The sequence below is a fragment of the Aegilops tauschii genome, chromosome 5 (assembly GCF_002575655.3).
Source record: "Aegilops tauschii subsp. strangulata cultivar AL8/78 chromosome 5, Aet v6.0, whole genome shotgun sequence".
Lineage (NCBI taxonomy): Eukaryota > Viridiplantae > Streptophyta > Magnoliopsida > Poales > Poaceae > Aegilops > Aegilops tauschii.
Window position 1 is genome coordinate 391,114,786 of NC_053039.3, and position 144,179 is coordinate 391,258,964.

Here is a 144,179-nt window from a genome sequence, read left to right on the forward strand (position 1 = left end):
TAGGGATGTGGATCCTCTCGACCAGCCTTCGTTGGAAGAGTTCATGTTAGAAATGGAGAGGAACAAGCATGAGTCTAACCGCTTGTTGGTACGTATCGAGGAGAACACCGCACATCAGTTCAAGGAGTCTGCGACCATCCATGATTTCATTGGCTTGCACCCACCCACCTTTCATCATTCCATCGAGCCACTTGATGCAGATGACTGGCTCCGTAACATCACTCATAAGCTGCGTTCCGCGAACATAGCTGAAGAGGACAAGGTCACCTATGCCACATACCACCTGGAAGGTCCTGCTAGTCTTTGGTGGCAGAACTATGAGGCTATGCTTCCAACTGGCCAGATTCCTACCTGGAGGGATTTCACTGAGCTTTTTAGCGAGCATCACATTCCTCGGGCCCTCATCGATCGCAAGAGAGAAGAGTTCTGTAGTTTCACCCAGAGTAAGTTGGTTGTTGATGCTTATAGTAGAGAGTTTGAGAACCTCGCCCGCTATGCTACAGAAGAGGTGTCTACGGACGCCAAGAAGCAGGCTAGGTTCTGGAAGGGTCTCAACCCCAAGCTGCGTCGTGATCTCCACCTGCATCATTGTGATACATTCCAAGCTCTTGTGAACAAGGCCATTAATGCAGAGACAGCTCAGCTCACTTACGAGGAGTCTCGTAAGCACACCTGTGATTTGGGATCTTCCTCCCGTTCTAGTTCTCAGAAGCGCCGGATTTGGGTTCCAAACTCCGCTCTTACCTCCGGATATTCACCAAGACCATCTTATGTGGTACCTCACCCAGCTCAGTCGTATGCTCCACCCAGGCCTATTGGTAGACCGCTTGTCAATGCGGGTCCATGCCCAACTTCAGGGACTTGCTTCACATGCGGGAAGCCAGGACACTATGCACGTGACTGCTCTCAGACTAGTTATGCTCACTACAAAAAAAATACACTTCCGTGATGATACGTGTTTGTCACAGTAGGTCGCGTTTTTTTGTCATGCATGTACATCCATGACGATTTTATGACAGAATCAAGATAGTCATACATGTGCTGTCGTAGAAGTGTTCCATGACATTACCAAAATTATCATCACGGAAGTGTCCACTTCCATGATGATAAATCGCGCGTCACAGAAGTGCTTTCGTCAAGGGTGACCGACACGTGGCATCCACCGTAACGGAACACCGTTAAGCTATCGGGTCAGATTTTGGATCCGATAACCCGTTAACAGCCACGACCAATGCCGATTTTCCACGTGTAAAATTCTCATTGGCTGACGGATCCACGCGTCAGCTCCGCGTTGGAACAGGTGTCACTCATCCAATGGTCGAGATGGGCCTATGATATGTTGACACGTGGACCGGCCCAAAAGTGGCCCACAAAGTTTAAATGGGCCGGCCCAACCGAAGGCCCATAAGATTTATCGGACCATAATGGGCCGGCCTAGCTAAAGGCCCACAAAATTTAGCAGACCATAATGGGCCGGCCCAGCTAAAGGACCACACGATTTTGCACACCATAATGGGAAGGCCTAGCTAAAGGCCCACAAGATTTTGCGGACCACAATGGGCCGGCCCAGCTAAAGGCCCACAAGATTCTGTAGACCATAATGGGCCGGCCCAGCTAAAGGCCCAACATTCTCTGTCAAATCGGCCCGTCAACGGCCTGTCCTAAACTTGTCATCAACGCGGCCCATGGTCACTTCTGGCCCGTTAAAGTCCGCTAAGTAATTGGGCCGAATTACAGCCCGGTGTATTTCCGGCCTGTTAAAGGTCCGGCTTCATTTGGGCCCATTTACAGGCCATCAAAACTTTCGGCCCATAAATGACCGTGAAGGATTTGGGTCATATTCAGCCATGTCTGACATTCGGCCTGTTAGAGGCCCACTATAGATTTGGGCCACTTTCGGCCTGTTGTCATTTTCGGCCTGTTAACGCCGGACGTAAACCATGGGCCATATGTGGCCCAACGTCATATTGGGCCCATTAACGGCCCATATAAAAATGACGATAATCTAGCCCGACCGAAGTTCCGGCCTGTTAAAGGCCCGTGTATTAGGTCGGCGCAATTTACGGCCCATCCGAATTTCGGCCTGTCAAAGATCTGCATCGTAAATGGGCCACCATTTCGGCCTGCTAAGTCCAGTGGGTTATTTGGCACAATCAGGTCCCAATCTCACTTTCGGTCTATTAAAGGCCCATGTTTTTTATGGGCTCGAGATATTTACACCTGTAAACGGCCTATTTTTACTAAGGGCCCAAATTATGTTTAGGCCTACCAGAAAAATATGAAAGCTTAAGCTGATTTAGGCCCAGATATTTTTAGTGGGCTACATGCCAATTTTGGCCCGTAATCGTTTTTAGCCCAATTGGAATGGGCCCGACGAATGTTGGCATGTTGGGCTCCTACGAAGCTTTCGGCCGAATACATTAATAAGATAAACCTACACTATACAAAACTAGCGTCGTAATTACTACAGCCTGTGGCAGCATCATAAATGTTGTATCACAACAAAATAAATTCCAACCATACAACAAAAGGCATGTTGGCATAAAGTTTACAGTCCTTCCAGATAAAAGCACCATCAGATGTATAGAAGCACAGATCATTTGACCTGAGTGCTAATGTTTCAGGCTGTAGAATCTGATGGAGCAGCACAATCTCCACCTTTTTTCCGCCATTGCTCTTGAACAACGAAGCGAATGTCTGATAGTCTGGTTTCAAAACCATTCATATCTTGACGACATTTCTCAACCACTATTCTTGTTTCCGAAACAACGTCCATTAGGGATTGGACTTGTGTCTGGAGCACAGATATATCACTCTGTCTAGCAAGAAGATTTTGTTCAGTAGGCGATTTGGACGAGGTTACCTTGACAACCAACCCAGAATTACGCAGGAAGGTGCTTTTTGCACTGTTGGTGGAGAGATACTGACGCACTGCAGCAAGAGGTGACATTGTGCCTGTAGTAGCCTCGTCACCTTCAGGTGGTTGTGGCTGTTCAATCATTTGTTCCATAGCTTCCTGAAAGTTTGAACTTGTAGAATAGTGTACCAGATAAGTTACTAATGAGACAAAAACAAACAAAGTAGGTTAAACATTTATACATAACTTATTTTGGTGAACTACTGTAATACATTAGCATGTATTGTAGTGCCAACTACATAATAAAATCACTTTCGGAACATATGTCCATGTAGCATGCCTACTATATTGTCTATCTCCTCACATTCGTTGACATCTAAGGATAAAGAGACATGGTTTAAAGTAGGATGAACATAGTATGACATCATTCATATCATGGGCAAACAGATATAAAACAAACAGGCTATTTTATCATTGTGTGCGCACGTGAACATAACAACTAGATTACAGATCAAGACCAAAAGAATATCCTTCATCTCTTTTAAACCATGTAAGGTGAAATGATACATTAAGACAACTGTGTATAAAAGTGAACAGAGTAACTGACATTGGCTGCAAACCAAGTAGTTAAATGAACACATCACAGTACCAATCAGTTCAAGGCAGGAGGAGTAAGGACTTACAATAGCAGCTTGAACTGGTGTGCTCATGCCCTTCATATTGCTGGTGTGGCAATCCTTGAAGATTGGCACTGCATTCGGTTCAGGTTCTTTTTGGTCCACACGGGCTTTCCTCTGTATTTGGAACAAGTCAATATAGATACGATAATATGGCACAAAAAAAAGAAGGAAGTAGCAGCTATTTACAAGAGCCTCGCAGTGTGCAATATAGCTACGAGATCCTGTTGTCTGTTGGAATTTCACTTTAGAATGGTTGGTTTTGTTCTTCAAACAGTTAGCCTAGAAGAAGATACACTTGTAAGGCACATACATAAATACAAGTTCAATATGTGGTCTGATCAAATACATATAGCCTACCTGATACTTTGGATCAGACCAGTGTTTAACGAGGGCTGTCCAGTCTTCATCTGTAATATATTCCACTGGAGATGTTTGGGCGATTTCATTGTTAGCCTTGCCTTCAAAGTGAGATTTTCTAAGGTGGTACCGATACTGTCGTAGAGAAGACTGAAAAACATGAGTGCATGCTTGTTTAGTTGCATCATCTTTCGGATCCAACTTGAACCTCATCTGTTGAAAAAAGAATGTGAGTCTTATTAGGAGGAAGCTAGAAAGTATGGGACAGAGCAAGACAATATTACTAATTGCGATGAATAACATTACTTACGGATAAATGGTCAAGGAAGGTGTTAAACTGGGTATTGTCTTTCTCATTCCTGTACTGGATCCACGTTGGGAGGATACGTGCATGACACCTAACGGCAACGGCTGCCTCTGATACTAACTTGGCTGACTCTGTAGCATCACGTGGCCTTTTTAAACCTGCCTCAAAATGGATCTCCATTCTTCCTCCTTTAGATTTTGTTAATCTGTCAAGCATTATCCCCGATGTCTGTTTCTGCTTGCGTCGTGGTGCTAGTTCAACAACAAATATGGAAAGTGTTAGTGTACATCAAACTGTGAGAGTACATATAAAGGAGCATGCAACTGCAACTTGACTCGGTCAGGTACCGTCTTGGTGTTGATGCTCATGAGGTTCATCTGATCTTGCCAAGTCCTATTGTGTCAGCAGTGCTTCAGAAGTAGTGTTAGGTGTGAAGGCAGCTTGGGAACTAGCCAGTCCCGGAGCAAACGAACGAGTAACTGGTTGAGATGCTAGTACAGTTGAAGTGGATGCTGTAGCTGGTGGAGCAGGTGATACTGTGTTTGTAGATTTAGCCGGTGGACTTGGACCTTCTACTGCACTATAAGTACCAGCAGAATCTCGACGACAGATCCTTTTCCGTTTCACCCGACAAGTAACTGCACTCCCTACTATATTATTTTCCTTGCTCTTTTTTGACTTTGCCATGTCAAGCTGTACCCACAACACAAAAGAATAAAATCACTCTTCAGAACTCATTGATGCATGATACAGACAAGCAATACTTTGATGTAAGACAACCGTATGAGGATGGAATATGTAAGAAAAACAGGACGGCATGACATATTCACAGCTACGATGTGCAAACTAAGCAGAAGGATTTTCAAGAAAATAGAAGTAATGCAAGCTAGACACCATATGAAAGATGCAACCAATATTACTCTGCCAAGTTAAAAGTGTCTTGTCATAAGTGGCAATTCGAAAAATTAGAAGCAGTACAACGTAGAAATCAATGCAAGATGCAACCACTATCAAACTGCCATGTTAAAAGCGTCCAATCATGAGTGACTGATGCGGGATACACAACAGCAGTACTTTGATGTAAGAACATGGTATGATAGATAGATGCAGTGTATTCTGGACACAGAAATCCATGTCATATGCACATGTATAACGTATAAACTCAGCAGGTGCAATTTAATCAAAATAGAAGAAATATAGGCTAGACAACATATGCAACATGAAACCAATTATCACACTGTCAATTTAGAGCAAGCACCTGTGATGGTGGAGTACGGGAGATGAACTCATCATGTAGACTTGGGACTTCAACTTCATGAGCAGTAGCAGTGGCAAATCTAGAGAGTCTCTGTTTGCGTCGGTGCGGAGGACCACCAACATCCCCTAACTTACTCTTTTTCCTTCCTATTTTCTGATATTGCCTTATGAAGTCAAACCCACAAGAAGATGAATAAAATTAGCTCTGCATAACTGGTTGATGCATGATATAGACGAACACTACTTTGATGTAAGGCAAGCGCAGGATAGGAGGATGGAATATATACAAAAAAGACAGCATTTCATATTCACACGTGCGATAGGAGGATGGAATATGTATGAAAAAATAGTAAGCGGAAGGCATTTCAACAAAATTAGAAGAAATGAAAGCTAGGCACCATATGAACATGCAACCAATATCACTCTATCAGGTAAAAAGTGTCTCGTCGTATGTGTCATTTCAAGAAATTAGAAGCAGTACAAGCTAGAAGACAATGCAAGATGCAACCTACATCACAGTTCCAAGTTAAATGTGTCTTATGGGTAAGTGATCGTTGCAGGTATAAGTTGTAAGCTACGCAGATGCAATTCAACATAATCGGAAGCAATACAAACTAGACATCATACGGAAAACGCAACCACATATAACAGTTCCAAGTAAGAGCAAGCACCTGTGATGGTGGAGTAGGGGAGATGTGCTCATCATGTACACGTATGTTCTAGAAACAGGAACACGTGTCATATTCACAGGCATTATGTGTAAAGTAAGCAGATGCTTTTCAAGTTAGAAGCAATACAAGCTAGACATCATACGCAACATGCAACCACATATAATAGTGCCAAGTTAGAGCAAGCACCTGTGATGGTGGAGTAGGGGAGATGTGCTCATCATCTACACAGCTACGTTGACTGTCCAGCCTTGTGTTGTCTTGCGAATCTTGTTGGGAGGATGGCGGAGTGGAATCTGTAGAGACCCCCTGTTTGAGTTGCTCCGAAGGACCACAATCATCCACTACCGGACTAATTTCCTTCAGCTGTAATGATTTTGCATTGTGAAGTCAAACCGATAAGAAAAAGGAATAAAATTCGCTCTTCAGAACTCATTCATGCATGATACTGACGAACACTACTCGGATGAAAGGCAAACACATGATGCGAGGATGGAATATGTATGAAAAACAGGATGGTGTGACATATTCACACCTATGATGTGGTAACTAAGCAGAAGGCATTTCAACAAATTAGAAGCACTGCAAGCTAGACACCATATGAAAGATGCAACCAATATCACTCTGCCAAGTTCAAACTGTATGGCGTTTCAACAAATTAGAAGAAGTACATGCTAGAAATCATATGCAAGACACAACCAATATCATAGTGGCGACTTAAAGGTGCCTTATCATAAGTGACTGATGCGGGATATGCAAGAATAGTAGTCTGATGTAGAAACAGGAACACATGTCATATTCACAGGCATTATGTGTAAAGTAAGCAGATGCAATTCAACAAAGTTAGAAGCAATACAAGCTAGACATCATACGCAACATGCAACCACATATAATAGTGCCAAGTTAGAGCAAGCACCTATGTTGGTGGAGTAGGGGAGATGTGCTCATCATCTACACAGCTACGTTGACTGTCTAGCCTTGCGTTGTCTTGCAAATCTTGTTGGGAGGATGGCAGAGTAGAATCTGTAGAGAACCTCCGTTTCAGTTGCTCAGAAGGACCACCATCATCCAATGCCTTGCCAATTTCCTTCAGCTTTATTGATTTTGCATTGTGAGGTCATACCGACAAGAAAAAGGAATATAATTCGCTCTTCAGAACTCATTCATGCATGATACTGACGAACACTACTCTGATGAAAGGCAAAGTCATGATACGAGGATGGAATATGTACGAAAAAATGGATGGCTTGACATATTCACACCTATGATGTGGTAACTAAGCAGAAGGCACTTCAACAAATTAGAAACACTGCAAGACACCATATGTAAGGTGCAATCAATATCACTCTGCCAAGTTAAAACTGTCTCGTCATAGGTGGCGTTCATCAAACTAGAAGCAATACATGCTAGAAATCATATTCAAGACGCAAACCAATATCACACTGCCAACTTAAAGGTGTCCCATCATAAGTGACTGATGCAGGATACACAAGAAGAGTAGTTTCATGTAAGAACATGGTGTGATAGACAGATATAGTATGTACCAAAAACAGGAAAGCGTGTCATATTCACATGTATCGTGTGTAAGCTAAGCAGATGCAGTTTACACTAATTAGGAGCAATACGAGCTAGACACCATATGCAACATGCAACCAGATATCACACTTCCAAGTTAGAGCAAGCACCTTGGATGGTGGAGTAGGGGAGCGGAGACTTGGACCTTGTAATGCACTATCAGTACAAGGAGAATCGGTACAGATGCTCCGTTTACGTTGCTGTAGAGGACCACCATCATCGCCTTCCTTACTCTTTTCCTTCCTCTTTCTTGATTTTGCCTTGTCAAGTCAAACCCACAAGAAAAAGGAATAAAATTTGCTCTTCAGAACTCATTGATGCATGATACTGACGAACACTACTTTCATGTAAGGCAGCCGCATGATAGGAGGATGGAATATGTATGAAAAACAGGACGGCGTGACAAATTGACATGTATGATGTATAAAGTGTAAACTAAGCACAAGGTGCTTGAACTTGTTAGAATCGATACAAGCTAGAAACCATATGAAAGATGAAACCAATATCACTCTGCCAAATTAAAAGGGTGCCCTAACAAATGTATTTGACCAAATTAGAAGCAATACATGGCAACAGGCTAGAAATAATATGCAATATGCAACGAATAAAGGTGACTCATCGTAAGTGATTGATGCAGGATACAGAAGAGAGGTAGTTTCATGTAAGAACAAGGTTAACACATAGATGTAGTGTGTACCAAAAATAGGAAGGCATGTCATATTCACAGGTATAGTGTGTAAACTAAGCAGATGCAATTTACCCTAATTAGAAGCATTACAAGCTAGACACCGTATGCAACATGCAACCACATATCACACTGCGAAGTTAGAGCAAGCACCTGTGATGGTGGTGTAGGGGAAGTGCGGTCTTGAGGTACAGAGCTACGTTCAATATCTTCACTTAGGCTTGCTATTTCTTGAGAATCATGTGGAGAGGATGAAATTACATTCTTTATAAGAGTATTGCGTCTCATATTAACCCACGCGCGTGACTGTCTCATCATAAGCGATAGATGCAGGATACACAAGAACAATAGTTTGATGTAAGAACATGGTGTGATAGCCAGATGTAGTATGTACCAAAAACAGGAAGGCGTGTCATATTCACATGTATAATGTGTATGCTAAGGAGATGCAATTTAACAAATTAGGAGCATGGATGAGGGATACACAAGAAAAGTAGTTTGATGTAAGAACATGGTTAATAGAAAGAAGTAGTATGTACAAAAAACAGGAAGGCATGTCATATTCACAGGTATAATGTGTTCACTAAGCAGATGCAATTTACCCTAATTAGAAGCATTACAAGGTAGACACCATATGCAACATGCAACCAACCACATGTCACACTGCCAAGTAAGAGCAAGCACCTGCGATGGTGGTGTGGGGGAATTGCGGTGATCAACTAGAGAGCTACGTTGACTATCTTCATCCTTGCTGTTTCTTGAGAATCATGTGGGGGAGGATGACACTGCACTCTTTAAACGAGTAGGGCGTCTCACAGTAACCCACTCGGGTGACTGTCTCATCATAAGTGATTGACGAGGGATACAAAAGAGAATTAGTTTGATGTACGAACATGGTTAATAGACATATGTAGTATGTATCAAAAACAGGAAGGCATGTCATTATCAAAGGTATAATGTGTAAAGTAAGCAGATGCAATTTAACCAGATTGGAAACAATACAAGCTAGACACCATATGCAACATGCAACCACATTTGACAGCGCGAAGTTAAAGCAAGCACCTGGGATGGTTGTGTGTGGCAATTGAGATCATCAACTGCAGAGCTACGTTTACTGTCTCCAACTGCTAACACTGCACCCATTAGAGCGCTGAAACGATCTTTGAATTACACTGGAGCGACTTCTGTCTTTTCTTTTCTGCATTCATCAACACTGCGTCAGAGTCTGAAATACCCATGCATAAAAAAACAATAGTGTGAGTATGGGTGAAGTGTGTGCACAATTAGTACAGTGTAAAGGTAGCAGATAGCAGGTCGGTGAGAAATAAATGACGGGAGACATATGATAGCTCTACAACATGCATGGCACACTAAATTACTACAGGATTCTATGAAAATAACAGTCGACTGAAAGCAAATAGGTCAGTCCATTTTTTCTGCAGCGTCTGATGTACAAAGAATGGGAAGATCACCTTCATCTACCTCCAGCTAGTCAGTGTTGACGATCTTCCTCGAAACGCCAGCGACCACCGGCCCAGTATTCCTCCCCTGCCTGCGCCCTCCCCTCGACCTCACCGCACTGCCGTGCTTGGCACCACCCCGGCCATCCATTCAAGCCCCGCCGACCTCTAGATCGGGCGCAAGCAGCTCCTGCGCCCCACACCCCTATGATAGACACTGATGCGCCGCTTCGCCGGGGAACAGGTGGACTAGGTGCTCCGCGCGCCTAAGCTGGTGCTGCTTCTTTTAATTGCGGTTCGACTGACCCTGAATTGAAATCCAGGCGGGCTACTGACCTCTAGCAAAGATGAAATAGTAAAAGGGAGGAAACCTTGTGCATTTAGTATCACGAAGAAGATGCAATAAGAAGCGCTCAACTAGTTTCTTTCGTGGGATGAATACGGTGTGAGCGAAGACGTAAGATTTGCACGAATAAGGGAAGAGGAGTACCTCTTTCTGCTGGCAGTGATGTGTCCTCCTTCTGTTTTTCCGACGATCTTCTTGTTGTTCGCCGGAAACCAGAAGTTGTGGAGGACGGTGCAGCCTTGGACGAACCCATGGCCAAGTTGTTGAGTGTGGTGTGGTGGCCGTCTGTCGGCTGCGGGGAAGCAGATCCGAGGCGGCGAACGACGGCGCAGCGGGAACAGCTCCGGTGCGGTGGACGGTTGCGACAGTGGAGCCGCAGCAGTGAGGCGCAGGACGGCGTGGTCGGAGTGGTTCTGGTACGGCGCACGTCGGCATCGGCGTCGTGGAGGCAGCTCTGCCTCGGCTTCAGTTGCTAAGTCCTTGAGGGCGTTGCGGTTGCGGTTGCGTTGGACGACGACGTCGGGGTACCGGCTCCGGCGTGATGGAGGAGGGCGGCGGTGGATTGGCCGCTATGGGGTGGAGGACGGAGGAGGCTGGGGTTTCGCAGCTGGTGGAGAGGGCGTTTTGGCGCCCACGGAGTATGAATGGGGAAACGGAGGGAGGCGGGGAACTAAGGGGGAACAATGTTTCGGTTTGAGACGCGCTTGTTTGAAATTTGGGGAAAGTTACAAACTTTGCCCCCATCTAAAATTTCGGACATATTGCGGGTTGGGGGTAGGACAGTCATGTCAGGTGTCCCAAATGTGGGCGGGATAGATTTCGGCCGAGCGCATGGGTGTTTAGGCGCCCACGGCGTATGAATGCTTCTCGGAGGTGATTGAGACTGGCGTCTTGGTGAAGTTACAAACCTACCCCGGTTTAGACCTTTGGACATCGGGGCGATAGGCTACACGGGCCAGAGTCAGGACAGTAATTTCCTACCACCAAACATTAGTCTCGCGCGGTTTCGGGTGACCAAAGGCCTATTTGGCGCTTCGTTCAATATTTGGGAGCAGAAGCATTAACGTTTTCGGTTCTCTTGAATTGAACTTTCAGGATTTGTCAAACTTCACAAATCTTTACTCGTGAAAATCCTAAAGCTACGATTGTTTTGGAATGGAGGGGGTACATTTGAATATACATTGTACACGAGTATATATTAAAAAATATGCAACTTACCTCAGTTCATGCATGGTTCCAGATATAATCTCCTTGGTTGCAAAAAAAAGTTAGATATGCGTATGAATATATATAGCATGTTCAAACTCACAACAAAGATTGATGCCCCCTTTTACATATGATTTACAAATGCCATTATCTCGGGTTCAAATAGATGAATGCACTTCCTATGAATTCGAATCTTCGAAACCCCCTTTATGTTGAATTCGACATGTATTATATTTCGTACCTAGCAATTTGGAATGTATCCATGCAAGTGACAAATGTATAAAGTGCTTCACACTAACAACATGGAGTGCACTAATTAATGTTTATATATGAATTGCAAAAGCATCCATTGCCTGTATTTCAAACCGCTCTCACTCTATGGATTGATAATATGAAATAAACACATGCACATGCTAGAATTCAATAGAGTATGGGTGTCTGATAGACTGATTTTCGTCCATACACAATTTGCAAAATTCATGATCTCATCCAAAAATAATAATGCCATTTATATTTTAATTTAATGCGTAGAACCGCCTTTTACACGTAGATGCACTATGCCTCGCCCCATTCTCACAAACGCGTTATATCTCTCTCTATCTAACGCATAAGTGCACACACTTTATATGCATCGGCATTTCTCTTTCACACATGCTCACAATCTCTCTCAGGGTGTCGGGGTGTCTCACGCACATGCTCTCTCTGTTTCTCTCTCTCTCTTTCTGACTACTATGTACCACTCTTTTCACTAATCTCAGTTGGAAAACACTTTTCTCTCACATGCATATATACACACGCACGGTCTCTACTAGCCCTCTATACGCACATATATGTGCCTACGTGTCTCCAGCACGCACATTATCTTTAGGCCTCTCTCGCACACATTGCCCCCCCCGACACACCTCTCTCTTAGTAGTTGGCAGATATGATTTCATCGTATCATTCGGTAGGATATCCCTGGCTGTTAGGCTGGATGGTAATACGAGGCAAAGTTTTACCCTAGTTTGGATCGGACCCTTGCATTTGAAGAAAGAGCCTACTCCTGGTACTGTATATTAGTGATAGGGGTGTGTACAAAGTACACGTGAATACCAGGCATTGTGCGTGTGTGTATACTATTGACGAACTAGCCCCCAAGCTTGTATAACATACTAAGGGCCTAGGGTTACAAATCATATATAGTCGGCTTATCACCAGTGGGGATAGAGACCTCCGCGACTCTGGTAGCTTCGTGTTGTACGCCGAGTCCTCCACATGGGTCTTCGTATAACACGTCTCGGTCCAACCTATATGTGGTGCAGGATGGAACCGACCCATGAGTCTTCATGTTGACCCACCACAACTAGAAATGATGTGCCCACCACACCACACACGCAATCGGCCACTAAGAAAATAAGCATATACAATAGTACAACGGTATCTAGCTCACGATACGTCTCCATATTTTGTTGATGACACTGACAGACATTGCATTTGATGCATGCTCCGTATTTTGTTGACGACATTTACGGTCATTGTATTTGAAGCGAAAGCACGATATGGTCTCTGGACTTCAGAATAAGCTCATCACGGTCACCACATACATTTTGTCGTGCTAACCAACATGTGGTTGGATGGTTAGGAGGACAGTGGTTTCTTGAGCCCACCAAGGTTAAAGTCCCGGTGCTCGCATTTATCTTGTGTTAATTTCAGTATTTTCCGGTGATGTACGTTCAGTGGGAGGAGACGTTCCACTCGACTACGAGGCACCTATGGTGACTTTGTAAAATCTCAAGATCATATATGCTGGCCCACTCTCTCGAAGGTGCTCATAGGGGTAGGGTTCGCGTGTGTGCGCTTATAGCGGTGAGTGCTTGCGCGTATATATGAGCCCTTGCGTCTGTACCATGTTAAACAAATACATGTCATGATTATACGGTCACTGGCTCACCCGTACAACTCCGTATTTTGTTGATGACACAATCAATTGACCAGTCAAACGTTCCACGCGGCGCAACTAGTGTTGCACCATCGGGGCGCATAACCATGGGGCCCACCTGTCAGCCCGTATATGAAAGAAAGAAATGGTAGTTTGAGTCTGTACTGTGTTAATAAAATAGGAGTACATTTTAGGGTGATCATACGGTCACTAGCTCACCATACAGCTCCGTAGTTTGTTGATAACACGATCAATTGGCCAGTCAAACGGTCCACATTCAGCAGCGCACATTACCATAGGGCCCACCCGTCACTACTAGGAAAAGGCCTACTAGTGGCGCACCAGTTTTGCCTACTTTAGTATCTGGTATACTAATGGCGCACCACTGGTGCGCCATTAGTATAGGCCACTGGTGCGCCATTAGTATTTTTGAATTTTGAAGGCGGGAAAATAGTAGTGGCGCACCGTCTAACCCCCACCGTGCGCCATTGCTATTTTTGAATTTTGAATTTGGATCTGGATCGCGATTTTTTTGCCCATTTTTTGCTCGTTTTTTTTGCTCGTTTTTTGCACGATATTATTTTAAATTTTGTTCCTGTTTTTGGATCTTGTACGTTCTTTTGCCGTGTTCTTTTGCCGGAGAGGAGTTCGCCGGAGAGGAGGAGGAGGAGGTCACCGGAGAGGCGCTCGCCTACATCGCCGGAGAGGAGGAGGAGGTCGCCGGAGAGGAGTTCACCGGAGCATCGGAGAGGAGGAAGGAGAAACCATGAGGGGATGGGAGGAGAGGAGGGAGGAGGAGCTCACCGGAGAGGAGGGAGGAGGAGCTCACCGGAGAGGAGGGAGGAGAAACCGTGAGGGGAGGGGAGGGGAGGAGAGGAGGGAGGAGGAGGTCGCCGGAGAGGAGGAGGAGGTCGCCGGAGAGGAGGAGGGTAGTATGGTGGAGGAGAGAAGGGAAGATGGAGTGGAGGAGAGGAGGAGATGGAGTGGAGGAGAGGTGGAGTGGAGGAGAAGAATGAAGAGGTAAGGAGGAGAGGACCACGCCCAGCCATATATACGGCATAGTAATGGCGCACCGTGGGCAGGTGCGCCATTACTAACTTTTTTTTTGATTTATTTTGAATTTTGAATTTTTTTGCCTCTCCAGATCTTAAAAGCCCCGTATCTTTTTTTCTGTTAGGTTTTTGAGGATTTTGAAAATGTTTAACGGGGTTTCCACGATTAAATTCGGATGTAACTTTTCGAGTAGATGATTTTTCATATAAAAAACTTTTTCATCCGAGTTCGTATGCAAAAGATATGCCCATTTTTACAAATTCTCGAGAGATTTTGCAAAAAAGTCGAAAATTCATGTTTGTAAATTTTGCTAACTAGACCACATATCACATGGGAAACTTATTTTCTTTTATATTTTTGACATTTCCATCATTTTTTTTATTTTTTTAACTGAAAAGGCGGTCCACGGGGGGGGGGGGGGGTTGCATTCGGTGGAAGTGGTGGCCAAGTTACTAATGGCGCACCGTGGGATGGTGCGCCATTACTAGTTCAACTAGTAATGGCGCATCACTCCCGCGGTGCGCCATTAGTAGTTTAAAAAATAAAAAATAAAAAAAATTGATTTTTTTGAAACATAATTACTAATGGCGCACCGTGGGAGACTAGTAATGGCGCACCATCCCACGGTGCGCCATTAGTAGTTTGGAAAAAATTAATTAATTTTTACTAATGGCGCACCGTGGATGTAGTGCGCCATTAGTATTTGCACACTAATGGCGCACCAACACATGGTGCGCCATTAGTATTTAGTAATGGCACACCACATGTACAGTGCGCCATTAGTGTCCATATTGGCTATAGCTGTTTTTGTAGTAGTGCGTCAGCGCGTATATGAAGGACAGAAATGGTAATAAATTAGTGGTCGGTGGGTATTCGAAGTCGTGAGACCTCTGGTTGGCAGTCACCGGCGGTTTGGGGGGCGTTCGTTGGGCGGTGGGGTGGGGATCGCCGGAGAAAAAGCTCGGCGTGGGGGGGGGGCTAGAGGGATGGACGGTGCGGCGGCGGACCGGCGGTGGGGAGTGGTTTCGGGGAGGGCGGTTCGGCCGGTGGTGGATGGCGGCTCAGGGGGGTGGAGTTTGATGATAAACTGGAGGCCCTTGATTTCGTATCCAACGGCTGGAAAATCTAATGACCAGAGATGAAAAAGTTAGTCGACTGACGTGTAGCCTCACCCTGCACGTACACATGCACGGACGCAAGACACGCGCACATGCATGCGTGCAACACTGAGACGTACACATAACGTACACACGCACGCATGCTGGCGTGCAACACTGACACGTACACATGCACTCACGAACACACGCACATACGCACCCATGCATGCAACACTGAAACGTACCCTTGGACGCACGCAACACTCGCACGCCTGCATGCACGCAGCACACGATGCAAGACACACGCTCAACCTATACGTGCATGCACCCTTTGTTAAGGACATGGATTGTTACGGGTATTAATCAATCTTTTCTGTGATAAGCAGAACATTGATGTTTGCAGCGGTCTTTATGAATCACAACGTATCGAACGGGCTATCAACATAGTAGGCTTATCTACATGAAAAAGATGACGTCACACTCAATGAACAATCATCGGTGTATGAAATTCCTGCTTCTGACCGCCCTGGCCCACCAAAGGTTCCTCTGCTGTGCGCTGCCTGCGTTGGGTCACTGACATGCAGGCCATGCACCCAAAGAGCCCACACGTCAGTGGAAGAACGGCACGGTGTCCTAGGTCAGAGTCGAGGGCGCCACTCGCGGCACACTCGGCTGAACACGCCTCCGTGCCGCATTCAAACGCATCCATGAAACCCGCCCGTGTGGAAGCCGAGAAACCCACTCTGGACACACGTCCGTTCATGACCGGGCCGGCGTTAAACGCAACGCCGGCCGAGCTCCTCCCGTCCGCCGTCTATTTAATCTCCTATTTAAACGAGGCCAAACGTCGGCCAAGAATCGCACACCTCCGCCGCTCCCCTATCTCCTCCACCATTTTGTCCACTCTTACAATGGCTTACGAAGAGTAGTTATTCCGCATCCAAGCCGGCTGGGTAGCCCGCCGGATACGAGCTATGCAGCTCGCTGATCCACCTCCCTCTCCTCGCCCGACGGAGCCAGTTGCCGCCCCAAGCCGGCGCGCGCTTCAGCAACTCGCCGCTCCAGGCCAGCTCAACGAGGAGCGGTGAACGGGCGTCATTGCTACTGTCCACGCCGCCGCCTCGTACCGCGTCTCCCGTTTCTGCGGCCGAGACTCCCATGCCGGCGGCCGCGCCATGCAAGCAGCGACAGAAGCCGGGTGCGTGGAGAGCGACGAGTCGGTGGCCAGCGCCTCCGCGTCCGCCGCCATCATCAAGGAGAAGTAGAACACGGGAGGCCGCCACCGCTTGGGTCCCATGAAGGCCATCGCGGAGGCGACGCTGGCGTACACAGCAGGTGTCTTGCCGAATCCTTTTGTTGCGAGGACCTTCGTCGACCCCGCATGGGCTCCACGGAAGAGGGGAATGTTAGGATGAACTCGAGCCGGTGTCGGCCATGGCGAAGTAGTGGCCGGTGATAAACTCGAACCGGTGCCGGCCACCATCATCTTCGGCACCAGCCAATGATATCAGTTGGGCAGTGGGGAAGCGAGCCGTCCTTTGCGCTGAAGCATATACCTCCGGGGCTCCCGGCAGTCCGGTGATCGTGCTGCCGGACATGAGGAACACAAATCGATCGGCGGGCGACCATTTAGGCCAGGTATTATATACATGTGCTGTCCAGAACTAGCACCGCGTAGTTCATTTGAATGTAATGAAATCCGTCATGTTTGTATGAAAATCCGGTATTTTATAGGATTTCCGTCGTTGTTTATATGAAATATCAGTTTGTCTACGTGTTTGCGTGAATTTCGTCCGGTTGGTTGAGTTGCTGTCATAATGTGTGCAGCTACGTTGGATGGCGTAATTTGCGGGTCGCCGGTTTGTCTGCGGGCAGCTCGGGCGGCATTGTGGGACAAAAACACACAACTCGTGCGAGCTCGTCTCCAACGTGCGCACTGGAGGATGCATGATAGCATGAGCACCCGAGCCATTCCTCGTTCATCGGTGGCAAAGGCACCGGTGGACAAAAGGGTCGCCAATATTTTGGCTACCCCGGGCAAGATCCAAATAGCCCCTCCCAACAGATTCAAATCCCTCGTTCTCCGTGGAATTTTGCCATGTGTTCTTTTCATGGACTAGCAAGATGCCCGTGCATTGCACGGAACATCAAGATGCATTTTTTACAAACTCCCGCATGCATGCAAGGGATAATTAATGTCCTCCTTTGCTAGTACCAAGAGGCAAACACCATTAATATTACATCAATTAGTGTTAGTGGCCTTGTATATCTGCAAATTGTAATTTTGATAGTGGCCCCTTGTATATAAAAATGGAGGGAGAAAGATGAGAGATAAGGTGAGGAGGAGTGGGGCGTGGTGGTGACTGGTGGTCGGACTGGGCGGAGGCATGGGGATGGACGGCGCATTATGTCTACGTTTGTATCTCTCTCACACACACCCACGTAGGTGGGGGACGTGCACGAAGAGAAGAGGTGCACGCACGGCGCACGTACTCCCGTCTCTTTCCCAACCACACCCGCACGGGTACACGGTGGAGCTCATTTCTGTACGAAAAAGGCATCCCACATGGTAATTTGGCACGTGTACTGGTTGTCCACTTGGTGGAGGGAGGATCGTCTACCACGGGTGAACAAACAAATTGCGACTTGACGTGTTATGTTAAAAAAAGAGGCAAACCATGTGGGGCCTACCTTAGAGGCAAGGCTCTATACACTGGAGTACTTTTGATGTGTCCCGTCAACTCGCAGAACGAGGAGAAGATTGCTTAGTACGCCGTCTCCCCCGCCCACGGGTGCGGTGGCTCGCAGGATGAGGTGAAGCTTGCTTACGAGTAGTAGTAGTAGTACTCCTACTACTGTACGCCTTACACCCGCTCCTTCGCCCACGCGCGCGGTGGCTCGCAGCACGAGGAGAAAATTTTACTACTCCCTCCGTTTACTCCTCGTCCCTACTACATACCTTGGTTAGTACTCCCTCCATTTACTTATACAAGGCCACTATAAAAAAAATACATTTTGCATCTATACAAGGCCACAAATATTAATCGAGACAAAAGTTACTACTCCCTCCTTTCCAGTTTATCGCTTAATTTCAAAATCTCTCCAACCAAGGTAGACGGTGAGTGGTCGAATTAATTTCGTAGTTTGCACAAGTAATTAGTACGCTCGTTTTTCTCAAGAAGTTATGTTTACCGAGGCATTAATTAGAACGAATGCATGAATGACCACTAAATTTCCATGAACTTGTACATGCATTGGTTAGTTTCCTCTTGACACTAACTTCTTGCGTCGGGTGATCTAACGCACCTCGAAATCCAACATGTAATGGTACTACTACTAGTATAGTAGAATTGAGACTTATCAAACGGAAAAACGAATGTTTTTTAGATGAGCCCTATAAACCCTAGTGGGTACGTACTCCGTAAAAACAGATTTTTCCAAAACTAAGTCGCTCCCTTTCATGAATTCTGTAGTATACTCCTCCGTCGATGCTCCCTTTCATGAATTCTGTACTTCCTGCCGCCGACATGTGGGACATATAGCAACCGGGTCGACGTGTCAAGCACCAAATAACAGTGCAGAACAGCAGGGGGGACGCACCCCACTCGTACTGGCCCAGTAGTAGTAAAGAGCAATGAGACGTCAAATCACAATGCCGCACCTTCCCAGACGGACGAAGCAACCATTATTTCACACTTCGGTTCGCCATCATCTCAAACCACGTAGTATTGCTTCTGGCTCAAGAGTGACACGCGCATCGCCTTGGTACATCATGACACGTGGGACCGCATGACAGGCCATGCTCCCCCGCCAATCGCTCGGTAAAATCACCTCATTTTTACTATACTTCCTCCGTATCGGTTTACTACATGGCATGCACGTCGTTCTAGGTTGAGAATTTAACTGCCTATATATGTGATGAACAGTACTCTAGCCTTTTAAAAAATGTATACTTTTGTACAGTAGTACTATCGATGGATTGCGCCATGGAGCAAAAATTGAAATTAAAAAAAAGGTGGTACATATAGAGAGCGCTCGTCGCCAAATTATTCATATAGTACTATTAAAAAAGCTAGTATGTGCTTAATTGGGGTGCTAAATTCTATTAAAGAAATACTAGTAGTATGTACATACTGAAGAGTTAAAGTAACGAGAAGAAACATAACATAGTTCTGCTGGGGGCTCAGTGCAACACACCCCTCAAATTAAACTAAGCACACCTGAAATTAAACTATGCAACTAATCCGGTAGACACTGCATTAGAACCACCATGGGCAACGACACTGCCACCTTACTCGGAGTCCTCGTCCACGTCCTCGACTTCGTCCTTGTCCCTCTTCCTCTTGGCCGATACTTCTTTGCTTGAACCGCACACTTGGCTGTTGCTCCTCATCCAACCCTTGTAGATATTGAAACAAAGGTGGCCATCCATTGCAGCATAGTGGATGTGGTATACATCTAGTACATTCCGCTGCCATGCATGACGATGAAACGTGTAATGAGGTTTCTCCAGTTTACGGTACGAAGGATGAACCATGGCTCCTGCCAAGGTCAGCATTGAAGGCTGACGAGAGGGCAGCAACCGATTCTTCTGGAGGTCGAAGGGGTTGCCTACAACGAGGCCTATCCGACCCAGGACTTCTTTGTCGTTCTTAAAGTCTACAGTAACGAATTTCACTGTTTTGTCCTTGAGGAAGTTTTTAAAATCCTGGCACTCAACGTCGCCATGGCATATGTGGTAGACCAAGCATAAGTCATGCACGCAAACCTGGATCACGGCGGGCTTCTTCCTCTCTTCGTCCTTTAGATCCTTCTCTCATCCCAGGACTGTGGTGTACTCAACATCTAGCACAGCGACCCACTCATCATCTGAGTTTTCGAACATGCGTCTGAAGCGAGAAAGGCATCCTTTCACCATCGCGGAAGAACGGGTGTAGATGACGTCGAACTCATCGCCGGTGATGGTTCTAACCTTGTACTCACCGCCGATCATGGAGATTTGAGACGCCATGGATTTGGGAGGAGGGTTAGGATTAGTGGGACTGCCGTAATGTGAATGGACGGGACGACTAGGAGCGAACCGCCGTAGTATTGAAGGACGTGCGGGGACGAGTAGGAGCGAACTACCAGCGTGCGAACGGCAGGGTAGTGGCTTTCCATTCTCCCATGATACGGGCTTCCGAGAGCCCTTGGATCTGAGATCGAACGGTTGCATGGCGTGATTCTAGACCTATGGGTGAATATCCTATCCTGGAGGGTTATTCTGCAAATTTTCAGCAACTTAGCATGCGATCGTTTGATCTCAGATCCAAGGGTTGCCAGTAGCCCGTATCATGGTCGCGCCTACCACGACCGTCGCGTCGCACGCGCGGTCGCGCCCTTGGAGATTTAACACGGTGCGTTAGGCTATCTGATGTTGGCATGTCATTTATAGTCATCACTTAGTCACTCATACTACAACAAGGTTTTGGCTATAAGGTTGGCTATAAGTTTTTTTAATTCTCTCTATCTCTTTCTTCGTACTCCCTCCGTCCCATAATATAAGAACGTTTTTGACACTAGTGTAGTGCCGGAAACGTTCTTATATTATGGGACACAGGGAGTACTAGTATTTATTGCATTTGCCAAGGAGTGACCTCTTCGAATGAAATGGTGTTGCTAAGTTTGCTTCATTTAATTAGCTATAGACTCAAAATTGTCTTTTCACTAGGTACACGCGCTTAGCACCGTTTCTTCCTTGGGTCACCAAACTAGTCTCTCTCTTCTTGATTAACTTGCCGCATCAGACTTTATGCCTATGTGGCAAGCTTAAGCACCTGTAGGAGCAAGTAAGTACAATAGTGCGCTTTACATGGCATTTTTGCATATGTGGAGGAAAGAGATGCAAGGAAAAAGTGGAGAAGTGGGCTCCATGCAAGAGCCATCCTCTACTACATGGTGGAGCATTGGGAGAGGCACCTGTATGGAGGTGGTCAGGAATCGGGAGACTCACGCCGGTCGTAGCGCCGCAGTTAAAATGATAATGACAAGTCAAATCACGGGGCCCCACCTGTCCAGCAGTAACTCGCTGTCAAATTACACAGCCCTACGTTTGCAGCAGCCTACTCCCTCGTCTTCTCGCGTCTTTATCGAACCGACTAGGCGGAACTGCCCCGCCTACCGCGCAGGAAAAGCCCCGCCCTCGACTTTTAAATACAACTACATCCGCTTAAGAATCCAATGATATACTTTTTGTGACATAGTAACTCATATTTAGTTAGTCAAATGGATGACCTAGAACTACGTGCAGGCCCTATAAACCGAGACGCCTAAAAATAAAAAACCGAGACGGAGAGGGTAGTTCAGCACGTATCTTTTTAGATCAATATAGTTGGGATTCACTAAGGAGCAAAACCAAGTGGTAGGCTGCTCCTGTCGTGTTGGCGTAGCAACTCAAGCAGGGTCAGTCCACACACGAAATGGCGACACACTTAACAGGACCCCTTTGGCCGACATGTGGCTCATCCACCATCTTGTTCCACGTGCGATGCACCAAATTACAGTTCGGAGCAGCGGTTGGAATTGGAGGCACCCTGGTCATAGCGCCACAGTAGTAGAAAATGAGCGATGAGGGGTCAAATCACAAAGCCCCACCTTTCCCGCATTAAGCTGGACGGACGAAGCAACCATCATTTCACTCTAGGGCGCAAGAGTATAAAGAAAAGAGAAAACAATGATGCGTGCGGCAGCTACCTAGGGCACCCTAGGGTAGGGGTCTCCACTACAGATCCTTTTTTTTGAAAGCGCCTCCACTACAAATCGGCTTCTCCCTCGTCCTCTTGAAGAAAACCGATGATGAATGCGGCAGTAGGGTTTGTAGGAGTACTACGGCGTGCGGGGCCACGTCGTAGTAAACGGGTTTGAGTCGACGCCTTAAATATGTGTGGGCCGCTTGGTTTTACGGGAACGAGGCAGCATTTTGGGTTCGGGGACCAGTGGAGATATAGTACGTACAAAAAATTATGGACGTAAGTTCGACCGAAAGGCAATGATGCATGGGCCCTGCATTTTGATATACCCGGGGCCACGTGAAATTTGCTACTCTACTCAAAACTAGTAAGGTACACATGTATTAAACGCATGAGATTTTGAAACCAAATTATGAATAAATACACACTATAGCACGTAAAGCTTTGAGTCATATATGCATGATGTAGATGTTCGTTTAGTTCTTATAGTTCATTTCATTCAAAATCAATTAGTTTTATAAAAACTAGGAGAGTGGCCCGCTCGATGCGCAGGCTAGAATTTTCTAAATTTTAATATTGACAACATATTATTGTTTTTTAAAGGGAAAATGGGATTCGAATGTGATGACATTTGATAAAACAACACTTTGTGAACATAGTTTTGTCTTGTGTATGTTTGGTGTTTATTTCGATATGAATATGTATGGTATCGATTTATATTTTACCTTCTAATTATGCTTCGTTTCGTACTAAATGTATTTTTTATGACCAGTCGCCTTGTGCAAATTATATTTGTATCCGTTTTTCACATTTTTATCATGTTGCATTATAATGTATTTTTCTATAAACACAAATTCAATAGTCATCATTTCAGCATCTCAACTGAAACATAATGAATTTGAATTTGATGTCATACCATGCAGGTGACATCCCAATAGTTTTCTTTTATAAAGTTAGGACCTATATGACAACTACTCAAAATGTTGATAGCGTCAAAGAATTCTGAAATGTTAAACCATGTGGTTACATACCCATTCATTTTGTGACCTTCTTTGTTTGCACACTACATAGCTATCACTCTCTCTCTCTAGTTCTATATATGCATCTAAGTATTTATTTATTTTTAAGCAATGTATGACAAACTTATAATATTTGATATTTTATAAACAGAAGCTGGTGAGTTGTCCATGCACATATCTCTTACCTTGTAAAAATATATCTAGCATTAAATTAAAAATTATTTTAATTTTTTTGACAAACTAACTTAAGAACCTCAATAAAAAATCTATAATAGAAAATTAAGCATGCTATGGACAATAACTGCTGAGAAGTTAGACCTATGTGATAGGATAGACAATGTGAGGAGTGAGTTAAGCCGAAACAGTGTCTTGACCTGATCAGTTATATTTTGAAAGCTTGGCATAAAATAGGTATATGCCTAACCATGCTAATGTCCACGGTATAGTTGACACCACAGTGTCTCTATCGCTCCGGACAAATACTCCCGTTCTTATCAACAAAACACACCGAAAATTGTAGCGAAATTTTCATGTGTACTTGTAGTTTGATGGGTAGCAGCCAACTATATTTCTTGTATTATAGAGATAACTTTTATCTCCTCATCACTAACAGGTTTAACTAAGAGTCACGATGACCTGAAGAAATAACTTCTACGTATAGGAAGTGTACACTCGACCAATCTGTATCAAACATCTAAATAAAAAATTGAAAAAGTTAGTTTGATGGTTAAATAACCCCTTGAAGCCTTGACCTCAAGGTCTTCAATTAGAAGTTCAGGTAGCAGCGCTGAAAATCGAGGCCAAAAACTTGGCAATAAATCCAGGCATCGTCTGAAAAATCACCACATAGCAAACATATTTAGTCACTGTAATCTTTGGTGCCAAGTGTACATAAATGTTATTTCAAATATAGTAAAGATGAAGTCAAAGTAACATCATCTACATAACACGTCGAGCGTCACTACTCCATTAACCCTACATAAATAAATTATGTATTCTTTGGATTGTTGGCTAACCCAAATACTCCTCCGTCCCAAAATAAGTGTCGCAGATTTAGTACAAAGCTCCATCAGATTTTCAGCAAGAAGAACATGCCAAGGGACTTTCGACCTTGCTAGACCGTGTCGTGGTGGAAATAACCTTAATATAGATGTACTAAGGTCATAGTATTTTTTTCATGAATAGTGCATCCAAACAGTGATGCTCGACACCAATGAGCCTGAGGTCTGATATTCATTGGCCAGGGTACCCATTCTCCCATTTTGAGTCTTATAGGACTCCTCGTCTAATGGGCACGATCACCTCAAAGAAAAACTGTACTCGGGACAAAAATAGAACCGTTGAGAGTAGTCTTCAAGTCCTGATCTTGTCAAAGTCACCATCTGCATACACGATCTTTCTTCTCAAAAGCTATACTGTAGCCAATGCTAACAATAGTCTTTTTTTCAGAATCGCTAACAATAATCTTGAAGGTACACTCTATTTCAAAGCCACCATCTACATACCTAATTTCTTCTCAAAAGGCAGTATTGCTAAACTTCTGTAGCACAATATAGCAAGATGATTATGTACACTCTGTGTTCCTTTGTTGCACAACATAGGAAACTTGCAAGAATCACAATGTATTGGACACACATAACCATTGTATTATGTGTGTACACCATTTATTTCCCAGTTAATTATGTATTGAGAATATAATAAACTTGCAGTCAGCTTCAAACTACTAAACACGTGAAGAAGAGCTCTACAAACCAAATCGATATAGAAAAGCTTTATACAGATAAAAAGTTAATGATAGTTTACAGTACAATTTTATTGCAAGTGTAATTTACATAACAGTTCATGCTATACATGAGCACAGTCGCAAGGTATATATTTTTTAGCTGCGTGAAGCACAAACAAACTCTCAATTTTTTATACAAACTTTAGACCACTCCTCATATGATTGAGAAAATTGTACATTATAAATTATAGAAGATTACCTTACTATTTTGTACGTACCGGAGAGAAAACAATATGTTTCATAATGATCTGTGGTACATTTCCTAGAAAATTAGAACATCTCTTCCAGTGTGCCCATCAAGAAAATAAATGGAAGTGGTTTAAAGAATATCTTGTGTAAGAAATAATTTTGGATATAAATTTTTTAGTCCTACACACACCTGTTAGTAGTCCTCCTTTGCGCACCTTCGCTTTGAACCAACAGAGGCCTCGCCGACCTCTCTTTTGCATGGCCATAACTTCTAATTATCTTTGCTCCCATGACAAAATAATCAATTTATATTTGTAATTCAGAATGCGATGCATCATGCATATACAAAAGATGATGCTCATTATTTGTCGGCTCGATGTGAATTAGTAGGCAACTAATAAACACACACCATTTGATAACCAACAAATGTACACATGACTTCCTGCAAATTAGTTGAGTACCAGCCGTTGCTTCGGTATGGCACTGGCCTTGCACGCTACGTACAGTCAACCTGACGATGGATGGGCACAAACAATTGCAAACCTAGAACGTGTTTCTACCTTGGTTGTATGTCATCTCCCATGGCCACCTCTGGACCCTATCTTCCGGTCTCCAGGATCAACCCAAACATGCAAATCCTCTTTGGCGCATCTCTCATAAATTAAGGCTAAGTTGCATGTACGATGGACAAGAAAATAACTTGTGGCCCTTACCCAGCACGTGGACACCCCATGACGCAGCAACGTTGGAGAGCTGTCTGTACGTGAATACTTCAATGAATCTTGGAGAGTTGCATGGCTTCAATCGATCTTGGAGAGCCGCATGATGGATTGAAAGGCCCGTGGACTCATGCGTGCTTGTGGCAGCAAAATTGAGACCTAAGCCGTCGACGTGCATGCACCGGATCGGAGGAGCTTGACTGGTCGAGGATGAGCCGCCGATATGCACGTACTCGATCGGAGGAGGTCGACTGGCCGATTGCATCGCTGGCATATGTACGGCGGCGGCGTGGGTGAGGATGCCCTAGGGTTGTTAACAATGTTTCCTTTTTTTGTTACGCATCTATAATTATATATAATAGATTTCATTAATAATGGCAATGGTGGAAAGTTTTTTGCTGAAATTTTATCTAATGGCTATAAAACTGTATGATGCTAAATAAACGGCCTGATGATTCTGATTTTTGTGGTAATTTATTTCTTATTCTCTTTTTTATGGTGAGCCCATCAAGTACTTTATATATATATAAATAGATGTTAAGATTCATGGGGTTGTGCATTGTAAATCATAAAGTAAAAAACAAATAATGGCAATTCATTTAGAAAAAAATAATCAATTATGATACAGAAGATTCTAGAACAAAGGAGAAGTGCTTGTGTTTTGAGGTTTGTGCATTATGCTTAAGTTCAACCATGGAGTCTTCTAAATTGTACATGTGGCAGATCTGGTGGAATGTTGATGATATCCAACGGCCAGTAGTGCTCGGATTTGCCTATCTCTACACTGTCGGATTAGCTTCATCCAGCGACCATCTTTCAAAGTTATTGGCACACTATATAGTTCTTGTGCCATAGTTGCATGTTTTGGAAAAAAGCTACTAGTGGGTTGTGCTATCTATTTAAGAATAGAAGATGTATACATGGAAGTTGTAGGGAAAGAGATGATATGGAGCATCTCAATTCCTATGAGTAGGGATTGGAAAAGAGATGTTATTTGGTTCACATCATAGGAACTTTTCTATTGAATCTAGAGATGACATGTATCTCAATTTCTATGAGGAGGGATTAGAAAAGAGATGTAATTTGGTTCATATCATAGGAACTTTTCTATTGACTATACGCTCATGTTTATTTTCCTTTGAAATTAAGGGAGTATAGGAATCCATTCATATGAACCAAGTGGCTCTAAAGCTATAGAAATGATATCATGTTTATTTCCTTTGAAATGTGGAGTATATGAATCTATTCCTATGAACCAATTGGCTCTAAAGGAAAAAATCCTATAAAAATCATATCATATAGAGTTCCTATGATATTCCTCGACACTAAAGGATGGTTGAAATTGCTGTGGGTGATACGATGGTCTTTCTTTGTAGACTCCTCACCCATCTTTATAGTTACCTCTAGAAGATGAATGAAATGATATATACAGGGTATTCTACATGTGCAATTTGGTACATGAAAACTCGGTAAAAGTTTGCGAGGTTCGAATTTTCAATAAAGCTATATGCACTGCATTTCGGAACGGAGGGAGCATACGGCAGTTGCTAACACTCACGTGAAATATTTGTGTGTAGGAGGAGTGGCTGTTCTGTTAAATGACATGGCAAAACTGACACTGTCGGATGCCGATCTAACGGTTCTTACGGCGTTCGTCGGGAAATAGCTTGTGGCGAACGTTTGTCGGATAATGATTTACGGACACATGCATTGCATTGATACGTGCCCCCCTCTCTCTCACGCACACGCACCCTCACGAGTCACGACTCTCCTGAGTCCTCTCGCAGACTCGCACGTTGCACCCACCGTCTATCTGCAGGTAGACATCACGCACATATGTGCTCTTCACACCCTACCCTCAGAACTTATAAAAAACAAAAGACGGCGCGCACATTTTATTTTAGCTCACACGTCACACACTTATACTATTACTCTTGCGGCGAACGTTCTTTGGGCATAGTATATTGTACTCTCACGAAGAGAAGCGGTGCACGCACGCACTAGTTCTCTCACACCCACTCGCGGGTACACGTAGGAGAACATTTTTTTGAAGCTGGTACAACAAAATCACTCCACTATATATAAAAGCAGGAGCCTTAGTGCTTGCTTTACTAGGGTTCCTCTCGTTCACTCTCTCATGCTCTCCAGATCTAAGCAAGACATAGGTGGCCACACTCTCTCTTAGCTCACGGCTGGTCACAAATCCGGCCAGACAACCTCGACCGGGGCAGGGGTGTAGGTGCATCGTTCACGCTGTCGTCGGCGGCGAGGGAGGAGACCAACGGCTGGCCGCGCGTCCCGATCGGCGGCCGTGTCGTTCTCTCCGAGAGAGCGCCGGCTCGGGAGGGCCTCCGACCCCTTCTTCCTCCCTGCGGTATTGTGGCCAAGATGCGGCCTCCCGACGCCGTCTTTGCCACATGCCGACGGCCCTCAGGTATATATTCCTTCGAAACCTGCCTTGCTCTACTGCCCCAGCTCCCTTCGTGTGGATCCTTTTCTACTTCCGTCCGCTGTTCCAAAGCCACCTAGACTTCTACTATTATTAGAGGTAAAGCTAGTTCATACAGTTGACTCTAAGTGTTGGTTCAAACAGGGAAGAAAGTGGGAAAGCTGTAGCATGAATCTAGGACTTGCTTCTAAGAGGAAACGGGGGAAAGTAGTAGATACCTGCTGTCCCTACGCCCATATCGCTACCGTTAATGTAAAATCACATGAAGCATTAAGCAATGCCACCTAATGTCACTATAAGTAATGGTCTAGTGCCGTCGATAAATTGAAACAATGCCACCACCATTTTATGAAGTGCTTCCGTCTTGCTTTATTTCCCATGAATTGTGTTTTTGCAGTTACACTTAAATCTCACACCGCTAACATTGCTTCATCCCAGTGGAACTGCACAAATTTGATTGCACATTTACTGACCATGTGCTACTCTCATGACAGTAATACTAATGCTATTGTTCTGCATGTTAATCTAGTGGCATTGTTGATGTGATGTGATGCTACTTACTTAAGGACTCTTCATACTGTCAATCTAGTGCCGATTATAACACAATAGATGCTGCTGTTAATCATACGCCACTGCAAATATCTGTCACTGTTTAAATAACCGTATTTCGTATTTGCGCAAACAGGGATGTCTGTCTCCATATCGTTTCGGGATGTCTGTCTCCGTATCGTTTCTATCCGCGCAATCAAAAGCACACACCTCAGTTTTAGTACAACTGCGCAAAATGAGATGGCTATCCCTCGTTGTCATCGTCTAACCTCCCGTCTTCAAGGTATCCCTACATTGGTAGTAACTAAGGTAGAATGACCAACGCAATCTAAAAGAAGCTGATTCATACGTTTTACTTCCTGATTGCAGTGCAGGGACGAGCGAAAACAACTGCATCCTAGTTCGGAATGCACTTTCTACCAGTTCATCCATGGACCGAGGACTAGCTGGCACAGCTGCACGGCGCTTTTCTGGACAGGTGCGCGGACAAGAGGCATTGTGGTCTGCTTATTTCTGCAAATAACGGTGCTTAAATTTAGTGGAATGCACAAGCATTTCAACTGGTCAGTACACTGCATGGTTGAGTTCAACATTCCAGCTGAGACCACAATTATAATTGGTTATTCTGGAATGAGAGAACCTAACCCTAGATGGTGGCAACAAGAAAAAACTAGAGTGAACTCCAGGAAATTTAAGCCTGCCGGGAGGCCCTTTGCTCAGAGAAGTCTTGCTTGTTTTTTCCTGATTTGTAAACCTTCTCACAACTTTGTCTTTTGCTGTGAACTAGTATATGTTTGTTATGTTCTATGAATCATTGAGATGTATAAAATTTCTTAACTTATGCTTTTCAAGTTTTTTATGAAGACGAGTTTAATGTGAGTGTTCCACATGAGCGCTGGACTAGCGTGTGAACGTTTGTAATTTATTACATTGTGGCCTCAATTAACTGCATGAACCACTGTAACAAGATACATAGTTGCTTATATGTTAGACAGCACATTCTTGATTGTTAGCTGGTCAATAGCCTAGTGTTGAAGCGAGCTGAGCCAATGTGCCGTGCACAACTGCTTACAAGTGGGGTAGCACCAACAGTGTTTACAAGTACTTATGTATACGTCAGCGCACAGTTCTCGAACGAGTGCTCTATTTCATCAAAACACACACTGCTCGTATGATAAACCGTGACAATTTATGTATTACCATGCCATATTCATGAAAAAACTGGTGAGGACGCATCTGTTTCGGCAACAATTACGATTGTTCTCACATGATTCACGGGCACACAAAAGTAGCAGTAGTTCCCATAGACAGATTCAAACAGAGTACTAGCCCCAGAGGGGTCGATAACAGGCAAGGTTCGGATAATTAGACACAATCCAAACTACTATTAAACACTAGCTGGGGCAACTATTTCATGCCTCGATCTAATTTGGTCTGGACACAAGACGGACCTTGCCATGAACATCATCGAGGACGTCCCGCAGCAGCTCAATCCTGTGAACCTTCATGAAGACAACCTTGTGGCCTTGCCACTGATAAACTTGTTTGTGGAGGCATGCCACGTCATCTTCCTGCGTAAGCTTGACAAGAACAGTATGCCTCACAAACGAAGGAGTAGCTTTGAACTTCTTGTGCTTCAGTACACCCTGGACAACACGCCTGACAACAGTGAGGCTGGAATACAACTCTTCATTGGTATAACCGCAAATGGCTTCCAGGATCCAACAGCCTAAGAACTCTGTTTTCCCAGTGCATATATTCAGGTCATCCGCCTCATAGCGAGTGACATGTACAACCACACAATCCTTGTCTGCATCAGGGCTCTAACTGAAACAGAAACAAATTCTGAATTACTTTTCAGTATAAGAAACAAGTTATTTAAACCACTATGTATAGCATGGCATCGAAGCTAATAAAATTTTGCATTATTAATCACCACATACTTAGATGAAAAACCACAATCGAGATCGGCAAAGAAGGAAATCACCTTGGGCAGCTCAGCGGGGGGGGGGGGGGGGGGGACACATCCTCGAAGGGGGAAAACTGCTCCTGCAGAGCCACGGGGGCTGTAACCTCAAACGGGGCGTTGACCATCTCAGTAGTGGCCGTGAGCGTATCTGGGGTCGGCTCGGTGGCTGCCTCCATCTTCTTGGAGCTCTCTGTCTCGTGGGGATCAGCCTCCCGCGTCTACTCCAATATCGGCAGATCTTTGCCTGGTTCTCCTTGGTCCATCATGAAACTGACGAATACTAGGAGACCACTGAAAGGAAAACACAATCGCAATGACAATGAAACAAAAAAGAGAGTGAGGATCGGTTACTGCCTGGCAAAAGTTCTTTTTTTTCTCTGAACGAAAATATACCAACATCACGGATCCGCTTACCTTCCCTTCGTTGGGAGAGAAGAACAGTGGCAGATGCGAGTGTTGCCTTTCTTGAAGACGGTGAGGGAGAAGGGGATTCAGCGAAGAGTGAAATGATGGTTGCTTCGTCCGTCAAACTTAGACTGCGGGGAGGTGGGGTTTTGTGATACGACGGCTCGTTACTGCCGCGCGACGACCGGGGTGACTCTCCGCCTGCATACTGCCTTCTAATTTGGTGGATGGCATTTGGGCCCGCGCGCTGCATGGCCCGCATGTCGGTGAACAAAAGTATAACGACGTTCAGTAGAGGGAGACGTTTCAATGACCTAGGAGGAGCCAGAAGCGGTAGAGTGTCTCCACTATACTAGTAGTAATTGTTTTTCTGGGTAGCTGTAGAGTGTCTCCACTGTACTAGTAGTAATTGTTTCTCTGGGCCCAAGACAAAACAGCCCATCCACACTAGAAAATAGTAAAATCAATTCAAAAGCCCATATATTTACTGAATGAGAGGCGCTACCCACACCTAGCACACCCCCCCCCCAAAAAAACCTAGGTGCTCTTCTTCCTCCTCGCTCCCACCCACCTCCACTCGTACCCCCAAATTCCTCACCTCACTCCTACAGAAAACCCCAGCTCCCCTTCTTCCTCACTCCTACAGAAAACCCCCAGCTCCCCTTCTTCTTTGCTCGCACTACAACTAGGCTCATCATTCGTTACTCTGCTCAAATCCATGTGCGCGACTCGACGCCCTCGAGTAAAATGGAGTCGGCTGACCCCAGCGCCAAGAAGATGAGGCTCCCGCCAGCAGCGACGCCTGTTGTAGATCCCGCACCCGGCAGCGCGGGGAGAAGCGGCGACCCCGCCCCCACCGGATCCCAGGAACCCGTAGAATCTCGGGTGGACCGCATCAGCGATCTCCTGGACGCCGTCCTTGGGGAGATCATCTCGCTTCTCCCCACCAAGGATTGCTGCCGCACCCAAGTCCTCTCAATTCGGTGGCGCCCTCTATGGCGCGCCGTGCCCCTTAATCTCGACTGTCATCAGCTATCTCTCTTCAATGATTTTGAAATCCCCAAAGCCATCATCTCCTCCCACCAGGGCTCCGTTCAAAGCCTCTGCATCCCGTCATGCTACCTGAGCAAGCATACCGTGCCCTGCACGGTGGACGCCTGGCTGAAATCCCCTGAATTCACAGAACTACAGCTGCTTGAGTTCTACTATTCCCCTGGAAATCACATACCACATACCGAACGCCATGAACTTGTGCCCTCAGCACCGATGTCCATCTCGCGGTTTTCCTCCTCTCTCCACACCGCCACCTTTGCGCTGTGCTACCTACCAGACAATCTGGTACTAAACCTTCGACTCCCATTTCTCAAGAAACTTTCACTTGTGTGGGTTCGTATATCGGAGGCCTCATTGCACAGCATCATCCACTCCAGTTGCCCTGCGCTGGAGTGCTTGGTGCTTGTTTTCACAGTTAGAATCGGTTGTCTCCAAATAAAGTCGCCTAACCTTGTAAGAATTGGAATTTCTTTTGACGGAAGGCAGCTCATCATCCAAGATGCCCCTTCACTTCAAAGGTTGATCCTTGGTTCTAGTTATTCACCGTTGCAAACAACCGTCCTCTCTGCGCCTAAACTGGAGACCTTGGGTGTAATACATGATCTCTGTGCTCATTTGAATATGGTGTTTGGCTCCACAGTTCTTCAGGTACTTTATATTATCATCTACACTTGTAACCATAAGCTGCATTTTAAATTTCTGCGCATAATTTATATATCATCTTGGAGTACACATTTGGTACTAATATTATGTTCTATGCTCAATGAAGAGTTTCTCCATGGATGGCCTATCACTGGTGCCGGATTCTGTCAAGATCTTATATATCCAAATGAATAGTTTTGATCTGAACAAGATTATTGGCTTGCTGCAATGCTTTCCATGTCTGGAGAAGTTGTATATAAAGGTGATAATTTCACGCACATTGGAAGCCCGCATATAGTGTACTAGAATTAACCGTTCAGCTGTTGCTCTTTCGACACTCTTCTTTTAGACCTTAACTATTTTCAATCTTCATGTCTATTTAGGCAACAGGACAGGGTAAGAAAGTTATAACCAATCGGTGGATTCGTAAGCATCGGGATTTTCTCACTTCTCATGAGATTCGATTGAAGACAATAACGCTAGAACGATATGTAGCCAACTGTGCAAACACAAGATTTGTCACATTCTTCCTGCTGAATGCGAGGTTACTATTGTCCATCAGGCTTAAGTTTATCAGCAGCATGGTTTTGACAGATGGGTATGTCGAAGAGCAAAAAAAGGAGTTTCAGGTGGCAAAAGAGCTTCTGAACGTGCCGGGCTTCTATTTAGAACATATTGTGGTCATAATCCAGTAAATTTTACGACCCAGGATGTTCATTCTATGGACCTGACCGATCCAGTTGACTGTGACTGCCGAAAACAGTGCTAGAGTTAGATGTTGTTGCCCTTTTCAATCTGGGTTTTTTTGTAAACCTGATGAACAATTAACCCTCGTGCTTTTGTACAGTTTGTAAGCTGGAGTTAGATGTTGCTGCCCTTTTCAACTCGGTTGTGACTGTCATATTTTCTTTGAAACAAGGCAAATGGATTGCCATTCGTTTAATTTAGAGTGAAATATTGTAACAAATCCCAACCAAGGGAAATAACATCACTCTCGCCGGCTGCTTGAGCTCACTATGCATTACATAAGCCAAGTGATTAGCCCCCACCAGCACCCACAAACTTATTTCGAACTAGCACATCAAATGGGCTGTAAATTTTCATAGGAAAGGCTGCATGACCGTGACAGATTTGGATTCTGACATTTGGGACCCGCGAGGAAATAGCCTATCCAAGGTGGTGTCGACTTACTAGCCAGTCAACAAACGATTCTGCCTACCAGCCGTTGGATTGAAATCCAACATCTGTCATGTATCTTTTATCTCTTGTCTTCTTCTTCCTCCAACCGCCCAAACCAAACCACCCCGTCGGCTCCGCCTGCTCCCGCCTCCCATGGCTGGCTGCGCCTCCGCCGCCCTACCGTACGTACCCTCCAACGTTGGCCAGTCCCTCCCTCTATTCCCCCACACGTCCTGTTATTCTCTGGCGACGTCAGCCCCAACACGCACCCGCGCCCGAACCAGTCAACCCTCGTACTCCCCTCCGCCTGCGACTGGTCCGGCGCATCTTCCACGGCTCCTGTTCGTTCCGTCCGAGGCCTCGCCGTCATCCTCCGCCTTGCGGCCTTGGTTCGCTCGCCGTGCGCGGTGCGCTGCCCTCTTGCGTTGTCAATGTTGTCAACAACCGAGAGGAACAAGGAGATGACTGTACGTGGAGAGGATGACATTAGGGACCCACTAGCGTCATGGCAGTACGCAAGCAAGTGCCTCTATATTACAAGCCCAAAAATATGGTTCCTCCTAATGGTTGGACATCTGGGGCTCACGCCATTGTCAACGTAGTCAATAAACGAGAGAATTACACTACGAGCGGCTGACACCAGGGACCCAGCAAGTCGCGCAGTTTTTTTAGGAACAAGCAGTTGTTATTTATACTAGTTTTAGCGACGGACCAGGGTAACAACGGGGCTGTGCGGGGGCTGTGGCCCGTCTAGCCAGGGTTTTATTTATGTTTACCACATCATGAGCCCAGTTGTGTTTTTTTCTTGCTGAAAATGGCTAGCCCAGTTCTATTTTTTTAAGAAATACCCAAACAAGGCCTACTTGCTTTATCGGCCCTGCTGGGCTGCAAATCTTTCAAGACGAGGAGAGTTTCATTCGGTTTGCCCAGAAATGGGCTGTACATTTTTAAAACACATCAAATCGGGAATTAGTTTCAATTTTTTTCATTACAAGATCTTAAATTCCATTGATTTTTATGCATGGACAATTATTTGGATTTTATATTTATATAAATTATTTTTCAAAATAGTTTGAATGTGAATCGATATTTCTGGATTAAAAACAGTTGACCGCACCAAAATATGCAAAATTTCATATACTTTTTAACCGTGGCCACAATATGGGGTGTAATGCTAACAAAAAGAAGATGGGCTCCAAAAAAATTCTTAAGAATTAGCAAATGGGCTGTACATTATTAGAAATAATAGCAGATGTGTTGTATGCTGTTTTCCACAGATTAGAGGCTGACTTGTGCGCCTACTACAGGTTGACGCGTATTCTTTCATAAAAAAAAGGTTGACACACATGCAGCGCCCTGTCAACTTATAGTCAACACACGAGAGCAGTGACTGTTGGATGTCCATCCAACGGCTGTCGTGCTTCTTCAATCTCTGCTTGTAACATCCCAAATTTTCAATTTGGAATGTTATACATAGATCATCATTGCATATCATGTTTTGTTGCATTTTGACAAATCCTCGATAAATCCTAAGCAACTCAAGGACCCTCGGAGAGAGTTGGGGATTTTCTCGAATTTTCAAATTTGATTTTCAAACGAGGATTGTGGTTTTAATTATTTTTCTCTCCGGAAAAATATTTCATTTTAAATGAACGAGAGGAGAACATATGACTTCTCCAAAACAATTGAAATACTGGAGGAAAAATGTTAAAATCATTATTTGAAATTTATTTGCAATTTTTATTGCATTAAAAATATTGCATATTTTCAAAATATTTATTTTGGATTATAAAAATGTTCACCCTATTCTAGATTTTCTAACTAGACGGGGAAAATTTATTTCATATTTTTCTGATTTTTATTTACTTTTCTACGATTATTTTCCGCGGAATTTATTAAAAAAAAAACCGCGCTACGCCCGCTGGGCCGAAGCCCAACCGAGCGCCGGCCGGCCCGCCCGCGCCTTTCCTCTCCGCGCACGGGAGCGCCGCCGCCGCCTTGCCGAGTCCGGCCGCCGCACGCCTCCCCTCGCCCGCCCCTTCCCCAAGCCACCCTCGGCCCCCCCTCCTTAAATACCCCCCTCTCCTTTTTCCTCTCACCGCCGCCGCCGGAGTAGCCCCGCCGCCGCCCCGCATCTCGCCTCGCCGCCGCCGCCGTTCGCCTTGCCCGCCGCCGCCGCCGGGAGCCGCCGGAGCCGCCGCCCCTCGTCGTCGGAGTCGCCCCCCCGAGCCCCGTTCCCCGCCGCCAAGCCCCGCGCCCGCCGGAAGCCCTCGCCGGAGCCCCGACGAGGTACTGCCGTCGCCCGTTCGTCGTTGCCGGTTTTCTGTAAAAAAAACCCTTCGTTTTAAAAAAAAACCTAGATCGGTTTTTTTCGGTTTTATTATTTTACGAGCGTTCACCGAACCGTTCGTTCTAACGAACGCGTTCGTCGGTTTTTCTCTGTTAACGAACGTCCGTTATTTAACCGTTCGTCCGTTTTTCTTTTTCGTCAGATTTTCTCATTATTTTCTCAGATTCGATTTCTGGTCGAATCTTCGATTCTGTTTAACTTCTCGCTCGTTTATCGGAATCAGGCGATTCAAGCGCCTAGAGTTTCGTCTCGAAATTCTCTTTCCGTTTAACCTACTCAAATAAGTTTTTGCTACAGTAAAATTTGACCTAGATCCAGATTAGCAAACGAAGTTTCTTTCTTTCGCCGTTTGACTTTCGTTGCTTCTTTCGAGTTGATTCTTTTTGCAAACCGGAGTTCTTAAGTTGAACTTTCTGGTTGGATCTTTCATTCGAGTTTTACCTGTGCATTAGATGAGTACTGATTGTATGCTTGTTTGTTTGCGATAGAGTACCCGGAGTGTGCCGCTTGTTACTTCGAATCGCTAGGTTTTGCGGATCATCAGCAAGGCAAGTAACACTTTGATCATATCCCGTTCATACCCAGTTTTATTTGCATTAGATCTGTTTTCCTCAAACACTTGCATGATTAGGATCTAATTAAATTGTGGGTATTGGGAAGTAGTTGAGGTAGAACCTATTACCTGTTTTCTATTCAAACCCTTGGGAGTTACTTCTACGTTGCTTTTCTATTGCCATGCTATGCTCGTAGACGTGGATTGGGTTTGAGTGAAATTCATGACAGATGTGAGATTGTTAATTAATGGTTTACTTAAGGTGGCAACTTAAACTCACATCTGGGTGGATTGAGGTACCTGGGTATTCCAGGATTGCCTGTTTTTCTTTTGGACCGCCACCCAGGTTCAAAGGGATCATGAGATTATTCATGCTAGAAACTTCCGTGTGCAGCCGCAAGCTATTATGGGCTCTAGCATGGTTGACTAAGTTGTGTGAACTCTTACAGTGGTAGACTAGCAGATGTAGGGGAAAGTAGGTGTAACTGTCTACCCATACGTAAGGTGCAAACACTTCTGAAAGACTGTGTCTTGGTCATCCGTTACTCAAACACCATGTAGTGCGAGTAATCCAACGGAGGAGATCAAGTCTTGTGGGGAAAAGTGCACAAACCTCTGCAGAGTGTACAAACTAATCATGGTTAGCCGTGTCCCCGGTTATGGACAACTTGAGTATCTAGTACTTGGATTATCATGTGAATCTCGACACTATGTTACTTCTAATTAATTTTGTTGGGTTATTGATGACTTTTTAATTGGGATTGAGATGCTGTCAACCATCTCAATGTTTCACAACCACCATGATAGTTAAATAAAATTTATTCCTTTGAAGTAGGATAAAATTGGCTTTTAGCAAAAACTGTAACCATAGAGCTTTCCACCAGCCATATATGCATATAGTATAGCATTGTCATTGTTCATTATTCTCTATGTGTTACTTTGCCAGCATATTCTATGTGCTGACCCGTTTTCGGGCTGCAACGTTTCATGTTGCAGACTTTTCAGACGACGAGTAAGATGCCCTAGGTCGTGGTCTTATACTCAGTGATGCCGCTGGAGTTGATGGACTCACTTATCTTCCAAGTCTTCCGCTGTTATCGTTGTTAGATGGCCTTAAGCCATGCTCTCATACTTAATCTCTTTGGAGATATTCGATGTAATAAGTGTGTGATTGCTACTCTGTTATAAAACCTCCATTTGTACTGTGCGTGTCAGCATTACTGATCCAGGGATGACACTGGTGCACAGCAGCACAGGCCATTTGAGGTCTGGTCGCTACACTGCTCTTCATGCTCCAGCCGCTCAAACAAGCGCCGGCGGGACTGCCTGCTCCCTCCTCCCACGGCCGGCTATGCTGTCGCGCAGGCCTCACGGCCCCACCGTACTCCCATCGCTGGCCTAGCCATCCCTCTACTCACCCACACATGCTGTTATTCTCCGGCGACGGCAGACGAACTGTAAACCCTCGTACTCCTCCGCGTGGGAAACAACTGTCGAGTATTCCCTGGCTCCGTGTCGTTCCCTTCCTAGGCCTCGCCGTCGTCCACCGCCCTGGTGCTCTCGGCGCGGCCTGGTCAACGTGGTCAATGAACGACATCCATCGGAAGTGGACTGTACGTGGAGAGGCTGACAACTGGGTCCACGGCCGCACGCAAGGAAATGCCTCCTTATTACGCGCAAAATAATGATTCCTCCACCTGACAGCTAGGACCCACAGGAAGGGCCTTTGTATTTTGCGAAAAAAACGTTCCCCCCGCTGTCAGCTCGGACCCACCGGAAGTGCCTCCTTATTACGCACAAAAAAAATGAATACTCCCCCGGCTAGCTGGGACCCACCTTGGTGGGAGGCTGACTTGTGGGCCTACTAAGTTGACGGGGACGAAGGGCTTTGTCAACATAGTCAATATGAACGATTCTAGCTCCAGTGACCGTACGATGTCCATCCAACGGCCGTAGTGCTTCTTCAACCTCTGGTCTTCTTGCTCCAGCCGCCCAAAGCAGCGCCGGTCGTGCCGCATGCTCCTGCCTCTTGTGGCCGGCTGTGCTGCCGCGGAGGCCTCACCGCCCCCTACTATTCCCACCGCTGGCCAGGCCCTGCGGCGACGGCAGCCTCACACCGCAGCCGAACCATTGAACCCTCGTACTCCTCTAGTACTTGGATTATCATGTGAATCTCAACACTATGTTAGTTCTAATTAATTTTGTTGGGTTATTGATGACTTTTTAATTGGGATTGAGATGTTGTCAACCATCTCAATGTTTCACAACCACCATGATAGTTAAATAAAATTTATTCCTTTGAAGTAGGATAAAATTGGCTTTTCGCAAAAACTGTAACCATAGAGCTTTCCACCAGCCATATATGCATATAGTATAGCATTGTCATTGTTCATTATTCTCTATGTGTTACTTTGCCAGCATATTCTATGTGCTGACCCGTTTTTGGGCTTCAACGTTTCGTGTTGCAGACTTTTCAGACGACGAGTAAGATGCCCTAGGTCGTGGTCTTATACTCAGTGATGCCGCTGGAGTTGATGGACTCACTTATCTTCCAAGTCTTCCGCTGTTATCGTTGTTAGATGGCCTTAAGCCATGCTCTCATACTTAATCTCTTTGGAGATATTCGATGTAATAAGTCTGTGATTGCTACTCTGTTATAAAACCTCCATTTGTACTGTGCATGTCAGCATTACTGATCCAGGGATGACACTGGTGCACAGCAGCACAGGCCATTTGAGGTCTGGTCGCTACAAAGTTGGTATCAGAGCACACGCTGACTATAGGACACGACCACTAAGCTTAAGCCCTAGAAAGCTTCTCTCTTCTCATTTCTGACCCCTCTCCACTTTCTACTCTTTTAGGAATGGTGAATGCAAGGAGCAAGTTCATGCAACCGGATGAAGACACACCGTTTGGACGACATTTGAAGGAAGTCACCAAGTACTTGAACATAGGAATACCAAGCGTCACCGGAACCTACAACGCCACATTACCTGAAGAGGAGAGCTGGAAGATTCAAGTTATCATTCCAGGAAGGACGTTTGTGCCAATTACGGAACCCATGAGATTGGTTTTCGAAGCACCAACTTGGAGTTTAGGGAAGAGCATGGCCGCACACATCGCCATGGGACGCATCGGAGAAGTCTACCACCAGGAGCTTAAGGATACAATTTACCAAATTTGTGGACGTCGAGACGCGCAATGGGAGATGATCAAGACCAAGAAGGATGGATCAATTGCAGCTTTCATCCAGGAGCAGAACCAACATATTCGACGCCAGGAGAACCAGATGTGCACGGACAAGGAAGAACTGAAGAAGGCATTCACGAAGATCAAGGAACTCCAAGAAGAACTCAAGGCTACACGCGAAGATTACTTGGAGGAAATCAACGCACTAGTAGGGAAGATTGATGACCTGGAGAATAAGATTGGAGCATTCGTGGGAAACCCAGTGCCAAAAGCAGAAGTCGACGAATGCACTTGTCCGGATAACTACATCATCATCGACGACACCGACTCGGAACCAAGTGAAGACGAATGGATTGATGAAGCTGGAGCAGACATCATGGAGTCTTCAACGGATCAGAATTTCTAGTAGACCACCATATCAGTAGTAGTTTTCCCCCATTTAATAGTATAGTTCAAGCACTTGTAACGCTAGTTAGATCGATTGTTTTGCCTTGTTTGGATTGATTGAGTGATATTGATTGAATTTGTCTCATGAGCATATGGGTAGTGTTTTCTCTCTAGACCTCATTCTATTCTTAACTCTCATCTTTTCTAAACCTATCAGATGCCTCCGAGACGCGACACCGGATTTGTTTTCCCGCCAGAGATCACCCAGTTGATTCAGCAATAGAATGCCCTGATGCAAGTGTTAGTGCAGAACCAAGGCAACAACAACAACAACCCACCGCCACCACCACCTGTTGATCACTTAGCCCGTTTCTTAAGGCTAAACCCGCCGGTGTTTTCCAGTAGCACCGAGCCGATTGTAGCAGATGATTGGCTTCGCAAAGTTGGAAGGGAGTTGACCACTGCAGGATGCACAGATGCGGAAAGAGTGCGTTTTGCCGCACATCAGCTTGATGGACCCGCAGCATCATGGTGGGAGAATTATACAGCCACGCACCCTATTGACACTGTCACATGGGACCAGTTTCAGCAAGCTTTCCGTACAGCTCATGTTTCAGCAGGAGCTATGGCTATGAAGAAGCGTGAGTTTCGCAACCTACGCCAAGGAGGACGCACCGTAGGCCAGTATGTGGAGGAATTCAGTAAGTTAGCACGTTATGCACCAGATGACGTTGCTACAGATGCTGCCAAGCAGGAGAAGTTTTTGGAAGGACTAAATCATGAACTGAGCATGCAGTTGATGGTAGCAACTTTCAACAACTACCAGGAGCTGGTAGATAGAGCTCTCATGATTGAAGGGAAGCAACAGCAGATTGAAAACCGTAAGAGGAAGTATGGACAAGGGAAGTATAACTCAGGAGCTCAGCAGAAGCCTCGATTTACCCCGAAGCCGGGAGGACAGTTTCAGCATACCCATGGAGGAGGTAGTTCGCACAACCATAATGGCTCCAAGAATGGTAATGGGAATGGAGGAAGCAACGGACAGAACCGCACCAACCCATCTACCCCAGCCAAGATGGACTTGAGCCAAGTCACTTGTTTTAAGTGCCAGAAGAATGGACATTATGCAAATGAATGTCCTGAAGCCCAAAATGGAAATGGCAATGGAAGCTCTGGGAAGAAGCCGAACCCGTTCAACAAAGGACATGTGAACCACGTGAGCGTGGAGGAGGTTGAAGCTCAGCCTGATGCAGTAATAGGTAAGTTTTTGGTTAAGTCATTTACTGCAACTGTTCTTTTCGATACTGGTGCATCGCATTCATACATATCAAGGGGATTCGTGAATAAGTTTAAGATGTCCACCAAAGTCCTCAGAAACCCTATGTTAGTAACCTCGCCAGGAGCAGAGTATATGGCCACCCAAGGATGTTTTCAGATACCATTGGCCATTGGTAGGCATGTTTTCCCCTCGGACCTCATTGTTTTGGAATTGCAAGGTTTGGATGTGATTTTGGGAATGGATTGGCTATCGTTGTATGGAGGAAACATCGATTGTGCCAGCAAGACGATTTTGCTTACCACCCCGGAAGGAAAAAGGATCAAGTATGTATCCCGGCATATGCCAAAGAGGAGTCAAGTAAATTCATTATCAGGAGTTGTACAGGAGGAAGTACCAGTGGTGAAGGACTATCCGGATGTATTTCCAGAAGAGTTGCCAGGCATGCCACCGGATAGAGACATTGAGTTCTTGATTGAACTTTTGCCAGGCACAGGGCCAATATCTAAGAGACCGTACAGGATGCCCGCAAAGGATTTGGAGGAAATTAAGAAGCAGATCAAGGAGTTACTGGATAAAGGCTATATTCGCCCAAGTTCGTCACCTTGGGGATCACCAGTACTTCTAGTGGAGAAGAAAGATGGATCACTAAGGATGGTTGTTGATTACCGAGGATTGAATGAAGTGACCATCAAAAACAAGTACCCACTACCGATGATCAACGATTTGTTTGACCGCCTGCAGGGAGCTAAAGTATTTTCCAAGATCGATCTACGATCAGGATACCATCAGTTAAAGATTCGAGAGCAGGATATACCTAAGACGGCGTTTACCACCAGATATGGATTGTATGAGTATACCGTTATGTCATTTGGACTGACTAACGCACCTGCCTATTTCATGAACCTGATGAACAAAGTGTTTATGGAGTTTTTGGATAAGTTCGTCGTGGTGTTCATTGATGATATTTTAATCTTTTCCAAGGATGAAGAAGAGCATGAGGAGCATTTGCGATTGGTACTTGAGAAGCTCAGAGAACATCAGTTATATGCCAAGTTCAGCAAGTGTGAGTTTTGGTTGAAGGAAGTTGGATTCCTTGGACATGTTATTTCTGGAGAAGGAATAGCAGTAGACCCTGCCAAGGTTGACACAGTGACAAGTTGGGAATCACCCGCGACAGTTGGAGAAATCCGGAGTTTTCTTGGACTTGCAGGATACTACCGGAGATTCATCAAGAATTTCTCAAGGATTGCTAAGCCCATGACTGAGCTATTGAAGAAGGACACCAAGTTCAATTGGACTGAGGAATGTGAAGCTAGTTTCCAAGAGTTGAAGAAACGATTGGTTACCTCACCAGTGTTGATTCTGCCAGATCAACGCAAGGACTATGAAGTTTATTGCGACGCTTCTCGTCGAGGACTTGGAGCAGTGCTTATGCAGGAAGGAAGAGTTGTGTCATATGCTTCACGACAACTTAAACCCCATGAGAAGAATCATGCTACGCACGATTTGGAATTAGCAGCCGTGGTGCATGCTTTGAAGACATGGAGACATTTTCTCATCGGAAACCATTGTGAGGTGTACACGGATCACAAGAGTTTGAAGTACATTTTCACGCAGAAGGAGTTAAATCTCAGACAGAGGAGATGGTTGGAGCTCATCAAGGATTATGATATGAGATTGCATTATCACCCTGGAAAGGCTAACGTAGTAGCAGACGCGTTGAGCCGCAAGAGTCATATCAACACCCTCATGACAGGAGAGTTACCTCAGGAGTTAGCCGAGGACCTACGCGAGCTATGTTTGGAGATAGTCCCAAGAGGCTATTTAGCGACATTGGAGATTCAGTCTACCTTGATGGAAAGGATCAGAGAAGCTCAGAAGACAGACAAGGAGATTGAAGAGATAAAGGAGAAGATGAGCAAAGGAAAAGCCAAGGGATTTCGTGAGGATGAGCACGATACCTTATGGTTCGAGGACCGCGTATATGTGCCTAATGATCCGGAGATCAGGAAGTTGATTTTGCAGGAAGCCCATGATTCACCGTACTCGATTCACCCAGGGAATACCAAGATGTATTTGGACTTGAAGAATACTTTCTGGTGGACCGGAATGAAGAAGGATATTGCAGAGTATGTAGCAGTTTGTGATGTATGTCAGAGAGTGAAGGCAGAGCATCAGAAGCCAGCAGGATTGTTACAGCCATTGCCGATACCCGAATGGAAGTGGGATAAAATAGGCATGGATTTTATCACAGGATTACCCAGGACTCGTTCAGGCTATGACTCGATATGGGTTGTAGTCGACCGATTGACGAAAGTGGCTCATTTCATTCCAGTGAAGACCACTTACACCAGTGCTAAGTTGGCAAAAATATACATGATCAGGATAGTATGCTTGCATGGAGTTCCGAGGACCATTCTATCAGACAGAGGAACCCAATTTACCTCGAAGTTTTGGAAGCAGTTACATGAAACGTTGGGAACCAGGCTGGAATTTAGTACAGCATTTCACCCACAGACAGATGGACAGACCGAAAGAGTCAACCAGATTTTGGAGGACATGTTGAGAGCTTGTGCACTAGATTATGGATCTAGTTGGGACGACAATTTGCCATATGCGGAGTTTTCATATAACAACAGTTATCAAACCAGTTTGAAGATGGCCCCTTTCGAAGCTTTGTACGGAAGGAGGTGTAGAACACCGTTGTTATGGGACGAAGTTGGAGATCGTTAGTTGTTTGGACCAGATTTGATTAAGGAGTCTGAACAGAAAGTGAGGTTGATTCGCGATAGGCTCAAGGTAGCCCAGTCCAGGCAGAAGAGTTATGCCGATTCTAAATGAAAGGAGACCGTTCACGAAGTCGGAGACAGAGTGTATCTTCGAGTATCACCACTTCGAGGAGTGAAACGCTTTGGAGTTAAAGGAAAGTTAGCGCCCCATTTTATCGGACCATACAGAGTGTTGGGACGTATGGGAGAAGTTGCTTACAAGCTGGAATTGCCCGAAGGATTGTCTGGAGTTCATGATGTATTTCACGTTTCGCAGTTGAAGAAGTGCCACGCAGAGATGGCTGAGATACCACTGAGAGATACTGTGCCACTGGAAGCGATACAGTTGGAAAGTGATTTGACCTATGAGGAGAAACCAGTTAAGATTCTCGAGTATGCCAGCCGAGTTACCCGCAGCAAGGTTATCAAGTTTTGCAAAGTTCAGTGGAGTCACCACACAGAAGATGAAGCCACCTGGGAGCGAGAGGAAGATCTACGGAAAGACCACTCCCACCTGTTTTCTAGCCAACCCGAATCTCGAGGGCGAGATTCATCTTAAGGGGGGTAGGTTTGTAACATCCCAAATTTTCAATTTGGAATATTGTAACAAATCCCAACCAAGGGAAATAACATCACTCTCGCCGGCTGCTTGAGCTCACTATGCATTACATAAGCCAAGTGATTAGCCCCCACCAGCACCCACAAACTTATTTCGAACTAGCACATCAAATGGGCTGTAAATTTTCATAGGAAAGGCTGCATGACCGTGACAGATTTGGATTCTGACATTTGGGACCCGCGAGGAAATAGCCTATCCAAGGTGGTGTCGACTTACTAGCCAGTCAACAAACGATTCTGCCTACCAGCCGTTGGATTGAAATCCAACATCTGTCATGTATCTTTTATCTCTTGTCTTCTTCTTCCTCCAACCGCCCAAACCAAACCACCCCGTCGGCTCCGCCTGCTCCCGCCTCCCATGGCTGGCTGCGCCTCCGCCGCCCTACCGTACGTACCCTCCAACGTTGGCCAGTCCCTCCCTCTATTCCCCCACACGTCCTGTTATTCTCTGGCGACGTCAGCCCCAACACGCACCCGCGCCCGAACCAGTCAACCCTCGTACTCCCCTCCGCCTGCGACTGGTCCGGCGCATCTTCCACGGCTCCTGTTCGTTCCGTCCGAGGCCTCGCCGTCATCCTCCGCCTTGCGGCCTTGGTTCGCTCGCCGTGCGCGGTGCGCTGCCCTCTTGCGTTGTCAATGTTGTCAACAACCGAGAGGAACAAGGAGATGACTGTACGTGGAGAGGATGACATTAGGGACCCACTAGCGTCATGGCAGTACGCAAGCAAGTGCCTCTATATTACAAGCCCAAAAATATGGTTCCTCCTAATGGTTGGACATCTGGGGCTCACGCCATTGTCAACGTAGTCAATAAACGAGAGAATTACACTACGAGCGGCTGACACCAGGGACCCAGCAAGTCGCGCAGTTTTTTTAGGAACAAGCAGTTGTTATTTATACTAGTTTTAGCGACGGACCAGGGTAACAACGGGGCTGTGCGGGGGCTGTGGCCCGTCTAGCCAGGGTTTTATTTATGTTTACCACATCATGAGCCCAGTTGTGTTTTTTTCTTGCTGAAAATGGCTAGCCCAGTTCTATTTTTTTAAGAAATACCCAAACAAGGCCTACTTGCTTTATCGGCCCTGCTGGGCTGCAAATCTTTCAAGACGAGGAGAGTTTCATTCGGTTTGCCCAGAAATGGGCTGTACATTTTTAAAACACATCAAATCGGGAATTAGTTTCAATTTTTTTCATTACAAGATCTTAAATTCCATTGATTTTTATGCATGGACAATTATTTGGATTTTATATTTATATAAATTATTTTTCAAAATAGTTTGAATGTGAATCGATATTTCTGGATTAAAAACAGTTGACCGCACCAAAATATGCAAAATTTCATATACTTTTTAACCGTGGCCACAATATGGGGTGTAATGCTAACAAAAAGAAGATGGGCTCCAAAAACATTCTTAAGAATTAGCAAATGGGCTGTACATTATTAGAAATAATAGCAGATGTGTTGTATGCTGTTTTCCACAGATTAGAGGCTGACTTGTGCGCCTACTACAGGTTGACGCGTATGCTTTCATAAAAAAAAGGTTGACGCACATGCAGCGCCCTGTCAACTTATAGTCAACACACGAGAGCAGTGACTGTTGGATGTCCATCCAACGGCTGTCGTGCTTCTTCAATCTCTGCTTGTAACATCCCAAATTTTCAATTTGGAATGTTATACATAGATCATCATTGCATATCATGTTTTGTTGCATTTTGACAAATCCTCGATAAATCCTAAGCAACTCAAGGACCCTCGGAGAGAGTTGGGGATTTTCTCGAATTTTCAAATTTGATTTTCAAACGAGGATTGTGGTTTTAATTATTTTTCTCTCCGGAAAAATATTTCATTTTAAATGAACGAGAGGAGAACATATGACTTCTCCAAAACAATTGAAATACTGGAGGAAAAATGTTAAAATCATTATTTGAAATTTATTTGCAATTTTTATTGCATTAAAAATATTGCATATTTTCAAAATATTTATTTTGGATTATAAAAATGTTCACCCTATTCTAGATTTTCTAACTAGACGGGGAAAATTTATTTCATATTTTTCTGATTTTTATTTACTTTTCTACGATTATTTTCCGCGGAATTTATTAAAAAAAAAAACCGCGCTACGCCCGCTGGGCCGAAGCCCAACCGAGCGCCGGCCGGCCCGCCCGCGCCTTTCCTCTCCACGCACGGGAGCGCCGCCGCCGCCTTGCCGAGTCCGGCCGCCGCACGCCTCCCCTCGCCCGCCCCTTCCCCAAGCCACCCTCGGCCCCCCCTCCTTAAATACCCCCCTCTCCTTTTTCCTCTCACCGCCGCCGCCGGAGTAGCCCCGCCGCCGCCCCGCATCTCGCCTCGCCGCCGCCGCCGTTCGCCTTGCCCGCCGCCGCCGCCGGGAGCCGCCGGAGCCGCCGCCCCTCGTCGTCGGAGTCGCCCCCCCGAGCCCCGTTCCCCGCCGCCAAGCCCCGCGCCCGCCGGAAGCCCTCGCCGGAGCCCCGACGAGGTACTGCCGTCGCCCGTTCGTCGTTGCCGGTTTTCTGTAAAAAAAACCCTTCGTTTTAAAAAAAAACCTAGATCGGTTTTTTTCGGTTTTATTATTTTACGAGCGTTCACCGAACCGTTCGTTCTAACGAACGCGTTCGTCGGTTTTTCTCTGTTAACGAACGTCCGTTATTTAACCGTTCGTCCGTTTTTCTTTTTCGTCAGATTTTCTCATTATTTTCTCAGATTCGATTTCTGGTCGAATCTTCGATTCTGTTTAACTTCTCGCTCGTTTATCGGAATCAGGCGATTCAAGCGCCTAGAGTTTCGTCTCGAAATTCTCTTTCCGTTTAACCTACTCAAATAAGTTTTTGCTACAGTAAAATTTGACCTAGATCCAGATTAGCAAACGAAGTTTCTTTCTTTCGCCGTTTGACTTTCGTTGCTTCTTTCGAGTTGATTCTTTTTGCAAACCGGAGTTCTTAAGTTGAACTTTCTGGTTGGATCTTTCATTCGAGTTTTACCTGTGCATTAGATGAGTACTGATTGTATGCTTGTTTGTTTGCGATAGAGTACCCGGAGTGTGCCGCTTGTTACTTCGAATCGCTAGGTTTTGCGGATCATCAGCAAGGCAAGTAACACTTTGATCATATCCCGTTCATACCCAGTTTTATTTGCATTAGATCTGTTTTCCTCAAACACTTGCATGATTAGGATCTAATTAAATTGTGGGTATTGGGAAGTAGTTGAGGTAGAACCTATTACCTGTTTTCTATTCAAACCCTTGGGAGTTACTTCTACGTTGCTTTTCTATTGCCATGCTATGCTCGTAGACGTGGATTGGGTTTGAGTGAAATTCATGACAGATGTGAGATTGTTAATTAATGGTTTACTTAAGGTGGCAACTTAAACTCACATCTGGGTGGATTGAGGTACCTGGGTATTCCAGGATTGCCTGTTTTTCTTTTGGACCGCCACCCAGGTTCAAAGGGATCATGAGATTATTCATGCTAGAAACTTCCGTGTGCAGCCGCAAGCTATTATGGGCTCTAGCATGGTTGACTAAGTTGTGTGAACTCTTACAGTGGTAGACTAGCAGATGTAGGGGAAAGTAGGTGTAACTGTCTACCCATACGTAAGGTGCAAACACTTCTGAAAGACTGTGTCTTGGTCATCCGTTACTCAAACACCATGTAGTGCGAGTAATCCAACGGAGGAGATCAAGTCTTGTGGGGAAAAGTGCACAAACCTCTGCAGAGTGTACAAACTAATCATGGTTAGCCGTGTCCCCGGTTATGGACAACTTGAGTATCTAGTACTTGGATTATCATGTGAATCTCGACACTATGTTACTTCTAATTAATTTTGTTGGGTTATTGATGACTTTTTAATTGGGATTGAGATGCTGTCAACCATCTCAATGTTTCACAACCACCATGATAGTTAAATAAAATTTATTCCTTTGAAGTAGGATAAAATTGGCTTTTAGCAAAAACTGTAACCATAGAGCTTTCCACCAGCCATATATGCATATAGTATAGCATTGTCATTGTTCATTATTCTCTATGTGTTACTTTGCCAGCATATTCTATGTGCTGACCCGTTTTCGGGCTGCAACGTTTCATGTTGCAGACTTTTCAGACGACGAGTAAGATGCCCTAGGTCGTGGTCTTATACTCAGTGATGCCGCTGGAGTTGATGGACTCACTTATCTTCCAAGTCTTCCGCTGTTATCGTTGTTAGATGGCCTTAAGCCATGCTCTCATACTTAATCTCTTTGGAGATATTCGATGTAATAAGTGTGTGATTGCTACTCTGTTATAAAACCTCCATTTGTACTGTGCGTGTCAGCATTACTGATCCAGGGATGACACTGGTGCACAGCAGCACAGGCCATTTGAGGTCTGGTCGCTACACTGCTCTTCATGCTCCAGCCGCTCAAACAAGCGCCGGCGGGACTGCCTGCTCCCTCCTCCCACGGCCGGCTATGCTGTCGCGCAGGCCTCACGGCCCCACCGTACTCCCATCGCTGGCCTAGCCATCCCTCTACTCACCCACACATGCTGTTATTCTCCGGCGACGGCAGACGAACTGTAAACCCTCGTACTCCTCCGCGTGGGAAACAACTGTCGAGTATTCCCTGGCTCCGTGTCGTTCCCTTCCTAGGCCTCGCCGTCGTCCACCGCCCTGGTGCTCTCGGCGCGGCCTGGTCAACGTGGTCAATGAACGACATCCATCGGAAGTGGACTGTACGTGGAGAGGCTGACAACTGGGTCCACGGCCGCACGCAAGGAAATGCCTCCTTATTACGCGCAAAATAATGATTCCTCCACCTGACACGTAGGACCCACAGGAAGGGCCTTTGTATTTTGCGAAAAAAACGTTCCCCCCGCTGTCAGCTCGGACCCACCGGAAGTGCCTCCTTATTACGCACAAAAAAAATGAATACTCCCCCGGCTAGCTGGGACCCACCTTGGTGGGAGGCTGACTTGTGGGCCTACTAAGTTGACGGGGACGAAGGGCTTTGTCAACATAGTCAATATGAACGATTCTAGCTCCAGTGACCGTACGATGTCCATCCAACGGCCGTAGTGCTTCTTCAACCTCTGGTCTTCTTGCTCCAGCCGCCCAAAGCAGCGCCGGTCGTGCCGCATGCTCCTGCCTCTCGTGGCCGGCTGTGCTGCTGCGGAGGCCTCACCGCCCCCTACTATTCCCACCGCTGGCCAGGCCCTGCGGCGACGGCAGCCTCACACCGCAGCCGAACCATTGAACCCTCGTACTCCTCTAGTACTTGGATTATCATGTGAATCTCAACACTATGTTAGTTCTAATTAATTTTGTTGGGTTATTGATGACTTTTTAATTGGGATTGAGATGCTGTCAACCATCTCAATGTTTCACAACCACCATGATAGTTAAATAAAATTTATTCCTTTGAAGTAGGATAAAATTGGCTTTTCGCAAAAACTGTAACCATAGAGCTTTCCACCAGCCATATATGCATATAGTATAGCATTGTCATTGTTCATTATTCTCTATGTGTTACTTTGCCAGCATATTCTATGTGCTGACCCGTTTTTGGGCTTCAACGTTTCGTGTTGCAGACTTTTCAGACGACGAGTAAGATGCCCTAGGTCGTGGTCTTATACTCAGTGATGCCGCTGGAGTTGATGGACTCACTTATCTTCCAAGTCTTCCGCTGTTATCGTTGTTAGATGGCCTTAAGCCATGCTCTCATACTTAATCTCTTTGGAGATATTCGATGTAATAAGTCTGTGATTGCTACTCTGTTATAAAACCTCCATTTGTACTGTGCATGTCAGCATTACTGATCCAGGGATGACACTGGTGCACAGCAGCACAGGCCATTTGAGGTCTGGTCGCTACAAAGTTGGTATCAGAGCACACGCTGACTATAGGACACGACCACTAAGCTTAAGCCCTAGAAAGCTTCTCTCTTCTCATTTCTGACCCCTCTCCACTTTCTACTCTTTTAGGAATGGTGAATGCAAGGAGCAAGTTCATGCAACCGGATGAAGACACACCGTTTGGACGACATTTGAAGGAAGTCACCAAGTACTTGAACATAGGAATACCAAGCGTCACCGGAACCTACAACGCCACATTACCTGAAGAGGAGAGCTGGAAGATTCAAGTTATCATTCCAGGAAGGACGTTTGTGCCAATTACGGAACCCATGAGATTGGTTTTCGAAGCACCAATTTGGAGTTTAGGGAAGAGCATGGCCGCACACATCGCCATGGGACGCATCGGAGAAGTCTACCACCAGGAGCTTAAGGATACAATTTACCAAATTTGTGGACGTCGAGACGCGCAATGGGAGATGATCAAGACCAAGAAGGATGGATCAATTGCAGCTTTCATCCAGGAGCAGAACCAACATATTCGACGCCAGGAGAACCAGATGTGCACGGACAAGGAAGAACTGAAGAAGGCATTCACGAAGATCAAGGAACTCCAAGAAGAACTCAAGGCTACACGCGAAGATTACTTGGAGGAAATCAACGCACTAGTAGGGAAGATTGATGACCTGGAGAATAAGATTGGAGCATTCGTGGGAAACCCAGTGCCAAAAGCAGAAGTCGACGAATGCACTTGTCCGGATAACTACATCATCATCGACGACACCGACTCGGAACCAAGTGAAGACGAATGGATTGATGAAGCTGGAGCAGACATCATGGAGTCTTCAACGGATCAGAATTTCTAGTAGACCACCATATCAGTAGTAGTTTTCCCCCATTTAATAGTATAGTTCAAGCACTTGTAACGCTAGTTAGATCGATTGTTTTGCCTTGTTTGGATTGATTGAGTGATATTGATTGAATTTGTCTCATGAGCATATGGGTAGTGTTTTCTCTCTAGACCTCATTCTATTCTTAACTCTCATCTTTTCTAAACCTATCAGATGCCTCCGAGACGCGACACCGGATTTGTTTTCCCGCCAGAGATCACCCAGTTGATTCAGCAATAGAATGCCCTGATGCAAGTGTTAGTGCAGAACCAAGGCAACAACAACAACAACCCACCGCCACCACCACCTGTTGATCACTTAGCCCGTTTCTTAAGGCTAAACCCGCCGGTGTTTTCCAGTAGCACCGAGCCGATTGTAGCAGATGATTGGCTTCGCAAAGTTGGAAGGGAGTTGACCACTGCAGGATGCACAGATGCGGAAAGAGTGCGTTTTGCCGCACATCAGCTTGATGGACCCGCAGCATCATGGTGGGAGAATTATACAGCCACGCACCCTATTGACACTGTCACATGGGACCAGTTTCAGCAAGCTTTCCGTACAGCTCATGTTTCAGCAGGAGCTATGGCTATGAAGAAGCGTGAGTTTCGCAACCTACGCCAAGGAGGACGCACCGTAGGCCAGTATGTGGAGGAATTCAGTAAGTTAGCACGTTATGCACCAGATGACGTTGCTACAGATGCTGCCAAGCAGGAGAAGTTTTTGGAAGGACTAAATCATGAACTGAGCATGCAGTTGATGGTAGCAACTTTCAACAACTACCAGGAGCTGGTAGATAGAGCTCTCATGATTGAAGGGAAGCAACAGCAGATTGAAAACCGTAAGAGGAAGTATGGACAAGGGAAGTATAACTCAGGAGCTCAGCAGAAGCCTCGATTTACCCCGAAGCCGGGAGGACAGTTTCAGCATACCCATGGAGGAGGTAGTTCGCACAACCATAATGGCTCCAAGAATGGTAATGGGAATGGAGGAAGCAACGGACAGAACCGCACCAACCCATCTACCCCAGCCAAGATGGACTTGAGCCAAGTCACTTGTTTTAAGTGCCAGAAGAATGGACATTATGCAAATGAATGTCCTGAAGCCCAAAATGGAAATGGCAATGGAAGCTCTGGGAAGAAGCCGAACCCGTTCAACAAAGGACATGTGAACCACGTGAGCGTGGAGGAGGTTGAAGCTCAGCCTGATGCAGTAATAGGTAAGTTTTTGGTTAAGTCATTTACTGCAACTGTTCTTTTCGATACTGGTGCATCGCATTCATACATATCAAGGGGATTCGTGAATAAGTTTAAGATGTCCACCAAAGTCCTCAGAAACCCTATGTTAGTAACCTCGCCAGGAGCAGAGTATATGGCCACCCAAGGATGTTTTCAGATACCATTGGCCATTGGTAGGCATGTTTTCCCCTCGGACCTCATTGTTTTGGAATTGCAAGGTTTGGATGTGATTTTGGGAATGGATTGGCTATCGTTGTATGGAGGAAACATCGATTGTGCCAGCAAGACGATTTTGCTTACCACCCCGGAAGGAAAAAGGATCAAGTATGTATCCCGGCATATGCCAAAGAGGAGTCAAGTAAATTCATTATCAGGAGTTGTACAGGAGGAAGTACCAGTGGTGAAGGACTATCCGGATGTATTTCCAGAAGAGTTGCCAGGCATGCCACCGGATAGAGACATTGAGTTCTTGATTGAACTTTTGCCAGGCACAGGGCCAATATCTAAGAGACCGTACAGGATGCCCGCAAAGGATTTGGAGGAAATTAAGAAGCAGATCAAGGAGTTACTGGATAAAGGCTATATTCGCCCAAGTTCGTCACCTTGGGGATCACCAGTACTTCTAGTGGAGAAGAAAGATGGATCACTAAGGATGGTTGTTGATTACCGAGGATTGAATGAAGTGACCATCAAAAACAAGTACCCACTACCGATGATCAACGATTTGTTTGACCGCCTGCAGGGAGCTAAAGTATTTTCCAAGATCGATCTACGATCAGGATACCATCAGTTAAAGATTCGAGAGCAGGATATACCTAAGACGGCGTTTACCACCAGATATGGATTGTATGAGTATACCGTTATGTCATTTGGACTGACTAACGCACCTGCCTATTTCATGAACCTGATGAACAAAGTGTTTATGGAGTTTTTGGATAAGTTCGTCGTGGTGTTCATTGATGATATTTTAATCTTTTCCAAGGATGAAGAAGAGCATGAGGAGCATTTGCGATTGGTACTTGAGAAGCTCAGAGAACATCAGTTATATGCCAAGTTCAGCAAGTGTGAGTTTTGGTTGAAGGAAGTTGGATTCCTTGGACATGTTATTTCTGGAGAAGGAATAGCAGTAGACCCTGCCAAGGTTGACACAGTGACAAGTTGGGAATCACCCGCGACAGTTGGAGAAATCCGGAGTTTTCTTGGACTTGCAGGATACTACCGGAGATTCATCAAGAATTTCTCAAGGATTGCTAAGCCCATGACTGAGCTATTGAAGAAGGACACCAAGTTCAATTGGACTGAGGAATGTGAAGCTAGTTTCCAAGAGTTGAAGAAACGATTGGTTACCTCACCAGTGTTGATTCTGCCAGATCAACGCAAGGACTATGAAGTTTATTGCGACGCTTCTCGTCGAGGACTTGGAGCAGTGCTTATGCAGGAAGGAAGAGTTGTGTCATATGCTTCACGACAACTTAAACCCCATGAGAAGAATCATGCTACGCACGATTTGGAATTAGCAGCCGTGGTGCATGCTTTGAAGACATGGAGACATTTTCTCATCGGAAACCATTGTGAGGTGTACACGGATCACAAGAGTTTGAAGTACATTTTCACGCAGAAGGAGTTAAATCTCAGACAGAGGAGATGGTTGGAGCTCATCAAGGATTATGATATGAGATTGCATTATCACCCTGGAAAGGCTAACGTAGTAGCAGACGCGTTGAGCCGCAAGAGTCATATCAACACCCTCATGACAGGAGAGTTACCTCAGGAGTTAGCCGAGGACCTACGCGAGCTATGTTTGGAGATAGTCCCAAGAGGCTATTTAGCGACATTGGAGATTCAGTCTACCTTGATGGAAAGGATCAGAGAAGCTCAGAAGACAGACAAGGAGATTGAAGAGATAAAGGAGAAGATGAGCAAAGGAAAAGCCAAGGGATTTCGTGAGGATGAGCACGATACCTTATGGTTCGAGGACCGCGTATATGTGCCTAATGATCCGGAGATCAGGAAGTTGATTTTGCAGGAAGCCCATGATTCACCGTACTCGATTCACCCAGGGAATACCAAGATGTATTTGGACTTGAAGAATACTTTCTGGTGGACCGGAATGAAGAAGGATATTGCAGAGTATGTAGCAGTTTGTGATGTATGTCAGAGAGTGAAGGCAGAGCATCAGAAGCCAGCAGGATTGTTACAGCCATTGCCGATACCCGAATGGAAGTGGGATAAAATAGGCATGGATTTTATCACAGGATTACCCAGGACTCGTTCAGGCTATGACTCGATATGGGTTGTAGTCGACCGATTGACGAAAGTGGCTCATTTCATTCCAGTGAAGACCACTTACACCAGTGCTAAGTTGGCAAAAATATACATGATCAGGATAGTATGCTTGCATGGAGTTCCGAGGACCATTCTATCAGACAGAGGAACCCAATTTACCTCGAAGTTTTGGAAGCAGTTACATGAAACGTTGGGAACCAGGCTGGAATTTAGTACAGCATTTCACCCACAGACAGATGGACAGACCGAAAGAGTCAACCAGATTTTGGAGGACATGTTGAGAGCTTGTGCACTAGATTATGGATCTAGTTGGGACGACAATTTGCCATATGCGGAGTTTTCATATAACAACAGTTATCAAACCAGTTTGAAGATGGCCCCTTTCGAAGCTTTGTACGGAAGGAGGTGTAGAACACCGTTGTTATGGGACGAAGTTGGAGATCGTTAGTTGTTTGGACCAGATTTGATTAAGGAGTCTGAACAGAAAGTGAGGTTGATTCGCGATAGGCTCAAGGTAGCCCAGTCCAGGCAGAAGAGTTATGCCGATTCTAAACGAAAGGAGACCGTTCACGAAGTCGGAGACAGAGTGTATCTTCGAGTATCACCACTTCGAGGAGTGAAACGCTTTGGAGTTAAAGGAAAGTTAGCGCCCCATTTTATCGGACCATACAGAGTGTTGGGACGTATGGGAGAAGTTGCTTACAAGCTGGAATTGCCCGAAGGATTGTCTGGAGTTCATGATGTATTTCACGTTTCGCAGTTGAAGAAGTGCCACGCAGAGATGGCTGAGATACCACTGAGAGATACTGTGCCACTGGAAGCGATACAGTTGGAAAGTGATTTGACCTATGAGGAGAAACCAGTTAAGATTCTCGAGTATGCCAGCCGAGTTACCCGCAGCAAGGTTATCAAGTTTTGCAAAGTTCAGTGGAGTCACCACACAGAAGATGAAGCCACCTGGGAGCGAGAGGAAGATCTACGGAAAGACCACTCCCACCTGTTTTCTAGCCAACCCGAATCTCGAGGGCGAGATTCATCTTAAGGGGGGTAGGTTTGTAACATCCCAAATTTTCAATTTGGAATATTGTAACAAATCCCAACCAAGGGAAATAACATCACTCTCGCCGGCTGCTTGAGCTCACTATGCATTACATAAGCCAAGTGATTAGCCCCCACCAGCACCCACAAACTTATTTCGAACTAGCACATCAAATGGGCTGTAAATTTTCATAGGAAAGGCTGCATGACCGTGACAGATTTGGATTCTGACATTTGGGACCCGCGAGGAAATAGCCTATCCAAGGTGGTGTCGACTTACTAGCCAGTCAACAAACGATTCTGCCTACCAGCCGTTGGATTGAAATCCAACATCTGTCATGTATCTTTTATCTCTTGTCTTCTTCTTCCTCCAACCGCCCAAACCAAACCACCCCGTCGGCTCCGCCTGCTCCCGCCTCCCATGGCTGGCTGCGCCTCCGCCGCCCTACCGTACGTACCCTCCAACGTTGGCCAGTCCCTCCCTCTATTCCCCCACACGTCCTGTTATTCTCTGGCGACGTCAGCCCCAACACGCACCCGCGCCCGAACCAGTCAACCCTCGTACTCCCCTCCGCCTGCGACTGGTCCGGCGCATCTTCCACGGCTCCTGTTCGTTCCGTCCGAGGCCTCGCCGTCATCCTCCGCCTTGCGGCCTTGGTTCGCTCGCCGTGCGCGGTGCGCTGCCCTCTTGCGTTGTCAATGTTGTCAACAACCGAGAGGAACAAGGAGATGACTGTACGTGGAGAGGATGACATTAGGGACCCACTAGCGTCATGGCAGTACGCAAGCAAGTGCCTCTATATTACAAGCCCAAAAATATGGTTCCTCCTAATGGTTGGACATCTGGGGCTCACGCCATTGTCAACGTAGTCAATAAACGAGAGAATTACACTACGAGCGGCTGACACCAGGGACCCAGCAAGTCGCGCAGTTTTTTTAGGAACAAGCAGTTGTTATTTATACTAGTTTTAGCGACGGACCAGGGTAACAACGGGGCTGTGCGGGGGCTGTGGCCCGTCTAGCCAGGGTTTTATTTATGTTTACCACATCATGAGCCCAGTTGTGTTTTTTTCTTGCTGAAAATGGCTAGCCCAGTTCTATTTTTTTAAGAAATACCCAAACAAGGCCTACTTGCTTTATCGGCCCTGCTGGGCTGCAAATCTTTCAAGACGAGGAGAGTTTCATTCGGTTTGCCCAGAAATGGGCTGTACATTTTTAAAACACATCAAATCGGGAATTAGTTTCAATTTTTTTCATTACAAGATCTTAAATTCCATTGATTTTTATGCATGGACAATTATTTGGATTTTATATTTATATAAATTATTTTTCAAAATAGTTTGAATGTGAATCGATATTTCTGGATTAAAAACAGTTGACCGCACCAAAATATGCAAAATTTCATATACTTTTTAACCGTGGCCACAATATGGGGTGTAATGCTAACAAAAAGAAGATGGGCTCCAAAAAAATTCTTAAGAATTAGCAAATGGGCTGTACATTATTAGAAATAATAGCAGATGTGTTGTATGCTGTTTTCCACAGATTAGAGGCTGACTTGTGCGCCTACTACAGGTTGACGCGTATGCTTTCATAAAAAAAAGGTTGACGCACATGCAGCGCCCTGTCAACTTATAGTCAACACACGAGAGCAGTGACTGTTGGATGTCCATCCAACGGCTGTCGTGCTTCTTCAATCTCTGCTTGTAACATCCCAAATTTTCAATTTGGAATGTTATACATAGATCATCATTGCATATCATGTTTTGTTGCATTTTGACAAATCCTCGATAAATCCTAAGCAACTCAAGGACCCTCGGAGAGAGTTGGGGATTTTCTCGAATTTTCAAATTTGATTTTCAAACGAGGATTGTGGTTTTAATTATTTTTCTCTCCGGAAAAATATTTCATTTTAAATGAACGAGAGGAGAACATATGACTTCTCCAAAACAATTGAAATACTGGAGGAAAAATGTTAAAATCATTATTTGAAATTTATTTGCAATTTTTATTGCATTAAAAATATTGCATATTTTCAAAATATTTATTTTGGATTATAAAAATGTTCACCCTATTCTAGATTTTCTAACTAGACGGGGAAAATTTATTTCATATTTTTCTGATTTTTATTTACTTTTCTACGATTATTTTCCGCGGAATTTATTAAAAAAAAAAACCGCGCTACGCCCGCTGGGCCGAAGCCCAACCGAGCGCCGGCCGGCCCGCCCGCGCCTTTCCTCTCCGCGCACGGGAGCGCCGCCGCCGCCTTGCCGAGTCCGGCCGCCGCACGCCTCCCCTCGCCCGCCCCTTCCCCAAGCCACCCTCGGCCCCCCCTCCTTAAATACCCCCCTCTCCTTTTTCCTCTCACCGCCGCCGCCGGAGTAGCCCCGCCGCCGCCCCGCATCTCGCCTCGCCGCCGCCGCCGTTCGCCTTGCCCGCCGCCGCCGCCGGGAGCCGCCGGAGCCGCCGCCCCTCGTCGTCGGAGTCGCCCCCCCGAGCCCCGTTCCCCGCCGCCAAGCCCCGCGCCCGCCGGAAGCCCTCGCCGGAGCCCCGACGAGGTACTGCCGTCGCCCGTTCATCGTTGCCGGTTTTCTGTAAAAAAAACCCTTCGTTTTAAAAAAAAACCTAGATCGGTTTTTTTCGGTTTTATTATTTTACGAGCGTTCACCGAACCGTTCGTTCTAACGAACGCGTTCGTCGGTTTTTCTCTGTTAACGAACGTCCGTTATTTAACCGTTCGTCCGTTTTTCTTTTTCGTCAGATTTTCTCATTATTTTCTCAGATTCGATTTCTGGTCGAATCTTCGATTCTGTTTAACTTCTCGCTCGTTTATCGGAATCAGGCGATTCAAGCGCCTAGAGTTTCGTCTCGAAATTCTCTTTCCGTTTAACCTACTCAAATAAGTTTTTGCTACAGTAAAATTTGACCTAGATCCAGATTAGCAAACGAAGTTTCTTTCTTTCGCCGTTTGACTTTCGTTGCTTCTTTCGAGTTGATTCTTTTTGCAAACCGGAGTTCTTAAGTTGAACTTTCTGGTTGGATCTTTCATTCGAGTTTTACCTGTGCATTAGATGAGTACTGATTGTATGCTTGTTTGTTTGCGATAGAGTACCCGGAGTGTGCCGCTTGTTACTTCGAATCGCTAGGTTTTGCGGATCATCAGCAAGGCAAGTAACACTTTGATCATATCCCGTTCATACCCAGTTTTATTTGCATTAGATCTGTTTTCCTCAAACACTTGCATGATTAGGATCTAATTAAATTGTGGGTATTGGGAAGTAGTTGAGGTAGAACCTATTACCTGTTTTCTATTCAAACCCTTGGGAGTTACTTCTACGTTGCTTTTCTATTGCCATGCTATGCTCGTAGACGTGGATTGGGTTTGAGTGAAATTCATGACAGATGTGAGATTGTTAATTAATGGTTTACTTAAGGTGGCAACTTAAACTCACATCTGGGTGGATTGAGGTACCTGGGTATTCCAGGATTGCCTGTTTTTCTTTTGGACCGCCACCCAGGTTCAAAGGGATCATGAGATTATTCATGCTAGAAACTTCCGTGTGCAGCCGCAAGCTATTATGGGCTCTAGCATGGTTGACTAAGTTGTGTGAACTCTTACAGTGGTAGACTAGCAGATGTAGGGGAAAGTAGGTGTAACTGTCTACCCATACGTAAGGTGCAAACACTTCTGAAAGACTGTGTCTTGGTCATCCGTTACTCAAACACCATGTAGTGCGAGTAATCCAACGGAGGAGATCAAGTCTTGTGGGGAAAAGTGCACAAACCTCTGCAGAGTGTACAAACTAATCATGGTTAGCCGTGTCCCCGGTTATGGACAACTTGAGTATCTAGTACTTGGATTATCATGTGAATCTCGACACTATGTTACTTCTAATTAATTTTGTTGGGTTATTGATGACTTTTTAATTGGGATTGAGATGCTGTCAACCATCTCAATGTTTCACAACCACCATGATAGTTAAATAAAATTTATTCCTTTGAAGTAGGATAAAATTGGCTTTTAGCAAAAACTGTAACCATAGAGCTTTCCACCAGCCATATATGCATATAGTATAGCATTGTCATTGTTCATTATTCTCTATGTGTTACTTTGCCAGCATATTCTATGTGCTGACCCGTTTTCGGGCTGCAACGTTTCATGTTGCAGACTTTTCAGACGACGAGTAAGATGCCCTAGGTCGTGGTCTTATACTCAGTGATGCCGCTGGAGTTGATGGACTCACTTATCTTCCAAGTCTTCCGCTGTTATCGTTGTTAGATGGCCTTAAGCCATGCTCTCATACTTAATCTCTTTGGAGATATTCGATGTAATAAGTGTGTGATTGCTACTCTGTTATAAAACCTCCATTTGTACTGTGCGTGTCAGCATTACTGATCCAGGGATGACACTGGTGCACAGCAGCACAGGCCATTTGAGGTCTGGTCGCTACACTGCTCTTCATGCTCCAGCCGCTCAAACAAGCGCCGGCGGGACTGCCTGCTCCCTCCTCCCACGGCCGGCTATGCTGTCGCGCAGGCCTCACGGCCCCACCGTACTCCCATCGCTGGCCTAGCCATCCCTCTACTCACCCACACATGCTGTTATTCTCCGGCGACGGCAGACGAACTGTAAACCCTCGTACTCCTCCGCGTGGGAAACAACTGTCGAGTATTCCCTGGCTCCGTGTCGTTCCCTTCCTAGGCCTCGCCGTCGTCCACCGCCCTGGTGCTCTCGGCGCGGCCTGGTCAACGTGGTCAATGAACGACATCCATCGGAAGTGGACTGTACGTGGAGAGGCTGACAACTGGGTCCACGGCCGCACGCAAGGAAATGCCTCCTTATTACGCGCAAAATAATGATTCCTCCACCTGACACGTAGGACCCACAGGAAGGGCCTTTGTATTTTGCGAAAAAAACGTTCCCCCCGCTGTCAGCTCGGACCCACCGGAAGTGCCTCCTTATTACGCACAAAAAAAATGAATACTCCCCCGGCTAGCTGGGACCCACCTTGGTGGGAGGCTGACTTGTGGGCCTACTAAGTTGACGGGGACGAAGGGCTTTGTCAACATAGTCAATATGAACGATTCTAGCTCCAGTGACCGTACGATGTCCATCCAACGGCCGTAGTGCTTCTTCAACCTCTGGTCTTCTTGCTCCAGCCGCCCAAAGCAGCGCCGGTCGTGCCGCATGCTCCTGCCTCTCGTGGCCGGCTGTGCTGCTGCGGAGGCCTCACCGCCCCCTACTATTCCCACCGCTGGCCAGGCCCTGCGGCGACGGCAGCCTCACACCGCAGCCGAACCATTGAACCCTCGTACTCCTCTAGTACTTGGATTATCATGTGAATCTCAACACTATGTTAGTTCTAATTAATTTTGTTGGGTTATTGATGACTTTTTAATTGGGATTGAGATGCTGTCAACCATCTCAATGTTTCACAACCACCATGATAGTTAAATAAAATTTATTCCTTTGAAGTAGGATAAAATTGGCTTTTCGCAAAAACTGTAACCATAGAGCTTTCCACCAGCCATATATGCATATAGTATAGCATTGTCATTGTTCATTATTCTCTATGTGTTACTTTGCCAGCATATTCTATGTGCTGACCCGTTTTTGGGCTTCAACGTTTCGTGTTGCAGACTTTTCAGACGACGAGTAAGATGCCCTAGGTCGTGGTCTTATACTCAGTGATGCCGCTGGAGTTGATGGACTCACTTATCTTCCAAGTCTTCCGCTGTTATCGTTGTTAGATGGCCTTAAGCCATGCTCTCATACTTAATCTCTTTGGAGATATTCGATGTAATAAGTCTGTGATTGCTACTCTGTTATAAAACCTCCATTTGTACTGTGCATGTCAGCATTACTGATCCAGGGATGACACTGGTGCACAGCAGCACAGGCCATTTGAGGTCTGGTCGCTACAAAGTTGGTATCAGAGCACACGCTGACTATAGGACACGACCACTAAGCTTAAGCCCTAGAAAGCTTCTCTCTTCTCATTTCTGACCCCTCTCCACTTTCTACTCTTTTAGGAATGGTGAATGCAAGGAGCAAGTTCATGCAACCGGATGAAGACACACCGTTTGGACGACATTTGAAGGAAGTCACCAAGTACTTGAACATAGGAATACCAAGCGTCACCGGAACCTACAACGCCACATTACCTGAAGAGGAGAGCTGGAAGATTCAAGTTATCATTCCAGGAAGGACGTTTGTGCCAATTACGGAACCCATGAGATTGGTTTTCGAAGCACCAACTTGGAGTTTAGGGAAGAGCATGGCCGCACACATCGCCATGGGACGCATCGGAGAAGTCTACCACCAGGAGCTTAAGGATACAATTTACCAAATTTGTGGACGTCGAGACGCGCAATGGGAGATGATCAAGACCAAGAAGGATGGATCAATTGCAGCTTTCATCCAGGAGCAGAACCAACATATTCGACGCCAGGAGAACCAGATGTGCACGGACAAGGAAGAACTGAAGAAGGCATTCACGAAGATCAAGGAACTCCAAGAAGAACTCAAGGCTACACGCGAAGATTACTTGGAGGAAATCAACGCACTAGTAGGGAAGATTGATGACCTGGAGAATAAGATTGGAGCATTCGTGGGAAACCCAGTGCCAAAAGCAGAAGTCGACGAATGCACTTGTCCGGATAACTACATCATCATCGACGACACCGACTCGGAACCAAGTGAAGACGAATGGATTGATGAAGCTGGAGCAGACATCATGGAGTCTTCAACGGATCAGAATTTCTAGTAGACCACCATATCAGTAGTAGTTTTCCCCCATTTAATAGTATAGTTCAAGCACTTGTAACGCTAGTTAGATCGATTGTTTTGCCTTGTTTGGATTGATTGAGTGATATTGATTGAATTTGTCTCATGAGCATATGGGTAGTGTTTTCTCTCTAGACCTCATTCTATTCTTAACTCTCATCTTTTCTAAACCTATCAGATGCCTCCGAGACGCGACACCGGATTTGTTTTCCCGCCAGAGATCACCCAGTTGATTCAGCAATAGAATGCCCTGATGCAAGTGTTAGTGCAGAACCAAGGCAACAACAACAACAACCCACCGCCACCACCACCTGTTGATCACTTAGCCCGTTTCTTAAGGCTAAACCCGCCGGTGTTTTCCAGTAGCACCGAGCCGATTGTAGCAGATGATTGGCTTCGCAAAGTTGGAAGGGAGTTGACCACTGCAGGATGCACAGATGCGGAAAGAGTGCGTTTTGCCGCACATCAGCTTGATGGACCCGCAGCATCATGGTGGGAGAATTATACAGCCACGCACCCTATTGACACTGTCACATGGGACCAGTTTCAGCAAGCTTTCCGTACAGCTCATGTTTCAGCAGGAGCTATGGCTATGAAGAAGCGTGAGTTTCGCAACCTACGCCAAGGAGGACGCACCGTAGGCCAGTATGTGGAGGAATTCAGTAAGTTAGCACGTTATGCACCAGATGACGTTGCTACAGATGCTGCCAAGCAGGAGAAGTTTTTGGAAGGACTAAATCATGAACTGAGCATGCAGTTGATGGTAGCAACTTTCAACAACTACCAGGAGCTGGTAGATAGAGCTCTCATGATTGAAGGGAAGCAACAGCAGATTGAAAACCGTAAGAGGAAGTATGGACAAGGGAAGTATAACTCAGGAGCTCAGCAGAAGCCTCGATTTACCCCGAAGCCGGGAGGACAGTTTCAGCATACCCATGGAGGAGGTAGTTCGCACAACCATAATGGCTCCAAGAATGGTAATGGGAATGGAGGAAGCAACGGACAGAACCGCACCAACCCATCTACCCCAGCCAAGATGGACTTGAGCCAAGTCACTTGTTTTAAGTGCCAGAAGAATGGACATTATGCAAATGAATGTCCTGAAGCCCAAAATGGAAATGGCAATGGAAGCTCTGGGAAGAAGCCGAACCCGTTCAACAAAGGACATGTGAACCACGTGAGCGTGGAGGAGGTTGAAGCTCAGCCTGATGCAGTAATAGGTAAGTTTTTGGTTAAGTCATTTACTGCAACTGTTCTTTTCGATACTGGTGCATCGCATTCATACATATCAAGGGGATTCGTGAATAAGTTTAAGATGTCCACCAAAGTCCTCAGAAACCCTATGTTAGTAACCTCGCCAGGAGCAGAGTATATGGCCACCCAAGGATGTTTTCAGATACCATTGGCCATTGGTAGGCATGTTTTCCCCTCGGACCTCATTGTTTTGGAATTGCAAGGTTTGGATGTGATTTTGGGAATGGATTGGCTATCGTTGTATGGAGGAAACATCGATTGTGCCAGCAAGACGATTTTGCTTACCACCCCGGAAGGAAAAAGGATCAAGTATGTATCCCGGCATATGCCAAAGAGGAGTCAAGTAAATTCATTATCAGGAGTTGTACAGGAGGAAGTACCAGTGGTGAAGGACTATCCGGATGTATTTCCAGAAGAGTTGCCAGGCATGCCACCGGATAGAGACATTGAGTTCTTGATTGAACTTTTGCCAGGCACAGGGCCAATATCTAAGAGACCGTACAGGATGCCCGCAAAGGATTTGGAGGAAATTAAGAAGCAGATCAAGGAGTTACTGGATAAAGGCTATATTCGCCCAAGTTCGTCACCTTGGGGATCACCAGTACTTCTAGTGGAGAAGAAAGATGGATCACTAAGGATGGTTGTTGATTACCGAGGATTGAATGAAGTGACCATCAAAAACAAGTACCCACTACCGATGATCAACGATTTGTTTGACCGCCTGCAGGGAGCTAAAGTATTTTCCAAGATCGATCTACGATCAGGATACCATCAGTTAAAGATTCGAGAGCAGGATATACCTAAGACGGCGTTTACCACCAGATATGGATTGTATGAGTATACCGTTATGTCATTTGGACTGACTAACGCACCTGCCTATTTCATGAACCTGATGAACAAAGTGTTTATGGAGTTTTTGGATAAGTTCGTCGTGGTGTTCATTGATGATATTTTAATCTTTTCCAAGGATGAAGAAGAGCATGAGGAGCATTTGCGATTGGTACTTGAGAAGCTCAGAGAACATCAGTTATATGCCAAGTTCAGCAAGTGTGAGTTTTGGTTGAAGGAAGTTGGATTCCTTGGACATGTTATTTCTGGAGAAGGAATAGCAGTAGACCCTGCCAAGGTTGACACAGTGACAAGTTGGGAATCACCCGCGACAGTTGGAGAAATCCGGAGTTTTCTTGGACTTGCAGGATACTACCGGAGATTCATCAAGAATTTCTCAAGGATTGCTAAGCCCATGACTGAGCTATTGAAGAAGGACACCAAGTTCAATTGGACTGAGGAATGTGAAGCTAGTTTCCAAGAGTTGAAGAAACGATTGGTTACCTCACCAGTGTTGATTCTGCCAGATCAACGCAAGGACTATGAAGTTTATTGCGACGCTTCTCGTCGAGGACTTGGAGCAGTGCTTATGCAGGAAGGAAGAGTTGTGTCATATGCTTCACGACAACTTAAACCCCATGAGAAGAATCATGCTACGCACGATTTGGAATTAGCAGCCGTGGTGCATGCTTTGAAGACATGGAGACATTTTCTCATCGGAAACCATTGTGAGGTGTACACGGATCACAAGAGTTTGAAGTACATTTTCACGCAGAAGGAGTTAAATCTCAGACAGAGGAGATGGTTGGAGCTCATCAAGGATTATGATATGAGATTGCATTATCACCCTGGAAAGGCTAACGTAGTAGCAGACGCGTTGAGCCGCAAGAGTCATATCAACACCCTCATGACAGGAGAGTTACCTCAGGAGTTAGCCGAGGACCTACGCGAGCTATGTTTGGAGATAGTCCCAAGAGGCTATTTAGCGACATTGGAGATTCAGTCTACCTTGATGGAAAGGATCAGAGAAGCTCAGAAGACAGACAAGGAGATTGAAGAGATAAAGGAGAAGATGAGCAAAGGAAAAGCCAAGGGATTTCGTGAGGATGAGCACGATACCTTATGGTTCGAGGACCGCGTATATGTGCCTAATGATCCGGAGATCAGGAAGTTGATTTTGCAGGAAGCCCATGATTCACCGTACTCGATTCACCCAGGGAATACCAAGATGTATTTGGACTTGAAGAATACTTTCTGGTGGACCGGAATGAAGAAGGATATTGCAGAGTATGTAGCAGTTTGTGATGTATGTCAGAGAGTGAAGGCAGAGCATCAGAAGCCAGCAGGATTGTTACAGCCATTGCCGATACCCGAATGGAAGTGGGATAAAATAGGCATGGATTTTATCACAGGATTACCCAGGACTCGTTCAGGCTATGACTCGATATGGGTTGTAGTCGACCGATTGACGAAAGTGGCTCATTTCATTCCAGTGAAGACCACTTACACCAGTGCTAAGTTGGCAAAAATATACATGATCAGGATAGTATGCTTGCATGGAGTTCCGAGGACCATTCTATCAGACAGAGGAACCCAATTTACCTCGAAGTTTTGGAAGCAGTTACATGAAACGTTGGGAACCAGGCTGGAATTTAGTACAGCATTTCACCCATAGACAGATGGACAGACCGAAAGAGTCAACCAGATTTTGGAGGACATGTTGAGAGCTTGTGCACTAGATTATGGATCTAGTTGGGACGACAATTTGCCATATGCGGAGTTTTCATATAACAACAGTTATCAAACCAGTTTGAAGATGGCCCCTTTCGAAGCTTTGTACGGAAGGAGGTGTAGAACACCGTTGTTATGGGACGAAGTTGGAGATCGTTAGTTGTTTGGACCAGATTTGATTAAGGAGTCTGAACAGAAAGTGAGGTTGATTCGCGATAGGCTCAAGGTAGCCCAGTCCAGGCAGAAGAGTTATGCCGATTCTAAACGAAAGGAGACCGTTCACGAAGTCGGAGACAGAGTGTATCTTCGAGTATCACCACTTCGAGGAGTGAAACGCTTTGGAGTTAAAGGAAAGTTAGCGCCCCATTTTATCGGACCATACAGAGTGTTGGGACGTATGGGAGAAGTTGCTTACAAGCTGGAATTGCCCGAAGGATTGTCTGGAGTTCATGATGTATTTCACGTTTCGCAGTTGAAGAAGTGCCACGCAGAGATGGCTGAGATACCACTGAGAGATACTGTGCCACTGGAAGCGATACAGTTGGAAAGTGATTTGACCTATGAGGAGAAACCAGTTAAGATTCTCGAGTATGCCAGCCGAGTTACCCGCAGCAAGGTTATCAAGTTTTGCAAAGTTCAGTGGAGTCACCACACAGAAGATGAAGCCACCTGGGAGCGAGAGGAAGATCTACGGAAAGACCACTCCCACCTGTTTTCTAGCCAACCCGAATCTCGAGGGCGAGATTCATCTTAAGGGGGGTAGGTTTGTAACATCCCAAATTTTCAATTTGGAATATTGTAACAAATCCCAACCAAGGGAAATAACATCACTCTCGCCGGCTGCTTGAGCTCACTATGCATTACATAAGCCAAGTGATTAGCCCCCACCAGCACCCACAAACTTATTTCGAACTAGCACATCAAATGGGCTGTAAATTTTCATAGGAAAGGCTGCATGACCGTGACAGATTTGGATTCTGACATTTGGGACCCGCGAGGAAATAGCCTATCCAAGGTGGTGTCGACTTACTAGCCAGTCAACAAACGATTCTGCCTACCAGCCGTTGGATTGAAATCCAACATCTGTCATGTATCTTTTATCTCTTGTCTTCTTCTTCCTCCAACCGCCCAAACCAAACCACCCCGTCGGCTCCGCCTGCTCCCGCCTCCCATGGCTGGCTGCGCCTCCGCCGCCCTACCGTACGTACCCTCCAACGTTGGCCAGTCCCTCCCTCTATTCCCCCACACGTCCTGTTATTCTCTGGCGACGTCAGCCCCAACACGCACCCGCGCCCGAACCAGTCAACCCTCGTACTCCCCTCCGCCTACGACTGGTCCGGCGCATCTTCCACGGCTCCTGTTCGTTCCGTCCGAGGCCTCGCCGTCATCCTCCGCCTTGCGGCCTTGGTTCGCTCGCCGTGCGCGGTGCGCTGCCCTCTTGCGTTGTCAATGTTGTCAACAACCGAGAGGAACAAGGAGATGACTGTACGTGGAGAGGATGACATTAGGGACCCACTAGCGTCATGGCAGTACGCAAGCAAGTGCCTCTATATTACAAGCCCAAAAATATGGTTCCTCCTAATGGTTGGACATCTGGGGCTCACGCCATTGTCAACGTAGTCAATAAACGAGAGAATTACACTACGAGCGGCTGACACCAGGGACCCAGCAAGTCGCGCAGTTTTTTTAGGAACAAGCAGTTGTTATTTATACTAGTTTTAGCGACGGACCAGGGTAACAACGGGGCTGTGCGGGGGCTGTGGCCCGTCTAGCCAGGGTTTTATTTATGTTTACCACATCATGAGCCCAGTTGTGTTTTTTTCTTGCTGAAAATGGCTAGCCCAGTTCTATTTTTTTAAGAAATACCCAAACAAGGCCTACTTGCTTTATCGGCCCTGCTGGGCTGCAAATCTTTCAAGACGAGGAGAGTTTCATTCGGTTTGCCCAGAAATGGGCTGTACATTTTTAAAACACATCAAATCGGGAATTAGTTTCAATTTTTTTCATTACAAGATCTTAAATTCCATTGATTTTTATGCATGGACAATTATTTGGATTTTATATTTATATAAATTATTTTTCAAAATAGTTTGAATGTGAATCGATATTTCTGGATTAAAAACAGTTGACCGCACCAAAATATGCAAAATTTCATATACTTTTTAACCGTGGCCACAATATGGGGTGTAATGCTAACAAAAAGAAGATGGGCTCCAAAAAAATTCTTAAGAATTAGCAAATGGGCTGTACATTATTAGAAATAATAGCAGATGTGTTGTATGCTGTTTTCCACAGATTAGAGGCTGACTTGTGCGCCTACTACAGGTTGACGCGTATGCTTTCATAAAAAAAAGGTTGACGCACATGCAGCGCCCTGTCAACTTATAGTCAACACACGAGAGCAGTGACTGTTGGATGTCCATCCAACGGCTGTCGTGCTTCTTCAATCTCTGCTTGTAACATCCCAAATTTTCAATTTGGAATGTTATACATAGATCATCATTGCATATCATGTTTTGTTGCATTTTGACAAATCCTCGATAAATCCTAAGCAACTCAAGGACCCTCGGAGAGAGTTGGGGATTTTCTCGAATTTTCAAATTTGATTTTCAAACGAGGATTGTGGTTTTAATTATTTTTCTCTCCGGAAAAATATTTCATTTTAAATGAACGAGAGGAGAACATATGACTTCTCCAAAACAATTGAAATACTGGAGGAAAAATGTTAAAATCATTATTTGAAATTTATTTGCAATTTTTATTGCATTAAAAATATTGCATATTTTCAAAATATTTATTTTGGATTATAAAAATGTTCACCCTATTCTAGATTTTCTAACTAGACGGGGAAAATTTATTTCATATTTTTTTGATTTTTATTTACTTTTCTACGATTATTTTCCGCGGAATTTATTAAAAAAAAAAACCGCGCTACGCCCGCTGGGCCGAAGCCCAACCGAGCGCCGGCCGGCCCGCCCGCGCCTTTCCTCTCCGCGCACGGGAGCGCCGCCGCCGCCTTGCCGAGTCCGGCCGCCGCACGCCTCCCCTCGCCCGCCCCTTCCCCAAGCCACCCTCGGCCCCCCCTCCTTAAATACCCCCCTCTCCTTTTTCCTCTCACCGCCGCCGCCGGAGTAGCCCCGCCGCCGCCCCGCATCTCGCCTCGCCGCCGCCGCCGTTCGCCTTGCCCGCCGCCGCCGCCGGGAGCCGCCGGAGCCGCCGCCCCTCGTCGTCGGAGTCGCCCCCCCGAGCCCCGTTCCCCGCCGCCAAGCCCCGCGCCCGCCGGAAGCCCTCGCCGGAGCCCCGACGAGGTACTGCCGTCGCCCGTTCATCGTTGCCGGTTTTCTGTAAAAAAAACCCTTCGTTTTAAAAAAAAACCTAGATCGGTTTTTTTCGGTTTTATTATTTTACGAGCGTTCACCGAACCGTTCGTTCTAACGAACGCGTTCGTCGGTTTTTCTCTGTTAACGAACGTCCGTTATTTAACCGTTCGTCCGTTTTTCTTTTTCGTCAGATTTTCTCATTATTTTCTCAGATTCGATTTCTGGTCGAATCTTCGATTCTGTTTAACTTCTCGCTCGTTTATCGGAATCAGGCGATTCAAGCGCCTAGAGTTTCGTCTCGAAATTCTCTTTCCGTTTAACCTACTCAAATAAGTTTTTGCTACAGTAAAATTTGACCTAGATCCAGATTAGCAAACGAAGTTTCTTTCTTTCGCCGTTTGACTTTCGTTGCTTCTTTCGAGTTGATTCTTTTTGCAAACCGGAGTTCTTAAGTTGAACTTTCTGGTTGGATCTTTCATTCGAGTTTTACCTGTGCATTAGATGAGTACTGATTGTATGCTTGTTTGTTTGCGATAGAGTACCCGGAGTGTGCCGCTTGTTACTTCGAATCGCTAGGTTTTGCGGATCATCAGCAAGGCAAGTAACACTTTGATCATATCCCGTTCATACCCAGTTTTATTTGCATTAGATCTGTTTTCCTCAAACACTTGCATGATTAGGATCTAATTAAATTGTGGGTATTGGGAAGTAGTTGAGGTAGAACCTATTACCTGTTTTCTATTCAAACCCTTGGGAGTTACTTCTACGTTGCTTTTCTATTGCCATGCTATGCTCGTAGACGTGGATTGGGTTTGAGTGAAATTCATGACAGATGTGAGATTGTTAATTAATGGTTTACTTAAGGTGGCAACTTAAACTCACATCTGGGTGGATTGAGGTACCTGGGTATTCCAGGATTGCCTGTTTTTCTTTTGGACCGCCACCCAGGTTCAAAGGGATCATGAGATTATTCATGCTAGAAACTTCCGTGTGCAGCCGCAAGCTATTATGGGCTCTAGCATGGTTGACTAAGTTGTGTGAACTCTTACAGTGGTAGACTAGCAGATGTAGGGGAAAGTAGGTGTAACTGTCTACCCATACGTAAGGTGCAAACACTTCTGAAAGACTGTGTCTTGGTCATCCGTTACTCAAACACCATGTAGTGCGAGTAATCCAACGGAGGAGATCAAGTCTTGTGGGGAAAAGTGCACAAACCTCTGCAGAGTGTACAAACTAATCATGGTTAGCCGTGTCCCCGGTTATGGACAACTTGAGTATCTAGTACTTGGATTATCATGTGAATCTCGACACTATGTTACTTCTAATTAATTTTGTTGGGTTATTGATGACTTTTTAATTGGGATTGAGATGCTGTCAACCATCTCAATGTTTCACAACCACCATGATAGTTAAATAAAATTTATTCCTTTGAAGTAGGATAAAATTGGCTTTTAGCAAAAACTGTAACCATAGAGCTTTCCACCAGCCATATATGCATATAGTATAGCATTGTCATTGTTCATTATTCTCTATGTGTTACTTTGCCAGCATATTCTATGTGCTGACCCGTTTTCGGGCTGCAACGTTTCATGTTGCAGACTTTTCAGACGACGAGTAAGATGCCCTAGGTCGTGGTCTTATACTCAGTGATGCCGCTGGAGTTGATGGACTCACTTATCTTCCAAGTCTTCCGCTGTTATCGTTGTTAGATGGCCTTAAGCCATGCTCTCATACTTAATCTCTTTGGAGATATTCGATGTAATAAGTGTGTGATTGCTACTCTGTTATAAAACCTCCATTTGTACTGTGCGTGTCAGCATTACTGATCCAGGGATGACACTGGTGCACAGCAGCACAGGCCATTTGAGGTCTGGTCGCTACACTGCTCTTCATGCTCCAGCCGCTCAAACAAGCGCCGGCGGGACTGCCTGCTCCCTCCTCCCACGGCCGGCTATGCTGTCGCGCAGGCCTCACGGCCCCACCGTACTCCCATCGCTGGCCTAGCCATCCCTCTACTCACCCACACATGCTGTTATTCTCCGGCGACGGCAGACGAACTGTAAACCCTCGTACTCCTCCGCGTGGGAAACAACTGTCGAGTATTCCCTGGCTCCGTGTCGTTCCCTTCCTAGGCCTCGCCGTCGTCCACCGCCCTGGTGCTCTCGGCGCGGCCTGGTCAACGTGGTCAATGAACGACATCCATCGGAAGTGGACTGTACGTGGAGAGGCTGACAACTGGGTCCACGGCCGCACGCAAGGAAATGCCTCCTTATTACGCGCAAAATAATGATTCCTCCACCTGACACGTAGGACCCACAAGAAGGGCCTTTGTATTTTGCGAAAAAAACGTTCCCCCCGCTGTCAGCTCGGACCCACCGGAAGTGCCTCCTTATTACGCACAAAAAAAATGAATACTCCCCCGGCTAGCTGGGACCCACCTTGGTGGGAGGCTGACTTGTGGGCCTACTAAGTTGACGGGGACGAAGGGCTTTGTCAACATAGTCAATATGAACGATTCTAGCTCCAGTGACCGTACGATGTCCATCCAACGGCCGTAGTGCTTCTTCAACCTCTGGTCTTCTTGCTCCAGCCGCCCAAAGCAGCGCCGGTCGTGCCGCATGCTCCTGCCTCTCGTGGCCGGCTGTGCTGCTGCGGAGGCCTCACCGCCCCCTACTATTCCCACCGCTGGCCAGGCCCTGCGGCGACGGCAGCCTCACACCGCAGCCGAACCATTGAACCCTCGTACTCCTCTAGTACTTGGATTATCATGTGAATCTCAACACTATGTTAGTTCTAATTAATTTTGTTGGGTTATTGATGACTTTTTAATTGGGATTGAGATGCTGTCAACCATCTCAATGTTTCACAACCACCATGATAGTTAAATAAAATTTATTCCTTTGAAGTAGGATAAAATTGGCTTTTCGCAAAAACTGTAACCATAGAGCTTTCCACCAGCCATATATGCATATAGTATAGCATTGTCATTGTTCATTATTCTCTATGTGTTACTTTGCCAGCATATTCTATGTGCTGACCCGTTTTTGGGCTTCAACGTTTCGTGTTGCATACTTTTCAGACGACGAGTAAGATGCCCTAGGTCGTGGTCTTATACTCAGTGATGCCGCTGGAGTTGATGGACTCACTTATCTTCCAAGTCTTCCGCTGTTATCGTTGTTAGATGGCCTTAAGCCATGCTCTCATACTTAATCTCTTTGGAGATATTCGATGTAATAAGTCTGTGATTGCTACTCTGTTATAAAACCTCCATTTGTACTGTGCATGTCAGCATTACTGATCCAGGGATGACACTGGTGCACAGCAGCACAGGCCATTTGAGGTCTGGTCGCTACAAAGTTGGTATCAGAGCACACGCTGACTATAGGACACGACCACTAAGCTTAAGCCCTAGAAAGCTTCTCTCTTCTCATTTCTGACCCCTCTCCACTTTCTACTCTTTTAGGAATGGTGAATGCAAGGAGCAAGTTCATGCAACCGGATGAAGACACACCGTTTGGACGACATTTGAAGGAAGTCACCAAGTACTTGAACATAGGAATACCAAGCGTCACCGGAACCTACAACGCCACATTACCTGAAGAGGAGAGCTGGAAGATTCAAGTTATCATTCCAGGAAGGACGTTTGTGCCAATTACGGAACCCATGAGATTGGTTTTCGAAGCACCAACTTGGAGTTTAGGGAAGAGCATGGCCGCACACATCGCCATGGGACGCATCGGAGAAGTCTACCACCAGGAGCTTAAGGATACAATTTACCAAATTTGTGGACGTCGAGACGCGCAATGGGAGATGATCAAGACCAAGAAGGATGGATCAATTGCAGCTTTCATCCAGGAGCAGAACCAACATATTCGACGCCAGGAGAACCAGATGTGCACGGACAAGGAAGAACTGAAGAAGGCATTCACGAAGATCAAGGAACTCCAAGAAGAACTCAAGGCTACACGCGAAGATTACTTGGAGGAAATCAACGCACTAGTAGGGAAGATTGATGACCTGGAGAATAAGATTGGAGCATTCGTGGGAAACCCAGTGCCAAAAGCAGAAGTCGACGAATGCACTTGTCCGGATAACTACATCATCATCGACGACACCGACTCGGAACCAAGTGAAGACGAATGGATTGATGAAGCTGGAGCAGACATCATGGAGTCTTCAACGGATCAGAATTTCTAGTAGACCACCATATCAGTAGTAGTTTTCCCCCATTTAATAGTATAGTTCAAGCACTTGTAACGCTAGTTAGATCGATTGTTTTGCCTTGTTTGGATTGATTGAGTGATATTGATTGAATTTGTCTCATGAGCATATGGGTAGTGTTTTCTCTCTAGACCTCATTCTATTCTTAACTCTCATCTTTTCTAAACCTATCAGATGCCTCCGAGACGCGACACCGGATTTGTTTTCCCGCCAGAGATCACCCAGTTGATTCAGCAATAGAATGCCCTGATGCAAGTGTTAGTGCAGAACCAAGGCAACAACAACAACAACCCACCGCCACCACCACCTGTTGATCACTTAGCCCGTTTCTTAAGGCTAAACCCGCCGGTGTTTTCCAGTAGCACCGAGCCGATTGTAGCAGATGATTGGCTTCGCAAAGTTGGAAGGGAGTTGACCACTGCAGGATGCACAGATGCGGAAAGAGTGCGTTTTGCCGCACATCAGCTTGATGGACCCGCAGCATCATGGTGGGAGAATTATACAGCCACGCACCCTATTGACACTGTCACATGGGACCAGTTTCAGCAAGCTTTCCGTACAGCTCATGTTTCAGCAGGAGCTATGGCTATGAAGAAGCGTGAGTTTCGCAACCTACGCCAAGGAGGACGCACCGTAGGCCAGTATGTGGAGGAATTCAGTAAGTTAGCACGTTATGCACCAGATGACGTTGCTACAGATGCTGCCAAGCAGGAGAAGTTTTTGGAAGGACTAAATCATGAACTGAGCATGCAGTTGATGGTAGCAACTTTCAACAACTACCAGGAGCTGGTAGATAGAGCTCTCATGATTGAAGGGAAGCAACAGCAGATTGAAAACCGTAAGAGGAAGTATGGACAAGGGAAGTATAACTCAGGAGCTCAGCAGAAGCCTCGATTTACCCCGAAGCCGGGAGGACAGTTTCAGCATACCCATGGAGGAGGTAGTTCGCACAACCATAATGGCTCCAAGAATGGTAATGGGAATGGAGGAAGCAACGGACAGAACCGCACCAACCCATCTACCCCAGCCAAGATGGACTTGAGCCAAGTCACTTGTTTTAAGTGCCAGAAGAATGGACATTATGCAAATGAATGTCCTGAAGCCCAAAATGGAAATGGCAATGGAAGCTCTGGGAAGAAGCCGAACCCGTTCAACAAAGGACATGTGAACCACGTGAGCGTGGAGGAGGTTGAAGCTCAGCCTGATGCAGTAATAGGTAAGTTTTTGGTTAAGTCATTTACTGCAACTGTTCTTTTCGATACTGGTGCATCGCATTCATACATATCAAGGGGATTCGTGAATAAGTTTAAGATGTCCACCAAAGTCCTCAGAAACCCTATGTTAGTAACCTCGCCAGGAGCAGAGTATATGGCCACCCAAGGATGTTTTCAGATACCATTGGCCATTGGTAGGCATGTTTTCCCCTCGGACCTCATTGTTTTGGAATTGCAAGGTTTGGATGTGATTTTGGGAATGGATTGGCTATCGTTGTATGGAGGAAACATCGATTGTGCCAGCAAGACGATTTTGCTTACCACCCCGGAAGGAAAAAGGATCAAGTATGTATCCCGGCATATGCCAAAGAGGAGTCAAGTAAATTCATTATCAGGAGTTGTACAGGAGGAAGTACCAGTGGTGAAGGACTATCCGGATGTATTTCCAGAAGAGTTGCCAGGCATGCCACCGGATAGAGACATTGAGTTCTTGATTGAACTTTTGCCAGGCACAGGGCCAATATCTAAGAGACCGTACAGGATGCCCGCAAAGGATTTGGAGGAAATTAAGAAGCAGATCAAGGAGTTACTGGATAAAGGCTATATTCGCCCAAGTTCGTCACCTTGGGGATCACCAGTACTTCTAGTGGAGAAGAAAGATGGATCACTAAGGATGGTTGTTGATTACCGAGGATTGAATGAAGTGACCATCAAAAACAAGTACCCACTACCGATGATCAACGATTTGTTTGACCGCCTGCAGGGAGCTAAAGTATTTTCCAAGATCGATCTACGATCAGGATACCATCAGTTAAAGATTCGAGAGCAGGATATACCTAAGACGGCGTTTACCACCAGATATGGATTGTATGAGTATACCGTTATGTCATTTGGACTGACTAACGCACCTGCCTATTTCATGAACCTGATGAACAAAGTGTTTATGGAGTTTTTGGATAAGTTCGTCGTGGTGTTCATTGATGATATTTTAATCTTTTCCAAGGATGAAGAAGAGCATGAGGAGCATTTGCGATTGGTACTTGAGAAGCTCAGAGAACATCAGTTATATGCCAAGTTCAGCAAGTGTGAGTTTTGGTTGAAGGAAGTTGGATTCCTTGGACATGTTATTTCTGGAGAAGGAATAGCAGTAGACCCTGCCAAGGTTGACACAGTGACAAGTTGGGAATCACCCGCGACAGTTGGAGAAATCCGGAGTTTTCTTGGACTTGCAGGATACTACCGGAGATTCATCAAGAATTTCTCAAGGATTGCTAAGCCCATGACTGAGCTATTGAAGAAGGACACCAAGTTCAATTGGACTGAGGAATGTGAAGCTAGTTTCCAAGAGTTGAAGAAACGATTGGTTACCTCACCAGTGTTGATTCTGCCAGATCAACGCAAGGACTATGAAGTTTATTGCGACGCTTCTCGTCGAGGACTTGGAGCAGTGCTTATGCAGGAAGGAAGAGTTGTGTCATATGCTTCACGACAACTTAAACCCCATGAGAAGAATCATGCTACGCACGATTTGGAATTAGCAGCTGTGGTGCATGCTTTGAAGACATGGAGACATTTTCTCATCGGAAACCATTGTGAGGTGTACACGGATCACAAGAGTTTGAAGTACATTTTCACGCAGAAGGAGTTAAATCTCAGACAGAGGAGATGGTTGGAGCTCATCAAGGATTATGATATGAGATTGCATTATCACCCTGGAAAGGCTAACGTAGTAGCAGACGCGTTGAGCCGCAAGAGTCATATCAACACCCTCATGACAGGAGAGTTACCTCAGGAGTTAGCCGAGGACCTACGCGAGCTATGTTTGGAGATAGTCCCAAGAGGCTATTTAGCGACATTGGAGATTCAGTCTACCTTGATGGAAAGGATCAGAGAAGCTCAGAAGACAGACAAGGAGATTGAAGAGATAAAGGAGAAGATGAGCAAAGGAAAAGCCAAGGGATTTCGTGAGGATGAGCACGATACCTTATGGTTCGAGGACCGCGTATATGTGCCTAATGATCCGGAGATCAGGAAGTTGATTTTGCAGGAAGCCCATGATTCACCGTACTCGATTCACCCAGGGAATACCAAGATGTATTTGGACTTGAAGAATACTTTCTGGTGGACCGGAATGAAGAAGGATATTGCAGAGTATGTAGCAGTTTGTGATGTATGTCAGAGAGTGAAGGCAGAGCATCAGAAGCCAGCAGGATTGTTACAGCCATTGCCGATACCCGAATGGAAGTGGGATAAAATAGGCATGGATTTTATCACAGGATTACCCAGGACTCGTTCAGGCTATGACTCGATATGGGTTGTAGTCGACCGATTGACGAAAGTGGCTCATTTCATTCCAGTGAAGACCACTTACACCAGTGCTAAGTTGGCAAAAATATACATGATCAGGATAGTATGCTTGCATGGAGTTCCGAGGACCATTCTATCAGACAGAGGAACCCAATTTACCTCGAAGTTTTGGAAGCAGTTACATGAAACGTTGGGAACCAGGCTGGAATTTAGTACAGCATTTCACCCACAGACAGATGGACAGACCGAAAGAGTCAACCAGATTTTGGAGGACATGTTGAGAGCTTGTGCACTAGATTATGGATCTAGTTGGGACGACAATTTGCCATATGCGGAGTTTTCATATAACAACAGTTATCAAACCAGTTTGAAGATGGCCCCTTTCGAAGCTTTGTACGGAAGGAGGTGTAGAACACCGTTGTTATGGGACGAAGTTGGAGATCGTTAGTTGTTTGGACCAGATTTGATTAAGGAGTCTGAACAGAAAGTGAGGTTGATTCGCGATAGGCTCAAGGTAGCCCAGTCCAGGCAGAAGAGTTATGCCGATTCTAAACGAAAGGAGACCGTTCACGAAGTCGGAGACAGAGTGTATCTTCGAGTATCACCACTTCGAGGAGTGAAACGCTTTGGAGTTAAAGGAAAGTTAGCGCCCCATTTTATCGGACCATACAGAGTGTTGGGACGTATGGGAGAAGTTGCTTACAAGCTGGAATTGCCCGAAGGATTGTCTGGAGTTCATGATGTATTTCACGTTTCGCAGTTGAAGAAGTGCCACGCAGAGATGGCTGAGATACCACTGAGAGATACTGTGCCACTGGAAGCGATACAGTTGGAAAGTGATTTGACCTATGAGGAGAAACCAGTTAAGATTCTCGAGTATGCCAGCCGAGTTACCCGCAGCAAGGTTATCAAGTTTTGCAAAGTTCAGTGGAGTCACCACACAGAAGATGAAGCCACCTGGGAGCGAGAGGAAGATCTACGGAAAGACCACTCCCACCTGTTTTCTAGCCAACCCGAATCTCGAGGGCGAGATTCATCTTAAGGGGGGTAGGTTTGTAACATCCCAAATTTTCAATTTGGAATATTGTAACAAATCCCAACCAAGGGAAATAACATCACTCTCGCCGGCTGCTTGAGCTCACTATGCATTACATAAGCCAAGTGATTAGCCCCCACCAGCACCCACAAACTTATTTCGAACTAGCACATCAAATGGGCTGTAAATTTTCATAGGAAAGGCTGCATGACCGTGACAGATTTGGATTCTGACATTTGGGACCCGCGAGGAAATAGCCTATCCAAGGTGGTGTCGACTTACTAGCCAGTCAACAAACGATTCTGCCTACCAGCCGTTGGATTGAAATCCAACATCTGTCATGTATCTTTTATCTCTTGTCTTCTTCTTCCTCCAACCGCCAAAACCAAACCACCCCGTCGGCTCCGCCTGCTCCCGCCTCCCATGGCTGGCTGCGCCTCCGCCGCCCTACCGTACGTACCCTCCAACGTTGGCCAGTCCCTCCCTCTATTCCCCCACACGTCCTGTTATTCTCTGGCGACGTCAGCCCCAACACGCACCCGCGCCCGAACCAGTCAACCCTCGTACTCCCCTCCGCCTGCGACTGGTCCGGCGCATCTTCCACGGCTCCTGTTCGTTCCGTCCGAGGCCTCGCCGTCATCCTCCGCCTTGCGGCCTTGGTTCGCTCGCCGTGCGCGGTGCGCTGCCCTCTTGCGTTGTCAATGTTGTCAACAACCGAGAGGAACAAGGAGATGACTGTACGTGGAGAGGATGACATTAGGGACCCACTAGCGTCATGGCAGTACGCAAGCAAGTGCCTCTATATTACAAGCCCAAAAATATGGTTCCTCCTAATGGTTGGACATCTGGGGCTCACGCCATTGTCAACGTAGTCAATAAACGAGAGAATTACACTACGAGCGGCTGACACCAGGGACCCAGCAAGTCGCGCAGTTTTTTTAGGAACAAGCAGTTGTTATTTATACTAGTTTTAGCGACGGACCAGGGTAACAACGGGGCTGTGCGGGGGCTGTGGCCCGTCTAGCCAGGGTTTTATTTATGTTTACCACATCATGAGCCCAGTTGTGTTTTTTTCTTGCTGAAAATGGCTAGCCCAGTTCTATTTTTTTAAGAAATACCCAAACAAGGCCTACTTGCTTTATCGGCCCTGCTGGGCTGCAAATCTTTCAAGACGAGGAGAGTTTCATTCGGTTTGCCCAGAAATGGGCTGTACATTTTTAAAACACATCAAATCGGGAATTAGTTTCAATTTTTTTCATTACAAGATCTTAAATTCCATTGATTTTTATGCATGGACAATTATTTGGATTTTATATTTATATAAATTATTTTTCAAAATAGTTTGAATGTGAATCGATATTTCTGGATTAAAAACAGTTGACCGCACCAAAATATGCAAAATTTCATATACTTTTTAACCGTGGCCACAATATGGGGTGTAATGCTAACAAAAAGAAGATGGGCTCCAAAAAAATTCTTAAGAATTAGCAAATGGGCTGTACATTATTAGAAATAATAGCAGATGTGTTGTATGCTGTTTTCCACAGATTAGAGGCTGACTTGTGCGCCTACTACAGGTTGACGCGTATGCTTTCATAAAAAAAAGGTTGACGCACATGCAGCGCCCTGTCAACTTATAGTCAACACACGAGAGCAGTGACTGTTGGATGTCCATCCAACGGCTGTCGTGCTTCTTCAATCTCTGCTTGTAACATCCCAAATTTTCAATTTGGAATGTTATACATAGATCATCATTGCATATCATGTTTTGTTGCATTTTGACAAATCCTCGATAAATCCTAAGCAACTCAAGGACCCTCGGAGAGAGTTGGGGATTTTCTCGAATTTTCAAATTTGATTTTCAAACGAGGATTGTGGTTTTAATTATTTTTCTCTCCGGAAAAATATTTCATTTTAAATGAACGAGAGGAGAACATATGACTTCTCCAAAACAATTGAAATACTGGAGGAAAAATGTTAAAATCATTATTTGAAATTTATTTGCAATTTTTATTGCATTAAAAATATTGCATATTTTCAAAATATTTATTTTGGATTATAAAAATGTTCACCCTATTCTAGATTTTCTAACTAGACGGGGAAAATTTATTTCATATTTTTCTGATTTTTATTTACTTTTCTACGATTATTTTCCGCGGAATTTATTAAAAAAAAAAACCGCGCTACGCCCGCTGGGCCGAAGCCCAACCGAGCGCCGGCCGGCCCGCCCGCGCCTTTCCTCTCCGCGCACGGGAGCGCCGCCGCCGCCTTGCCGAGTCCGGCCGCCGCACGCCTCCCCTCGCCCGCCCCTTCCCCAAGCCACCCTCGGCCCCCCCTCCTTAAATACCCCCCTCTCCTTTTTCCTCTCACCGCCGCCGCCGGAGTAGCCCCGCCGCCGCCCCGCATCTCGCCTCGCCGCCGCCGCCGTTCGCCTTGCCCGCCGCCGCCGCCGGGAGCCGCCGGAGCCGCCGCCCCTCGTCGTCGGAGTCGCCCCCCCGAGCCCCGTTCCCCGCCGCCAAGCCCCGCGCCCGCCGGAAGCCCTCGCCGGAGCCCCGACGAGGTACTGCCGTCGCCCGTTCGTCGTTGCCGGTTTTCTGTAAAAAAAACCCTTCGTTTTAAAAAAAAACCTAGATCGGTTTTTTTCGGTTTTATTATTTTACGAGCGTTCACCGAACCGTTCGTTCTAACGAACGCGTTCGTCGGTTTTTCTCTGTTAACGAACGTCCGTTATTTAACCGTTCGTCCGTTTTTCTTTTTCGTCAGATTTTCTCATTATTTTCTCAGATTCGATTTCTGGTCGAATCTTCGATTCTGTTTAACTTCTCGCTCGTTTATCGGAATCAGGCGATTCAAGCGCCTAGAGTTTCGTCTCGAAATTCTCTTTCCGTTTAACCTACTCAAATAAGTTTTTGCTACAGTAAAATTTGACCTAGATCCAGATTAGCAAACGAAGTTTCTTTCTTTCGCCGTTTGACTTTCGTTGCTTCTTTCGAGTTGATTCTTTTTGCAAACCGGAGTTCTTAAGTTGAACTTTCTGGTTGGATCTTTCATTCGAGTTTTACCTGTGCATTAGATGAGTACTGATTGTATGCTTGTTTGTTTGCGATAGAGTACCCGGAGTGTGCCGCTTGTTACTTCGAATCGCTAGGTTTTGCGGATCATCAGCAAGGCAAGTAACACTTTGATCATATCCCGTTCATACCCAGTTTTATTTGCATTAGATCTGTTTTCCTCAAACACTTGCATGATTAGGATCTAATTAAATTGTGGGTATTGGGAAGTAGTTGAGGTAGAACCTATTACCTGTTTTCTATTCAAACCCTTGGGAGTTACTTCTACGTTGCTTTTCTATTGCCATGCTATGCTCGTAGACGTGGATTGGGTTTGAGTGAAATTCATGACAGATGTGAGATTGTTAATTAATGGTTTACTTAAGGTGGCAACTTAAACTCACATCTGGGTGGATTGAGGTACCTGGGTATTCCAGGATTGCCTGTTTTTCTTTTGGACCGCCACCCAGGTTCAAAGGGATCATGAGATTATTCATGCTAGAAACTTCCGTGTGCAGCCGCAAGCTATTATGGGCTCTAGCATGGTTGACTAAGTTGTGTGAACTCTTACAGTGGTAGACTAGCAGATGTAGGGGAAAGTAGGTGTAACTGTCTACCCATACGTAAGGTGCAAACACTTCTGAAAGACTGTGTCTTGGTCATCCGTTACTCAAACACCATGTAGTGCGAGTAATCCAATGGAGGAGATCAAGTCTTGTGGGGAAAAGTGCACAAACCTCTGCAGAGTGTACAAACTAATCATGGTTAGCCGTGTCCCCGGTTATGGACAACTTGAGTATCTAGTACTTGGATTATCATGTGAATCTCGACACTATGTTACTTCTAATTAATTTTGTTGGGTTATTGATGACTTTTTAATTGGGATTGAGATGCTGTCAACCATCTCAATGTTTCACAACCACCATGATAGTTAAATAAAATTTATTCCTTTGAAGTAGGATAAAATTGGCTTTTAGCAAAAACTGTAACCATAGAGCTTTCCACCAGCCATATATGCATATAGTATAGCATTGTCATTGTTCATTATTCTCTATGTGTTACTTTGCCAGCATATTCTATGTGCTGACCCGTTTTCGGGCTGCAACGTTTCATGTTGCAGACTTTTCAGACGACGAGTAAGATGCCCTAGGTCGTGGTCTTATACTCAGTGATGCCGCTGGAGTTGATGGACTCACTTATCTTCCAAGTCTTCCGCTGTTATCGTTGTTAGATGGCCTTAAGCCATGCTCTCATACTTAATCTCTTTGGAGATATTCGATGTAATAAGTGTGTGATTGCTACTCTGTTATAAAACCTCCATTTGTACTGTGCGTGTCAGCATTACTGATCCAGGGATGACACTGGTGCACAGCAGCACAGGCCATTTGAGGTCTGGTCGCTACACTGCTCTTCATGCTCCAGCCGCTCAAACAAGCGCCGGCGGGACTGCCTGCTCCCTCCTCCCACGGCCGGCTATGCTGTCGCGCAGGCCTCACGGCCCCACCGTACTCCCATCGCTGGCCTAGCCATCCCTCTACTCACCCACACATGCTGTTATTCTCCGGCGACGGCAGACGAACTGTAAACCCTCGTACTCCTCCGCGTGGGAAACAACTGTCGAGTATTCCCTGGCTCCGTGTCGTTCCCTTCCTAGGCCTCGCCGTCGTCCACCGCCCTGGTGCTCTCGGCGCGGCCTGGTCAACGTGGTCAATGAACGACATCCATCGGAAGTGGACTGTACGTGGAGAGGCTGACAACTGGGTCCACGACCGCACGCAAGGAAATGCCTCCTTATTACGCGCAAAATAATGATTCCTCCACCTGACAGCTAGGACCCACAGGAAGGGCCTTTGTATTTTGCGAAAAAAACGTTCCCCCCGCTGTCAGCTCGGACCCACCGGAAGTGCCTCCTTATTACGCACAAAAAAAAATGAATACTCCCCCGGCTAGCTGGGACCCACCTTGGTGGGAGGCTGACTTGTGGGCCTACTAAGTTGACGGGGACGAAGGGCTTTGTCAACATAGTCAATATGAATGATTCTAGCTCCAGTGACCGTACGATGTCCATCCAACGGCCGTAGTGCTTCTTCAACCTCTGGTCTTCTTGCTCCAGCCGCCCAAAGCAGCGCCGGTCGTGCCGCATGCTCCTGCCTCTCGTGGCCGGCTGTGCTGCTGCGGAGGCCTCACCGCCCCCTACTATTCCCACCGCTGGCCAGGCCCTGCGGCGACGGCAGCCTCACACCGCAGCCGAACCATTGAACCCTCGTACTCCTCTCCACGCGGGTTTGCACTGCCGCGTCTTCCCCGGCTCCGCGTCGTCCCCTTCCTAGGCCTCGCCGTCGTCCACCGCCATGGTGCTCTCCGCGCGGCATGGTCAACGTGGTCAAGGAACGACTTCCATCGGAAGGGTACTGTACGTGGAGAGGCTGACAGCTGGGTCCACGGCCACAGCCCAGTTTTTTTGTGATTTGCCAAGTAAGTCGCTTTGTCAGGCCTGTTGAGCTGCAAATCTTTCAAGACGAGGAGAGCTTTCATTTGGCTGGCCGAGAAAATGGCCCATCAGTAATGAGAAATGGGCTGTACATTTTGAAAACACATCAAACCGACAATTAGTTTCAAATATCATTTTTTTCATTTCGAGATTTTAAATTACATTAATTTTTATGCGTGGAGAATTTGTTGGATTTTATATTGATGTACATTTATTTTTAAAATCAGTTTGAATGTGAGTCGAAATTTCAGGATTAAAAACAGTTCGGACCGCACCGAAATATGCAAAATTTCGTATAATTTTTTAACCGTGGCCACAATATTGGCTGTAATGCTAACAAAAAGAATATGGGATCCAAAAAAACCTTAAGAATTAGCAAATGGGCTATAAATTATTAGAAATAATGGCAGATGGGTTGTATGCTGTTTTCCACAGATTTGAGGCTTTCCTAAAAAAAAGGTTGACGCACAAGCAGTGACTGTTGGATGGCCATCCAACGGCCGTCGTGCTTCTTCAATCTCTGCTCTTCCTGCTCCAGCCGCTCAAACAAGCGCCGGTAGGACTGCCTGCTCCCTCCTTCCCGCGGCCGGCTCTGCTGCCGCGCAGGCTCACCGCCCCACCGTACTCCCATCGCTGGCCTAGCCATCCCTTTACTCAACCACACCTGCTGTTATTCTCCGGCGGCGGCAGATGGACCAGTAAACCCTCGTACAGTCGTACTCGCCTCCGCGCGGGAAAAACTGTCGAGTCTTCCCTGCCTCCATGTCGTTCCCTTCCTAGGCCTCGCCGTTGTCCACCGCCCTGGTGCTCTCGGCGCGGCCTGGTCAACATGGTCAACGACCGACATGCATCTGAAGTGGACTGTACGTGGAGAGGCCGACAGCTGGGTCCACGGCCGCACGCAAGGAAATGCCTCCTTATTACGCGCAAAATAATGATTCCTCCACCTGACATCAGCGACCCACCGAAAGGGCCTCTGTATTTCGCGAAAAAACGTTACCGCCGCTGATAGATCGGACCCACCAGCTATATCTTCGCACGCAAGGAAGTGCCTCCTTATTACGCACAAAAAAATGAATACTCCCCCTGTTAGCTGGGACCCAGTATAGTGGCAGGCTGACTTGTGGGCCTACTAAGTTGACGGGGACGGAGGGCTTTGTCAACGTAGTCAATATGCACGATTCTAGCTCCAGTGACCGTACGATGTCCATCCAACGGTCGTAGTGCTTCTTCAACCTCTGGTCTTCTTGCTCCAGCCGCCCAAACCAGCGTCGGTCGTGCCTCGTGCTCCTGCCTCCCGTGGCCGGCTGCGATGCGGCGGAGGCCTCACCGCCCCCTACTACTCCCACCGCTGGCCAGGCCATCCCTCTACTCACCCACACCCCCTGTTATTCTGCGGCGACGACAGCCTCACACCGCAGCGAACCAGTGAACCCTCGTACTCCTCTACGCGTGGGCATCCACTGCCGCGTCTTCCCCGGCTCCGCGTCGTCCCCTTCCTAGGCCTCGCCGTCGCCCACCGCCCTGGTGCTCTCGGCGCGGCGTGGTCAACGTGGTCAAGGAACGGCTTCCATCGAACGTGGACTGTACGTGGAGACGCTGACAGCTGGGTCCACGGCCGCAGCAAGGAAGTGCCTCCTTATTACGCGCAAAATAAGTATTCCTCCATCTGACAGCGGGGACCCACCGGACGAGCCACCGTATTTCGCGAAGAAACGTTTCCCCCTGACTGCTGGGACCCACCAGCTACATCTTCGCACGCAAGGAAGTGCGTCCGGGCAAAACAACGATTCGCCCCCCTGACTGCTGGGACCCACCAGCCACATCTTCGCACGCAAGGAAGTGTGTCCGGGCAAAAAAAAACGATTCGCCCCCTTACTGCTGGGACCCACCAGCTACATCTTCGCAGGCAAGGAAGTGCCTGACAGTCGGGACCCACCTGGTCGAAGCGTACGTAGCGTTGTCATTCTGGTCGCGAACGTGTATGTACATATATACTGGTGGATGTAGAGGCGCGCATGTGTCGTAGTAGAGGTGCGTACGTGTCATAGTAGAGGTGCGCACGTAGCATGTACACGTACGGACAACGGCCAGTGTGCAAGAAAGAAAATACGGCCAGGGCTCGTGTACATGGCTGGGTCGGAACGGAGAAACAGCGTCGTCGTCGTGTTCATGGGGAGGCAACGAAATGCGTCATGTTCATGGGGAGGCAACGGAATGCGTCGTGTTCATCGGGAGGCAACGGAACGCGTGGGAGCCAACCGGCTGGGTCGGAACGGAATGCGTGGTCGTGTTCATCGGGAGGGCTTGGACGGAACAGGCGATGGAAACGAGGCCTGGCGTACCACAGAACGGAAGAAACGGCCTTGTGTTCGACAGGCCACGTTCGGAACGGGGTCCTGTTGATCGGGAGGGGTGTGGCGTACCGCAAAACGGAGGAAACGGACCTCCTACGGTCGAAACGGGGGTCCTGTTGATCGGGAGGGGTGTGGCGTAGCGCAAAACGGACAAAACGGGGGTCCTGTTCATCGGGAGGGGTGTGGCGTACCGCAAAACGGGACTCCACGAGATACTGTTCATCTCCACCGTCGACCTCCTCCAGCCTCCACGGGCTACCGTCGACCTCCTCCAGCCTCCACGGGCTCCTGTTCATCCAGCCTCCACCGCGCGCTACTCCACCGGCTACTGTTCAACCACCCCTCCACGGGCACCCCTGCACCGTCTACTATTCATTCAGCCCTCCACACCACGGGGTCTTGTTCAACCACCCCTCCACGGGCACCCCTCCACCGTCTACTGTTCATCCAGCCCTCCACACCACGTGGTCCTGTTCATCCAGAGGCAGCGCCACCGCTCACTGTTCATCCAACCCCCCCCCCCCCCGCAACGCTCACTGTTCATCCAATCGATCGGCTTCAGTTAGCAGCAGTAGCGAAGGAATCGCTCGATCGGTTCCAGTTAACAGCCATCGATCGACCGCTCGGGTTCAGTAACGCGTAGCCTGCAATGCAATCGCTCGGGTTCAGTTAGAGCCCAACGCCTCGCTCGGGTTGAGTTAGAGCCAATGCCTCGCACACACGCACGTATGTGTACGAGAGAAACGCGCATTGCTCGGCCCCCGACATCCCACCGTAACCGGGAACTCGGTTTTTTCGTCATGGACGGCCCAAAGAATGTCATGCAGCTGTGTCTCCGGCCCGCCCAGGACGAAAAGCGCATTTTCTGTCATGATTTTTTGTCATAGAAGTAGGAGCCCACCACATCTATGATGATACCGGGTTTTGTCACAATTATCGTCATAGAAGTGTCATATGTATGACAGAAAAAAAATTCGTTCAGCCCAAAATGTCACGGATGTGTCTTTTTTTTGTAGTGGCTCCACCCCAGCCCGAGAAGTCTGTTGGTTGTGTTAAGCCATCAAGCAAGATAATCAGTGCCAAGCCAGCTCACACTGAACGTGGGCGTGTGCATCACGTCTCGGCTAAAAATGCTCATGATGATCCGGATGTCGTTCTTGGTACACTCCTTGTCAATTGTCATCCATCATCGGTTCTGTTCGATACTGGAGCATCTCATTCCTTCATTTCTGAAGGCTATGCTTGTTTGCACGACATGTCATTTTGTGATATGCCAACTCCGCTTGAAATCCAAACCCCAGGGCCTAGATGGCAAACCACCAGAATAAGCTATGGTAATGAAATCCTTGTTGACAGACTTGTGTTCCTTGCATCACTTGTAGCCCTCAAGTCCTCAGATATTAATATCATCTTGGGTATGGACTGTATGACAGCTCATCATGCCAAGATTGATTGTTACACCAGGTATGTTCAGCTTACACACCCATCTGGCAAGATAGTCACTGTCTCCACTAGAGTTGCAAAGCGTCAGCTCTATTCTCTTAATGCCAGCCCTCTTCTAGACCTTGAAGATATCCCGGTAGTCCGTGACTTTCCGGATGTATTTCTAGAGGAACTGCCAGGTGTTCCACCTGACAGAGATGTAGAGTTCGTCATAGATATTATCCCAGGAACCGCTCCAATCTCTAGGAGACCTTACAAGATGGCACCTTTAGAACTAGTCGAGCTTAAGAAAAAACTTGATGAATCCTTACAAAAGGGTTTCATCCGTCCTAGTTCTTCTCCTTGGGCTTGCCCTGTCCTCTTCGTCAAGAAGAAGGATGGTACGGACCGGATGGTTCTAGATTATTGTCCCGTTAATTTGGTCACGATAAAGAATAGATATCCGCTTCCCGGGATCAACGATCTGTATGATCAGCTTGCTGGATCCTGAGTCTTCTCCAAGATGGATTTGAGGTTAGGCTATCACCAAATCAAGATCAGAAACGGGGACATCCCCAAGACGGCCTTTTTTACTCGTTATGGCCAGTACGAGTACACTGTCATGTCCTTCGGTCTAACCAACGCTCCAGCTACTGTCTCCCGCTTGATGAACTCGATCTTCATGGAGTACTTAGATAAATTTGTCGTGGTTTACCTCGATGATATTCTTATTTACTCGAAGAATGAGGAAGAGCATGCCGAACATCTTAGACTTGTGTTAGAAAAACTCAGAGAGCACCGCCTTTATGCCAAGTTCTCCAAGTGTGAATTTTGGTTGCCAGAAGTGACCTATCTAGGCCACATGATCTCTGGTAAGGGCATTGCTGTCAACCCCAGAGCGTTCAAGCCGTTCTTGATTGGACTCCACCTGAAACAGTTAAACAAGTTAGGAGTTTCCTTGGTCTAGCCAGTTATTGTCGCCGCTTTCTTGAAAACATCTCCAAAGTGTCCAAACCCCTCACGGAACTTCTCAAGAAAGATAAAAAGTTTGAGTGGTCCCCACAGTGTGAGTACAGTTTTCAGGAACTAAAAAGACGCCTGACTTCTGCTCCCATACTTGTGACACCGGATTTCATGAAGGACTTTGATATCTATTGTGATGCCTCACGACAGGGACTAGGTTAAATTCTTATAAAGGATCGTCATGTGATTGCCTATGCATCTCGACAGTTGCATCCACATGAGGAGAATTATCCTACACATGATCTAGAGCTTGCAGCCGTATCTATGCTCTCAAGACCTGGCGACATTACCTTCTTGGTAAACGTCTCGAGATCTACACCGATCACCAGAGTCTCAAGTATATCTTCACCCAACCAGATTTGTACCTTAGACAAAGACGTTGGTTGGAAGTGATCTCAGATTATGATCTAGGGATTACTTACACCCTAGGCAAAGCCAATGTTATGGCTGATGCACTAAGTCATAAGTCCTATTGCAACAATCTCATGTTGCAGCAGGGCCAACCACTTCTCCATGAGGAATTCTATAAGCTTAACCTTCACATTGCTCCTCACGGGTTCCTTTCTACCTTGGTGGCGAAACCTGATCTTGAGGATCGGATTATCGCTGCTCAAAAGCAGGACACGGGAATTTCCCGGATCAACAGAAACATTAAGAAGGGAGTTGGTGGATGTTTCTCTATGGATGATCGTGGTGTTGTTTTCTTTGAGAATCGCTTGGTGGTTCCCAAGAATCAACATCTGCGACAATTGATTCTTAAGGAGGCGAATGAATCTCCTCTCACCATTCATCTCGGTGGTACTAAGATGTATCAGGACCTACGCCAGAGGTTCTGGTGGACTAGGATGAAGAGAGAAATTGCTCAGTTCATTGCTAACGGTGATGTTTGTCGTCGCGTTAAGGCAGAGCATCAGAGACCTGCTGGCACCCTTCAGCCTTTAGCTATTCCTGAGTGGAAATGGGATAAAGTTGGTATCGACTTCATCACCGGCTTTCCCAGGACCAAGAGAGGGAATAATGCTATCTTCGTAGTCATTGATCGTCTTTCCAAAGTGGCTCACTTCCTACCTATTCGAGAGAGTATCACTGCTAGTTAGCTCGCTGACTTATATATTTCTCGAATAGTGTCACTTCATGGTGTCCCACTAGAGACCAATTCAGACCGTGGCAGTATTTTCACTTCTCATTTCTGGGAGAGTTTCCAAACTGCCATGGGAACCCATCTTTCCTTCAGTACCGCTTTCCACCCTCAATCGAGTGGCCAGCTGGAAAGGGTCAACCAAATTCTCGAAGACATGCTTAGATCTTGCATTATCTCATTCGGTATGGATTGGGAGAAATGTCTTCCTTTCACCGAGTTTGCTTATAACAATAGCTATCAATCCAGTCTCAAGAAAGCTCCTTTTGAGATTCTCTATGGACGAAGATGTCGAACACCTTTGAACTGGTCAGAAATCGGTGAAAGACAATTCTTTGGACCGGACATGATCCAGGAGGCAGAAGAGCAAGTTCGCATCATTCGTGAAAATTTGAAAACAGCCCAGTCTCGTCAAAAGAGCCAGTATGATCGTCGTCATAAGGATATCACTTATGAAGTTGGCGACAAAGCTTATCTTCGGTTTACTCCTTTGAAGGGTACCCATCGATTTGGTATCAAGGGCAAGTTGGCTCCTCGTTACATTGGTCCTTTTCGCATTCTCGCTAAACGAGGAGAGGTTGCCTACCAGTTAGAACTACCCTCACATCTTTCCAGAGTGCACGATGTCTTCCACGTCTCTCAACTCAGGTGTTGCTTCTCAGATCCCATCCGCGGAGTGGACCATGAAACGCTTGATCTCCAAGATAACCTCACATATCGAGAGTACCCAGTTTGCATTCTTGATCAAGCAGAGCGTGTCACCCGACGTCAGAACATCAAGTTTCTCAAGGTTCAATGGTCTCATCATTCCGAGAGAGAAGCTACTTGGGAGCGAGAACATCCTCTTCAACTAGAGTATCCCACTTTCTTTCCGCCGACCCCTGAATCTCGGGACGAGATTCTTTCAAGTGGGGGCGAGTTGTCACATACCTAGTTCTGGTATGCTCAAGGCTAGCTAGTCATGTGTGCATCATGTTTCAATTCCATTTAAATTTGAAATAAGGATTTGTGAAACCCTCATAAATCATTTCTGGAAATGACCCAAATAAAAATTGCTCCAAAAAGGTCCAAGAAAATGTTCATGTTACTCTCTGAAAATATTGGTCAGAGGTAAAATTCAAACCAATACTTTTAGGAGCTCATAGATATTTATTTTGGGCATTTGGAATTAATGCAGTAATTATTTGCATTGGATATATATTTTTATAGATATATAATATTGTCCAATAATTATGTTAGTTGTTGAGGACCTCTGGAATAATACCACTAGCTCCTACAAAAATTGGCATAAGAAAATAAATTAGTTTAGTATTATTTAAAAAGCAGAAACAAATGTCAAAAAATAGAAAAGAAACAAAAATGAAAAAAACTTACCTGTGCTCACATGTGGCCTGGCACTGTGCAGCCCAGCCGGCCCACTGGCACAGTGCCAGCCGTCTTTGCCCTTGCGCCAGTCGGCCGGGCATGTGGCCGACGTGCACGCACCGCCGTGCCGCCACGCCACCTGCCTGCCTGGCCTCCCCCTCGTCGCCTGGATGCCCCGCGAACGCCACGCGCCGCCCCGTACCTCTCTCACTCTCTCTCGCTCTTCCTCCTCCCCTGGATCTCTCCCTCTCCCCGCGACCGAGCGCCACCATCGCCGCCGCTCGCCGTTGTCGCGCCCACCGCCACGGCCTCGCCTCTCCGACAAGCCCAAGAGCTCCGCCTCCTCGCGCTGAAGCCCTCCGCCGAGCCACGCAAGCCAGAGCGCCCCGTGGAGCCGTCGCCGTTGCCTTCTTCACCTCCGGCCACCATGGATCCCCATCGCCGCCTCGTTGACGTCAGCGCGTCCTCGAGCTCACCGTCAAGCCCGTCGAGTCCGCTGTGAGCTCCTGCCTCGTTTCCCCCTCCCCATTTCGCCATTCGCGCGCCGTAGCTCTGATCCCCATCATGGCCGTAGCACCTCGCCGCCATTCATGTCGCCACCGTCGTCCTGGCCACCGCAGCTCGCGCCCGCGCACGTCAACTTGCTCAGCAGCCTCCCAGCAAGCCAACGCCGCCGCCCGCAGCCCCTATCATGCACTGCAGCACTGCACGTGCACCTAGCCGAACTCCGGCCACCGCCTCGAGCTCATTTCCGGTGAGCTCCGGCACCCCGCAGCCTCCCGCTTGCTCTAAACGACGCGGACGAGCTCCAGCTCCTCGTCCGTGGTCTCCGCCGCTCAAATGGTCGCCGAAGGGCGATTCCCGTGCCCCTCCACCGTGTTCAGCCTCGCCGGCGGCTAAACGCCAGCGAGTTGGCCAGGTTTAACCCCCTGTTGACCCAAATTTGACCCGTGTGGGTCAATGACAGGTGGGGCCCGGCTCTGACTAAACTTTAGTTAGGGTTAGCATTAGGGTTAATTAACTCTGTTAACTAACTATGACACTGACGTGTGACCCCACGCGTCAGGTTTGACCTGGTCAGTCCGTTGACCTGCTGACGTAGGCATGACGCAATGCTGACGCAGTTAATCTTTTTTGGTTTTAAAATAAATCAGGAAAATCCAGAAATTGCTATAAACTTCAAAAAATCATAGAAATTCAACCGTAGCTCAGATTGAAATAATTTATATATGAAAAATTATCAGAAAAATTCAATCTATCCATCTGTACTAGTTTCATGCATGACAAACCAACTTATACCTACTGTATAAGTGAAAACATATAAATGGCTTTTATAAGGGCTTATTTTGGAGTTGCATTTGAATCTTTGGTTCAAATGGACTTCAACCAAATGAATGCTAGTTGCATTAGCTCAAACAACATCACATCTACATGCCATGCTCATGCATAATATTGTTGCATATGCTTGTGTATTGATTGTCGACACCGTTCCCTCTCGATAGGTCCTGCTCCGGAGAGTGTTCCAGAGTACCTGTCTGTGAAGCAGTGCCCCTCTGTTGATCTACCAGGCAAGCAAACCCCCTTGTTCATTCCGATACAATCCTACTCTCTCGCTCCTGCTCTCTGTTATCGCATTAGGACAACAATGGTTCAACTGCTATTTTATGCTGCGGTAGCTGAACCCATTCCTCTGCATGACCTGTCATTGCCACAGTAAATAGTTGAAACCCACTAGCGTGTGTAGGAGTTGATTGAAGCCATTGTTGTGTTCCTACCATGCCATGCCTGCTATTGCTTAGAGTGTGTCAGGTCTGATTCATTGGGAATGAATTGGAGTGCAGTGCTCTATGTTCTGATGCTGAGAGTTAAGTGTGTGAACACGATTTGGTAAAGGTAGAAGTGAGAGGCCATGTAGTTGTACATGGTGGGTTGTCTCACTGGAATCGTCCTTAAGCACTGAGTTCTTTGTATGTTGTCCAATGACTAGCTACTACCACACATTGGGCTCCGGGCGCTCTAAGCCCTCTCGACTTATTAACTGACTTCATCTCTGTCCAGGAGTCGCAACTAGTTTCTGGTGTTTGTAGGTAGTGTTATTTTTCTACCAAGTGGCACCCGGCAGGGTGAGCTTGGGACAGACTAGGCACACATGGCCTGGTGTACTGAGTGGCACCAGGATGGTGGGCTCGGGAACCCTACACACATCGTTTGGGGCCGTGATGGAAACCTCGGCCGGACTCCCTTGCGGATAGAACCCGAATAGGCAATAAACCTTGACTAGAGTCTTGTGTGGTTAGTCAGGTCGTGGCCGACACCCTCGCTAGGCTTCCGCTTGAAGGTTGCCGAGATACATGACGTGTACATGGCGGTAATTGGCGAGAGCGTGTGTGAAGAAGTACACCCTGTTGGGAATCGTAGCATAATTTTAAAATTTTCCTACGCTCACCAAGATCCATCTATGGAGTATACTAGCAACGAGGGGAAAGGAGTGCATCTACATACCCTTGTAGATCGCGAGTGGAAGCGTTCCAATGAACGTGGATGACGGAGTCGTACTCGCCGTGATCCAAATCACCGATGACCGAGTGCTGAACAGACGGCACCTCCGCGTTCAACACACGTACGGTGCAGCGACGTCTCCTACTTCTTGATCCAGCAAGGGGGAAGGAGAGGTTGATGGAGATCCAGCAGCATGACGGCGTGGTGGTGGATGTAGCGGGTCTCGGCAGGGCTTCGCCGAGCTTCTGCGAGAGGGAGAGGTGTAGCAGGGGAGGAGGGAGGCGCCCAAGGCTGTAGGTTGCTGCCCTACCTCCCCCCTTTATATAGGCCCCCTTGGGAGGGGGGGCGGCCAAAACCCATCTAGGGTTGGGTGGGCGGCGGCCAAGGGGTGGAAAGGGGTGCCTTGCCCCCCAAGGCAAGGGGGAAGCTCCCCCCCTAGGGTTCCCAACCCTAGGCGCATGGGGGGAGGCCCAAGGGGGGCGCCCCAGCGCACTAAGGGCTGGTTCCCTTCCACTTTCAGCCCACGGGGCCCTCTGGGGCAGGTGGCCCCACCCGGTGGACCCCCGGGACCCTTCCGGTGGTCCCGATACAATACCGGTAACCCCCGAAACATTCCCGGTGGCCGAAACTTGACTTCCTATATATAATTCTTCACCTCCGCACCATTCCGGAACCTCTCGTGACGTCCGGGATCTCATTCGGGACTCCGAACAACTTTCGGGTTTCCGCATACATATATCTCTACAACCCTAGCGTCACCGGACCTTAAGTGTGTAGACCCTACGGGTTCGGGAGACATGCAGACATGACCGAGACGCCTCTCCGGTCAATAACCAACAGCGGGATCTGGATACCCATGTTGGCTCCCACATGTTCCACGATGATCTCATCGGATGAACCACGGTGTCGAGGATTCAATCAATCCATATGCAATTCCCTTTGTCAATCGGTATGTTACTTTCCCAAGATTCGATCGTCGGTATCCCAATACCTTGTTCAATCTCGTTACCGGCAAGTCTCTTTACTCGTACCGCAATGCATGATCCCGTGACTAACGCCTTAGTCACATTGAGCTCATTATGATGATGCATTACCGAGTGGGCCCAGAGATACCTCTCCGTCACACGGAGTGACAAATCCCAGTCTCGATCCGTGCCAACCCAACAGACACTTTCGGAGATACCCGTAATGCACCTTTATAGTCACCCAGTTACGTTGTGACGTTTGGCACACCCAAAGCACTCCTACGGTATCCGGGAGTTGCACGATCTCATGGTCTAAGGAAAAGATACTTGACATTGGAAAAGCTCTAGCAAACGAAACTACACGATCTTTTATGCTATGCTTAGGATTGGGTCTTGTCCATCACATCATTCTCCTAATGATGTGATCCCGTTATCAATGACATCCAATGTCCATAGTCAGGAAACCATGACTATCTGTTGATCAACGAGCTAGTCAACTAGAGGCTTACTAGGGACACTTTGTGGTCTATGTATTCACACATGTATTACGATTTCCGGACAATACAATTATAGCATGAACAATAGACAATTACCATGAACAAAGAAATATAATAATAACCATTTATTATTGCCTCTAGGGCATATTTCCAACAGTCTCCCACTTGCACTAGAGTCAATAATCTAGTTACATTGTGATGAATCGAACACCCATTGCGTCCTGGTGTTGATCATGTTTTGCCCTAGGGAGAGGTTTAGTCAACGGATCTGCTACATTCAGGTCCGTGTGTACTTTACAAATATCTATGTCTCCATTTTGAACACTTTCACGAATGGAGTTGAAGCGACGCTTGATATGCCTGGTCTTCCTGTGAAAACTGGGCTCCTTCGCAAGGGCAATAGCTCCAGTGTTGTCACAGAAGAGAGTCATTGGGCCCGACGCATTGGGAATCGCCCCTAGGTCAGTAATGAACTCCTTCATCCAGACTGCTTCCTGTGCTGCCTCCGAGGCTGCCATGTACTCCGCTTCACATGTAGATCCCGCCACGACGCTTTGCTTGCAACTGCACCAGCTTACTGCTCCTCCATTCAAAATATACACGTATCCGGTCTGTGACTTCGAGTCATCCAGATCTGTGTCGAAGCTAGCGTCGACGTAACCCTTTACGATGAGCTCTTCGTCACCTCCATAAACGAGAAACATATCCTTAGTCCTCTTCAGGTACTTCAGGATATTCTTGACCGCTGTCCAGTGTTCCTTGCCGGGATTACTTTGGTACCTTCCTACCAAACTTACGGCAAGGTTTACATCAGGTCTGGTACACAGCATGGCATACATAATAGACCCTATGGCCGAGGCATAGGGGATGACACTCATCTCTTCTATATCTTCTGCCGTGGTCGGGCATTGAGCCGTGCTCAATTGCACACCTTGCAATACAGGCAAGAACCCCTTCTTGGACTGATACATACTGAGCTTCTTCAATATCTTGTCAAGGTATGTACTCTGTGAAAGACCAATGAGGCGTCTTGATCTATCTCTATAGATCTTGATGCCTAATATATAAGCAGCTTCTCCAAGGTCCTTCATTGAAAAACACTTATTCAAATAGGCCTTTATACTTTCCAAGAATTCTATATCATTTCCCATCAATAATATGTCATCCACATATAATATGAGAAATGCTACAGAGCTCCCACTCACTTTCTTGTAAACACAGGCTTCTCCATAAGTCTGTGTAAACCCAAACGCTTTGATCATCTCATCAAAGCGAATGTTCCAATTCCGAGATGCTTGCACCAGCCCATAGATTGAGCGCTGGAGCTTGCATACTTTGTTAGCATTCTTAGGATCGACAAAACCTTCCGGCTGCATCATATACAACTCTTCCTTAAGGAAGCCGTTAAGGAATGCCGTTTTGACGTCCATCTGCCATATCTCATAATCATAGCATGCGGCAATTGCTAACATGATTCGGACGGACTTCAGCTTCGCTACGGGTGAGAAAGTCTCATCGTAGTCAACCCCTTGAACTTGTCGATAACCCTTAGCGACAAGTCGAGCTTTGTAGATGGTCACATTACCATCCATGTCCGTCTTCTTCTTAAAGATCCATTTGTTTTCTATGGCTCGCCGCTCATCGGGCAAGTCAGTCAAAGTCCATACTTTGTTTTCATACATGGATTCTATCTCGGATTTCATGGCTTCTAGCCATTTGTCGGAATCCGGGCCTGCCATCGCTTCTTCATAGTTCGAAGGTTCACCGTTGTCTAACAACATGATTTCCAGGACAGGGTTGCCGTACCACTCTGGTGCGGAACGTGTCCTTGTGGACCTACGAAGTTCAGTAACTTGATCCGAAGCTTCATGATCATCATCATTAACTTCCTCCCCAGTCGGTGTAGGCACCACAGGAACATTTTCCCGCGCTGCGCTACTTTCCGGTTCGGAAGGGGTGACTATCACCTCATCAAGTTCCACTTTCCTCCCACTCAATTCTTTCGAGAGAAACTCCTTCTCCAGAAAGGACCCGTTCTTGGCAACGAAGATCTTGCCTTCGGATCTGAGGTAGAAGGTATACCCAATAGTTTCCTTAGGGTATCCTATGAAGACGCATTTTTCCGATTTGGGTTCGAGCTTTTCAGGTTGAAGTTTCTTGACATAAGCATCGCATCCCCAAACTTTTAGAAATGACAGCTTAGGTTTCTTCCCAAACCATAATTCATACGGTGTCATCTCAACGGATTTCGACGGAGCCCTATTTAAAGTGAATGCGGCAGTCTCTAAAGCATAACCCCAAAATTAGAGCGGTAAATCGGTAAGAGACATCATAGATCGCACCATATCCAATAGAGTGCGATTACGACGTTCGGACACACCATTTCTCTGAGGTATTCCAGGCGGCGTGAGTTGTGAAACTATTCCACATTTCCTTAAGTGTGCACCAAACTCGTGACTTAAATATTCTCCACCATGATCTGATCGTAGGAATTTTATTCTCCTGTCACGTTGATTCTCAACCTCACTCTGAAATTCTTTGAACTTTTCAAAGGTTTCAGACTTGTGTTTCATCAGGTAGACATATCCATATCTACTTAAATCATCAGTGAGAGTGAGAACATAACGATATCCTCCGCGAGCCTCAACACTCATTGGACCACACACATCGGTATGTATGATTTCCAATAAGTTGGTTGCTCGCTCCATTTTTCCGGAGAACGGAGTCTTGGTCATCTTACCCATGAGGCATGGTTCGCACGTGTCAAATGATTCGTAATCAAGAGACTCCAAAAGTCCATCTGCATGGAGCTTCTTCATGCGCTTGACACCAATGTGACCAAGGCGGCAGTGCCACAAGTATGTGGGACTATCGTTATCAACTTTACATCTTTTGGTATTCACACTATGAACATGTGTAACATCACGTTCGAGATTCATCAAAAATAAACCATTGACCAGCGGGGCATGACCATAAAACATATCTCTCAAATAAATAGAACAACCATTATTCTCGGATTTAAATGAGTAGCCATCTTGAATTAAACGAGATCCAGACACAATGTTCATGCTCAAAGCTGGCACTAAATAACAATTATTGAGGTTTAAAACTAATCCCGTGGGTAGATGCAGAGGTAGCGTGCCGACGGCGATCACATCGACCTTGGAACCATTCCCGACGCGCATCGTCACCTCGTCCTTTGCCAGTCTCCGTTTATTCCGTAGTTCCTGCTTTGAGTTACAAATATGAGCAACCGCACCGGTATCAAATACCCAGGAGCTACTACGAGTACTGGTAAGGTACACATCAATTACTTGTATATCACATATACCTTGGGTGTTGCCGGCCTTCTTCTTGTCCGCTAAATATTTGGGGCAGTTCCGCTTCCAGTGACCACTTCCCTTGCAATAAAAGCACTCAGTCCCGGGTTTGGGTCCATTCTTTGACTTCTTCCCAGTAACTGGTTTACCGGGCGCGGCAACTCCCTTGCCGTCCTTCTTGAAGTTCTTCTTACCCTTGCCCTTCCTGAACTTGGTGGTTTTATTCACCATCAACACTTGATGTTCTTTTCTGATCTCCCCTTCCGCTGATTTCAGCATTGAATATACCCGGGAATGGTCTTTTCCTTCCCCTGCATATTGTAGTTCATCACAAAGCTCTTGTAGCTTGGTGGAAGCGACTGGAGGATTCTGTCAATGACCGCGTCATCCGGGAGATTAACTCCCAGCTGAGACAAGCGGTTGTGCAACCCAGACATTCTGAGTATGTGCTCACTAACAGAACTGTTCTCCTCCATTTTACAGCTGAAGAACTTGTCGGAGACATCATATCTCTCGACCCGGGCATGAGCTCGAAAAACCAGTTTCAGCTCCTCGAACATCTCATATGCTCCATGTTTCTCAAAACGCTTTTGGAGACCCGGTTCTAAGCTGTAAAGCATGCCGCACTGAACGAGGGAGTAATCATCAGCACATGATTGCCAAGCGTTCATAACGTCTTGGTTCTGTGGGATTGGTGCCTCACCTAGCGGTGCTTCTAAGACATAATCTTTCTTGGCTACTATGAGGATGAGCCTCAGGTTCCGGACCCAGTCCATATAGTTGCTGCCATCATCTTTCAGCTTGGTTTTCTCTAGGAACGCATTGAAATTGAGGACAACGTTGGCCATTTGATCTACAATACATAGTGTAAAGATTTTAGACTAAGTTCATGATAATTAAGTTCATCTAATCAAATTATTTAATGAACTCTCACTCAGATAGACATCCCTCTAGTCATCTAAGTGAAACATGATCCGAGTTTAACTAGGCCGTGTCCGATCATCACGTGAGACGGACTAGTCAAGATCGGTGAACATCTCCATGTTGATCGTATCTTCTATACGACTCATGCTCGACCTTTCGGTCCTCCGTGTTCCGAGGCCATGTCTGTACATGCTAGGCTCGTCAAGTCAACCTAAGTGTATTGCGTGTGTTCCGGGGCCATGTCTGTACATGCTAGGCTCGTCAACACCCGTTGTATTCGAACGTTAGAATCTATCACACCCGATCATCACGTGGTGCTTCGAAACAACGAACCTTCGCAACGGTGCACAGTTAGGGTGAACACTTTCTTGAAATTATTATAAGGGATCATCTTACTTACTACCGTCGTTCTAAGCAAATAAGATGCAAAAACATGATAAACATCACATGCAATCAAATAGTGACATGATATGGCCAATATCATTATGCTCCTTTGATCTCCATCTTTGGGGCACCATGATCATCTTTGTCACCGGCATGACACCATGATCTCCATCATTGTGTCTTCATGAAGTCGTCACGCCAACGATTACTTCTACATCTATGGCTAACGCGCTTAGCAACGAAGTAAAGTAATTTACATGGCGTTATTCAATGACACGCAGGTCATACAAAATAATAAAGACAACTCCTATGGCTCCTGCCGGTTGTCATACTCATCGACATGTAGGTCGTGATTCCTATTACAAGAATATGATCAATATCATACATCACATATATCATTCATCACATCTTCTGCCATATCACATCACATAGCACTTGCTGCAAAAACAAGTTAGACGTCCTCTAATTGTTGTTGCAAGTTTTTACGTGGTTTGTAGGTTTCTAGCAAGAACGTTTCTTACCTACGTATGACCACAACGTGATTTGCCAATTTCTATTTACCCTTCATAAGGACCCTTTTCATCGAATCCGTTCCGACTAAAGTAGGAGAGACAGACACCCGCTAGCCACCTTATGCAACTTGTGCATGTCAGTCGGTGGAACCTGTCTCACGTAAGTGTACGTGTAAGGTCGGTCCGGGCCGCTTCATCCTACAATGACGCCGAAACAAGAAAAGACTAGTAGCGGCAAGAAGAATTGGCAAACTCAACGCCCACAACTGCTTTGTGTTCTACTCGTGCATAGTAACTACGCATAGGCCTGGCTCATGATGCCACTGTTGGGAATCGTAGCATAATTTTAAAATTTTCCTATGCTCACCAAGATCCATCTATGGAGTATACTAGCAACGAGGGGAAAGGAGTGCATCTACATACCCTTGTAGATCGCGAGCGGAAGCGTTCCAATGAACGTGGATGACGGAGTCGTACTCGCCGTGATCCAAATCACCGATGACCGAGTGCCGAACGGACGGCACCTCCGCGTTCAACACACGTACGGTGCAGCGACGTCTCCTACTTCTTGATCCAGCAAGGGGGAAGGAGAGGTTGATGGAGATCCAGCAGCACGACGGCGTGGTGGTGGATGTAGCGGGTCTCGGCAGGGCTTCGCCGAGCTTCTGCGGGAGGGAGAGGTGTAGCAGGGGAGGAGGGAGGCGCCCAAGGCTGTAGGTTGCTGCCCTCCCTCCCCACCCTTTATATAGGCCCCCTTAGGAGGGGGGGCGGCCAAAACCCATCTAGGGTTGGGTGGGCGGCGGCCAAGGGGTGGAAAGGGGTGCCTTGCCCCCCAAGGCAAGGGGGAAGCTCCCCCCTAGGGTTCCCAACCCTAGGCGCATGGGGGGAGGCCCAAGGGGGGCGCCCCAGCCCACTAAGGGCTGGTTCCCTTCCACTTTCAGCCCACGGGGCCCTCTGGGACAGGTGGCCCCACCCGGTGGACCCTCGGGACCCTTCCGGTGGTCCCGGTACAATACCGGTAACCCCCGAAACTTTCCCGATGGACGAAACTTGACTTCCTATATATAATTCTTCACCTCCGGACCATTCCGGATCCTCTCGTGACGTCCGGGATCTCAGCCGGGACTCCGAACAACTTTCGGGTTTCCGCATTCATATATCTCTACAACCCTAGCGTCACCGGACCTTAAGTGTGTAGACCCTACGGGTTCGGGAGACATGCAGACATGACCGAGACGCCTCTCCGGTCAATAACCAACAGCGGGATCTGGATACCCATGTTGGCTCCCACATGTTCCACGATGATCTCATCGGATGAACCACGGTGTTGAGGATTCAATCAATCCGTATGCAATTCCCTTTGTCAATCGGTATGTTACTTGCCCGAGATTCGATCGTCGGTATCCCAATACCTTGTTCAATCTCGTTACCGGCAAGTCTCTTTACTCGTACCGCAATGCATGATCCCGTGACTAACGCCTTAGTCACATTGAGCTCATTATGATGATGCATTACCGAGTGGGCCCAGAGATACCTCTCCGTCACACGGAGTGACAAATCCCAGTCTCGATCCGTGCCAACCCAACAGACACTTTCGGAGATACCCGTAATGCACCTTTATAGTCACCCAGTTACGTTGTGACGTTTGGCACACCCAAAGCACTCCTACGGTATCCGGGAGTTGCACGATCTCATGGTCTAAGGAAAAGATACTTGACATTGGAAAAGCTCTAGCAAACGAAACTACACGATCTTTTATGCTATGCTTAGGATTGGGTCTTGTCCATCACATCATTCTCCTAATGATGTGATCCCGTTATCAATGACATCCAATGTCCATAGTCAGGAAACCATGACTATCTGTTGATCAACGAGCTAGTCAACTAGAGGCTTACTAGGGACACTTTGTGGTCTATGTATTCACACATGTATTACGATTTCCGGACAATACAATTATAGCATGAACAATAGACAATTACCATGAACAAAGAAATATAATAATAACCATTTATTATTGCCTCTAGGGCATATTTCTAACACACCCCTGTAGGGTTAACATGATCTATTCGAATAGCCGGGCCCGCGGATATGGACTTCTTGGATGCTTATGTGGTACATAGACAACTTGAAGTGGATACTCTAAAATGCTCAAGACACGTGTGAGTGTTATGGATGGCCTTCTCGTAGGGAGACGGGGATGAATCCATAGTAGTGTATTGGTGTGGTGATTAGTGGACTCGTCTGCGCTGCCTCACCTCAAAGCAGTTACTCGGAGTCGTAGAACAGGATAGCCACTCATAGGGAGACGAGGATGAATCCATAGTAGTGTATTAGAATAGGATAGAATCGGAAGGGCAATGGTGTTTATGTAGAAGCCTTCCGTGATCGAATTCCCCTCTGGCAGGACGCTGGAAAAGGTCCCTACATGGGATCTCACGCGTACAGAAGGTTGCGGTGGTGGAAAAGTGTTTTCGTGGCTCCCCCTGATGGTTTCGGGGTATAAGAGTATATATGGGCGAAAGAATTAGGTCAGCAGCCCACAAGGGGCCCACAAGACAGGGGGCGCACCCTACCCCCTGGGCGCGCCCTCCACCCTTTTGGCTGCCTTGAGGCTCCTCTGACTTCATCTCCAAGTCTCCTAGTTTGCTTCTGGTCCAAGAAAGATCATCGCGAAAGTTTTATTCCGTTTGGACTTTGTTTGGTATTCCTTTTTTGCGAAACTCAAAAAGAGGCAAAAAAAAACAGAAACTGGCAGTGGGTTCTAGGTTAATAGGTTAGTCCCAAAAATACTATAAAATAACATATTAATGCATACAAAATATCCAAAACAGATAATATAATAGCATGGAACAATTAAAAATTATAGATAAGTTGGAAACGTATCAAGCATCCCCAAGCTTAATTCCTGCTCATCCTCGAGTAGGTAAATGATAAAAACTGAATTTTTGATGTGGAATGCTACCTAACATATTTATCAATGTAATCTTCTTTATTGTGGCATGAATGTTCAGATCCGAAATATTTAAAACAAAAGTTTAATATTGACATAAAAACAATAATACTTCACGCATACTAACAAGGCAATTATGTTTTCTCAAAATAACATGGCCAAAGAAAGCTTATCCCTACAAAATCATATAGTCTGGCTATGCTCCATCTCCATCACACAAAATATTCAAATCATGCACAACCCCGGTTTCATAAAAGCAATTGTTTCATACTTTAGTATTCTCAAACTTTTTCAACTATCACACAATACATGAGCGTGAGCCATGGACATAGCACTGTAGGTGGAATAGAATGGTGGTTGTGGAGAAGACAAAAAGAGGGAGATAGTCTCACATCAACTAGGCGTATCAATGAGCTATGGAGATGCTCATCAATAGATATCAATGTGAGTGAGTAGGGATTGCCATGCAACGGATGCACTAGAGCTATAAGTTTATGAAAGCTCAAAAAGAAAAACTAAGTGGGTGTGCATCCAACTTGCTTGCTCATGAAGACCTAGGGCAATTTGAGGAACCCATCACTGGAATATACAAGCCAAGTTCTATAATGAAAAATTCCCACTAGTATATGAAAGTGACAAAATTGGAGACTCTCTATCATTGTCCCTTCTCTCTTTTTCTCTATTTTTTTCCTTTTTTTCTTTGGCTTCGTTGGCCTCTCATTTTTTATTTCCTCACATGGGACAATGCTCTAATAATTATGATCATCCCACTTCTATTTACTTACAACTCAAAAAATACCACTCGATTCTTAAAATGAAAATATGACTCTATGTGAATACCTCCGACGGTGTACCGAGATGTGCAATGAATCAAGAGTGACATGTATGAAAGAATTATAAAAGGTGGCTTTGCCACAAATACGATGTCAACTACATGATCATGCAAAGCAATATGACAATGATGAAACGTGTCATAATAAACGGAATGGTGGAAAGTTGCATGTCAATATATCTCGGAATGGCTATGGAAATGCCATAATAGGTACGTATGGTGGCTGTTTTGAGGAAGGTATATGGTGGGTGTATGGTACCGGCGAAAGTTACACTGCACAAGAGAGGCAAGCAATGGTGGAAGGGTGAGAGTGCGTATAATCCATGGACTCAACATTAGTCATAAAGAACTCACATACTTATTGCAAAAATCTATTAGTCATCGAAACCAAGCACTACGTGCATGCTCCTAGGGGAATGGTTGGTAGGAGTTAACCATCGCGCGATCCCGACCTCCACACAAAGGATGACAATCAAAAAAGACCCCATGCTCCAACTTCGTTACATAACAGTTCACCATACGTGCATGCTACGGGAATCACAAAACTCAAACAAGTATTTCTCAAATTCACAATTACTCCACTAGCATGACTCTAATATCATCATCTTCATATCTTAAAACAATCATAAAGAATCAAACTTCTCATAGTATTCGATGCACTTTATATGAAAGTTTTTATTATATCCGTCTTGGATGCCTATCATATTAGGACTAAATTTATAATCAAAGCAAATTACCATGCTGTTCTAAAGACTCTCAAAATAATATAAGTGAAGCATGAGAGTTCATCAATTTCTATAAAATGAAGCCACCGCCGTGCTCTAAAAAGATATAAGTGAAGCACTAGAGCAAGATTGCATAACTCAAAGATATAAGTGAAGCACATAGAGTATTCTAATAAATCATGATTCATGCGTGTCTCTCTCAAAAGGTGTGTACAGCAAGGATGATTGTGGCAAACTAAAAAGCAAAGACTCAAATCATACAAGACGATCCAAGCAAAACACATATCATGTGGTGAATAAAAATATAGCCTCAAGTAAAGTTACCGATAGACGAAGACGAAAGAGGGGATGCCTTCCGGGGCATCCCCAAGCTTAGGCTCTTGGTTGTCCTTGAATATTACCTTGGGCTGCCTTGGGCATCCCCAAGATTAGGCTCTTGCCACTCCTTATTCCATAGTCCATCAAATCCTTACCAAAAACATGAAAACTTCACAACACAAAACTCAACAGAAAATCTCAAAGCTCCATTAGTATAAGAAAATAAATCACCACTTTAAGGTACTTTTGTGAACTCATTCTTTATTTATATTGGTGTAATATCTACTGTATTCCAACTTTTCCATGGTACATACCCCCCGATACTACCCATATATTCATCAAAATAAGCAAACAACACAAGAAAACAGAATCTGTCAAAAACAGAACAGTCTGTAGTAATCTGTAACTCTCAAATACTTCTGTAACTCCAAAATTTCTGACAAATTAGGACGGGCAGGGAAATTTATTCGCCAATCCAGAGAAAAAAGAATCAGGTCAAAATCATGTTTCAATAAAAACCTGGAAATTATTTACTAGGCGCAAAAGTTTCTGTTTTTCAGCAGGATCAACACAACTATCACCGTAAGCTATCCTAAAGCTTCAACTTGGCACAAACACTAAATAAAAAACAAAACCACATATAACCAGAGGCTAGATGAATTATTTATACTAAACAGGAATGAAAAGTAAAGAACAAAAATAAAATTGGGTTGCCTCCCAACAAGCGATGTTATTTAACGCCCTTAGCTAGGCATAAAACATGAATAGATCTAGGTATTGTCATACTAATGATAAGGTAAATCTCGAAAGCTCATCTCATACACTCTATGTTCAGCAGCAAGTTTTCTTTGGGGCAAGCAAAAGTAATCAAAAGGGCTAAATTTAATGGGATAAAAATCCCCAAGATCAAGCTCGGGAAGAATTGATTCCTCCTTTGGCACTTTATATTGTATACCCAACTCATCATTATAAGTGTTCTTTTGGCAAAAAGGCATGAGCTTTTGTTCAAGAGAGAAACCCAACCCGTTGTTCTGAATAGCCAAATCATCATTAAGCTCAGAAATCCTATCAACTAAAACATCGGTAGGGACCCTTTTTCTTAAATTTTCATTATAAGCAACTTGATCTAGGGATCGTAAACGCATTATGTCCTCTTGGTTAAACAGAATTGCCTCTGTGGGAGGATGACCACCGTCTGCCTTGGAAAGCGCAAAAATTTCACTAGCTTCTTTTATTATAAATCTAAACTCATGAGATAGAAAGATGGTAGCTGCGCGCTTAACAGAAGAATGCTTAATATTAGAAAACTCTAGGAAAATCTTTTGTATGGATGGATGCATGTGAACAAATTGTATTTCAAGTTCAACCACGAGCAAAGATATAGCATCCGCAAGACTACTAGTTTTATGGAGAATAGATCCACCCATCATGGATAACGCACCGGCACAAGTAAACAAATCTTGAATAACCCCTTTTCCAATAATATTGCCGCTACCAATGCGAAGCTTTTTAGTGTGCAAAATAGTAGATTCTTCATGAGGAATAGTATTAGCAAAAGCATCAAAGTTTCCCTCATTGCTACTACTATCTTTTTTAGCGATAACCTCCTCAGAATCAGACATGATGGCAACAAACCAATCTAATGATTCTAGCAAACCAAAAGCAAACGAAAAAGACGAACGGGAGAGGGGCGAAGAAAAGGCGGATCTTTTCGAAAATCGTTTTAGAAGCGGGGGAGAGGAAAACGAGAGCTGAATGGAGAATAATGTAATGCAAGAGATGAGAGTTTATGATGGGTACTTGGTATGGCTTGACTTGGCGTAGATCTCCCCGGCAATGGCACCAGAAATTCTTCCTGCTACCTCTTGAGCTTGCGTTGGTTTTTCCCTTGAAGAGGAAAGGGTGATGTAGAAAAGTAGAGTAAGTATTTCCCCTCAATTTGAGAACCAAGGTATCAATCTAGTAGGAGACAATGCACAAGTCACCGAATACCTGCACAAACAATCAAACAAACTTGCACCCAACATGATAAAGGGGTTGTCAATCCTTCAAGGTTACTTGCAAAAGTGAGATATGATAGAGATAGATAAACGGTAAAGTAAATATTTTTAGTATTTTTGGTTTATAGATCAGAAAGTAAAATATTGCGAAATAGTAGATCGGAAACTTATATGATGGAAAATAGAACTTATATGATGGAAAAGAGACCCGGGGCCATATGTTTCACTAGTGGCTTCTCTCAAGATAGCAAATAATACGGTGGGTGAACAAATTACTGCCGAGCAATTGATAGAAGAGCGCATAATTATGACGATATCTAAGGCAATGATCATGATCATAGGCATCACGTCCGTGTCAAGTAGACCGAAACGATTCTGCATCTACTACTATTACTATACACATCGACCGCTATCCAGCATGCATCTAGAGTATTAAGTTCATAAACAATGGAGTAACGCATTAAGTAAGATGGCATGATGTAGAGGAATTATCTCAAGCAATATGATGAAAACCCCATCTATTTATCCTTGATGGAAACAATACAATACGTGCCTTGCTGCCCCTACTGTCACTGGGAAAGGACACCGCAAGATTGAACCCAAAGCTAAGCACTTCTCCCATTCCAAAAAAACCAATCTAGTAGGCCAAACTAAACCAATAATTCAAAGAGACTTGCAAAGATATCAAATCATGAATAAAGAATTCAGAGAACATTCAAATAATATCCATAAATAGTCTGATCATAAATCCACAATTCATCGAATCTCGGCAAACACACCGCAAAAGAGTATTACATCGAATAGATCTCCAAGAACATCGAGGAGAACATGGTATTGAGAATCAAAGAGAGCAAAGAAGCCATCTAGCTACTAGCTATGGACCCGTAGGTCTGTGGTAAACTACTCACGCTTCATCGGAAGGGCAATGGTATTGATGTCGAAACCCTCCGTGATTGAATCCCCCTCCGGCAGGATGCCGGAAATAGGTCCCTAGATGGGATCTCACAGGTACAGAAGGTTGCGGCGGTGGAAAAGTGTTTTCGTGGCTCCCCCTGATGGTTTTGGGGTATAAGAGTATATATGGGCGAAAGAATTAGGTCAGGAGACCCACGAGGAGCCCACAAGACAGGGGGCACGCCCTACCCCCTGGGCGCGCCCTCCACCCTTGTGGCCGCCTCGAGGCTCCTCCGACTTCATCTCCAAGTCTCCTGGTTTTCTTCTGCTCCAAGAAAGATCATCGCGAAAGTTTTATTCCATTTGGACTCTGTTTGGTATTCCTTTTCTGCGAAACTCAAAAAGAGGCAAAAAGCAGAAACTGGCACTGGGCTCTAGGTTAATAGGTTAGTCCCAAAATTAATATAAAATAACATATTCTATCCAAAACAGATAATATAATAGCATGGAACAATCAAAAATTATAGATACGTTGGTGACGTATCAAGCATCCCCAAGCTTAATTCCTGCTTGTCCTCGAGTAGGTAAATGATAAAAATAGAATTTTTGATGTGGAATGCTACCTAACATAATTATCAATGTAATCTTCTTTATTGTGGCATGAATGTTCAGATCCGAAAGATTCAAAACAAAAGTTTAATATTGACATCAAAACAATAATACTTCAAGCATATTAACAAGGCACTTATGTCTTCTCAAAGTAACATGGCCAAAGAAAGCTTATCCCTACAAAATCATAGTCTGGCTATGCTCCATCTTCATCACACAAAATATTCAAATCATGCAAAACCCCGGTTTCAGCCAAGCAATTCTTTCATACTTTAGTATTCTCAAACTTTTTCAACTTTCAATACATGAGCGTGAGCCATGGACATAACACTATAGGTGGAATAGAATGGTGGTTGTGGAGAAGACAAAAAGAGGGAGATAGTCTCACATCAACTAGGCGTATCAACGAGCTATGGATATGCTCAACAATGGATATCAATGTGAGTGAGTAGGGATTGCCATGAAACGGATGCACTAGAGCTATAAGTTTATGAAAGCTCAAAAAGAAAAACTAAGTCGGTGTGCATCCAACTTGCTTGCTCATGAAGACCTAGGGCGATTTGAGGAAGCCCATCGTTGGAATATACAAGCCAAGTTCTATAATGAAAAGTTCCCACTAGTATATGAAAGTGACAAAATAGGAGACTCTCTATCTTGAAGATCATGGTGCTACTTTGAAGCACAAGTGTGGAAAAAGAATAGTAACATTGTCCCTTCTCTCTTTTTCTCTCTATTTTTTCTTTTTTTTTCTTTGGCTTCTTTTGCCTCTCTTTTTTATTTGGCTTCTTTGGCCACTTTTTTTATTTCCTCACATGGGACAATGCTCTAATAATGATGATCATCCCACTTCTATTTACTTACAACTCAAAAAATTACCACTCGATAGTTAGAACAAAAATATGACTCAATGTGAAAACCACCGACGGTGTACCGGGATGTGCAATGAATCAAGAGTGACATGTATGAAAGAATCATAAAATGTGGCTTTGCCACAAATACGATGTCAACTACATGATCATGCAAAGCAATATGACAATGACGAAACGTTTCATAATAAATGGAATGGTGGAAACTTGCATGGCAATATATCTCGGAATGGCTATGGAAATGCCATAATAGGTACGTATGGTGGCTGTTTTGAGGAAGTTATATGGTGGGTGTATGGTACCGGCGAAAGTTGCGCGCCACAAGAGAGGCTAGCCATGGTGGAAGGGTGAGAGTGCGTATAATCCATGGACTCAACATTAGTCATAAAGAACTCACATACTTATTGCAAAAATCTATTAGTCAATGAAACCAAGCACTACGCGCATGCTCCTAGGGGAATGGTGTTGGAAATGTGCCCTAGAGGCAATAATAAAATGGTTATTATTATATTTCCTTGTTCATGATAATTGTCTATTGTTCATGCTATAATTGTGTTATCCGGAAATCGTAATACATGTGTGAACACATAGACCATAACATGTCTCTAGTGAGCCTCTAGTTGACTAGCTCGTTGATCAATAGATGGTTACGGTTTCCTGACCATGGACATTGGATGTCATTGATAACGGGATCACATCATTAGGAGAATGATGTGATGGACAAGACCCAATCCTAAGCATAGCACTAGATCGTGTAGTTCGTTTGCTGAAGCTTTTCTAATGTCAAGTATCATTTCCTTAGACCATGAGATCGTGCAACTCCCGGATACCGTAGGAATGCTTTGGGTGTACCAAACGTCACAACGTAACTGGGTGGCTATAAAGGTGCACTACAGGTATCTCCGAAAGTGTCTGTTGGGTTGGCACAGATCGAGACTGGGATTTGTCATTCCGTATGACGGAGAGGTATCTCTGGGCCCACTCGGTAATGCATCATCATAATGAGCTCAATGTGACCAAGTGGTTGGTCACGGGATCATGCATTACGGTACGAGTAAAGTGACTTGTCGGTAACGAGATTGAACGAGGTATTGGGATACCGACGATCGAATCTCGGGCAAGTAACGTACCGATTGACAAAGGGAATTGTATACGGGATTACTTGAATCCTCGACATCGTGGTTCATCCGATGAGATCATCGAGGAGAATGTGGGAGCCAACATGGGTATCCAGATCCCGCTGTTGGTTATTGACCGGATTGTCGTCTCGGTCATGTCTGCGTGTCTCCCGAACCCGTAGGGTCTACACACTTAAGGATCGGTGACGCTAGGGTTGTAGAGATTTTAGTATGCGGTAACCCGAAAGTTGTTCGGAGTCCCGGATGAGATCCCGGACATCACGAGGAGTTCCGGAATGGTCCGGAGGTAAGTATTTATATATAGGAAGTCCAGTTTCGGCCACCGGGAAAGTTTCGGGGGTCACCGGTATTGTACCAGGACCACCGGAAGGGTCCCGGGGGTCCACCGGGTGGGGCCACCTATCCCGGAGGGCCCATGGGCTGAAGTGGGAAGGGAACCAGCCCCTTGTTGGCTGGTGCGCCCCCCATGGGCCTCCCCTGCGCCTAGGGTTGGAAACCCTGGGGGTGGCGGGCGCCCCACCTGACTTGGGGGGCAAGTTCCCCCCTTGGCCGCCCCCCCCTTGAGATTGGATCTCTAGGGGCCGGCGCCCCCCCTCAGGGCCCCTATATAAAGAGGGGGGGAGGGAGGGCTGCGCACCCAAGCCCCTGGCGCCTCCCTCTCCCCCCGTAACACCTCTCCCTCTCGCTGAGCTTGGAGAAGCCCTGCCGAGATCCCCGCTGCTTCCACCACCACGCCGTCGTGCTGCTGGATCTTCATCAACCTCTCCTCCCCCCTTGCTAGATCAAGAAGGAGGATACATCTCTCCCAACCGTACGTGTGTTGAACGCGGAGGTGCCGTCCGTTCTCGCTAGGATCATCGGTGATTTGGATCACGACGAGTACGACTTCATCAACCCCGTTCTCTTGAACGCTTCCGCTCGCGATCTACAAGGGTATGTAGATGCACTCCTCCCCTCTCGTTGCTAGTAAACTCCATAGATTGATCTTGGTGATGCGTAGAAAATTTTAATTTCTTCTACGATCCCCAACAGTGGCATCATGAGCTAGGTCTATGCGTAGTTTCTATGCACGAGTAGAACACAAGTTGTTGTAGGCGTTGATTTTGTCAATTTACTTGCCGTTACTAGTCTTATCTTGATTCGGCGGCATCGTGGGATGAAGCGGCCCGGACCGACCTTACACGTACGCTTACGTGAGACAGGTTCCACCGACTGACATGCACTAGTTGCATAAGGTGGCTAGCGGGTGTCTGTCTCTCCCACTTTAGTCGGATCGGATTCGATGAAAAGGGTCCTTATGAAGGGTAAATAGAAATTGGCATATCACGTTGTGGTTTTGGCTTAGGTAAGAATCGTTCTTGCTAGAAACCTATAGCAGCCACGTAAAAGTTTGCAACAATAATTAGAGGACGTCTAACTTATTTTTGCAGCAAGTGTCATGTGATGTGATATGGCCAGAAGGATGTGATGAATGATATATGTGATGTATGAGATTGATCATGTTCTTGTAATAGGAATCACGACTTGCATGTCGATGAGTATGACAACCGGCAGGAGCCTAGGAGTTGTCTTAATTTATTTATGACCTGCGTGTCAACTGAAACATCATGTAATTACTTTAGTTTATTGCTAACCGTTAGCCATAGTAGTAGAAGTAATAATTGGCGAGACAACTTCATGAAGACACGATGATGGAGATCATGGTGTCATGCCGGTGACAATGATGAACATGGCGCCCCGAAGATGGAGATCAAAAGGAGCAAAATGATATTGGCCAAATCCTGTCACTATTTGATTGCATGTGATGTTTATCATGTTTTACATCTTATTTGCTTAGAACGATGGTAGCATAAATAAGATGATCCCTCGCTTAAATTTCAAGAAAGTGTTCCCCCTAACTGTGCACCGTTGCGAAGGTTCGTTGTTTCGAAGCACCACGTGATGATCGGGTGTGATAGGTTCTAACGTTCGCATACAACGGGTGTAAGCCAGATTTACACACGCAATACACTTAGGTTGACTTGACGAGCCTAGCATGTACAGACATGGCCTCGGAACAACAAGAGACCGAAAGGTCGAACATGAGTCGTATAGCAGATACGATCAACATGAAGATGTTCACCGATGATGACTAGTCCGTCTCACGTGATGATCGGACACGGCCTAATTGACTCGGATCATGTATCACTTAGATGACTAGAGGGATGTCTGTCTGAGTGGGAGTTCGTTAATAATTTGATTAGATGAACTTCATTATCATGAACTTAGTCTAAAAACCTTTACAATATGTCTTGTAGATCAAATGGCCCACGCTAATGTTGCCCTCAACTTCAACGCATTCCTAGAGAAAACCAAGCTGAAAGACGATGGTAGCAACTACACGGACTGGGTCCGTAACCTGAGGATTATCCTCATAGCTGCCAAGAAAGCATATGTCCTTGAAGCACCGCTAGGTGATGCACCTATTTTCCCAGCAACTCAAGACGTTCTGAATGCCTGGCAGTCACATAGTGATGATTACTCCCTGGTTCAGTGCGGCATGCTTTACAGCTTAGAACCGGGGCTCCAAAAGCGTTTTGAGCAGCACGGAGCATATGAGATGTTCCAAGAGCTGAAAATGGTTTTCCAAGCTCATGCCCCGGTCGAGAGATATGAAGTCTCCGACAAGTTCTACAGTTGTAAGATGGAGGAGAATAGTTCCGTCAGTGAACACATACTCAAAATGTCTGGGTTGCACAACCGCTTGTCTCAGCTGGGAGTTAATCTCCCAGATGACGCGGTCGTTGACAGAATCCTTCAGTCGCTCCCACCTAGCTACAAGAGCTTTGTGATGAACTTCAATATGCAGGGGATGGAAAAGACCATTCCTGAGGTATATTCAATGCTGAAATCAGCGGAGGTGGAGATCAAAAAGGAACATCAAGTGTTGATGGTGAATAAAACCACTAACTTCAAGAAAGGCAAGGGTAAGAAGAACTTCAAGAAAGACGGCAAGGGAGTTGCCGTGCCCGGTAAGCAAGCTGCCGGGAAGAAGACAAAGAATGGACCCAAGCCTGAGACTGGGTGCTTTTATTGCAAGGGAAACGGTCACTGGAAGCGGAACTGCCCCAAGTACTTAGCGGATAAGAAGGCCGGCAATACCAAAGGTATATGTGATATACATGTTATAGATGTGTACCTAACCAGCGCTCGTAGTAGCTCCTGGGTATTTGATACCGGTGCGGTTGCTCATATTTGTAACTCAAAGCAGGAGCTGCGGAATAAGCGGAGACTGGCAAAGGACGAGGTGACGATGCGCGTCGGGAATGGTTCCAAGGTCGATGTGATCGCCGTCGGCACGCTACCTCTACATTTACCTATGGGACTAGTTTTAAACCTCAATAATTATTATTTAGTGCCAGCTTTGAGCATGAACATTGTATCTGGATCTCGTTTAATGCGAGATGGCTACTCATTTAAATCCGAGAATAATGGTTGTTCTATTTATATGAGAGATATGTTTTATGGTCATGCCCCACTGGTCAATGGTTTATTCTTAATGAATCTCGAACGTGATGTTACACATATTCATAGTGTGAATGCCAAGAAATGTAAGGTTGATAATGATAGTCCCACATACTTGTGGCACTGCTGCCTTGGTCACATTGGTGTCAAACGCACGAAGAAACTCCATGCAGATGGACTTTTGGAGTCTCTTGATTATGAATCATTTGACACGTGTGAACCATGCCTCATGGGCAAAATGACCAAGACTCCATTCTCCGGAACAGTGGAGCGAGCAACCAACTTATTGGAAATCATACATACTGATGTGTGCGGTCCAATGAGCGTTGAGGCTCGCGGTGGCTATCGTTATGTTCTCACCCTCACTGATGACTTGAGAGTAGATATGGGTATGTCTACTTAATGAAACACAAGTCTGAGACCTTTGAAAAGTTCAAGGAATTTCAGAGTGAGGTTGAGAATCAACGTGACAGGAAAATAAAGTTCTTACGATCAGATCGTGGAGGGGAATATTTGAGTCACGAATTTGGCACGCACTTAAGGAAATGTGGAATTGTTTCACAACTCACGCCGCCTGGAACACCTCAGCGTAATGGTGTGTCCGAACGTCGTAATCGCACTCTATTGGATATGCTGCGATCTATGATGTCTCTTACCGATCTACCGCTATCATTCTGCGGTTATGCTTTAGAGACTGCTGCATTCACTTTAAATAGGGCTCCGTCGAAATCCGTTGAGACGACACCGTATGAATTATGGTTTGGAAAGAAACCTAAGCTGTCGTTTCTTAAAGTTTGGGGATGTGATGCTGATGTTAAGAAACTTCAACCTGAAAAGCTCGAACCCAAGTCGGAAAAACGCGTCTTCATAGGATACCCTAAGGAAACCATTGGGTATACCTTCTACCTCAGATCCGAAGGCAAGATCTTCGTTGCCAAGAACGGGTCCTTTCTGGAGAAAGAGTTTCTCTCGAAAGAAGTAAGTGGGAGGAAAGTGGAACTTGATGAGATGACCCCTCTCGAACCAGAAAGTAGCGCAGCACAAGAAAATGTTTCTGTGGTGCCTGCACCGACTAGAGAGGAAGTTAATGATGACGATCATGATCAAGTTACCACTGAACTTTGTAGGTCCACAAGGACACGTTCCGCACCAGAGTGGTACGGCAACCCTGTCCTGGAAATCATGTTGTTGGACAACGGTGAACCTTCGAACTATGAAGAAGCAATGGCGGGTCCAGATTCCAACAAATGGCTTGAAGCCATGCAATCCGAGATAGGATCCATGTATGAAAACAAAGTGTGGACTTTGATAGACTTGCCCGATGATCAGCGAGCGATAGAAAATAAATGGATCTTTAAGAAGAAGACGGACGCGGATGGAAATGTTACCATCTATAAAGCTCGACTTGTCGCCAAGGGTTATCGACAAGTTCAAGGAGTTGACTACGATTAGACCTTCTCACCCGTAGCGAAGCTGAAGTCCGTCCGAATCATGTTAGCAATTGCCGCATTCTACGATTATGAAATATGTCAAATGGACGTCAAAACAGCATTCCTTAACGGCTTCCTTAAGGAAGAATTGTATATGATGCATCCGGAAGGTTTTGTCGATCCTAAGAATGCTGACAAAGTATGCAAGCTCCAGCGCTCAATCTATGGGCTGGTGCAGGCATCTCGGAGTTGGAACATTCGCTTTGATGAGATGATCAAAGCGTTTGGGTTTACACAGACTTATGGAGAAGCCTGTGTTTACAAGAAAGTGAGTGCGAGCTCTGTAGCATTTCTCATATTATATGTGGATGACATACTATTGATGGGAAATGATATAGAATTCTTTGAAAGTATAAAGGCCTACTTGAATAAGTGTTTTTCAATGAAGGACCTTGGAGAAGCTGCTTACATATTAGGCATCAAGATCTATAGAGATAGATCGAGACGCCTCATAGGTCTTTCACAAAGCACATACCTTGACAAGATATCGAAGAAGTTCAATATGGATCAGTCCAAGAAGGGGTTCTTGCCTGTATTGCAAGGTGTGAGATTGAGCTCGGCTCAATGCCCGACCACGGCAGAAGATAGAAAAAAGATGAGTGTCGTCCCCTATGCCTCGGCCATAGGGTCTATTATGTATGCCATGTTGTGTACCAGACCTGATGTAAACCTTGCCGTAAGTTTGGTAGGAAGGTACCAAAGTAATCCCGGCATGGAACACTGGACAGCGGTCAAGAACATCCTCAAGTACCTAAAAAGGACTAAGGATATGTTTCTCGTTTATGGAGGTGACGAAGAGCTCGTCGTAAAGGGTTACGTCGATGCTAGCTTCGACACAGATCTGGATGACTCTAAGTCACAAACCGGATACGTGTATATTTTGAATGGTGGGGCAGTCAGCTGGTGCAGTTGCAAGCAAAGCGTCGTGGCGGGATCTACATGTGAAGCGGAGTACATGGCAGCCTCAGAGGCAGCACATGAAGCAATCTGGATGAAGGAGTTCATTGCCGACCTAGGAGTTATTCCCAATGCATCGGGGCCGATGACTCTCTTCTGTTACAACACTGGAGCTATTGCCCTTGCCAAGGAGCCCAGGTTTCACAAGAAGACCAGGCACATCAAGCGTCGCTTCAACTCCATTCGTGAAAACGTTCAAAATGGAGACATAGATATTTGTAAAGTGCATACGGATTTGAATGTCGCAGATCCGTTGACTAAACCTCTTCCACGAGCGAAACATGATCAACACCAGAACTCTATGGGTGTACGATTCATCACAATGTAACTAGATTATTGACTCTAGTGCAAGTGGGAGACTGTTGGAAATATGCCCTAGAGGCAATAATAAAATGGTTATTATTATATTTCCTTGTTCATGATAATTGTCTATTGTTCATGCTATAATTGTGTTATCCGGAAATCGTAATACATGTGTGAACACATAGACCATAACATGTCTCTAGTGAGCCTCTAGTTGACTAGCTCGTTGATCAATAGATGGTTACGGTTTCCTGACCATGGACATTGGATGTCATTGATAACGGGATCACATCATTAGGAGAATGATGTGATGGACAAGACCCAATCCTAAGCATAGCACTAGATCGTGTAGTTCGTTTGCTGAAGCTTTTCTAATGTCAAGTATCATTTCCTTAGACCATGAGATCGTGCAACTCCCGGATACCGTAGGAATGCTTTGGGTGTACCAAACATCACAACGTAACTGGGTGGCTATAAAGGTGCACTACAGGTATCTCCGAAAGTGTCTGTTGGGTTGGCACAGATCGAGACTGGGATTTGTCACTCCGTATGACGGAGAGGTATCTCTGAGCCAACTCGGTAATGCATCATCATAATGAGCTCAATGTGGCCAAGTGGTTGGTTAGGGATCATGCATTACGGTACGAGTAAAGTGACTTGTCGGTAACGAGATTGAACGAGGTATTGGGATACCGACGATCGAATCTCGGGCAAGTAACGTACCGATTGACAAAGGGAATTGTATACGGGATTACTTGAATCCTCGACATCGTGGTTCATCCAATGAGATCATCGAGGAGCATGTGGGAGCCAACATGGGTATCCAGATCCCACTGTTGGTTATTGACCGGATAGTCGTCTCGGTCATGTCTGCGTGTCTCCCGAACCCGTAGGGTCTACACACTTAAGGTCCAGCGACGCTAGGGTTGTAGAGATTTTAGTATGCGGTAACCCGAAAGTTGTTTGGAGTCCCGGATGAGATCCCGGACATCACGAGAAGTTCCGGAATGATCCGGAGGTAAAGATTTGTATATAGGAAGTCCAGTTTCGGCCACCGGGAAAGTTTCGGGGGTCACCGGTATTGTACCAGGACCACCGGAAGGGTCCCGGGGGTCCACCGGGTGGGGCCACCTATCCCGGAGGGCCCCATGGGGGTCCTGGTGCGCCCCCCATGGGCCTCCCCTGCGCCTAGGGTTGGAAACCCTGGGGGTGGGGGGCGCCCCACCTGACTTGGGGGGCAAGTTCCCCCCTTGGCCGTCGCCCCCCCTTGAGATTGGATCTCTAGGGGCCGGCGCCCCCCCTCAGGGCCCCTATATAAAGAGGGGGGGAGGGAGGGCTGCGCACCCAAGCCCCTGGCACCTCCCTCTCCCCCCGTAACACCTCTCCCTCTCGCTGAGCTTGGAGAAGCCCTGCCGAGATCCCCGCTGCTTCCACCACCACGCCGTCGTGCTGCTGGATCTTCATCAACCTCTCCTCCCCCCTTGCTGGATCAAGAAGGAGGAGACGTCTCTCCCAACCGTACGTGTGTTGAACGCGGAGGTGCCGTCCGTTCGGCGCTAGGATCATCGGTGATTTGGATCACGACGAGTACGACTTCATCAACCCCGTTCTCTTGAACGCTTCCGCTCGCGATCTACAAGGGTATGTAGATGCACTCCTCCCCTCTCGTTGCTAGTAAACTCCATAGATTGATCTTGGTGATGCGTAGAAATTTTTTGTTTCTGCTACGATCCCCAACAAATGGTTGGGAGGAGTTAACCATCGTGCGATCCCGACCTCCACACAAAGGAGGACAACCAAAAAATACCTCATGCTCCAACTTCGTTACATAACGGTTCACCATACATGCGTGCTACGGGAATCACAAACCTCAACACAAGTATTTCTCAAATTCACAATTACTCCACTAGCATGACTCTAATATCATCATCTTCATTTCTTAAAACAATCATAAAGAATCAGACTTCTCATAGTATTCGATGCACTTTATATGAAAGTTTTTATTATACCCGTCTTGGATGCCTATCATATTAGGACTTTATTTATAATCAAAGCAAATTACCATGATGTTCTAAAGACTCTCAAAATAATATAAGTGAAGCATGAGAGTTCATCAATTTCTATAAAATAAAGCCACCGCCATGCTCTAAAAAGATATAAGTGAAGCACTAGAGCAAGATTGCCTAACTCAAAAGATATAAGTGAAGCACATAGAGTATTCTAATAAATCATGATTCATGTGTGTCTCTCTCAAAAGGTGTGTACAGCAAGGATGATTGTGGAAAACTAATAATCAAATAATCAAATCATACAAGACGCTCCAAGCAAAACACATATCATGTGGTGAATAAAATATAGCCTCAAGTAAAGTTACCGATAGACGAAGACGAAAGAGGGGATGCCTTCCGGGGCATCCCCAAGCTTAGGCTCTTGGTTTTCCTTGAATATTACCTTGGGGTGCCTTGGGCATCCCCAAACTTAGGCTCTTTCCACTCCTTATTCCATAGTCCATCAAATCCTTACCCAAAACTTGAAAACTTCACAACACAAAACTCAACAGAAAATCTCATAAGCTCCGTTAGTATAATTAAATAAATCACCACTTTAAGGTACTGTTGTGAACTCATTCTTTATTTATATTGGTGTAATATCTACTGTATTCCAACCTTTCCATGGTTCATACCCCCCGATACTACCCACATATTCATCAAAATAAGCAAACAACACAAGAAAACAGAATCTGTCAAAAACAGAACAGTTTGTAGTAATCCGTAACTCTCAAATTCTTCTGTAACTCCAAAATTTCTGAAAAATTAGGAATACCAGGGAAATTTATGAACCAATCCATAGAAAAAAGAATCAGATCAAAAGAACGTTTCAATAAAATCCTGGAAAATATTTACTAGGCGCAAAAGTTTCTGTTTTCCAGAAGGATCAACACAACTATCACCGTAAGCTATCCTAAAGGTTTAACTTGGCACAAACACTAACTAAAACACGAAACCACATCTAACAAGAGGCTAGATGAATTATTTATTACTAAACATGAACGAAAAGTAAGGAACAAAAATAAAATTGGGTTGCCTCCCAACAAGCGTTGTTATTTAACGCCCTTAGCTAGGCATAAAACACAAATAGATCTAGGTATTGTCATACTAATGATAAGGTAAATCTAGAAAGCTCATATCATACTTTGTAAATTCAGCAGCAAGTTTTCTTTGGGGCAAACAAAATTAATCAAAAGGGCAAAATTTAATGGGATAAAAATCCCCAAGATCATGCTCGGGAGGAATTGATTCCTCCTTTGGCCCTTTATATTGTGTAACCAACTCATCATTGTAAGTGTTCTTTTGGCAAAAAGTCATGAGCTTTTGTTCAAGAGAGAAACCCAACCCATTGTTCTGAATAGCCAAATCATCATTAAGCTCAGAAATCCTATCAACTAAAACATCGGTAGGGACCCTTTTTCTTAAATTTTCATTATAAGCGACTTGATCTAGGGATCGTAAACGCATTATGTCCTCTTGGTTAAAGAGAATTGCCTGTATGGGAGGACGACCACCGTCTACCTTGTAAGGCGCAAAAATTTCACTAGCTTCTTTTATTATAAAACTAAACTCGTGAGATAGAAAGACGGTAGTTGCGCGCTTAACAGAAGAATGCTCAATATTAGAAAACTCTAGGAAAATCCTTTTTATGGATGGATGCATGTGAATGAATTGTCTTTCAAGTTCAACCACGAGCAAAGATATAGCATCCGCAAGACTACTAGTTTTATGGAGAATAGATCCACCCATCGTGGGTAACGCACCGGCACAAGTAAAGAGATCTTGAATCACCCCTTTTCCAATAATATTGCCGCTACCAATGCGAAGCTTTTTAGTGTGCAAAATAGTAGATTCTTCATGAGGATTAGTATTAGCAAAAGCATCATAGTTTCCCTCATTGTTACTACTATCTTTTTTAGTGATAACCTCCTCAGAATCAGACATGATGGCAACAAACCAATCTAACGATTCTAGCAAACCGAAAGCAAACAAAAAGACGAACGGAAGAGGGGCGAAGAAAAGGCAAATCTTTTTGAAAATCGTTTTAGAAGTGGGGGAGAGGTAAATGAGAGACGAATGGTGAATAATGTAATGCAAGACTTGGCGTAGATCTCCCCGGCAATGGCGCCAGAAATTCTTCCTGCTACCTCTTGAGCTTGCGTTGGTTTTCCCTTGAAGAGGAAAGGGTGATGCAACAAAGTAGAGTAAGTATTTCCCTCAGTTTTAGAACCAAGGTATCAATCCAGAAGGAGACAACGCACAAGTCACTGAATACATAAACAAACAATCAAACAAACTTGCACCCAACGCGATAGAGGGGTTGTCAATCCCTTCAAGTTTACTTGCAAAAGTGAGATATGATAGATATAGATAAATGGTAAAGTAAATATTTTTGGTATTTTTGGTTTATAGATCGGAAAGTAAAAGATTGCAAAACAGTAGATCGAAAACTTATATGATAGAAAATAGAACTTATATGATGGAAAAGAGACCCGGGGGCCATATGTTTCACTAGTGGCTTCTCTCAAAATAGCAAATAATATGGTGGTGAACAAATTACTGTCGAGCAATTGATAGAAGAGCGCATAATTATGACGATATCTAAGGCAATGATCATGATCATAGGCATCACGTCTGTGTCAAGTACACCGAAATGATTCTGCATCTACTACTATTACTCCACACATCGACCGCTATCCAGCATGCATCTAGAGTATTAAGTTCATAAAGAATGGAGCAACACATTAAGTAATATGACATGATGTAGAGGAATTAACTCAAGCAATATGACAAAAACCCCATGTTTTTATCCTTGATGGCAACAATAAAATACGTGCCTTGCTGCCCCTACTGTCACTAGGAAAGGACATCGTAAGATTGAACCCAAAGCTAAGCACTTCTCCCATTGCAAGAAAAACCAATCTAGTAGGCCAAACTAAACTGATAATTCAAAGAGACTTGCAAAGATATCAAATCATGCATAAAAGAATTCAGAGAAGATTCAAATAATATTCATAAATAATCTGATCATAAATCCACAATTCATCGGATCTCGGCAAACACACCGCAAAAGAGTATTACATTGAATAGATCTCCAAGAACATCGAGGAGAACATGGTATTGAGAATCAAAGAGAGAGAAGAAGCCATCTAGCTACTAGTTATGGACCCGTAGGTCTGTGGTAAACTACTCACGCTTCATCAGAAGGGCAATGGTGTTGATGTAGAAGCCCTCCGTGATTGAATCCCCCTCCGGCAGGACATCGGAAAAGGTCCCTAGGTGGGATCTCACGGGTACAGAAGGTTGCGGTGGTGGAAAAGTGTTTTCGTGGCTCCCCCTGATGGTTTAAGGGTATAAGAGTATATATGGGCGAAAGAATTAGGTCAGGAGACCCATGAGGGGCCCACAAGACAGGGGCGCCCTACCCCCTGGGCGCGCCCTCCACCCTTGCGGCCGCCTCGAGGCTCCTCTGACTTCATCGCCAAGTCTCCTGGTTTTCTTCAAGTCTCCTGGTTTTCCTCAAGGCTCTTTTATTCCGTTTGGACTCTGTTTGGTATTCCTTTTCTGTGAAGCTCAAAAACAGGCAAAAACAGAAACTGGCATTGGGCTCTAGGTTAATATGTTAGTCCCAAAAATAATATAAAATAACATATTAATGCATATAGAACATCCAAAACAGATAACATAATTGCATGGAACAATCAAAAATTATAGATATGTTGGAGACGTATCACTTGTCCAAACCCATGCAACTCTAGGTTAATAGGTTAGTCCCAAAAATAATATAAAATAACATATTAATGCATATAAAACATCCAAAACAGATTATATAATAGCATGGAACAATCAAAAAATTATAGATATGTTGGAGACGTATCACTTGTCCAAACCCATGCCGCGAGACATGGTCGATCAAGATGGGATTTGCCCCTTCGACCAGGAGAGATAAACTCTGGGACCCTCGTGCGATCCGACCAAGATAAGCATGGCCATGCGACAAGGATTATGAGATAATCCGGTTTGTTGTCGGCATCACTAGAACGAGAAAGAGATCGGGCTAGCACAAGGATGACAGACTCACCTTGAGCCCAACAACATATATCGTGTGGCAAAGGGAACAGAAATGTGACATGTTGTCTAGGTTCGCCAACCGGCTTCATTGTCTACTTGGTGGTTGGCATGCCATGCTAGAGGCTGCTGCCAACCGAGCAGGTCAGAGGTGATCCGACCTGCGATCAAGCCGACTTGAACCTAAGGGGTCGCGCGCTTAGGGGAAGGAACCTGTGAGGCCTTATCCGACTCCATGAGTTAGATGTGATCCTACTCGGACTCGGATCCCGGCCAAACAGATTTTGGGATTTAGGGTCCATGCGAGGCCCAAGTGTTGAGCTCGCGACGGACGCCTATATAAAGTGGGGGTGCGGCACACTCATTCGGTTGATCGCTTTGGCGCTGTCACTAGGGTTTGCATGTGTTGCGAACAGCCACCTCTACTTGCCACCAACTGTGTGATCAGACCTAGCAGTCCACCGCACGGTGTTCCTCCTACACGCGCGGATACCATTAGAGGCAGTGCACTTGTGCCGCTCTGGCGAACCTGTACGTGGGATCCGACAACCAGTTGTTCTAGGGAGATCGGACTAGGAGGAGACGATCCATGCGGACGCACTGCCCCAACTCTTCTTTCGCTGCACGACACTGCGCGTCTAGTGGTAACGATCTATGATCCATCTCCCATAGCATGTTCTTGGTTGTTCTGTGCGTAGGATAATTTTAATTTGTAGTCGATGCACCCTACCGTAGATCCCAACACGTGGAACACCGTTCGGGACGGCTCCAGCTGCCGTGCCTCGATGCCGACCTTGGTCATGGTGTCGTGGTAGAGGATGTTAATGCTGCTGCCACCGTCTATGAGGACTCGCGAGAATGGCAGGTGCGCTTTTCAGCGACTATGGTGGGGTCGAGCACGAAAGCGTAGCCACCCGGCATCATCGTGATGGTCGGGTGGTCCTCCCGGGTTGAGCTGACCGGGCGATCAGACCAGTGCATGTACTGGGGCACAGCTATGATCACGGTGTTTACTTCCTGCTGAAGCCGGCGCTCGACGTGCTTAGCGCCGCCTTTGCTAGTGAAGACGGCGTAACAGGCGTTCGAGCTGGGGAAGGCGTCGTCTCGCATGGTGCCGTCCACTAGGGGCGACGGCGGGGGCAGAGGCGGAGGGAGATCGCTCCTCATCAGGTGCTGGGTGATGGCGCACTGCCAGAGCGTGTGCGTGGAGGGCATCGCGCCGCTATGGTGCTTGCAGGGAGCGTCGAGCATCTGCTCAAAGCTCATGGCAGGTTTCCAGGCTGTCTTCTTGGTTCACTGACGCCGGCCGTTGGCTTGCTCGGTGGGAGGCGCCTGCTCGGTCGCGGCAACAAGGCGGTTGTCATAATAGGGAGCCGGCTGCTCACCCTTGCGTTTGTTTCCTGTGTGGATGTTCTGCTGGCGGCTGCCCTCGCCAGCCGGCTTGGAGGGCGGCGCCAGCAACGCCTTGTCGGCGGCGTCCACAACGACTTGGAACTTCATGATGGCGTCGGCCATGGCGTACTTGTCCGCTGTGCCCATGAGCGCGGCCATGGTGTTCGGCTCGGAGCGCAGGAGCTTGTGCTTGAGCAGAGTGTCATCTTGGCACCCATCCATGAAGTACTGGATGGCCTGGACCTCATGGACCCCCTCACAGCTGTTCCGGAGCTCGGTCCATCGCGTGAGGTACTGGCGGATGGTCTCCTCCGGCCCCGGAATGCACATGGCGAGCTGGCAAGGCCGGCTGAGCCGCTTGTAAGTAATGGTGAAGTTGAGCATGAACGCGTGCTTAAAGTCGAGCTAGGAGTTGATGCTGCTAGCCGGTAGAATGTTCAACCATGTCCGGGCTGAGCCCAGCAGCATGAGGCGCACGACCAGACGCCGGTTGCTGCCCGCGATTCCGACAGCGGTGGTGTGGTCAGTGAGCCAGTCCTCCGGCTTGGTGGTCCCGTTGTACTTGGGGTGTAACGAGGGAGCGTGAACCCTTTGGTGAAGGTGAAGGAAATATGCCCTAGAGGCAATAATAAAGTATTATATATTTCCTTGTATCATGATAAATGTTTATTATTCATGCTAGAATTGTATTAACCGGAAACATAATACATGTGTGAATACATAGACAAACAAAGTGTCACTAGTATGCCTCTACTTGACTAGCTCGTTAATCAAAGATGGTTATGTTTCCTAGCCATAGACATGAGTTGTTATTTGATTAACGGGATCACCTCATTAGAAGAATGACGTGATTGACATGACCCATTACGTTAGCTTAGCACCCGATCGTTTAGTATGTTGCTATTGCTTTCTTCATGACTTATACATGTTCCTATGACTATGAGATTATGCAACTCCCGTTTACCGGAGGAACACTTTGTGTGCTACCAAACGTCACAACGTAACTGGGTGATTATAAAGGTGCTCTACAGGTGTCTCCAAAGGTACTTGTTGGGTTGGCGTATTTCAAGATTAGGATTTGTCACTCCGATTGTCGGAGAGGTATCTCTGGGCCCACTCGGTAATGCACATCACTATAAGCCTTGCAAGCATTGTGACTAATGAGTTAGTTACGGGATGATGTATTACGGAACGAGTAAAGAGACTTGCCGGTAACGAGATTGAACTAGGTATCGAGATACCGACGATCGAATCTCGGGCAAGTAACATACCGACGACAAAGGGAACAACGTATGTTGTTATGCGGTCTGACCGATAAATATCTTCGTAGAATATGTGGGAGCCAATATGGGCATCCAGGTCCCGCTATTGGTTATTGACCGGAGAGGTGTCTCGGTCATGTCTACATAGTTCTCGAACCCAAAGGGTCCGCACGCTTAAAGTTACGATGACAGTTTTATTATGAGTTTATGTATGTTGATGTACCGAAGGAGTTCGGAGTCCCGGATGAGATCGGGGACATGACGAGGAGTCTCGAAATGGCCGAGACGTAAAGATCGATATATTGGACGACTATATTCGGACTTCGGAAAGGTTCCGAGTGATTCGGGTATTTTTCGGAGTACCGGAGAGTTACGGGAATTCGTATTGGGCCTTAATGGGCCATACGGGAAAGGAGAGAAAGACCCCAAAGGGTGGCCGCACCCCATAGACACAACAATTGATCCTTGAGATCTCTTAGCCGTGTGCGGTGCCCCCCTCCACCAAACTACACCTCGATAATACCGTTGCGGAGCTTAGGCGAAGCCCTGCGTCGGTGGAACATCATCATCGTCACCACGCCGTCGTGCTGACGAAACTCTCCCTCAACACTCGGCTGGATCGGAGTTCGAGGGACGTCATCGAGCTGAACGTGTGTAGAACTTCGGAGGTGCCGTGCGTTCGGTACTTGATCGGTCGGATCGTGAAGACGTACGACTACATCAACCGCGTTGTGACAACGCTTCCGCTGTCGGTCCACGAGGGTACGTGGACAACACTCTCCCCTCTCGTTGCTATGCATCACCATGATCTCGCGTGTGCGTAGAATTTTTTTGAAATTACTACGTTCCCCAATAGTGGCATCCGAGCCTGGTTTTATGCGTTGATGCTTTGCACGAGTAGAACACAAGTGAGTTGTGGGCGATATAAGTCATACTGCTTACCAGCATGTCATACTTTGGTTCAGCGGTATTGTGAGATGAAGCGGCCCGGACCGACATTACGCGTACGCTTACGCGAGACTAGTTTCACCGTTCGGAGCACTCGTTGCTTAAAGGTGACTGGCGGGTGTCTGTCTCTCTCACTTTAGTTGAACCGAGTGTGGCTACGCCCGGTCCTTGCGAAGGTTAAAACAGCACCAACTTGACAAACTATCGTTGTGGTTTTGATGCGTAGGTAAGAACGGTTCTTTCTAAGCCCGTAGCAGCCACGTAAAACTTGCAATAACAAAGTAGAGGACGTCTAACTTGTTTTTGCAGGGCATGTTGTGATGTGATATGGTCAAGACATGATGTGATATAATGTGTTGTATGAGATGATCATGTTTTGTAACCGAGTTATCGGCAACTGGCAGGAGCCATATGGTTGTCGCTTTATTGTATGAGATGCAATCGCCATGTAATAGTTTTACTTTATCACTAAGCGGTAGCGATAGTCGTAAAAGTAATAAGTTGGCGAGACGACAACGATACTACGATGGAGATCAAGGTGTCGAGCCGGTGACGATGGTGATCATGATGGTGCTTCGGAGATGGTGATCACAAGCACGGTGCTTCGGAGATGGAGATCACAAGCACAAGATGATGATGGCCATATCATATCACTTATATTGATTGCATGTGATGTTAATCCTTTATGCATCTTATCTTGCTTTGATTGACGGTAGCATTATAAGATGATCTCTCACTAAAATTTCAAGATAAAAGTGTTCTCCCTGAGTATGCACCGTTGCAAAAGTTCTTCGTGCTGAGACACCACGTGTTAATCGGGTGTGATAGGCTCTACGTTCAAATACAACGGGTGCAAAACAGTTGCACACGCGGAATACTCGGGTTAAACTTGACGAGCCTAGCATATACAGATATGGCCTCGGAACACAGAGACCGAAAGGTCGAGCGTGAATCATATAGTAGATATGATCAACATAGTGATGTTCACCATTGAAACTACTCCATCTCACGTGTTAATCGGTCATGGTTTAGTTGCTTTGGATCACGTAATCACTTAGATGATTAGAGAGATGTCTATCTAAGTGGGAGTTCTTAAGTAATATGATTAATTGAACTTAAATTTATCATGAACTTAGTACCTGATAGTATCTTGCTTGTCTATGTTAATTGTAGATATATGGCCCGTGCTGTTGTTCCGTTGAATTTTAATGCGTTCCTTGAGAAAGCTAAGTTGAAAGATGATGGTAGCAATTACACGGACTGGGTCCGTAATTTGAGGATTATCCTCATTGCTGCACAGAAGAATTACGTCCTGGAAGCACCGCTAGGTGCCAGGCCTCCTGCAAGAGCTACACCAGAAGTTATGAACGTCTGGCAAAGCAAAGCTGATGACTACTCAATAGTTCAGTGTGCCATGCTTTACGGCTTAGAACCGGGACTTCAACGACGTTTTGAACGTCATGGAGCATATGAGATGTTCCAGGAGTTGAAGTTAATATTTCAAGCAAATGCCCGGATTGAGAGATATGAAGTCTCCAATAAGTTCTATAGCTGCAAGATGGAAGAGAATAGTTATGTCAGTGAGCATATACTCAGAATGTCTGGGTATAATAATCACTTGATTCAACTGGGAGTTCAACTTCCGGATGATTGCGTCATTGACAGAATTCTTCAATCACTGCCACCAAGCTACAAGAGCTTCGTGATGAACTATAACATGCAAGGGATGGATAAGACGATTCCCGAGCTCTTCGCAATGCTAAAGGCAGCGGAGGTAGAAATCAAAAAGGAGCATCAAGTGTTGATGGTCAGTAAAACCACTAGTTTCAAGAAAAAGGGCAAAGGGAAGAAGAAAGGGAACTTCAAGAAGAATAGCAAGCAAGTTGCTGTTCAGGAGAAGAAATCCAAGTCTGGACCTAAGCCTGAAACTGAGTGCTTCTACTGTAAGCAGACTGGCCACTGGAAGCGGAACTGCCCCAAGTATTTGGCGGATAAGAAGGATGGCAAGGTTAACAAAGGTATATGTGATATACATGTTATTGATGTGTACCTTACTAATACTCGCAGTAGCACCTGGGTATTTGATACTGGTTCTGTTGCTAATATTTGCAACTCAAAACAGGGGCTACGGATTAAGCGAAGTTTAGCTAAGGACGAGGTGACGATGCGCGTGGGAAATGGTTCCAAAGTCGATGTGATCGCCGTCGGCACGCTACCTCTACATCTACCTTCGGGATTAGTTTTAGACCTAAATAATTGTTATTTGGTGCCAGCGTTGAGCATGAACATTATATCTGGATCTTGTTTAATGCGAGACGGTTATTCATTTAAATCAGAGAATAATGGTTGTTCTATTTATATGAATAATATCTTTTATGGTCATGCACCCTTGAAGAGTGGTCTATTTTTAATGAATCTCGATAGTAGTAATACACATATTCATAATGTTGAAACCAAAAGATGCAGAGTTAATAATGACAGTGCAACTTATTTGTGGCACTGCCGTTTGGGTCATATCGGTGTAAAGCGCATGAAGAAACTCCATACTGATGGAATTTTGGAAACACTTGATTTTGAATCACTTGGTACTCGCGAACCGTGCCTTATGGGCAAGATGACAAAAACACCGTTCTCCGGAACTATGGAGAGAGCAAAAGATTTGTTGGAAATCATACACACAGATGTATGTGGTCCGATGAATATTGAAGCTCGTGGCGGATATCGTTATTTTCTCACCTTCACAGATGATTTGAGCAGATATGGGTATATCTACTTGATGAAACATAAGTCTGAAACATTTGAAAAGTTCAAAAAATTTCAGAGTGAAGTTGAAAATCATCGTAACAAGAAAATAAAATTCCTACGATCTGATCGTGGAGGAGAATATTTGAGTTACGAGTTTGGTCTACATTTGAAACAATGCGGAATAGTTTCGCAACTCACGCCACCCAGAACACCACAGCATAATGGTGTGTCTGAATGTCGTAATCGCACTTTACTAGATATGGTGCGATCTATGATGTCTCTTACTGATTTACTGCTATCGTTTTGGGGTTATGCTTTAGAGACGGCTGCATTCACTCTAAATAGGACACCATCAAAATGCGTTGAGACGACGCCTTATGAACTATGGTTTGGCAAGAAACCAAAGTTGTCGTATCTTAAAGTTTGGGGTTGCGATGCTTATGTGAAGAAACTTCAACCTGATAAGCTCGAACCTAAATCGGAGAAATGTGTCTTCATAGGATACCCAAAGGAGACCGTTGGGTACACCTTCTATCACAGATCCGAAGGCAAGATATTTGTTGCTAGAAATGGATCCTTTCTAGAGAAGGAGTTTCTCTCGAAAGATGTGAGTGGGAGGAAAGTAGAACTTGATGAGGTAACCATACCTGCTCCCTTATTGGAAAGTAGATCATCGCAGAGATCAGTTTCTGCGACACCTACACCAAGTAGTGAGGAAGTTAATGATAATAATCATGAAACTTCAGATCAAGTTATTACTGAACTTCGTAGGTCAACTAGATCAAGATCCGCACCAGAGTGGTACGGCAATCCTGTTCTGGAGGTCATGTTACTAGACCATGGCGAACCTACGAACTATGAAGAAGCAATGGTGAGCCCAGATTCCGCAAAATGGCTTGAAGCCATGAAATCCGAGATAGGATCCATGTATGAGAACAAAGTATGGACTTTGGTTGACTTGCCCGATGGTCGGCAAGCCATTTAAAATAAATGGATCTTCAAGAAGAAGACTGACGCTGATGGTAATGTTACTATCTATAAAGCTCGACTTGTTGCGAAAGGTTTTCGACAAGTTCAAGGGATTGACTACGATGAGACCTTCTCACCCGTAGCGATGCTTAAGTCTGTCCGAATCGTGTTAGCAATTGCCGCATTTTATGATTATGAAATTTGGCAAATGGATGTCAAAACTGCGTTCCTGAATGGATTTCTGGAAGAAGAGTTGTATATGATGCAACCGGAAGGTTTTGTCGATCCAAAGGGAGCTAACAAAGTGTGCAAGCTCCAGCGATCCATTTATGGACTGGTGCAAGCCTCTCGGAGTTGGAATAAACGCTTTGATAGTTTGATCAAAGCATTTGGTTTTATACAGACTTTTGGAGAAGCCTGTATTTACAAGAAAGTGAGTGGGAGCTCGATAGCATTTCTGATATTATATGTGGATGACATATTACTGATTGGAAATGATATTGAATTTCTGGATAGCATAAAGGGATACTTGAATAAAAGTTTTTCAATGAAAGACCTCGGTGAAGCTGCATATATATTAGGCATTAAGATCTATAGAGATAGATCAAGGCGCTTAATTGGACTTTCACAAAGCACATACCTTGACAAAGTTTTGAAGAAGTTCAAAATGGATCAAGCAAAGAAAGGGTTCTTGCCTGTACTACAAGGTGTGAGATTGAGTAAGACTCAATGCCCGACCACTGCAGAAGATAGAGAGAAGATGAAAGATGTTCCCTATGCTTCAGCCATAGGCTCTATCATGTATGCAATGCTGTGTACCAGACCTGATGTGTCCCTGGCTATAAGTTTAGCAGGGAGGTACCAAAGTAATCCAGGAGTGGATCACTGGACAGCGGTCAAGAATATCCTGAAATACCTGAAAAGGACTAAGGATATGTTTCTCGTATATGGAGGTGACAAAGAGCTCATCGTAAATGGTTACGTTGATGCAAGCTTTGACACTGATCCGGACGATTCGAAATCGCAAACCGGATACGTATTTACATTGAACGGTGGAGCTGTCAGTTGGTGCAGTTCCAAGCAAAGTGTCGTGGCGGGATCTACGTGTGAAGCGGAATACATAGCTGCTTCGGAAGCAGCGAATGAAGGAGTCTGGATGAAGGAGTTCATAACCGATCTAGGTGTCATACCTAGTACATCGGGACCAATGAAAATCTTTTGTGATAATACTGGTGCAATTGCCTTAGCAAAGGAATCCAGATTTCACAAGAGAACCAAGCACATCAGAAGACGCTTCAATTCCATCCGGGATTTAGTCCAGGTGGGAGACATAGAAATTTGCAAGATACATACGGATCTGAATGTAGCAGATCCGTTGACTAAGCCTCTTCCACGAGCAAAACATGATCAGCACCAAGACTCCATGGGTGTAAGAATCATTACTATGTAATCTAGATTATTGACTCTAGTGCAAGTGGGAGACTGAAGGAAATATGCCCTAGAGGCAATAATAAAGTATTATATATTTCCTTGTATCATGATAAATGTTTATTATTCATGCTAGAATTGTATTAACCGGAAACATAATACATGTGTGAATACATAGACAAACAAAGTGTCACTAGTATGCCTCTACTTGACTAGCTCGTTAATCAAAGATGGTTATGTTTCCTAGCCATAGACATGAGTTGTTATTTGATTAACGGGATCACCTCATTAGAAGAATGACGTGATTGACATGACCCATTACGTTAGCTTAGCACCCGATCGTTTAGTATGTTGCTATTGCTTTCTTCATGACTTATACATGTTCCTATGACTATGAGATTATGCAACTCCCGTTTACCGGAGGAACACTTTGTGTGCTACCAAACGTCACAACGTAACTGGGTGATTATAAAGGTGCTCTACAGGTGTCTCCAAAGGTACTTGTTGGGTTGGCGTATTTCAAGATTAGGATTTGTCACTCCGATTGTCGGAGAGGTATCTCTGGGCCCACTCGGTAATGCACATCACTATAAGCCTTGCAAGCATTGTGACTAATGAGTTAGTTACGGGATGATGTATTACGGAACGAGTAAAGAGACTTGCCGGTAACGAGATTGAACTAGGTATCGAGATACCGACGATCGAATCTCGGGCAAGTAACATACCGACGACAAAGGGAACAACGTATGTTGTTATGCGGTCTGACCGATAAATATCTTCGTAGAATATGTGGGAGCCAATATGGGCATCCAGGTCCCGCTATTGGTTATTGACCGGAGAGGTGTCTCGGTCATGTCTACATAGTTCTCGAACCCAAAGGGTCCGCACGCTTAAAGTTACGATGACAGTTTTATTATGAGTTTATGTATGTTGATGTACCGAAGGAGTTCGGAGTCCCGGATGAGATCGGGGACATGACGAGGAGTCTCGAAATGGCCGAGACGTAAAGATCGATATATTGGACGACTATATTCGGACTTCGGAAAGGTTCCGAGTGATTCGGGTATTTTTCGGAGTACCGGAGAGTTACGGGAATTCGTATTGGGCCTTAATGGGCCATACGGGAAAGGAGAGAAAGACCCCAAAGGGTGGCCGCACCCCATAGACACAACAATTGATCCTTGAGATCTCTTAGCCGTGTGCGGTGCCCCCCTCCACCAAACTACACCTCGATAATACCGTTGCGGAGCTTAGGCGAAGCCCTGCGTCGGTGGAACATCATCATCGTCACCACGCCGTCGTGCTGACGAAACTCTCCCTCAACACTCGGCTGGATCGGAGTTCGAGGGACGTCATCGAGCTGAACGTGTGTAGAACTTCGGAGGTGCCGTGCGTTCGGTACTTGATCGGTCGGATCGTGAAGACGTACGACTACATCAACCGCGTTGTGACAACGCTTCCGCTGTCGGTCCACGAGGGTACGTGGACAACACTCTCCCCTCTCGTTGCTATGCATCACCATGATCTCGCGTGTGCGTAGAATTTTTTTGAAATTACTACGTTCCCCAACAGAAGGGCTCGTCATGGATGCGCGGGCCGAAACAGCTTGGGCCGACCATGTCGTCCTCCTCCAGCTGGAGGAAAAGAGCCAGCTGCTCGATGCGATGGTGGGTGTCATCATTGTTGATGTCGCACGGGCCCAACCGGCCGGCGACCAGACCGCGGGGGGGGGGGGGGGGGGGGGGGGGCGGCTGAAACTGGCCGGGCGTGATGGCCGGATGGCGGGGGAAGATCATGCCGGGGCCGAGTGTCCGAAGCTGGCTCGTCGCCCTGGCTCTCGCCGATCGCGACGTCACAGTTGCGCCGAGTGCGGCCGCTCTGGGTCCTCCCAGATTGGGCTTCGCTAGGGCACGGAGAATACGCCTGTTGGGCATCCCGGGAGTCAGGGTCCTGGGAGCGCTGCGATCCGGACGCCGTAAGGGCCTCAAGGCGCTTCTGTTGCTCGTTCGTAGCGGTGAGAAGTTCGCGGACATGCTGTTGCATCGCCCTGCAGGGTATCCAAGTCCGCTGCGGCCGCCTCCGTGGCGCGCATGTTCTTGATGGGGGTGTCGTAGACCTGCGGGACCACGCCCAGCGCGCGACCGAGGGCCTCGCCCCGGGCACGCACTGATACATCCATTTTGCATCATGATTTCCTACTGTTATTTATAATGTTTTTATGCATAATAACACTTTATGAAGTAATTCTAATGACTTTTCTCTCATAATGTGCAAGGTTTACACAAAGAGGGAGAATGCCGGCAACTGGAATTCTGTACCGAAAAAGCTACGTCAGAGATACCTATTCTGCACATCTCCAAATGAGCTGAAATTTTACGGAGTCATTTTGGAATATATAAAAAATACTAGAGCAAATAACTACCGGAGGGGGGCCACCTGGTGCCCACAAGACACCAGGGCACGCCAGGCCCCCCAGGCGCGCCCCAATGGGTTGTGGGCAGCCCAGCCCACCTCCGGTGCCCATCTTCTAGTACTTAAGGCCTTTTGACATAGAAAATAATAAGGGGAGGACTTTCAGGATGGAGCATCGCTGCTCGAGGCGGAACTTGGGCAGGAGCTCTTTTGCCCTCCGGTGGAGCGATTCCGCCGAGGGAACTTCCCTCGCGGAGGGGGGAATCGAAGCTATCGTCATCACCAACAACCCTCTCATCTTTGGTTTATTGATTTATTCATAGCATTCTATCGTCAAAATAGACGAGCACGGTGCCAACCATAATCTAGTGGTATAAAATTACATGACACCTTTGATCAAATGCCACCACATGACAGGTTAACGAGGGACGTGGTGGTAGAAGATAATGGAAAAATTGAATAAATAATGTTTTTCTTAGAGAAAATAAACCATAAGAGCATGACAAAGACAATAAACATGTATAATGACATAGTATAAAACCGCATAAGACACGTTTATATCAAATGCCATCGCATTTCTTTTATTACTCTTGTGCAACACACGGGCATCTAACTATCTATACCTAATAATAAAATCATTAGTGCTTCTCGCGGTACGTCACATAAATTGTCCCCATAGTTGGGAACCCTAGCCACCCCTGCGGCCGGCCTTCCTCCACTCTCCCCTTCCCCTCGCTGCCGCCGAGAGCCACATCTAGGCAAAGCCCAGGCAGTGCTGGCAGCGGTGGGGCCTCTCCCCTGGCGCGGCTTCCCTTCTTCCTCGCGGCGGCTTAGTCACTCCCGGTGGGCTTGGGGGCACAACGCTTCGAAGCTCCGGCGACGGCTCGCTTTGCGGCAGGTTGGTGGGCCTGTCCCCGTCTGGTGGTGCCACCTAGACAGTGGCTCGGCCTAGGGCTCTTGACCCCAGATTGGATCTGGGTGGTGCTCGGGCCTAGCCGTGGCTGCTTGTCAGGCATGGTGGTGGCGAGTCTCGCGGCCTGTGGGCATCGTGGAGGTGCCGGCAGCGGCGTGTGCTCAGCCTGATGGTGGCGGCGGCCGTGCACGGGAGTTGGATTCCTTCGAACAGATCTGGGTGAAAACTTGCTTTCGGCTACTGCCAAGGCTGGCGGTGGCGGCGCTATCTGCATCGTTCCCTTCTTGAAGGCATCGCCGTGGAGAAGTTCAAGGCCACTCTCTACTACCTCCGGGGAAGCCCTAGATCGGATGATCGGATGACGGCGGTGCTCTGGTGTCGTTCCCCCCTTGGGGGCGTCATTCTTGAAGGTACACACATGATCGAGGGACCAGAGGACGGATTCTTTGGTGGAGCGGTGTGTCATCTCACTTATTGATGGCGACGGATCTCGGCGGCATGGCCTTGTGGTGACTCGGCGTCCAATGCGCAGAGATGGACTCGCGCAGGAGGGTGACCAAACAGACCTCGCAACCAAACCTAACATCTAAGACCAGAGGTCCCATCCAGGACGTGTGCCGGGTATGGGGCACCCACCGGTCCGGTGCACTCCTCAATCAGGACGCCTGCCGGGTATGAGGCCGCCGCAGCCACCTGCCACCAATCCATCTTTAGAGCTATACTGCTGCATCTACCTTGCCCGGTCTAGCTGCCGTCGACGCCTCATACCCGGCAGGCGTCCTGGTTGAGGAGTGCACCGGACCGGTGGGTGCCCCGTACCCGGCACGCGTCCTGGATGGGACCTCGGGTCTTAGATGTTAGGTTTGGCTACGAGGTCTGTTTGGTATTAGACCCAGACTATCAGCATCCCTTCATCAATTGGATAGGAGTAGCGACAGATGTTGCCTATACGGTGGCTTTATTCTGACTATTGTATTACTTTGTAAAGTCTTGTGTGAACAATTAATAAAGTGGTTGCATGCATCGTCCAAATGCAGAGGCCGGGGGTCTTCCTCCTTTTCAAAAAAAATTGCAAAATATTACCTAACGACGCCACCTATAAGTGACAAAAAAATTAACATGGGGGAATCCCCCGCCTGGTTCGGCCCATGGAGTAGGGACCTCCTATACTGCGCGCTCGGAGAAGAGGCAGCGCGCCCGTTTGGGCCGACCCACGTGAAGGCGGCCTATTTTTAAATTTTTTTTTTCGTTTTTCCTCATTTAAATAATTTGGTACTTCAAAAAAAAAAATATATTTAAATAAAATTTTCTATAAGTCATAAAATCTTTGTGTATTCAAAAAATATTTTTATTTTTTTAAAAAAATCTCTTATTCAAAAAATATTTTCATGATATTTTTTAAAAGTGAGATAATGATTTAAGGTTACAAAATATTATCCACCGATGTCACCTATAAGTGACAGAAAAACATTTCACGCAGGGGAATCATCCGCCTGGGTCGGCCGAGGGAGTAGGGACCTCATATACTGCGCTCTGCATGCTGGGAGAAGACGCAGCGCGGTCGTTTGGGCTGGCCCATGTGCGGGCGGCCTGTTTTTAAATTTTGTTTTATTATTTTTTATTTTCATTTCTGTTTTTTTCCTTTAAATAATTTGGTACTTCAAAAAAGTTCCAAAATTTTAAAAAGAAAATGTTCAATAAATCATAAAATGTTTGTGGATTCAAAAAACATTCATAATTTTTTGAAAATATTGTACATTCAAAAAAATGTTTGAAATTTGGAAAACAAACGTTTGGGAAATCAAGAATTGTTCATGATTTAAGAAAAATGAGATCATGATCTTTTTTCTCCCGTTGCAACGCGGTTCTTTTTGCTAGTATTATTCTATACACCGTAGGCAGAATTCATCAACACTGACAGGCCAGTTGACCAACATTTATGTAACAGGCCAGTTGCCCAGCGTTTATTCCTGTGCACGAGGTTTATCATGTAGGGGCTATCTACGAAGTTCCAACACACATGCTTGTCCGGAACTAGACCAATCCGACGACGACGAACATTGATCTCCAGTTGGTGTGTTTATCTATACGACGACGAACACCTTTCAAATCTATACCAATTTGATTTGACTGGGGGCGCTTGGCGGGCCTTTAGGACTAGTGCGAAGTAAACAAAAGAATCCACAAAACAAGTCCAACAACACAAGAATAAACAGATAGAATAAGTGATGAGACAACATAGATACTAAGGCCCTGTTTGTTTGAGCTTTTGCTTCTACTTTTGCAGCTTTTTCACTTTGACGAAAAAGCCATAAAAGCTCCTAAATAGGTGCTTTTGGAGCTTTTTTGGCTTTTGATGAATCAATATTGTTATATTGATTCATGAAAAGCCAAAAAAGCTCCAAAAGCACCTATTTAAGAGCTTCTATGGCTTTTTGGGCAAAGTGAAAAAGCTGCAAAAGCAAAAGCCCAAACAAATAGGGCCTAAGAGTTACATCAACTTAAACATCTGGACTGGGTTTAAACGTCAGCTTAGTACGGTTCATCCTAAGATAAATAAACCCCTGGCAAAAACAAAGGATGAAACATGCTAGTTCACTACCCTTTATAATCCCCCAACTTATTCTAAAGCCATATAATCCACTTCTGAGCCACTCAGACAAGTTACGGTGGAGACTCCTCCAGGATGCTTCTTCTTGCTAGAGGATCCCAGGGGCGTCTTCCCTCTTTGTTTCTTCTTTTGCTTTGTACCTGGCATAACACAATATCAAGCCTTCAGTCCCGGATTAACAAAAAAAAAACAGATCCATGAGCTACTTTACCCTATCTTTGCCCTTCCCTATCAAATAAGACAGCATTTCAAGAACGCAGAGCTCCATAAAAAAATTATTATACTTGTAGAATGCAACACACAAGTAAACTGTGCCCTGATTGTGAAAGCAGTAGTTGCAGCTGTTTTTTCCTTTCCCACTCTTAGTTTAAGAGCTGTTCTGGCGAGTATTCCATCATCACTATATAGCAGGCATTTGACCGTGTGCTGGCTATATACCTGCTTCCACCATGCTAAGTTTGTGTATGTATCTACATGCTATGAAATGTAATTCGTTTATGACCTCACCAGGGCCTTCCAATCCCCAATCAGCTGTGTCAAGTATCTACCAACTCTATTTGAGATGACTAGTATTTTCCCCTAGCATGTCTTATTTTGGTTCAACTTATATAGTTCACGCTAATCCCTACACTACCATGACCCCAACAAATATGCATTGATCTGCTAGATTTATCAAAAAGAATAAACATTCGAATGTTCCTGATATTCCATGGCAAATATACCAAGTAGAGGATCTTTGAAAGTAGGAGTGGCAGCAGCAAAATATATGCGATTACCTGGAGCAATTTTGAGATATTTGGAGAGGCTACTTGCAACATACGCCTGGCCTAAACCAATTGTGTTTTTGGCTCCAAACTCAGCAATGCTCTTTATCATCTTCTTTCTCAAGTCAACAGCAAGCACATATGCTGTGCGTTCCATGTCCCGGTAGTCGATCTTGGCGAGGAAATAAACAATGTCGTCTTCTTGCGGGCTCAGGCTCAGGGTGGGTAGGCCAATGTGTAGTCTCTCGAATGCTATGGTACCCTCATCGACCAGCAGATTTGGCAGTGACTTTGAAATCTGCGAGGAATCGAGCTCGAGGCCCGTGTGCTGCCAAGATTTCTCAGCCACAGGCAACGAACGGGTGTCAATTGCCATGCTACATTTGGTAGCTTTCCAGCCATCGAATGTGACGGTTCCATCTTTTGTGAACGAGCCCGGAACAATTCGAATCTGCAGCTGGGTGTAGTGGATGAAACCATCGACAATGGCAACATCCCGACTGCATCTTGGATCACCTTTCCCAACTCCCTCGCTCTCCGGGATCAGCAGGGGCAGTTCGATGGGGCAAAGTATGGGGGTTTCAGCAAGCACGTCACAGAAGAGAATATCGCGAGCAAGATTGACCCATGCGACCACACCATTATCTCCTCCAATGGTGATTGCTTTGTCTGTCCAATGGTGATTGTATGGACCATTCCCCAATACTATGGCCGTCTTGATGCTCCAGGCCTCCTTCTCTGAGTGATAGAGGCAGAGCTCATGTTGTGTCCTTCTGACACGCGCAGAACGTTTTGCGGCGATGACGAATTGGCATGCCTCGCAGTTGTGCTCCTCCTTGTTGGCTCCATGGTGTTGCAGAATGTATCCACTGGAGCTATGAGGGCGCGGGGTCAAGTGGCTGGAGCTACGAGGGCGCAGAGTGACTCCATGGGGGAGATGGGGCAAGTGGTCATGGTTGGTGGCGGCTTGGCGATGCTTGCTGCAGGTTCGCAAGAGGGCAGCCGAGGCTTCCTCAAATTCGTGATGGCGGCCAGGATTAGGGAGGTGCTTGAGTGACGGGTGGCTTACCTTCTTCCCCTTTCCCTCGGGGTCCTTGGTGGCAGCCTGGTAGACGAAATACTCTTTCCTCTCGGGATGGAAGATGTCGGATTGACTGGGGAGCATGACGCTGAGGAGGACGAGAGGGCCCTCCGTTGCCAGGATGGTCGGCTGGAGGTCGAAGTCGGCGTGCTCGTACTCGGTGGCGTGGACGCAAAAGTAGGAGACGCGCGGAGGGCAGGCGGCGCAAAATGTGACCTTGATGCTGCCCTTGATGTCGGGGCCCTGCAGGACGCAGGTGGCGGTGGTGGCGTCTTGGCGGTCGACCAGGTAGCCGAATTTCTCGATGAGGACGAAGTCCGTCTGCTCGCCATCGGCGTAAGCAGGCGGAGGCAGGGGCGCATCCATCGCTCACCTTGAGATGGATGCCTCCACGCTCTTGGTCTTGAGCACTTGCGCCGTCGATCGATACAAGTAGAGGAGCAATCTATCACTCTATCAGTCACTGCCGGGATCGGGATCGGGATCGGGTTGCTCAGCCAGCCGCCGGGGGTTCGAGGGGAGGGGGCAGGGGGAATGCAAGGGAAAGGGCCAGCCTCCTCTTCGTATGCGAAATGACTCCTTGGCACGCGCGCGTCGCAACGCGCGGATCGCCCCGCTCAACAGATCAGTTTCGAGCGGCGAGTGGGAGTGAGATACGGGACAGAGCTAGTGTTACCAAACAACATCTCACATCCACCGTCCGATCTGCCATCTGCCTTCCGAACGGCAGCGATAAATAAGTTTTTTTTGTCAGCTCAAAACAGAGGTGGGGGATCTTGGCAAGACAACAACAAAGTCTCAAACACCATATATGCAACATGTCCCTCACAGTGTAAATAGATTCATAAGGTTTCAAAAGATCAAATCAGAGGATAAGGATATTAAGCTAGGAAGCGGCAACTAGACAATAACAAAAATCAAACACCCCATATACAACATGTAAGTGACAGCATAAATAGATTCATAAGGTCTCACAAGCAACATAGTCCTATCATTATATTTCAAAATTCTTGTGCCTCATATAGAGAAATTAAAACGGCTAAGCTAGCCCAGCTGCGGTGATTTCTCAATGTAACGTGAGGTGTGCCAGGGTATTGACACGTGTAATTGGTTTTGTTGCTGCTTTGGATCTGGTTTTGTACCCATTTTTGCCCTGTCCGCTTCTGACTGGTTCACTGTTTACCTGTTGTCGTGTCAGCAAGGCATGTGTAGGGACCCTGCAGCAGCCGGTTACCTCCACCTCTCTAGAATTTTCGCCCTCCTTGCCTCTCATGCCACCTTCAATGCCTCCATGAGCTCAATGACCGTAGCATGGAGAATAATCTTCTCTCCCTCCGTGGCGCTCTCCAGCTTCCTCCTCCACTCTTCTTCCTCCCTTTGTCAAGTTGAATGCGCTCTAGAGAAAGGGCTCCAGCCAGGCTGACTCCACAGACACGTGATAGAGAGCGTCACCTCCAAGCTTAGTGTCGCGGACGGACTACGCGCTGAGGGGCGCCGTGTTGTTGGTTGCATGGTGGAGGGTGGCGGCTAGCTACGGGCTGGGGAACACTGTGCAGTTGGCCACCACCAAAGTGGAGCGTTGCTTTTGTCGACCAACACGAGCAGACTTTAGTGGTTTCTCTCGCCGCCCATCATCGGGACGTATGCCCTTCGTCCACGTCTGCCAATTCCCAAGCGCCACTACTGTGGTATATGCCCCCATACACATCCTTCAGGTAAACCCTAGCAACCTGCTCATGCTCTCTCTGATATCTGGTTTCACTGGCCTTTTTGATGTTCTACTTTGATTCGTGTAGATGCTTCGCATTGATCTACTACTTTGACTCAAAACAACCTATTTGAAGTTTGGTTGTACAAAAAAGGAAAACTCCCCCTCTTTTGTAGTGCACAATAGTTGTTTGTGTTAATGCCTCGGGAGAGAAATCAACCTGATTGTGTTTTCATTGCGAAATTTATTCCTTCTACAGAGATATGTTTATTTTAATTGTAAGCATAATTTAAAAAACATTCGCTGCCATATAAGTTTGTTTGCTGGAATATAAAGTAAGCATTGCATAAGATTTCACTTTGGTCTATTTGTACATTACAGCTCAAAGATAAGAGTCATCGTCTGTCGTCAGTGTTGCCCTCCTTGGCGTCACCAGCATGCCCTGCTGACTATGTTGATGACACTAGAGTTCTTTGGCGTGCCCCTTCGTTGGTGGTGTTTATGTTTGGCCAATTCAAATTTTGCTGTCTTGGTTCCTGTAGCAATCATAATTTCTACTTTATTCATGTGAAAAATATTTACTACGGGATTTTATGTAGGGAATGGCAAATTGATTCCAGACGACGACTGCTCTAGGAATCTTTGAGGCCTTGATGAGAACGACAATAATGACGGTTAAAGAAGCTCACGCAACGGCAAATATCAGTACCTTTGAGGGCCGGTTTTCCGAGACAAAAAATCCCAAGAAATTACCCTCATGTCATCACCATCCCAAAGATCATTGTTCGCTGGTGGACATATCCTTGATACAGGTTACCAAGCAATTACAAGAATTTGGATACAAGACCATAAAGGTCTAATGAGTGCAACAATGATTCCTAACAACGGATGAAGGAAGCGACTCATGGATCTCCAACGTTGATTGGGCGCCATTCCCACAGGAAGGGTGACCTGGATAACTTCTATCTCGCGTGGTTGCTATCTCCTGTTCCTATGCTGCGGGATTGTCTTCGTAGCACTCTTCTCCGAATCACGATTTGAGCAAGACAATAGTTTCACGCCTAATATACGGTCCTATCCTCGAGGAACTCGGAGGTCCCACCCAGGATAGAAGCGCATATTGAAGACACTTTGCAAGGTGGATATCATTACATCGTACCATGTACATAATAGATGGGGATACATACAAAGACATACAATCGCCACATGAATACATCAATACATAGCAAACCTCATACAGAAGCGCAACATCCGACTACGGATGAAAACAAATGAAAAACATGAAATGACACCCACCCTGCTAGCCTAGGCTGTCGACCAGGAACCTAACCCTTGATCGGAGAAGAAGAAGAAGAAGCAGAAGAAGAACTCCAAAACAAGCAAGTATCGCTCTCACGTCAGATCATCGCATTACCTGTACCTGCAACTGTTGTTGTAGTAACCTGTGAGCCACGAGGACTCAGCAGTCCCATTACCATGGGTATCAAGACTAGCAAAGCTTAATGGGTATGGAATGGATAAGTGGTGAGCTTGCAGCAAGCACTAAGCATTGTATGGTGGCTAACTTACGAGTACAAGAATAAAAAGAGTAAACTACGCGTAACGGTCGCAAACTAGTAATGATCAAGAAGTGGTCCTGAACTACCTACAAATCAAACATAACCCCACAGTTTTCTCTTCCCGAACTTCCTCAAAAAAAGACGATTACAGTTACGCACGCGGTTGGTGTATTTTATTTAAAGTTTAGTGTCAAGTTCTCTACAAACCGGATATTATAAATTTCCACGTCGCCACCTAACCACAGCACGGCTTCCAAAAAGATTTAACCCTGCAGGGGTGTCCCAACTTAGCCCGTCACAAGCTCTCACGATCCGCGTTAGAAAGACCTCAACCTCGAGATATCCCAAGTATCCTTGGAATCTCGGTGCACAAGACATTTTGACAATGGTAAAACAAAACCAGCAAGACCACCCAGCGTGTCGACGATCCCGATAGGAGCCGCACGTATCTCGTTCTC

The 144,179-nt window shown here is 46.0% G+C and overlaps 1 protein-coding gene across 1 annotated transcript; it reads right to left on the reverse strand.

Moving 5' to 3' along the window:
- Positions 1-138,199: 138,199 nt before the first annotated feature.
- Positions 138,200-141,022, reverse strand: LOC109787449 (uncharacterized). The gene is made up of 3 exons (XM_073500471.1): positions 139,386-141,022; positions 138,453-138,749; positions 138,200-138,319 (listed from the first exon to the last, which is right to left on the reverse strand). Exons 1-2 carry the CDS (start codon positions 140,818-140,820, stop codon positions 138,619-138,621), a joined length of 1,566 nt encoding a protein of 521 aa, XP_073356572.1. The 5' UTR covers positions 140,821-141,022; the 3' UTR covers positions 138,200-138,319; positions 138,453-138,618.
- Positions 141,023-144,179: the final 3,157 nt, after the last annotated feature.

Coding starts and splice junctions, on each gene's coding strand:
- LOC109787449 (XM_073500471.1), bottom strand. CDS start 140,820: ATGGATGCGCCCCTGCCTCCGCCTGCTTACGCCGATGGCGAGCAGACG. Junction 138,750..139,385: donor ATATCTCAAAATTGCTCCAG/GTAATCGCATAT, acceptor GTGTTATGCCAG/GTACAAAGCAAAAGAAGAAA.